General features: G+C 45.7%; 2 protein-coding genes across 2 annotated transcripts in view; both read right to left on the bottom strand.

The window, feature by feature from the left end:
- Positions 1-47437: 47437 nt before the first annotated feature.
- LOC139052769 (cytochrome P450 4V2-like) lies at positions 47438-107150 on the bottom strand. Its single transcript, XM_070529849.1, has 11 exons — positions 106894-107150; positions 71249-71358; positions 70223-70311; positions 69299-69498; positions 62859-62928; positions 61296-61422; positions 57776-57964; positions 55452-55625; positions 52052-52118; positions 50533-50712; positions 47438-47843 (listed from the first exon to the last, which is right to left on the bottom strand). The coding sequence occupies exons 1-11, from the start codon at positions 107141-107143 to the stop codon at positions 47683-47685; spliced, it is 1617 nt and encodes a 538-aa protein (XP_070385950.1). The 5' UTR covers positions 107144-107150; the 3' UTR covers positions 47438-47682.
- Positions 107151-125429: 18279 nt separating this feature from the next.
- LOC139052774 (uncharacterized) overlaps positions 125430-144179 on the bottom strand; it is a 22308-nt gene continuing 3558 nt past the window's right edge. Inside the window, exons 2-5 of the mRNA XM_070529852.1 lie at positions 129676-129851; positions 128432-128505; positions 127374-127460; positions 125430-125657 (exon numbers count right to left, since the gene is read on the bottom strand). Of these exons, the coding sequence (XP_070385953.1) occupies positions 125536-125657; positions 127374-127460; positions 128432-128505; positions 129676-129851 (459 nt within the window). The 3' untranslated portion in view covers positions 125430-125535. The remainder of the gene's footprint in view (positions 125658-127373; positions 127461-128431; positions 128506-129675; positions 129852-144179) is intronic.

Raw genomic sequence — 144179 nt, forward strand, 5'->3', positions numbered from 1 at the left:
CGGCCGTGAGACCTGTGAATAATTCTCCTTGATTATTTACTACTACCGCTGCCGCGTTGTTTTTGTGTGCTTGTGAGTATAGGGACGCATCGGTATAGACTGTATTGTCCCGATGTCCCATCGTCTTTTCGTAAAACTCTGCCCTATCCTGTCTCCTACTCGCATGGAGGTTTGGGTCCATGTTGCGAGGGATAGGTTGTATGCGTAGTTTCTTTCTTAGTGGATTTGGGAAGAGCTTTGGGCCGATCCTCACTCTCTTGCATTCGTAATCATGCGAACGGCAATTAAAATTTGAAGTCGGATATCTCGGAGCACAAACATGCTAGAAGAATTCTTCCTACTGATACTGTGTAGAAACGCGACTGCATTCAAATTTTTTATACGCACATACCCACGTACTGCAGTCAGCAAAAAGTTAATTATTTAATATTAGTTAATTGGGCTGCTGAGAGCGATAATTATCATCTCACTATGTGTCCCCCTGGCCCCATAACTTATTTTCACAGGTGGTGTTCGCGTGCGACCCAGTGCCTTTTTTTAGGAAAACCATAAAGCTTAATTTTGAACACACTGTATATTACTCAATAACCGCTTGCCTTTTTATATTATTCTTGAAATCGCCACCAATTTCGCGTTTATATTTACGCACCCACTGACACAATAAAATCAGGCGGCCTTTTGCAGCCACCTGGACACTGAATATCTCATGACATATCAGGCGGGAGCGCCATCTACCGATGATGTTTTTTGCCTTGTCCTCTTTTTATTTTAATTCCCAGATGGTTAGCTTACGTTTCAAAAGCACAGCCTCTGACCTTACGCTTATACAACATGTAGCCGCGCAAGATTTTTTTTTAGAATTTTTTTGTAGAGCACCCGTCCGTGGTTTTGGGGTTGAGCTGCTGAGGTCAGGGCGTGGGATCGAGTCCCGGCCGCGGCGGCAGCATTTCAATGGGGGTGGAGTGCAAAAACACTAATGTACCGTGCATTATGTGCACGTTGAAGAACGCCAGGTGTTCAAAATTAGTTGAGAATCCCCCACTACGCCGTGCCTCATAATCAAATCGTGGCTTTGCCGCATAAAAGCGCAGAATTAAATTTTTCTTACAGTATACATGCAACTCCGGTAATCTTTTTATCATATCCAAGAAGTAGTTGTTTTAGACGTCTCTACACCCTCTACAACGCGTAAGATACTTCCATTAGGATAAAAAAACTGACTTAATTTCAAATGAAACGCTAAATCAAAAGGGAAACTATGCGGGACCGCTAGTGCGTTTCATGGCGTGCGTGGTCATGCCACGCGACGCAAGCACTGGGAACTGGACGTATTTGGTCAGAACCAGCGACATGTGTTCTCAATATTTCTAACTATAACCAGTTATATGAAGGCTCTCCCTTGCCCCACCACACCTTTGTGTGAAAATGTAACTGAAGAAGCTCAGTGTATGAACGTTTCGTTGACGCAGAAGCCTCTTTGCCACCAGACAGGTTAGGCATACTCATTCATGACAATAAAAAAAAACTGGGTGTATTATTTCTCGATAGCGCTACAGATATCTTGCACCAACACTGCTAACACTGCTGCTCCGGGACGATGTCGAGATCAAGCACAGGGTTGGCAGTACAAACGATGCGATCGAGGCCCCAAATCGCATTTCTGCCCACCGACCGTAGAGTTGTATTGTGGGAACAGCAAGCTCCTATTCACGACATGTGGTGTAGATTGGCGAATTGGCTAGGAGAATGTATGATGTGAATTTTGCTGATCGGAACAACTGTAGTAAAGTTGTCGAAGTTGGCTTTCCAAGGCAAGCCTCTAATATTGCATGGTTCTTTTTGTTGATGGCATGTTTCTTAAAAGACTCCCTGTGGCCACGTTTCAAGAGCGTCGAAAAGGGGCGTAAGGTAACGAGTTTGTAGCGCAGCAGCCGAAGGCTGTGTACTCCTATTCATGTCAAACACTTGCGGTACGCAGCGCACTTGCGTGATTATTCAAAAGACTAGCGCAAAATAGCAGGGACAAAGACAGAGAAGACGACAGGACGAGCGCTAATCGCACTTGCGTGTACCGCAGCTTGAGTGAGAGGTCGGAAAGTTGGTTTCAAGTGCGAAACAAAAAAAAAATTAGCTAGGGGAAAAACTTCGCTTGCAATTGGACCAAGGACGGTATAAAGATGACGCAGAGTTGCGGGATTGTTGCGGTATAGGGGCGTGTAACGTGCGGTCCCGGGGGCTTTAATGCGACCCTAAAATCCGCGAGTCACACTGGGGATTCCCGGTGACCTAGGTGTGTTTCAACATTTGAGCCTGTCCTCGGGCTCGGTTTCGTTACAGGGAGGAATTTTTCCCGGTCCGCGGACGCTGAAGGCCTGTTGGCATTTTGGGCGTTTCGTATGTTCTTAATCATTTCCGGAAAACTGTGTCTCCGCTATCGAGCACCAAGCTTTTAAGAATGATGAAATTTTCTACGTGAATAAAACCAAATGCATGTTGTTTAGAGTTTTGTTGAGAAACCGCCAGTAAGTTGTTGGTCGCTTAGATCCAATTATGTAATAAAGATAATTAGCCAGGTGTGTAATTTTTTTCTAAGCAGACAAGTAGACAAATAGTTTATTTTGTCCTCTGGAAGTACTGAATGAAGGCCGGGGGCAGGGGGAGAGAAAATAAGCTGCTCATTAGGCAGCTTGACAAAGCTCTCACCCCCGGATAAAAAAGCAGCCGTACAATCAGCATGTATATTAGCACATGATATACCAATACATACACAGCTTAATTGTAACACAGGTTTAGTGGCATAAACTAAATACAATTCCCTTATCTCTTTTTCCCAGAAAGTCACCCGATGTCAATATATATATATATATATATATATATATATATATATATATATATATATATATATATATATATATATATATATATATATATATATATTTGTGGGCATCCAGTAATTTCTTAATAGTGTTCTTCAGCATTTGTTCTCCCTAACCAGTTCCCACCACTGCGAGTTTCCAATATTCTGGATTTCTCACGTCATACGTATCTGTATTCGGTGTTAATAAAGCAAGTTCTTTTAAAACGCACACCTTACGTTTTATCTTGCTGCTCAAGACTGAAGACAGACAGTAGTCATTAAAATGTTTTATACTTAATATACGAAATGTTTTCCGTCCTACGTTAACTGAAGCATGTATAGAGGCAGTTCAGATACAGCTATAATAATACTGTTTTGCGTGCGAGTTAGCTTCTCAATGCTCGCAGCTGCCGTTGTCCTCGAGGAAAAAAAAACAAACAAAAGCGAACACATGATAAGAGGGATGTTAAAGTAGCAATCTTGTGGTGATTGGGAGCCGCTCTCTGTTACAATAGAGCAAGCCTATAGCGCACGCCAACTTGGTTACAACGTGGTCCATATCCGAATCCTAGTGCACGCGATCTGAAAAAATCACCCCCAACATAAACGTTTTGGCTATGTCAATACGTAAGATATTTAGCATTAGGGACACCCTGCAAAACGTTGACATCTTTATCTAAAAATTACTGTTTTTGTTTTATTACAATTTACAACTACTTTGTTAATTAATAAGGGGAAAATGAGACATCCCCTTATTAGTTACTTCGCTCCTCGATGTGCTTTTCCGCGGAACTAATACATCCAACTACTCTGTTACTAGAGGATCATGCGTCTAAGTTACCAAAGACTTCTCTTACTAGATGGAGATATCTACTGCAATAATCATCATTAATAAAGTCTGAATAAATAATGTATTTCACAAGCAGATCCATGCAAAATATTGTTAATGTATATGGTAAACAAGTACGGCACGAGAAAACTACCCTGTGGAAAGCCTAAAGGCGTTGGTTGAACTGATGTGGGATAATGGGTCATTGATACATACTGTTTGCGAATGTCCACCTAACTGTCAACCACCAAACTGTCAAGATGTCAATTAGGTGGTTGTAAAGAGTCGTAAAAGAAGACAAAATAAGGCATGTCCAGCAAGGTAAGTATCGCGTGTTTACTTTGATCGCCGCAAAAGGCAAGCCCCCCCCCCCCAAATATAAAGAATGTCATCTGACTGCGCAAGCGCCACAGGTACTGCATGTGCTCGATGGCGCCTGGGATAGCCCCGCTATCAAGCAGTCCCAGTGTGAAAGCAAGCTGTTCATCTCAGGCTCGCCGCTCATGCCGGCGTTTCCTTGACGCTGATGCGCAATAATCATCGGGAGACGTTGGCGCATTGTGGAAGAAGCAGCATGATGGTATTGTCGCCGCTGGGCCCCCCAGCAAAAGTTGAACAATGTGCTTTTCCACCGAGTCTATTTGTTGACGCTACTTTCCTGTGCGCCTGGGTGCCCCCCCAATCACGTAGTATATTTCATGCGTCTCGGACGTTTTCTCTTTTTCGAATAAAGTAAACACGTGTTGTGTACACCTTCCTGGAAACATCTCTTCGACGCCTCATCAGATTCTCTTCAATGCTTTAATTAACATCCTAATGGATTAATGTCCTAGCTGTACATTAAGTTAGATAGTTGCTTTTAGTTTCTAACTTAGTGTCTACCTGCTGAGACAAGTTCCGAAAGCGGTCTGTTAGTTTAAGAACGTCTAGGGTGCGATCTTGTACGCGTTCCAAAATAGAACGGAGGCGGTCCGTTCCACCGAGCCGCGCACGGTTGGTCAGTTTGAACGGTGAAGAACGCCATGACGTCAATTGTGGAGTGATATCTGCTGTCAATCATTCCGTGTTGTCTGCTATCGGACGAACGCAGCGGAACGGACCGCCAATTTCGCGACGGAAAGAACGGACCGCCTCCGTTCGAGTTTGGAATGCGTACAAGATCGCACCCCTAATGTCATTTTAAAGAGACGAGAAGAGCGAAAAATAATATTTTGGACATTCATTTGCGCATTGCGTAGGGTAGCAGGAACATATTGGGGGAAAAGTTAATTACTGTACGTGACTTACTTCATAGAAAAATCTGAAATCGCCGATCTGTTACAACCAATACCACGACTTTGATTGCGTTTGGCGCTTCTACCTGCAGAAATTGGCAAGTCGTATTGATAAGTGCGGCAAAGCGGTGTTTGCAACACGTACGCATTGATGGAGGGCGTAATAAGTTAGGCCGCTATTCATTGATTCATGGGTCTTAACGTTCCAAAGCAACACACGGACAGCAAACCACACCGCACTAAATTGCTCCTGATTGTTTTGACCATCTTACATGTACACTAAAATCTCGGCCCATGGATGCGTTTCCATGATCGCGTAGTATTTTCAACATTCCTTAGTATTCACTACACGTATCGAGGAGTGAGAGAGGCAGTTTAAGGTTATTAATTGCTCTTGCCAGGCACTCTATATAGTTGAGGGCATAAGATAGCGTTACTAGAGCTCAGTACCTTTTGTTAAAGGAACTATTCAGCGGGAGTTCGCAGGGTGTGTCGTTGCCAGAGATCATTGTCGAGGAATCCCCCGACAATGGCAATCATCACAAAGTAATATCAACTATAAAAGAAGTTGGAGTTGCGCCCGAAATGCGAATAATCAATTGCGATACCAAATTGTTAGACAGCTATACGAAGTAAGAATAATAGTTTTATCGGACATACAAACTTGTAAACATTAGCTGGCTAACTGAATTAACGAGCATGGTGTCAGGAGCGTACAAGGAAACGCAAACACCTCTCACTCGATGACCGCGGACACTCCCTGTCAAAACGCTGGCGTGAAGAAGGGTGGCAGCACCAGCGTGTGGATTTACCTTCGTGCTGCCTCTCGGTCCAACCCCCACGAAGTGGCGAGAACACAGCGCACACGAAGCTATCAGCCCTCAGCGACCTAGACTCTTTACTCATCGCAGACCGCTTTCAATATAGGACAGGTGTGGACGCGCTAAGTCGTGCCATACGCACTGCCGCCGGAGCAGAACCTCCCCAGCCCCATGCCTCGCGAACGATAGAAGATGGCACGCTTGCTTCCAGGCTTTCTCCCTTTCTCCCTTCCACCATCATCAGCTCACCCTCGCAAGCTTTCCTTAGCACCCACAGCATACAATGCGGCCACGATGTTATCGTACTTAATCTTTATACGGAACATCACGAAGAACCCGACACCAGCATCGATGACGTAAATGCGCCTGGAGTGTTCAAATAATTGCTATCCCAGTGAAACGAAAGAAACAATTGAAAGAGGCACCACCGCCAGCCCATAAGTAGCAACACCAGCGTCAGTTTCAAAGCTTTAAAGTTTTCAAAGTTTCCAAGCTACCTGCTCCTGAGGAGCAGGTAGCTTGGAACGAGGTTGTAACGAGCTTGGAGCGAGAAGAACCGGGAACGAGCTCGTCTACGCCATGCCCATGCTGCATCCCGGGCGCAAGAACAGGCTCGTGCAGCCGAGCGCAAGCAACAACTGCGTACCGAGGATCCGGCAGCCTATCAAGCTCTCGATTAATGAACATTCGGGGTTAAACCAATCGTAAACATCGGGCCGCACGTTTCAGTTTCGCTGGTTGACCATCTGTACGGAGTGCTTGAGCGGTAGTTTTTTACCAATCCGTCTTCGGGCTACACACGGCAAAAAGTACGGGCCTGCAAACGTCGGGAAAATGAGCAAACCAAATGAGGCACCCGCAAACACGTTGGGGGCGAGAGGGAGCTGCGTGCGCCCAGCTACGCTCTTCTTGGCCGCCAATTTAATGTCGCGTTCATGCATGAATATCACGTAAAATACGAGCCCGCTTCATGGCCCAGCGCGGTCTTCCAAGCGATCAGTAACATTTGCGATTAGGGAACACAGCACAGTACGAAACAGCGCACGCGCTATCTTCTGAAATTAAATTGTATTTTCCCACTCCAACCTCCATAACCTTAAGACACATGCGCTGATGCACGGTGCATTGATTACGCATATTATTTATTTTACAGGACAAACAGGGTCATAACCTGATGATGTAAGAAGTACGCAACAATGGCATCACTTGGCCTATGTGCTTGCGTCGCTCAGGCGCAGTGTTGTAGTGGGCTCTCCAGTAACAGCACTTAGCTCATCAGTTCCATAAAGCACGCCGTCGCACCGTTCTCAGTTCAGGAGCGGGAAGGAGCAATCCCGCCGCTCTCTCCCCTTTCTCTCTCTCTTTATATATATATATATATATATATATATATATATATATATATATATATATATATATATATATATATATATATATATATATATATATATATATATATATATATATATATATATATATATATATATATATATATATATATATATATATCATGTGTGTGTATTCAAATTGCCATTGTATTGAATACGGCTCAATAATGCGTAACTGAGAGTTATTAAGCTGAAATGAGACGATATATTCGCTAATATTGGCACTATAACTGTCAGCATGAGGTCAAATAACGTAGATGTTTAGAACACTAGAGTATTAGTTAACGGGAAGTAAATCATTTACTTATATGTGCTCTATATTTGTCTAATGTCCGTGCAGGTGCGGATAAGCCGCGAATTTACCTGCAGAATGTAAATGGCTTTTATCTTACTGATATATTTACGTAACAGATGATAGCAACTTCAATTCTGTATTTACTTTCATATTGTAAGGTTAAAAACACAGCACGATTCAATAGAGTACAAGAAACGTATTTTTCCTTTCAGAGAAAGACGCTTGGCCTACATTACTCCCCAATTTTGCGGTTGTCGACGTTCGTAATAGAAGAACTAGATTCTACAAAATTCACTTCGCTGTGTGTTGTTAATACAGTGATGATAATTACCGGAACGTTTTACAGGTCAAATACTCCACTTCCGCTTTTGATCGACCTTAAATCCACCATGAAGTATTCATTGGCGCGAAAGACGTGAGAAACGGAAGCAATTTGTTCACATTTGCGTGAACAACCGCAGCTGCTCCGATATCTGCGCCTTTCTGTACAGTCGATCAGTCTTATTCACGTGCTGTGTTCAAGATCTGAAGATGAAATTTATTTTGGTTGCTTTTGGTGGATTAATTTCCTTACGCTAGCGATCGCCCACAAATCGAACAATTTACTGATACTGCCGAACCTGCCGCATTTAAAGAGACTCAAATCACTTTTCTTGAGAATTAAAAAAACATCAATGTTGTAAGCCCATTGGGAAGCCTCTGATGACCTCTGTGTTGTGAAGTACAATCAGAGTTTGAGGACTATCAAACTGAAGCCAGCCGTTTATTCAGCATGGTTACGTCGCCTATGCGTCGTGAGTTTCGGGCGCTTACATGTAGCTTTTGCATAATAAACTGCGTTCTGAAAGGGAATTTCCGAAGCAACTTTCCAAACTTCGAAGTCGCTAAACTCACGCTAGTTATTCATTCAACCCGCTAAAGGATGTCCCCGGTCGCTAAACAGACAACTTTGTCGCTAAACGCACAAAAAGGTCGGCAAATCTATAGCGCCAAAATTGCTAAATAGGCTATATTGATTGCAAACCGGCAAATTTCGAAAAGCAAAGTCGATTTTGGGTTTCGAGATGGTTATGTTAGATGGCCCCGACAAACACGACATGAAGCAAGCAGCGTAAGGTGACACTTGTTTCGGACTTTCCGGTCACAGCCTCTCCTGCAATGCAGGCGTGCAAGATGCGTCCCACGGATGGCCCGCACCGTGAAACAATCATATACAATTAACTGCTTCATGAAACCAGCCGATCGTCATTTGCTACGGCACATCAGGCCCGAAAGGCAATTCTACGTGCCAAGGCAAAAAACATATAATAAAACAAAGCTACTTATGTGGGCGCTATTATGAAAGAAAACTTGGCCTCAGCTGTTGTTTTGTTGGATTTGCTAGTGTGCAGCCGACAGTGCCCGCTTACAAAAGTGTGGCGGGGGGAGGGGGGGGGGGGAGGGGCAAATGGCTTATACCCCTGCCACACGGGCACAGAAAATGACATTAACTGGCTAATGCCTTAAACTTTAATGTCATTCGTGGGGTGCCGCATGGACATCCTTAATGGCATTAAAGCTTAATGCCATTCGCGACGTAGTGCATTCCCGTAACTCTCACTTTGCCGTCAAATGCGTACTCTCGACTCCAATGTCTCCTAATTCTGACGAGACTAAACGGAATATTAGTGAAGAATAATTAGTATATTCTTTACTTTCGTTAAAAAATTGCTCTTTCTCTCGGCGTAGTGCGTCCTTGCAATTATTACAACTCACTTGGCCGTCGAATGCGTACTCTCGTTTACAACGTCCCCGCCGTGGCCGTAGTGACCATATTCTCACGAAATTAAGCAAAGTTGTAGATTAAAACAACTAATATATTCTTGACTTTTTAAAAAGGAGCTCTTTATTTTTGTGGAGATCAGCAAGCGATCTTGCCGGTATACTCACGGCTAGAGCACTAATCGTGAGCGCGTTAGCCAGAAGAATCTGTTCGATTGCACAGCGGCGGCTCCTCGCCTTGTTGGCCTCATACTGAAGCCTTCGAATTTCTCGACGATGCTTGACTCGAAGAAGCACATACGCCAGAACAAATTGGAGCGTACGGTCAAATTTTTCAGGATTGCTGCTTGAGAGCTTTGAATCTGTGAGCTCTATTTTGCCAATTTCAATACTATGGCTATGCTATGGATAGGCCGTCGAGCTAGCTTTGGCTTTAAGCAGTTTACGGCTGAGTGCAACAATGACATTCCTGAAGTAAACCAGATACAATACGCCGAATAATGTTTCTCATGCCATTTCTGAAACATCTGCTCCCTGGATAACTATTTTTTTATTGTATTACGATTGGCAAGCAGAAGAATTATGGGGTTTTACGTGCCAAAACCACTTTCTGATTATGAGGCACGCCGTAGTGGAGGGCTCCGGGAATTTTGACCACCTGCGGTTCTTTAACGTGCACCTAAATCTAAGTACACGGGTGTTTTCGCACTTCGCCCCCATCGAAATGCGGCCGCCGTGGCCGGGATTCGATCCCGCGACCTCGTACCCAGCAGCCCAACACCATAGCCTGAGCAACCACGGAGGGTCGATTGGCAAGCAAACCTAACCGTTTCACTGCAGCTATGGCCATCGCGACGTTTAATGTCATTAATTATGCGCTTGTAGCAGTGATCGAAATATAATGGAATTAAGAAACTTAAGTTCTTAAACTTTTAATGGCATTAACCTCGCCCGTGTGGCACAGGTATTAATTTGTTTCCCCACTTCCGACAATGGGGCGGGGGGGGGGGGGACACCCCCTTATGTGAGCAGCTTAAAAAAAAGTACATCCTGTACGTTAAAACGAGGGCCTGCCTATAGTGCCGGCGCACTACTGTGTCCTCCTCGCATCTCTCTAGCTCTCGCGCTAGCAAATCACGATGGCCGCGTAGCCGTTACAAACGCATCAAGCGTGCTAACAATCGAATCCGCGTGCGAGAATCGCTTCGCTCTTGAGACCGCAGTTACCCACGAGGCGAGACGTAACTCACTACTCTTGGAGCACCTGAGACATGCGTGAGTTGCGTGCGCGCTCGTGCGCGATATTCCCCAGAGGGCGTCCAGGAAGGGAAATTACGGCGTTCGCTCTCACACCTCGCGTGGACCAAAAGTAGGTCGGCTGTGGCCTCGCTAGTTCTGGCAGAAGCCGGCTGGCTTTCAGCCAAACGCTGCCGCTTTGCATAATCGAAGCAGCCAACGCTATACAAGACCGTGGCGGCCGCTATCAGGATGCTGGCGACATCTCTCGGATGCGCGAAATTCCTGCGTGCTGTATCGTTACCTCGTCGGCTTTGCCCTCTTGTTCGTGTTGATGTACTTAAAAAGCTTTCGACACTGTCACTGACTAACGGAGCTCTTTCTAGTCATGTAATTTTGCATCAGAACGCCGAATATTGTTAATAAGTTTCTGATTATAATGTTCTCATAGCGAGGTTCTGCGAACGTTTTACTGGTATAGCGTAAACGGCCGCAGTGTGATACTTTGACGTAGAGAAACAAATCTCGGTATTCAAGCCGAAATTTATAGCTAGTATGCTACGATAATACGAACTGCACTAAAAACAAGAAGAGTAGGATGTAAGAGCACGAAGAAATAGGGGTGAGAGTTGCTATATTTACCGAATTACCTACCTAAAGATGATGAAAACGTTATCTGAAAGCAGGATGCTGTTTGTATGTAAACAGAAACTTATACACTGCAGAGAAATAGATTTTTCAGGTAGATTAGATTTTTGTCACTTCACCGCGTGATAGAAGAAGTATTTGAGTATATTCAGGAAAAGTATTTGATGAAAGTATAGCTGTGGAAAAAGTATTTTGAGGAAAGAAGAGTCGACCAGGTGATAAAGCCTTCCTCATCTACAACAAGTTAGACGCAAAAGGGCACTGGTGCGATGGTAAGAAACAAATTAACAAAAGCATGTCACTTTCATTAGAATCGATCTCGTCAGTCCACGTAACTGTCAAGGACGAAGCGAAATTCAAATAAAGAGAAGAAACCGGAAAACAGTCCATTACGACACCATCGCATTCGACAGCGCAGCAAACTTTGGTCTGTATAGCCATCACACACCAGAGCTGGAAAATCAGAGCAGAAATTTACTGTTGCTCTTAGTTGAAATGTATAGACAACAAGGAAACGTTAACTGATAGTGGAACAAAAATAAGTTGCCCATGGTGGAAAGGACATCCGCACTCTGTGCATTACACGTGTCATGCGTTACCCATTAGGCTGCCGCATTGTTCATCCTCCTGCACTAATTATAGTGTAACTGTGTGTGTACTACATCTAGCTTTGGGGGTGTAAGCCGCCGTCCCTTATTACCATGGCGGTGGATGTGGAACATAATTTGAACCGAACACGTCGCGTAGGTCTCACAGAACAGGTGGAGAACAAGACACGTTCGCTCTCACATGCGTATACATTATATCACTCGTTTCAACTGCGATTGCCTTCCTTTCTTTTATCAACAATAACGTAAGGCAGCAACTTACCATTCCGTAGTACAGTAAGAGCCACAGCGAATGAGTTCCCATCGTTTCTTCAAAATGATTTCTATGCTTTGATTCAAAGTCAAGCTTTGTAATCATCGCTACCGTTTGAGGGTTCTTTAAGTGTACTGGTATAGTCATGCCACTACTGTTATGTTTCTGTATGTATATGTACTGCAAACACCAAAGGTGATTTTAGCAGAGTGCTACAACAACGTTAGGCATCAATGATAACCATGCTGTGAACATTTGGGCTCATGCGGACAAAAAGAAAGTCACAGAGGTTGTATATCACGCTTGAGCATTGTGGTACGCCCACGCACAGCAAAATGTTTACACTGCTGAGAAAGTGAACAGACAACAATCACAGTGAGCAGTATAATAATATCAGTGTATAGCTACATAACTACACTGTAGAATAACTACAGTTCCTCAAGGCTACAGTGAAGGAACTCGGTACATCAAAACAAAAGATACAAGAATAATATATAATTTACAAATTTAAAACTCTATTTTTTAATTTACTGAATTTTAATTGCGAGCTTCTGGATAGGAAGAAGAAGCCAATAATGACTGTGCTGTCACCATATCATTGCTAAGCAGATTCCCGTCTACTATTGCACGTGGAAATTAAGAGTACTAGAATGTAAAACTGCGTGTATAGAATTGAATGATTGTGAAGTTATACCTCTGTCTCGTGGCGTATACGGTAGAAAATGAAAATATTTTATTCACATCGATCTCAAGATAACCAACGACCATTTGATATAAAAATTTCAGTCTGGAATAGCGATTTCATTACTCGAAAGAATGAAATTTGGCTTTTTTAGACATCCGCCACAGATGCCCTGAAGAACATATTAGAGATAAAGCGCGCAGCTCTTCGTTGTACTTTTTATAGTTAATTAACGTTACATCGGTGAAAGGGTCCCAAATTATTTCGACATAGTCCAAAATTAGCCGTTCAAGAGATTTCTAGGACAAAACTCGAACTGGAGGAACGATAACCTTAGAGCTCGCCTCAGAAAAAAACTCTTGTAGTTTGCGCATGCGAATACATAATCAATATGCTTATTTTAGCTAAGATTGCTCGAGATCTAAAGTCTAAATTTTTTATAGTTACTTAAGATAGTACCACCTTTTCAGAGGCATATTGAAAGTGCAGTCGTGGTTTTCTGTTGAGTTTTCAAAAACACCCTTTCGTAATTTGCCTCTCTTCGCACCACAAAGCAATTTTCTGCAGAGCTTGATATAACAGCATATGGTCGCACTTTCTATCAATTTTCGAGTATAAAAAGCAATCATCTGCATATAGTTTAATTTCAACCGAAATCTGTTCCCTTATGTCATTAATATATATAATGATGAATAGGGGACAAGAACAGAACCTTGGGGAACACCCGAAAGGACTTTCACTGGCTTGGAACACTGATCACAGAAAATATGCATAAGGCTGTCTTTCTGTCAGGTATGCGGAAAACCTTTTTATTAACTGATAATTGTCAAATGTCAAGTGAAATAAAAAAAATGTTGATTGCGTGAAACTTTAACAAATGCTTTTCTAAAATTCATGAACATTAAATGAACCTGCTTGCACTTATTGATTGCTTTTGGCAAAACATGTACTGTTTCAAGGAGTTGAGCACAGGTCTACAGGCCTCTTGAAAACCCATGTTCGTATTTATTGAGAAAACGAATGCTGTCAAGGAACGCTAGCATGTGTTTAGCAATTATGTTCTCCAAAACTTTACAGGTAGTTGAAGTCAAAGAAATGGATCGGTAATTCGTAACACCATTGTTTTTGCCCGCTTTTATATTGGTCGAAATTTGGGTGTTAAGAAATATATCAGAAGTTTTCCTTATTTGACCGGGTATACAAAACGTACGGATAGTTGGAGAGCCATACAGCATATTTTTTTAGAGTCGTATTGGGAATGCCTTATGGGTCAAGGGCTTCTTTAACGTCGAGTTTCAATACCATATTGAGGATACCATTGTCTGTGACGTAGATGGTAAATAGGCATTAAAATTGTGTAAAGAATGGTTATCGCTCGTAAGGACAGAATGGAAGTGCTCATTGAAAGGGTCAGAAATTATCCTGGAGTCATTAACTTGTTTGCCCTGTAATTATAGATGTTTAGCAAACCTCGGATTTCGCTGACACCACACGCCAGAACTTCTCACGTGGCGTTGCAATAAAATTAGGCAATTATTTCTCCTAATTATCTTGCTTGTTATGACCCACGTTATCTTTAAGTTCAGAGGACACTTCAAATTTCGTTTTGTTCATAATACAGGACATTATGCAAAGTTTCTTGCTCTATATTCTTTTTGACTTCCTCTTAAATTTCAATGCCTCTCTAGAAATCTACGCGTTCTTACTGTTTGTTTTCTTTATAATAGTTGGAACAAAGCGCGTAGTGCAGCCATTTACAATGCCCTTAAACAATTCGCAGAGATGATGCACATTATATGAGCTGCAAGCGAAATCGTCATAATTGAAACAACGTTTGTCCAAAATTGATACTTCATGTGCCCTACAAAAGTTGCAGAACAGGAATCTCACAGTTTTGATTCACGAAAACATCTGAAACTGAGCAAAAGAGCATGGTGATCGGAGATTTCAAGTACTACTTTACAACACCTGTTCTTTCGTGTGTTCCCACTAACAAAAAATGGCTGTGACTTAGCTAAGGTTAAGCCCAGGATGCGAAGCCTACTAGCCTTTAGTTTAGTTGTTGAACCACTGTTTAGCCTGGTGAACTGCTGTTGCTTGGCAATATTTGGTTCAGCTAGACGAAGAAACAACTCATGCGTTACTCTGCTTCGCCTTCAAGAGTGGAACGCGACAGCGTTCCCGTCGACCCGCCAAGGGGTGTAAGACAATGGGCTATGGCGCAGCGACTACGCGCCCCGCATTGGACGCGGTGAGCGTCGAGCAACGCAGCGTTCGGCGCGGCAACGAAATGTGCGCCTGAGCAAGCGACGCACGCCTGAGCTCGTTTCTAAGGCAACACCGCATTCACTAGAGGCGCTTTTGTACCGCTTTGAAGCATCGTACTCGTGGCTCAATGGTAGCGTCTCCGTCTCACACTCCGGAGACCCTGGTTCGATTTCCAGCCAGCCCATCTTGCAAGAGTTGAGCCAAAGCCACCTAGAAAATCAGTCTCTGTAGCGCGCCGCAACCTTCGCTTCTCATTCCAACGAGCAGCTCTGTCTCCAGGAGGCATCTCACCTCGTGAGTGTCTAGCAGAGGCAAGCGCAGCTGCTTATATACCACCGCAACGCCGCGAGCGACGGCGCGAGTTGGAGCCCCGTTTCTCCTCTGTCCTGACGTCACGGTGTCACGTGGTATTGAAGGCGACACCGCCGCGCCTGAGGAGCTGGGTTGAGCTCTAGTAATATGCTTCGCATAAAAAATAGTCAAGAACTAATTTACTACCTGGAACACTTTTTATCACTTAACTGGCATAAATTTAACTCAAAGGCAATACTGAGTATTCAAAAAGCTGGACCATTGCCGTGACCATGAGACCTAGTAGTTGAGTCATTGTTGGGTAGATTGGAGTCACCCGTCAAAATCATCCGATCACGTGCATTTATATGTGACTGCATATTACAGCTCTTTAGATCCACCGTGTGAGCTACCGCAGATGAAGTAGGCCTGTACGTGGCCCCAAAAGATATTAATATTGCCACAGTAAACCTTACAAGAGATGCATTCAACATTTGGTACATCCGACATTCTAACCTAATTTACTATTTCTTTTTAAAAAGAACACGCATGCCTCCTTTTGTGCCATGGTCTTTTCTAAACACGCTGTACCTACGCGGAACCAACTCGCTATCATAAACTGCACCTGTCAACCAGGTTACGGTGAGAATTGCTATGCCAGGGAAATGTATCATCAGAAGCACCTCCAGTTTTGTTAACTAATTGATAACGCTGAAACAGTTAAAGTTGAGAATTTTGAGCCCGTGATGTTTCACCTTTCTATGTCATTTCATATTTATTTTGTCAAAGTGGTAACGAGATCTTTTATCTGCATCCCAACCGTACAGAGTACCACGAACGCTCAATTTATCGCGCAACACCTTTACCTTCACGTCCTTTTCATTATCTGCGCTAGCGCTTATCCATTAGTTGCATCCGTATTTCCCGTATTGCTGTAGAGAAATTTTCGCACACTCAAAGGTCGCTATTTTTTATTTATGGCAGTTTTTTAGCACCATTCCTTTTTTTTCAGGCAATCAAAAAATCTCATGACGAGAAGACGGGGTTTATTTTCAACCTTCGACCTAGTCGGTCCCGTTAACAGTTATACCCTGGTTGCTTTCAAATTCATCATCATTCAGTTTTCTTTCTAGTGTTTCGGCAGTCTCTGTAATAGCTTATTTTATGCCGTAGACAATCAAGTTATTCTGACGGCCTCTATTTTCAAGTTCGTCTACCTCATCCACTAATGCTGTCATTAGAAGCTCAGGTTATGTGTGGCGCTCTACAAACATCGACCTGCCATGATAGGAGAATATGTGCTATACTCTCCGCTGAATCCTGGTGTCAAGTTAGGATTTACCAGGAGTGTCTTCAGGTTCTTTGCTTTTGCCCCGGAAGGCGATAACCGCCAGAAGCTCCTGTAGGTCGACTGGATGAGGATATCACACTGAGACGCGAAATGCTTGGGAAAGGTGAAACTTCGAGAGCTCCTATCAAGTAAACGGGAAAAAATGGTCCCCAATCCACGCTTAGAAAGTGGTTGCACAGCGAAGCTCTAAATGACAACTAGAATGATTACCCATTGCGAGGTAAGTTGAAATTTTTTACGTGGCGACCTTCACATGGGCTTTACCTAATTATCGTGGCTATGGTGCTCGGCTGCTGAGCACGAGGTCGCGGGATTGAATCCCGGCCACGGCGGCCGCATTTCGATGGGGCCGAAATGCGAAAACACCCGTGTACTTAGATTTAGGTGCATGTTAAAGAACCCCAGGTGGTCGAAATTTCCGGAGTCCTCCACTACGGCGTGCCTCATAATCAGAAAGTGGTTTTGGCACGTAAAACCCCATTATTTAATTAATTAACATAACTATCAGCCTAAGACATTTTCACGGCCTGTGACTGGGCTTGCGCCACTACTTCGTGCGCCTACCAACAGTGGACCAGAAACAAGAGAAATTCGCAGCGCCTCGTAATTACGCTGCTCTTCAGGAGTCCTCACTACACGTGGCCTTCCCATAGCACCGTCCCAACACAAATTCGTTGCTGGATGGGTTATTCTTTTACGTGCGTAAGTGTGCTTACGTCACTCCCTGCTTTGTATGCTACAATCAAGCAGCCGTCGCCACGGCAGCTTGCCCAGCAGTAATCTTTACCCGGAAGCATATTGTTACGAACATCCAACCGGTGCCGCCAGTGTTACGAACTTGTACCGCTGCACCACGATTACGGCTTTGTGGTCCCGTAGAGCTCGTCACCCGTTTCGTGACAGAGCGTTGGTAGCGAAGACTCCGAGCCTGGCGTCGATGAGAATAACAAAAGGGACTTTATACATTATATACAGGTTATCATACAGGACATGAACGGGTCGGCACTGGGGCCGAGTGCTCACAACAAACGCGACTGTTCTCGCACGACGACGTCCGGCGAAAACGCGTGACACATCTCACCCCAGTCGGGAGCGACACTCTCTCCCGGTGGGGTCGGCGGATCCTGTTTTCGAGCGGCGTGTCGCTGCTTTTATAATCCCCGAGGACCATTGTCACTCAAACGGCCCAATACAAAGTCAGCACACGACGGTCGTTCGAGGGGTCCAACCAGCGACCGCGCTGGCCACCCGGTTCAAAGTTCGCGCGCGCGGTGACCTCCAGGCAAAGGGAGGTGCGGCGCCGGGCTGTCTGGCACACGCCGACACGTCCAAACTTGCGGCTCGCCGAGGCTTCTCCGCTTCTCACGCAGGACCCGCTGCCTGACGGCTCAGCATCTTGACTTGTGAAGGGAGAATTAGGGCGCTCGCAGGATAGATTCTGCATCTTGCAGATTCGGAATCCGGGCTTGTGGTAATGGCACAACAATATGCGGGTAGCGCTACGTGCTTCGCATTGCTTCTAGGTGCCAGAGCGCCTTTAATGAATTATGTGGTTCGGATGCTTGCTTGGAGCATGTTCTTTATTGAAGTGCGTGCTGCTCTGTATGTTGTATGCGGGATTCCTAAAATAATGTATGCACTGTTCGCTTTATTTTGCTGAGTTCTTGTGGCCTCTGCCTTACAGAGGTACGAGTTATTGCATTTGGGGGTATGAATTATTGATGATCTGCCGACATTACGGCATCAAGAATATCCGGGATCCTAGCCGTAGACAGCGTGGCTGTAAAAAATTGTGCTACTAGCTCACCACTAAATAGCTTACGGGTCCTCGGAGGGGCCTTCTTAGAGGATAGTCAGTGCAAAACCATAGCTTTAGACCCTAAATGATGTTGTCAGCCTAACCTGAAATCCATGGATGTTTTAAGCCTGCCGCGCTGCATCATTATATTTGTCCCCGAAGAAGAGCACTCGTATTTTATTTAAGACTGCATTGCTAGCCTCACGGTACCTCCTACATAAAACTACGGCTTCTTATCTCATCAGATTTTTCATGTGGACAGAAAACTTGGGCCCGTAGTATCAGATAAAGAAAAGTATTTTGTAATTATTCCAGACATGTTTTCAAAAATATCATTATCAGCAATTGAAAATAACTTTTATGCTGTAAAAATCGAGCCATTTTTATTTAAGTAATGCATTGCAGACCTCCTATTACGACTTCATTCCTTCATAAGATCGTTTGCAGTGTAAAGAAGGCTAAATCACTCAGCTTAGAACAGCTTTTTTTCAGGCAAGACGCTCAATCAAGAGACTCCTTTTCCAGCTGTTGATTCGAAGAAAGAGACTTGGAAATACGCTGCAGCCAGTTACCTGCAGAACTCCTTAACATCACCGATTTTCAGAGCCGTTTCGCGTGCGTAACTCGGAGCCACTAGATCAGTTTTGACAGGGAAGAATCCCGATGTTTGTACTGCTTTAAGTATGGCTATTGCAAACCGTTATTACTATTTTCTGCATGACGGATTGTTGAATTGGGTTGAAGACTGTATTAGTCAACAAGTGCAGGAATCGGTTTTCTTAGACCAATCTGGTGTTTCCATGGGACTTCACTAAAATAATTTTCTTGCATATAATATCGACGCTGCTTTGGCGACAGTACACACAGACAAGCAGCGGTGGGGTAGAGGTAGAACACCCGCCTCGCGTGCAAGAGGTCCGTGGTTCGAATCCCGGTGCCGGCGATTTTCCACCAGATTAAAAAAAACAAAAAATCCACGTGTTGATAAAATTGCATAAACAGGCCTGGAATGTGGCCTGATCCCGGTGACCAGAACCGGTCAGATTGTCAGATGAAGATTGTACAGGTCTACGCCCCTACATCCAGTCATGATGACCAGGAAGTCGAAAGCTTCTATGAAGACGTGGAATCGGCGATGTGTAGAGTGAAAACTAAATACACTATACTAATGGGCGCCTTTAATGCCAAGGTAGGCAAGAAGCAGGCTGGAGACAAGGCAGTGGGAGAATATGGCATAGGCACGAGGAATAGCAGCGGAGAGTTATTAGTAGAGTTTGCGGAACAGCATAATATGAGGATAATGAATACCTTCTTCTGCAAGCCGGATAGCCGAAAGTGGACGTGCAGGAGCCCGAACGGCGAGATTAGAACTGAAATAGACTTCATACTCTGCGCTAACCCTGGCATCAAACTGGATGTGGACGTGCTCGACAAGGTGCGCTGCAGTGACCACAGGATGCTAAGAACTCGAATTAGCCTAGACCTGAGAAGGGAACGGTACATAAGAAGCCGATGAATGGTACATAAGAAGCCGATGAATGAGTTAGCGGTAAGAGGGAAAATAGAGGAATTCCAGATCAAGCTACAGAACGGGTATTCGGCTTCAACTCAGGAAGAGGACCTTAGTGTTGAAGCAATGAACGACAATCTTGTGGGCATCATTAAGGAGTGTGCAATGGAAGTCGGTGGTAACTCCGTTAGGCAGGATACCAGTAAACTATCGCAGGAGACGAAAGATCTCATCAAGAAACGCCAATGTATGAAAGCCTCTAACCCTACAGCTAGAATAGAATTGGCAGAACTTTCGAAGTTAATCAACAAGCCTAAGACAGCTGACATAAGGAAGTATAATATGGATAGAATTGAACATGCTCTCAGGAATGGAGGAAGCCTAAAAACAGTGAAGAAGAAACTAGGAATTGGCAAGAATCAGATGTATGCGTTAAGAGACAAAGCCGGCAATATCATTACTAATATGGATGAGATAGTTCAAGTGGCTGAGGAGTTCTATAGAGATTTATACAGTACCAGTGGCACCCACGACGATAATGGAAGAGAAAATAGTCTAGGGGAATTCGAAATCCCACAGGTAACGCCGGAAGAAGTAAAGAAAGCCTTGGGAGATATGCAAAGGGGGAAGGCAGCTGGGGAGGATCAGGTAACAGCAGATTTGTTGAAGGATGGTGGGCAGATTGTTCTAGAGAAACTGGCCACCCTGTATACGCAATGCCTCATAACGTCGACCATACCGGAATCTTGGAAAAACGCTAACATAATCCTAATCCATAAGAAAGGGGACGCCAAAGACTTGCAAAATTACAGACCGATCAGCTTACTGTCCGTTGCCTACAAACTATTTACTAAGGTAATCGCAAATAGAATCAGGAACACCTTAGACTTCTGTCAAGCAAAGGACCAGGCAGGATTCCGTAAAGGCTACTCAACAATAGATCATATTCACACTATCAATCAGGTGATAGAGAAATGTGCGGAATATAATCAACCCTTATATATAGCTTTCATTGATTACGAGAAAGCATTTGATTCAGTCGAAACCTCAGCATTCATGGAGGCATTACGGAATCAGGGTGTAGAAGAGCCATATGTAAAAATACTAAAAGATATCTGTAGCGGCTCCACAGCCACCGTAGTCCTCCATAAAGAAAGAAACAAAATCCCAATAAAGAAAGGCGTCAGGCAGCGAGATACGATCTCTCCAATGCTATTCACAGCGTGTTTACAGGAGGTATTCAGAGACCTGGATTGGGAAGAAATGGGGATAAGAATTAATGGAGAATACCTTAGTAACTTGCGATTCGCTGATTATATTGCCTTGCTTAGTAACTCAGGGGACCAACTGCAATGCATGCTCACTGACCTGGAGAGGCAAAGCAGAAGAGTGGGTCTAAATATTAATCTGCAGAAAACTAAAGTAATGTTTAACAGTCTCGGAAGAGAACAGCAGTTTACGATAGGTAGTGAGGCACTGGAAGTGGTAAGGGAATACATCTACTTAGGGCAGGTAGTGACTGCGGATCCGGATCATGAGACTGAAATAATCAGAAGAATAAGAATGGGCTGGGCTGCGTTTGGCAGGCTTTCTCAGATCATGAACAGCAGATTGCCATTATCCCTCAAGAGAAAAGTTTATAACAGCTGTGTCTTACCAGTACTCTCGTACGGGACAGAAACCTGGAGGCTTACCAAAAGGGTTCTACTTAAATTGAGGACGACGCAACGAGCTATGGAAAGAAGAATGATAGGTGTAACGTTAAGGGATAAGAAAAGAGCAGATTGGGTGAAGGAACAAACGCGAGTTAATAACATCTTAGTTGAAATCAAGAAAAAGAAATGGGCATGGGCAGGACATGTAGTGAGGAGGGAAGATAGCCGATGGTCATTAAGGGTTACGGACTGGATTCCAAGGGAAGGGAAGCGTAGCAGGGGATGGCAGAAAGTTAGGTGGGCGGATGAGATTAAGAAGTTTGCAGAGATGGCATGGCCACAATTAGTACATGACCGGGGTTGTTGGAGAAATATGGAAGAAGCCTTTGACCTGCAGTGGGCGTAACCAGGCTGATGATGATGGTGATGATGATGATGATGATGATGATGATAGCAGAACAATTTTTACAGCCGCGCTGTCTACGGCTAGGATCCCGGATATTCTTGATGACGTAATGTCGACAGATCATCAATAATTCATACCCCCAAAAGCAATGACTCGTACCTCTGTAAGGCAGAGGCTACAAGCACTCAGCAAAATAAAGCGAACAGTGCATACATTATTTTTGGAATCCCGCATACAACATACAGAGCAGCATGCACTTCAATAAAGAACATGCTCCAAGCAAGCATCCGAACCACATAATTCATGATAAGGCGCTCTGGCGCCTAGATGCAATGCGAATCACGTCGCGCTACCCGCATGTGCTTCCGGGTAAATATTACTGCTGCGCAAGCTGCCGTGGCGACGGTTGCTTGATTGTAGCGTACAAAGCGGGGAGTGACGTAAGCACACTTACGCACGTAAAAGAATAACCCATCCAGCAATGAATTTGTGTTGGGACAGTGCTATAGGAAGGCCACGCGTAGTGAGGACTCCTGAAGAGCAGCGTACAGACAAGGGGCGGCGAATTTCTCTTGTTTCTGGTCCACTGTTGGTAGGTGTATGAAGTAGAGGCGCAATCCCAGTCACAGGCAGCGGAAACGTCTTAGGCTGTTAATTAGGTAATGCCCATGTGAATATCGCCACGTGAATAATTTGAAGTTACGTCGTAATGGGTGATCATTCTACTTTTCATTTGGAGCTTCGCTGTCCGACCACCTTCTAAGCTTGGATTGGAGACCATCTTTCCCTTTTACTTGATAGGAGCTCTCGAGGTTTCACCCTTCCCAAGCATTTCGCGTCTCAGTGTGATATCCTCATCCAGTCGACCTACAGGAGCTTCTGGCGGTTATCGCCTTCCGGGGCAAAAGCAAAGAACCTGAAGACACTCCTGGTAAAACCTAATTTGACACCTGAATTCAGCGCAGAGTATACCAAATATTCTGTTATCATGGGAGGTCGATGGTAGTAGAACGCCACACTTAACCTGAGCTTCTAATTACAGCGTTAGTGGATAAGGTAGACGAATTTGAAAATAGAGGCCGCCGAAATAACTTGATTGTCCACGGCATAAAATAAACTATTACAGAGACGGGCGAAACACTAGAAAGAAAACTGAAAGATGATGAATTTGAAAAGATCCTGCGTATAACTGTTAACGGGATCGAAAGAGTGTACCGACTAGGTCGAAAGGTTGAAAATAAAACTCGTCTTGTCATCATAAGATTTTTTGATTGCCTGAAAAAAGAATGGTGCAACAGAACTTTTATAAGTTAGAATTAGCGACTTTTCTATTTCTGAAGATTTCTTTGCAAAAATACGGGAAATACAGATGCAGCTAATGGATAAGCGCTAGCGCAGAAAAAGAAAAGGACGCGATGGTAAAGTTCTTGCACCATAAATTGAGCGTTCATGGTACTCTGTACGGTTGGGATGCAGATAAATGATCTCGTTACCACTTCGACAAAATAAATATGAAATTACATAGAAAGGTGAAATATCACGAGCTCAAAATTCTCAACCTAAACTGTCTCAGCGTCATCAATAAGTTAACAAAACTGGAGGTGTTTCTTTTGACACATTTCCCTGGCATCTCACCGAAACCTGGTTGACAGGAGCAGTTATGATAGCGAGTTGGTTCTGCGTAGGTACAGCGTGTTTAGAAAAGACCATGGCACAAGAGGAGGCATGCGTGTTCTTTTTTGAAAAAAAAAAAAACATTAAATGAGGTTAGAATGTCGGACGCACCAAATGTTATCTTCACCTCTATAAATGTTTACTGTGGCAATAATAAGTATATTTTCGGCGCCACGCACAGGCCTCCTTCATCTCCAGTAGCTCACACGGTGGATCTAAAGAGCTGTAATTTGCAGTGACATATAAATGCACGTGATCGGATGATTTTGACGGGCGACTCAAATCTACCCAACCTTGACTCAAGTGCTATGTCTCATGGTCACGGCAATGCTCGAGCTTTTTAAATACTCAATATTGCCTTTAAGTTAAATTTATGCAGGTAATTGATAAAAACTGTCCAAGGTAGTACTAAATTAGTTCTTGACCTCCTTTTTCGTTAGTACCAACAAACGCAAGAACGGACATACGGGCAGGCCGCCATTGTAATCTGAACCTGGCAACGTTTAACGCTAGAACGTTATCAAGTGAGGCGAGTGTAGCAGTGATATTAGAGGCATTAGATGGCAGTAAATGGGATATAATGGGGCTCAGTGAAGTTAGGAGGACAAACGAGCATGTACAGGGATGAAAAGCGGGCACCTCCTGTGCTACCGGTGCTTAGCGAAGAGACGAGAACTAGGAGTCGGATTCCTGATTAATAAGGCTATAGCTGGTAACGGACAGGAATTCTATAGCATTAACGAGAGGGTGGCAGGTCTTGTTGTAAACCTTAATAAGAGATAAAAATTGAAGGTCGTACAGGTGTTCGCCCCTACACCCAGTCATGATGACCAGGAAGTCGAAAGCTTCTATGAAGACGTGGAATCGGCGATGGGTAGAGTGAAAACTAAATACACTGTACTAATGGGCGACTTCAATGCCAAGGTAGGCAAGAAGCAGGCTGGAGACAAGGCAGTGGGGGAATGTGGCATAGGCACTAGGAATAGCAGGGGAGAGTTATTAGTAGACTTTTCAGAACAGAAGTATATGCGGATAATGAATGCCTTCTTCCGCAAGCAGGATAGCCGAAAGTGGACGTGGAGGAGCCCGAATGACCAGACTAGAAATGAAATAGACTTTATACTCTGCGCTGACCCTGGCATCATATAATATGTGCACGTGCTCAGCAAAGTGCGCTGCAGTGACCATAGGATGGTAAGAACTCGAATTAGCCTAGAATTGAGGAGGGAGCGGAAGAAACTGGTGCATAATGTTACGTTTTGCGCCAGGCGTGTCGAAAGGAGCAGACAAGTTCCGGGTGAACGACGTTTATTAACCCATGCTTGTGGGTTGAGGCTCGGCAAGAAAGAGAGGGCCGCTAGCAAGGGGCACTCTGCTTTTAACACTTAGTGGCGCATGCGCACTTCGCAGAGTGCTCTTAACATGAGCGCCAGCCGAGACAACACTACCTCCCCTTTTCATGGAGCACACAGTCATTCAGAGTCCAGCTTAGAATCTATCTGGTGGGCGAGAATTTCGCATGGGGTAGCGTCTTGCCTCGGCAGGTGCTGGTGTTGCCTGTTGCGCCACCGGAGTTACCATGGGCGGTTGTGGACTGGAAGGAACTGGTGCGCCGGCAGTCTCAGGATAAAACAGGAACTCGCTGGTCGTAACTTCGCCAGCGGTTCATTGCCTAGGGGTAACGTCCTCTGCAGGCCTCTGTAGCAGCTGATCCTGGTGAAGACGCCAGGTGAATGTGCCCCTCGGGGTGGTTGCAGGTACTTGGAAAGAGACAGGTCCTGTTTGAGCAACAATCACAGCGGGAGCCCACTTTGGTTTTCCAGAATAATTACGTGCTGACACGCTGTCGCCTGCCAAGAAGTGACGTTCGCGACACGGACGACTTAATACCTGAGTGCACTGTGTGTGTGCTACTCTTTCCCCCACGGAAGGCTTTACGGCATCTAACCGACTGCGTAAGCGTCGTCCTAGGAGCAATGCCGCTGGTGATTCACGAGTCGTCGCATGTGGCGTGTTGCGATACGACAGCAAAAATTTATGCAGCTTTACCTGCAGTGTTCCTCCAGTGCCGTCTTTGCGGAGCGCATTCTTTGAGGTCTGGATGAAACGCTCTGCCAACCCATTGGAGCTGGGGTGGTAGGGAGCCGTGAGGATGTGCCGCGCTCCCATTGCCTGCACGAAGTGCTTGAACTCCTGCGAAACAAACTGAGGTCCATTATCGGAAACAATTGTCTCAGGGAAACCGGAACGTGCGAAGAGCTCTGTCAAACAACGAATCGTGTTTTCTGTAGTTGTCGATCTCATTTCAAAAACCTCTGGCCATTTGGAATGTGCGTCGACCACCACTAAAAGCATGGTACTCTGGAAAGGCCCCGCAAAGTCTACGTGAACACGCTGCCACGGTGAAGTCGGCCATGACCACGGGTGAAGAGGGTCGTTGATTGGAGCGTTACGTTGCTCTTGACAACTAGCGCAGCTTCTGATACGACGTTCGAGGTCCGCCTCAAGAGTTGACCACCAAACGTAGCTGCGTGCTAGTTCTTTGCTGCGCACGATGCCGGGATGGCCGTCATGGAGTTCGTCCAGAACGAACCCTTGCAGCTTTGCAGGCACGACTACTCTTGCGCCCAGCATGACGCAACCCTGATGCACCGTCAGTTCGTTGCACCTGCGAAAAAAAGGCTTCAACTGTTCATCCTTGATCGACGCGGGCCATCCCACATTTGTGAATTCCTTCACTTGACAAAGAATTTGGTCTTTACATGTGGCAGCCGCAATATCTCGACTAGAAACAGGCAACGAGTCCAAGCGCAACGAATAAAATGTTTCTTCTGTTTCTCTGGTTTCCGCTTCAAGATCTGGCAGCGGCAGACGCGAGCAGAAATCGGCTTCCGCATTCTCGCTCGATTTCTTGAAGATAAGATTGTAGGAGTAGGCTGCCAACGTAACGGCCCAGCGTTGCAGACGAGCAGCCGCGATGGTGGGAATACCGGTTGTCGGGCCCAATATTGTTTGAAGAGGCTTATGGTCTGTGACCAATGTGAATGAGCGCCCATAAAGATAGAAGTGGAACTTCTTTACACCGAAAATGATGGCTAACGCTTCTTTCTCCAGTTGACTGTATTTCTTTTCCGCTTCAGATAGCGTTCGTGAAGCGTAAGCAATGGGTCGTGCCCTTCCGTCATCGTAGACATGAAATAGGACTGCTCCTACACCATACTGAGACGCGTCGCATGACAGCCTAAGTTGTCTTTTAGGGTCATAGTGTGCGAGCGTAGGTGGTTGTGCCAATAGCGCTTTCACTTGGTTGAACGATTTTCTAGCATGCTCGTCCCAGTGCCACGCTACCTTTTTTTGCAGAAGTCTGAAAAATGGTTGAGCTATCATTGCTAACTGGGGCACGAACTTGCTGTAATAGTTGACAACGCCCAACAAAGACTGAAGCTGCTTCTTTGATTTTGGCTCTGGTGCCTGGAGAAGTGCGTCAACTTTATCTGACAATGGGGAAATGCCTTCAGCGCTGATTTTGTGCCCAAGGTAGTGAAGTTCGCTTTGAAAAAACGAGCACTTCTCTTTCTTTACCCTGACACCTCGGCTTTGAAGACGCTCCAGCAGCGCTTCGAGATTAGCTAAGTGGTCTTCTGGTGCTTTCCCAGTTACCAAAATATCATCTAGGTAGCAGCAAACACCCTTGAGGTCGTTCAACATCTTGTCCATTATCTTTTGGAATATCCCCGGCGCGCAAGCGATTCGAAAAGGTAATCGGTTGACGACAAACAATCCCTTGTGCGTGTTCAAAGGTTAGGTATTGCTTTGAGGCATCAGGGGTGCGATCTTGTACGCGTTCCAAAATCGAACGGAGGCGGTCCGTTCTTTACGTGTCCAGATAGGCGGTCCGTTCCGTTGCGTTCGTCCGATAGCAGCAGATGGCACGGAATGATTGACAGCAGATATCACATCACAATTGACGTCATGGCGTTCGTCACCGTTCAAATTGACCAATCGCGTGCGGCTCGGTGGAACGGAACGCCTCCGTTCTATTTTGGAACGCGTACAAGATCACACCCCAGACATGACCACTTTCTGATAAGCGCGATTCAGGCCGATCTTTGAAAAATGTGTGCCTCCAGACAGAGCCGCGAATAAGCCATCGACCTTCGGCAACGGGTAACGTGTGACGTCAAGGCACGGATTCAATGTCACCTTATTATCGCCACAGAGGCGTATGCCACCGTCTTTCTTGATAACGGGTACCACTGGCGTTGCGTAATCTGATGTGGCAACGGCCGTTATGATGCCCATTTTTTCCATCTTCGAAAGTTCAAGCTCAACCGCCTTTTGCAGTGCGAACGGCACGTTTCTTGCTTTGAGAAACTTCGGTGCCTGATTAGGCTTGAAATACAGCTCGGCCCTTTCTTCTGTAATCATGCCTAACTCATCTTTAAATAGAGAGTCGTACTTTGCGATCAAAGCGTTCAGCGTTTCCTCTAAACGACAAGAAAAAGGCAGCTCTGACCTTGGCAGATGGTGGACGTTCCAGATTTTGCTCCACTCCAGCCTAATTGCCTGAAGCCATTCCCGACCCAGCAACGGCGGCCCTTCCTGGTCGACGACGTATAGAGGAAGGCTCACCGTGTTGCCACCGTGCTGCACCTTGACTTGTAGAACACCTTTTGGGATCACCAGGGCTCCTGTATAGGTGCGGAGCTTCACTTCCGTCGGGTTGAGCCTGGCTGATGAAAGAAATTGGCGGTATTGTTTAAAAGGCATGACTGTGACGGCGGCACCTGTATCTAGCTCCATAGAGACTGTCACATCATTCACTTTCATAGGTACCATAATGGGCTCAATACTGGGAGCAGATACTCCCTTTACGGCTACCACTTCCGAGTGGGATACCACCGATAGCGCTTTTACAGTGTCTTTGAAAGGGCGTTTCCCTCGCGACGTGCCGGAGGTGCTACGGCAAACTCGTTGCAGGTGCCCCCTTTTGTTGCACTTATAGCATTTGTCATTTACGTGGGGATACGCTTTGCCGGAATGTTTCGGCGACCCGCAGCGAAAACATGCCTGCGATTGGACACTCGAAGTCGCCTGTACCTTATGCATGGGGTTGCCTGTAGACACCCCTGTACGGGCTTCCGCAGTGCTTTTCGTTGCCGCCTCCATAGCCACAGCGCGCTCTACCGCTCTCTGAAACGTAAGCTTGCTATCCTCCGTGAACAGCACTCGCTGTATATCCTCTCTCAACAAGCCGCAGACGAAGCGATCCCGGAGGGATTCATCTAACGCGCTTCCAAAGTCACAAGTTCGTGCTAGCTTCCGTAGCTCGGCAACGTAATCAGAAATGGACTCGCCTTCGACTTGCTGCTTCCTCTGGAACTTTGCTCGCTCGCCAACGACCGACGGTTTCGGCGACAGGTGGTCCCCCAGCGTCTTCTTTAGTACTTCGAAGCTCTTGACTGAAGGCAGCTCCGGGGCAACCACTGATCTCAGAAGACTGTAGGTACTGGGGCCTATGATGCTCAGGAATGCATGTACAGTCGTGAGCACGCTTAGCGTAAACACGGGAGCGCGTGCCGCACGGTGCTATCAGCGACGCCTACCGATGCGAACGCGAAGTTCTGCACATGCGCAGTACTTTTGCGGCGTGGCTATTTTACCATCGCGCGCATCGCGTCATCGAAGCGCACCGTCGTCGTCTGCTATGTTTTGCCTCGGCTGCTATCGTCGGACTTACAGCGATCTGCCGGTTAGTATCAATGAAACAAGAGCTGGCTAGGTCTGTGCGCCAGTACCGGCCTTCGATTTACTTTTAGCTTGGACTTTGCGTGTCTGCAATACCAAATAAACGCCCATTGAATGACGTTTTAAAACAATATTAATACGTTACTGCGTCTCTTGCCTGCTTCTGAAGCTACTACCGTTCTTTCTTTTTCACTTTGTCCTTATTTCGGAGCGTTTGCTTGGGTTCCAGCTTTCGTCCTGCTTTGCGCAACGATTACTAACAACAAAACATGTAAATAGTAAAATATAGTCAGTACTCTAGTCTTCCACATTACGTATCGTGTTATCGGATGTGACCGAAATATAATGCAAGAGAAACTAGCCTTTCCATGTAAAAATTATAGAACGTTTATTTGCTTCAAACGCGCACGAGGAATTGCATGTCTCATCAACGCCTCAAAAACACAATAAATATTAAGTAAAGAAAGAGAAAACAGCAGCACTTGAGTTTAGTAGCGAGTCATTTCGCCATTCCCAGCAACGACAGCTGCCATTCGAGATGGTAGTGAGGCATACAGTGCTGGCACAAGTGATTGGTCAGCACGAAGGCACTCCCACTGCTGTCGAACTTCTTCCCATAAGACGTCTGCAGTTGTGGCGTAAAGCGGTTTCTTCGCAATGGCAGCTTTCATACGACCCCATACATTTTCTATTATATTCAGGTCGGCGCCTTTCGGACACCACTCTAGCACGGGGATCTGCTTCTCTGAGATATATTGTTTCACAATCCTGCCCGTGTGAACGGGTGCCTGGTCGTGCTGGAACAGAAAATTCCGGTCAGGAAACAAGTTTTCAATGTAAGGCAACAATACATCGTCCAGACTACGACAATACTTCGCCGAGGTCAAAGTGCCGTGGATACGTTGCAATGGGCCCAGGCCATGTCGGGATATGAAGCCCCATACATTCACGCTTGTTCTTCCACTGGACACTTCGCACGTTTTCAGCATCGTATCTGTAACACAATGTCTTGTGAAAATTTACCTGGTAGATGATGAACAAACGTGCAAGTAAATCAGCCTACCGGGTGCCTGAGAGTCGCCAAACACGCGCCCTCTGGTCCTGCCGCGTGGAAAAGGTAGACTCATCAGAAAAGATGACGTGACTCCAGTCCTCGCTTGTCCATGAAGCAAGCTGCAAAGCAAACTGCAGCCTTGCGTTCTTGTTCGCCGCTGTCAGTAATGGTTTCCGTGCTGCCACGCAACTGCGAAACCTGCATCCTTCAGTCGACGGCGAACTGTAGAATCTGAAGCGTCGAGGTCTAAGGCTTCACGAATTGCTCTAGCAGGAAGGAAAGGATCCTGGACCACGGCTGCGATGATTAACGCGTCTTCATCCTCCGTCGTAGATCTTGGTGGTGGCGCCCGGGGGGCGTCACGGATGCGTCCTTCATGCTTAAAAGCCTGAATTATTCTATTCACGGTCTTCAATGGCCTGTTAACCAATACTCCGATTTGACGTTGGGTATACCCCTTATATGCAAGATGCACAATTTCACGCCTCTGCTCCTCGGGAACCCTAGCCATGGCAGTATGCCGTCAACTGTGGGACGTTCAGAAACAGCGTCTCTATTTATATATTTGCTCATGGTATGCTCGGTGGTGGCGTGATCTTTATCATAAAACGTGCGGCAGCCGGCGCGCAACATAGCAGACGATGAAGGCGCTTTCCGGTGACGCGATGCGCGCGGTGGTAAAATATTCAAGCCGCAAACGCACTGCGCATGTGCAGAACTTCGCGTTCGCGCCGGCAGGATCGCTGATAGCACAGTGCGGCACGCGCTCCCGTGTTTACGCTAAGCGTGTTCACGACTGTACTCTGTCACCTTCGGGAACACGGTTGACGATAAGAAACGACGTCAGCCGTTCTTCGTACGACGCCCAGTCATTCGTGGAAACGTCGAATGGTTCCATCTGGCCCAGTTGAGCAGCAAACTGCGTCGAACCTGCACGGGCTTCTTCGTTCATGATATCAGTCAGCGAAGAAAAGAAAAAGCAGCACTCTTCAATATGCTTCAATCGTCGATACTGAACAGAGGGTGAATGCCGAGAACACTTGCCTTCCTTGACGCTGCGCAGCTCTTCAGAATCCCTTCTTCGTCGCCACGTGTTACGTTTTGCGCCAGGCGTGTCGAAAGGAGCAGACAAGTTCCGGGTGAACGACGTTTATTAACCCATGCTTCTGGGTTGAGGCTCGGCAAGAAAGAGAGGGCCGCTAGCAAGGGGCACTCTGCTTTTAACACTTAGTGGCGCATGCGCACTTCGCAGAGTGCTCTTACCAACATGAGCGCCAGCCGACACAACACATAAGAAGCCGATCAATGAGTTAGCGGTACGAGGGAAAATAGAGGAATTCCGGATCAAGCTACAGAACACGTATTCGGCCTTAACTCAGGAAGAGGACCTTAGTGTTGAAGATATGAACGACAATCATATGGGCATCATTCAGGAATATGCAATAGAAGTTGGTGGTAACTCCGTTAGACAGGATGCCAGTAAACTATCACAGGAGACGAAAGATCTGATCAAGAAACGCCAATTAATGAAAGCCTCTAACCCTAAAGCTAGAATAGAACTGGCAGAACTTTCCAAGGTAATCAACAAGCGTAAGACAGCTGACATAAGGAAGTATCATGGATAGAATTGAACATGCTCTCAGGAACAGAGGAAGCCTAAAAGCAATAAAAAAAAAACAAGGAATAGACAAGAATCAAATGTATGCGTTAAGAGACAAAGCCGGCAATATCATTACTATTATGGATGAAATCGTTCAAGTGCCTGAGGAGTTCTATAGAGATTGATACAGTCCCAGTGGCAGCCACGATGATAATGGAAGAGAGAATCATCTTGAGGAATTTGAAATCCCACAAGTAACGCCGGGAGAAGTAAAGAAAGCCTTGGGAGCTATGCAAAGGGGGAAGGCAGCTGGGGAGGATCAGGTAACAGCAGATTTGTTGAAGGATGGTGGGCAGATTGTTCTGGAAAAACTGGCCACCCTGTATACGCAATGCCTCATGACTTCAAGCGTACCGGAATCTTGGAAAAACGCTAACATAATCCTAATACATAAGAAAGGGGATGCCAAAGACTTGAAAAATTATAGACCGATCAGCTTACTGTCCGTTGCCTACAAAGTATTTACTAAGGTAATTGCAAATAGAAACAGGAACACCTTAGACATCCGTCAACCAAAGGACCAGGCTGGATTCCGAAAGGCTACTCAACAATAGACCATATTGACACCATCAATCAGGGGATAGAGAAATGTGCGGAATATAACCAACCCTTATATACAGCTTTCATCGATTACGAGAAAGCGTTTGATTCCGTCGAAACCTCAGCAGCCATGGAGGCATTGCGGAATCAGGGTGTAGACGAGCCGTATGTAGAAATACTGAAAGATATCTATAGCGGCTCCACAGCCACCGTAGTCCTCCATAAAGAAAGCAACAAAATCCCAATAAAGAAAGGCGTCAGGCAGGGAGATACGATCTCTACAATGCTATTCACAGCGTGTTTACAGGAGGTATTCAGAGACCTGGATTGGGAAGAATTGGGGATAAGGGTTAATGGAGAATACCTTAGTAACTTGCGATTTGCTGATGATATTGCCTTGCTTAGTAACTCAGGGGACCAACTGCATTGCATGCTCACTGACCTAGAGAGGCAAAGCCGAAGGGTGGGTCTAAAATTAATCTGCAGAAAACTAAAGTAATGTTTAACAGTCTCGGAATAGAACAGCATTTTACGATAGGTAGCGAGGCGCCGGAAGTGGTAAGGGAATATATCTACTTAATATAGGTAGTAACTGCGGATCCTGATCATGAGACTGAAATAATCAGAAGAATTAGAATGGGCTGGGGTGCGTTTGGCAGGCATTCTCAGATCATGAACAGCAGGTTGCCATTATCCTTCAAGAGAAAAGTATATAGCAGCTGTGTCTTACCAGTACTCACGTACGGGGCAGAAACCTGAAGGCATACGAAAAGGGTTCTACTGAAATCGAGAACGACGCAACAAGCTATGGAAAGAAGAATGATAGGTGTAACGTTAAGGGATAAGAAAAGAGCAGATTGGGTGAGGGAACAAACGCGAGTTAATGATATCTTAGTTGAAATCAAGAAAAAGAGATGGGCATGGGCAGGAAATGTAATGAGCAGAGAAGATAAAGGATGGTCATTGAGGGTTACGGAGTGGATTCCAAGGAAAGGAAGCGTAGCAGAGGGCGGCAGAAAGTTAGGTCGGCGGATGAGATTAAGAAGTTTGCAGGGACAACATGGCCACAATTAGTACATGACCGGGGCAATTGGAGAAGTATGGGAGAGGCCTTTGCCCGGCAGTGGCCGTAACCAGGATGATGATGATGATGATGATGATGATGATGATGATGATGCAAGAACAGGTGTTGTAAAGTAGTACTTGGAATCTCCGACCACCACGCTCTTTTGCTCAGTTTCAGATGTTTTCGTGAATCAAAACCGTGAGATTCCTGTTCCGCAACTTTTGTAGGGCACATGATATATCAATATTGGACAAACTTTGTTTCGATTATGACGATTTCGCTTGCTCCTCATATAATGTGCATTACCTCTGCGAATTGTTTAAGGGCATTGTGAATGGTTGCACGGCGCGCTTTGTTCCAACTATTATAAAGAAAACAAACAGTAAGAATGCGTAGATTTCTAGAGAGGCATTGAAATTTAAGAGGAAGTCAAATAATATAGAGCAAGAAACTTTGCATAATGTTTTGCATAATGAACAAAACAAAATTTGAAGTGTCCTCTGAACTTAAGAATAACGTGGGCCATGACAAGCAAAATAATTAGCAGAAGGAATTGCCTAATTTTATTGCAACGCCACGTGAGAAGTTCTGGCGTGTGGTGCCAACGAAGTCCGAGGTTTGCGAAACGTCTCTAAATACAGGGCAGACAAGTTAATGACTCCAGCATAATTTCTCACCCTTTCAATGAGCACTTCCATTCTGTCTGTACAAGCGATAACCATTCTTTACACAATTTTAATGCCTATTTACCATCTACGTCACAGACAATGGTATCCTCAATATGGTATTGAAACTCGACGTTAAAGAAGCCCTTGATCCATAAGGCATTTCCAATACATTTCAGAAAAAAAATATGCTGTATGGGTCTCCAACTATCCTTACATTTTGTATACCCGGTCAAATAAGGCAAACTTCTGATATATTTCTTAACACCCAAATATGGACCAATATAAAAGCGGGCAAAAACAATAGTGTTATGAATTACCGATCTATTTCTTTGACTTAAACTACCTTTAAGTTTTGGAGAACATAATTGATAAACATATGGTAGCGTTCCTTGACAGCATTCGTTTTCTCAATAAATGCGAACATGGGTTTAGAAGAGGCCTGTAGGCCTGTGCTCAACTCCTTGAAACAGTACATGATTTGCCAAAAGCCATCAATAGGTGCAAACAGGTTCATGTATTGTTCATGAATTTTTGAAAGGCATTTGATAAAGTTTCACGCAATAAACAAAATTTTAAATTAGACATGATATTTGACAATTAACATGTAATAAAAAGGATTTCGGCATACCTGACAGAAAGACAGCCTTATGCATATTTCTGTGATCACTGGTCCAAGCCAGTGAAAGTCCTTTCGGGTGTTCCCCAAGGTTCTGTTCTTCGCCCCTATTTTCATTATATATAATAATGACATAAGGGAAAATATTCCGGTTGAAATTAAACTCTATGCAGATGATTGCGTTTTATACTCGGAAATTGATAGAAAGTGCGACCATATACTGCTATATCAAGCTCTGCAGAAAGTAGCTTTGTGGTGCGAAGAGAGGCAAATTACGAAAAGGATGTTTTTGAAAACTACACAGAAAACAACAACTGCGCTTTGAATATGCCTCTGAAAACGTAATACTATATTAAGTAACTATAAAAGCTTAGGTCTTTAGATCTCGAGCAATCTTAGCTAAAATAAGCATATTAATTATGTATTCGCATACGCAAACCACAAGAGATTTTTTATGAGGCGAGCGCTAAAGTTAGCGTTCCTCCAGTCCGACTTTTGTCCTACAAATCTCTTGCTTGGCTACGCTGCACGCTTTTTCTCTAATAATTTCTTAAGGGCATCTGTGACGGATGTCTAAAAAAGCCAAATTTTATTCTTTCGAATAATGAAATCGCTGTTCCAGGCTGAAATTTTTATATCAAATGGCCGTTGGCTATTTTGAGATCGATGTGACTAAAATATTTTCATTTTCTACGCTATACGCCACGAGACAGAGGCATAACTTCACAATCATTCCATTTTATACACGCAGCAGTACATTCTAGTACTCTTAATTTCCACGTGCAATAGTAGACGGGAATCTGCTTAGCAAAGATATGGTGACAGCACAGTCATTATTAGCTTCATCTTCCTATCCTGAAGCCCGCAATTAAAATATAAAAGAATAATGTTCTAAATTTTTAAATTATATATTCTTCTTGTATCTCTTGTTTTGATGTACTGAGTTGCTTCAGTGTAGCCTTGAGGAACTGTAGTTATTCTACAGCGTAGTTATGTACCTATACACTGTTATTGTATTGCTCCCTGCGATTATTGTCTGCTCACTTTCTCTCTCAGCAGTGTAAACATTTTGCTGTGCCTGTGCGTACCACAATGCTCCAGCATGATATGAAACCCCTGTGAGTTTCTTTGTGTTCGCAGGAGCCCAATTGTACACCGATGCTTAGCATTGATGATTGACTTTGTGTCAGCACCCTGCTAAAATCACCTTTTTTGTTACCAGTATCTACAAATACAGAAACATAACAGTAGTGGCATGACTGATGCAAGTACACTTAACGAACCCTCAAAGTGTAGTGATGATTACAAAGTTTGACTTTGAATCAAAGCACAGAAATCATTTTGAAGAAACGATGGTAACTTATTCGCTGTGGCTCTTATTATACTACTGAGCGGTAAGTTGCTCCCTTACATTATTGTTAATAAAAGGAAGGAAGGCAATCGTAGCTGAAACGAGGGATATAATGTATACATATGTTAGAGTGGGGATGTGTCTTTTTCCACACGTGCTATGTGAGACCTATGCGACGCTTTTGGTTCGATTTGCTTTCCACGTCCACCACGATGGTCATAAGGGACGGTGGCTTAAACACCCAAGGCTAGATGTAGTACACACACAGTTACACAATAATTAGTGCAGAAGGATGAGCAGTGTATCCAGCTTTTCTGAACACGAGGCTTCAGTTCGCCTGAGTGCCACCACGTGGCGTACTGACCTTAAGCTTTTCAAGTTTCCCGCGGTCCACGCGGGGATAATGTCAATAAAACAAAAACAAAATAAACGCTATCTTTGCACATTGAACTTCGCCACAATGCTTGTCCCAGCGGCGTTATCAGTGTTCTTGATAAAGTGTAGCCGCTCGTCGCCTGGAAATGACTTATCATCTTAAGAGTGTTTACTCGCGTCGAGCGATGATTAATTCTGGCCTTTTGATGCGAATATTTTTTCTTCTTTTCCTTTTTTCTTATTGATGCTACGGAATAAACAAGCTATGTAACTGTCAGAAGCGTTCCGTGGCAGCCTTTCTTCAGTCGGCAAAATTCTTAAGGTCCGAACATCGCGCAGCGTCTGCGAGAGGCGCCGTCGTGGATGGCTTTTGCCTTTGACCTACAGATTTCGTTAAGGTGCCCCCAATTATTTCCCTAGCGACTTTGCAATCCGCAGTCATGGGCTACCGCAGCAGCTGCAAATCGAGATGTGCATAAGTATTAAGATGGACACACGGATGAGTTGGTTTTGTACCTTGAGGCAAAAGGCAGGACACAAGAATTGTTCAATCTGTCTCTGTGTCGTCTTCCGTTAGTATGCTTTGGCCGAAGCTGCTCGTAATAATACATCACATTTACTGGTCACTGGGCCAGGTACACCTTTGGGTATGACATATATAGTACTTGCAGTTAGTTCCCAAAATAATCTCCTTACGCGGTTATCCACATCTGTGAAGGAAGACCAGTATTTAAAATTATTGTGCAGTAATATATGCGGGATTTGTCTGTTCTCCATATTGTCTATCATGTTGCCGTCCCGCCCTTTTAATATAGCCTCATTGTAGACCAGCAGGTAACGAACACCATAAAGGCTACCCACATACTCAAAGACCTCGCGCACATTGTATTCAAGAGTTCTACGAGTGCTTAAAGAATGTTAGATAACAAATTATAGGCTTTGTTTTCATTGACGTTATTTAGCGGTAATGCTGACTGCGAATGTATGATTTCTTCAGCGTATACTGCAGAGAGTGGTGAGTTGATAGCCAAATGCTACCTTGCATGCACTACTGCTCTTTGTCGGCGTAGTTCACATCATACAGCGAGCCGTGTTTGCTTGAGGCGTTGTTGTGCGCCATTGTTTGTAACCTGTGAGCGTTGTCATTGCTTCACATGGCACCTCGCATCGAATCAGACGTGTTGGTAAAATTATGGTGCTCCACGTGCCAACACACCATCGGATTATGAGGCGCGGCGTAGTGGCGTACTCGGATTAACTTTGATACCCTGGTGTTCTTTAACGTGCTCCGAAAGCAAAGAGCACGACCGTTTTTGCATTTCGCTCCCGTTGAAATGCGGCTCCCGTGACGGGAATCGAACCCGCGACCTCGAGCAATGCCATAGTCGTCAAGTTACTGTGGCGGGCACATAAGTGTTCATTTGACGTGCGACCATTTCCATAGTGTCACCTATGCACACGGTAATTAATTGTGGCTTTCCGTCTGCTCGCCCTGCCTCAGTTGTCCACTTGACAAATTTGCATGGTGTTTATTTTTTAGAAATAGCAGAAAGGTACAGTACTGTGCTTTCATTTCGCCCGCAACCACTTTCGTGTCTACAGTAGTAGAGTTTCGTTATCTTCTCAGGCTGCCTTTTCCTTGTCCGGTACTTCCCCCCTGTATGAGAACTGCGAGAAAAGAACGGCAAGGGTGTTATTGGCACGTTTCACGAATATCCCGGCTCTAGCCATTTTCTGCCTCTTCTTCATGCTCCTTCTCTACCATTCTATCTACCTCTCTTCAGGACATGCATGTTAGGATAAGGGTAAGCGCTGCAGTTTCTGCAATGCTTGTTGTGGCGGGTCACGGATAATTAGAGCTGTCAAGAGGCTAATGGGACGATGACCAGGGAGCTCTAGAGGGCACTGTGCATATGTGATGCGATGGAAAGGCGCAAACGATTTTATTGCGCCACCTTTCCTCTTTTCCACGCTCCTTCCATGTATATGTACGCTCTAAACCCCCCCTCCGACACGGCGCGCAAGGCAACAACAACATCAGTGGAAAAGCCGAAGGAAGAAGCAAATAAAACTTCACTTTAGAAAAGTCTTTATGGGTTGGCGTAGAGTGGCCTGTCGTCGTGGCGTCATCATGTCCTTTGCGAGATTTCTAAACATCGAGAGCCAACTCGCCGACTTTCCCACTAGACTTTCTGCCTTCAGGAGCAAGTTAGAAGTTTACTACAGACCTACCAAACTGTTTTTGAGCCTGCTCATTATTTGCGCCCTCCACAGCTATACTGGGAAGGTACTTCTTTTTTACTACGCTGCATAAATAACTGAACCTATTTTTTATGCAATTCTCTAATAATATTGTATTTTTGCGATCATTGTCGTACGTAATCTACACAGAGTACTCAGGCACCCTCTAATTAAATTATTTCAATTTTGCCTGATTACGCCTGCCAGGGTGATGCAAATAAACGTAAATTGAACTCACAATGAAAGACGGAACGCTCCACTTCTGTGTCGACCACCGGAAGCTTCACAACGTGACTAAAAGCGACGTGTACCCACAGCCGCGTATCGAAGACTTGTTATATAATAGGCTATGGCGTGCTCACTATTTTTCTTCTCTCAATTTAAAAGGTTACTAATGGCAAATCGAGGTAGACGAACGAGACCACGAGAAAACAGTTTTTGTGATTCAAGGTGGTCTCTACGAATTTCGAGCTCTTCCTTTTGGCTTTTGTTCAGCCCCCGCTACTTTCCAGCGACTGATGGACACTGTCCTCACTGGACTGAAGTGACAGACTTGTCTTGAGTATCTTGATGATATCTTGATGATATCTTGATCGGATGGCTTCTAGCACCTGCGGAGTGTGCTAGAAGCCATCCGATCGGCAAACCTCATGCACTTAAACCAGAAAAGTGCCACTTCGGTTATGAAGAGCTCAAGTTCCTCGGGCATGTAGTAAGCGCCAAAGGGGTCCGACCTGATCCAGACAAGCTTGCCGCTGTGGCCGCATTTCCAGCTCCTGCCCATGAGAAGGCCGTCCGACGCTTCCTGGGTTTGTGCGCCTACTATCGCCGCTTTATTAATGGCTTTTCGAAGATAGCGGCGCCTTTTACTCGCCTTACAAGGAACGACTGCGATTTGTCTGGCGTAATGAGCAACAGGCAGCTTTTGCTGAATTACGACAGTGCCTACAGTCAGCACTTGTTCTTGCCTATTTTGACGATGATGCCGATACAGAGGCGCATACCGACGCCAGTAGCATTGCCCTTGGCGCAATACTCGTCCAGCGTCAAAATAGAGTGGAAAGAGTTATAGCCTATGCTAGCCGCTCACTGTCACGAGGTGAATTATTCGACTACGGCGAAAGAATGCCTCGCAATCATGTGGGCGACTATCAAGTTTCACCCTTACCTCTATGGTCGTCCTTTCATAGTAGTGAAGAATCACCATGCCCTATCTTGGTTGGCAAGCATACGCGACGCTTAAGGACGACTGGCACGGTGGAGCTTGCGGCTACAGGAATTTGGCGTCACCATCGTTTATAAGCCTGGCCGTAAGCACGAAGACGCTGATACACTGTACCACGCACCAATTGAAACAGAGCACGATGACGGCTTCCTGGGCGCCATTAGTTCATCGGACTCGATCAGACGGCAACGTGACGACGCTGAGATTCTACCAAACATCGTTTATTTAAAGGGCCGCGGCACGGCCACACCACGCCATCTGTCCCGTTCGTTGACGTCCTTGTGTCTACGAGACAACGTGCTGTATAAGAAGAATGTCCGCCCGAACGTGCGTGCTTACCTCCTGGTGGTTCCAAGAGACATGCGAGACGACGTCCTCTTCGCTTGCCATGACGAACCCACATCTGGCCGTTTAGGTTTCTGACGAACACTCGCTAGAGTAAGCGAGATGTACTATTGGCCCGGGCTTTCGGCAAACGTAAAACTCTACGTTAAAGGTTGTCGTGAATTCCAGCGCCGAAACGCACCATCGGTTTGGCCAGCTGGCTTCCTTCAGCTAATCGAAGCACCTCACACGCCTTTCTACCAAGCCAGCATGGACATTCTCGGACCGTTTGCTCTTTCTGCCGACGGCAACAAATGCGTGATCGTCGCGACTGATTGTTTAACACGCTATGCTGAGACGCAGGCGATTCCACGAGCCACGGCTTCAGAGGTAGCGCAATTCTTCATGCGCCACATCATACTGCGTCACGGTGCTCCCTCCACTGTCATAACAGACAGAGGGACAGCATTCACAGCCCAGCTTATGGATGAAGTTTTTGAATGAAGCAACACCAGGCATCGAACGACGACCGCGTATCATCCACAGACCAACGGACTGAATAAGGTGACCACAGACATGATATCCATGTACATCGACGTTCAACACTAAACAAGGGATTGGACCTTGCCGTACGTGACTTTCGCGTATAACACCGCCGTGCAAGAGACGACGCGATTCACACCATTTCGCCTCCTCTACGGTCGCGAAGTCCCGACGACGCTGGATGCTATGCTGCCGTGTCAAGACGCCTGTTAATTGACAACTAACGCCGATGAATTTGCTGAGCGTGCCGAGGAAGCTCGGCAGCTCGCGCGGTTGCGCATTGGCCAGCGGCGCAGACGGACGCACGACGTTACAACATCCGCCACAGGGACGTGCCCTACAACCCCGGGGACCAAGTTTCAGTGGGGACCCCCGTTCGCCGCCGTGGCCTCTGTGAAACGTTGATGAGCAGTATTTTGGTCCGTATAAAGTACTAAGCCGCGTCACTGACGTTAACTACGAGGTGATCCTGCACGGATAATCACAGACGCTGAGCCGGACACAAAGACAACCGAGCTCGAGCATAGTTTGTGTTGTGCGAGTGAAACCGTGTACTACGAGTTCGTAATTTTTTTTTCTCTAATTTCTCTCATTTTTGTACTGTCGCTTTGTCAGCGTTGTGGTATCTTTCTTGTTTGTTTTGTTTTTATTGCTTACGCCTATTTCACAGCATCGAGACGATGGCTTTGGTTCGGAAGAGGGGATAATGCCGCATGTAGATTAGAATAGATTATGGGGTTTTGACGCGTCAAAACCACTTTCTGATTCTGGGGCACGCCGTAGTGGGGGACTCCGGAAATTTGGACCACCTGGGGTTCTTTAACGTGCACCTAAATAAGTACACGGGGGTTTTCGCATTTCGCCCCTATCGAAATGCGGCCGCCGTGGCCGGCATTCGATCCCGCGACCCCGTGCTTACTGGCACAAAAAGTGGTATCTCGTGCCACTTTTATTGAACATTATTTGTAGCAGACAAAAGCTACTCGCACCTGATCGACATTGTTTTAAATCGTGCTACACTAGGTGCTCGCACGATTGGTCATTATGGGCCGTCGCGCAAACGACTAGTGTTTATAGCATAGCAATTACTTCCCTACGCAAAAAGGAATTTAACATGTGGCACCATCAGCCGTTATCAGGCTGCAATGACCCCTGCTCATAATTTTTCCTTCCTGCATGACGCCGCTACAATTGCCGCCATTTTTGTTGAATTCTTAGCCTTAGTCTTGTGTCTTGGCTTGATGTGTTCTTTTGACACTAATAATAAAACAATAGGCTGGTATTACAATATCAGTAATTCGCAAAAAAAGCTGATTTTATTCATAGCATACAGCAGCATTAGAGACGCAGGCGGAATATATAAAATATGGCGACGCCACAGTGGCTCCAGTTTCGTACAGCAAATGGCGGCAGCTGTCACGGCGAGCTATGGCAAGGCAGTGAGACTTTCGCGTATGCGTGTTGGTTTGATCAGCGAGTTTATATGAGGAACCTGCATGATCTTGCGCATGGAGTAATTATTTTTGGACAGTGTCATCTCTGGACGGCGTTACCAGTACAGGCAAGCGGATTTCAACGGTTTTTATTGCTGTACTTTGTGGTGTTGTGGATTCGCCAGTGCGGATCGAAGAGCACCGTTTTCTGCAGCCCTGATTCTACCATTCGGGGGTAATTATTTCACTTGTTTATGTTTTGAGCGTATGTTAATATTTATTGTTATCCTAGATGTTGGCATGCTTGAGTATGGTACCTTATGTCCGTGCTGTACGTGATGTTCGTATACAGAGTGATCATGCATTCTTATGTTTTACGGAATTTGTAGAAATCACCTGTGGCCGATAGCATATTTCTTATCGTTGAGCTCGATTATTCAAAGAGGCGGACACTATTAGCACGTCAAATCGAAACACATCTTTAAGTAATTAGCACAAATAGAAAATTAACAACTTACCTTACTGCACATACTTCAATTCATTGTGGCCTGTAAGTGTGCAAGATACACCCACTTTAAATCAATTTCCAGAATTACACTAGTTTCGAGATATTATTTTCTCAAGAGCGAGGCGAAATAAATGGGCATTCCAGTTAATTTTGTGCTTCAATGGATAAAAGAGTGTTTTGTTACAAAAAGTAAGTATACGAACAGTGCACTTTTACGGGGAATTTAATGGCGCATATCTCCAACTGGTGTCATTCTGGAAATTGTGTCCAAGTGGATACGCCTGACAATCTCATCGGCTACAATTCGTAAATTGCGATATATGCCGTAATGTAATAAATTAGCAAGTTATAATTATTGAATTTTTTAATTAGTTGAGTATGTGTTTCGATTTTTTGTGCAAGTCATCTCCACCTTACTGAAGAATCCAGCTCAAAGACCAGAATTATGGTATCTTCAACAGGCCTTTGTAAAAATTGCATAAAATGTAAAAATTATCACCCTGCATGTGCGAAGTGCTTGCCAGTTCGCGTAAGCCCCTTTTATCTTCCATAGCGCGCTTGTAAGTAGTGTCGTGCAGTGCTTGTGCCCAATGTTGCGCATACACCTATGAAATACTAGTGTGCATGTGTCAATGTGCCGAACGCAATACAAGTACATTTATGGCGTGCTTGCACTACCAGTGCATGTTCTCAAACGCGTTGCCTCGAATGTCAGGCATTTGAACTGGTGCAAAACAACGATAACATAAAAAGACTGGCCCTCAAGCTCCTGCATTATTCAGCAGAAAAATGCTTGGGAGGTTGTCGAGTTACATCACACGCCCATATCAAAATACAAGCGAGCTCATTAGAACTCTGTTTACACTAAAGCCATTGTCAATGGCGCTAAACAATTTTACAATCATTACATGGTTTCTGCGGCTCAGGTTGAGAGCCTCTTGAGAGCTCAGGTTGACACCTTGCGCCACAGAAACTGTAGAAAAGGTTGTGATGAAGGTACACTGTGGTACTGTTCAAAGGCTGTTGATACAATCCACGTGATTTTGGTAAAGGTCACTCTTTAGTCGAACTGAGTGGATTAAAGTTATGATTGTTTTAAATTTCGCTCACTGCGTCTAAATATTTCTTTCAGATGGTGTACATGGAGATCTGCAAGTGCATTCTACATCTTGAGGGAGACGCAAGATATGCTTCCACAGTCCCTGCTGCAAGTGTTCAAATATGTGATTTCAAGTTTCTGCACCATGCTGCTCTGGCTGTGTTTATTTTCTCTGGACCAGCTGGTCCTGCGGCCAATCATATAAGGAACCAACTGTGACTTGCGACAGCAGCGAGCTGAGATCCGTGCGAGTTCTGGTCATCTTATATCCCGCTTGATGCGTACTGACACTCTGGCATTTTACCTGGACATGGCTCAACAGCAAAGTGGGTGGTCTGTGGTTTATAGCTGGAAAAGTAGCAGGAACATTTCCTCGCTCCACCTGGAACCATTGAACCTTCCAGCAGGGAAAAGGTTCAATTTCCAGCGGGAATGTCTACTGGTCCCAGCTGAGAATACAGCATATTCAGCTAGAAATTAATGGTTCCCAGCTGGAATTCGCATGCTTTCCAGCTGGGAATAAAATTCCTTCCAGCTGGAAATTGCGTCACTTCCAGCTGGAATTTTCTTAGCTGGGAAAAATTCCCTGTTTCATAATCAGGCTGGGACTGGAAATTATTTTCAACTGGGTACATTGGCAAATTTATGCAACCAGATCCAATGCTGGCTCTGAGTTAAAAGTGAACGTTGGTCGAATATTATGCCAGTGCAGCAGCCACTGTGTTTCTATCCTAGTACTAGCGCTAAGCCATATCGTTGCCATTATTAATGAAAGCTTTGAGCAAATGCCCTTTGCATGATAAATATTGTAAATATGGTGGTTCTACAGTAGGCTATAATGTTTGAATAATAGCGCAAGGACAGCAGAGGGGACAGAAGAGAGAACAGAGCGCTATGTTAGCGCTCAGTTCTCTCTTCTTGCAGTCATATTCAAACTTTAAAGCATGTTTCACCCAATTCTACACCCTTCTAAATTACAGTACGCATCCATTATTACCGCAAACGTTTTGCTAGCGGCATCTTTGATAGCAATTGTCCCGATACTGCCTGCGTTGAATGTAGCTAGGAAAAGTCGACAGAAATATATTATGTCAAGAAGCAGAAGTCGTCTATACATGCAAATAATAATACGAGCACACTGAAATTCAGACACTTTATAACAGTTTATTTACGAATAAATTAGCACAAGCAGGCATTTTAGGTGGACATAAATGGGTGGCGCTGGGTTCAAACAGTTTATTTACAAGCGAGCACCAAAGAGCCAGCTGTCGTGAAGCTAGGTGGATGGTGGTGGTTTAGGCAGGTTCCTGAGCATAGGAATTACGAAGTAGGAATGAAGTCCTCGAACTGTCGCCGCCGAGCTCTCCGCCCACAGTCGTCAGATTGTCAGCGCCGGTACAGTGTGACAGAGGCGCCGACACAAAGGTAAAGAATGACACGAAGGTAAAAAGACCGAAATCGGTGTCGGGTCGGCCTAGTGTGAGTTAGAGTTTAGCGCCGTAACCATTGTTTTTAAGTCGTCAACCAACTAGCTCAGCAACAAGTTTTGTTAAGCCGATTGAAAGATTTCAGGCCCTCGCCTGACTGGCCCTCCACCTTTAAATACAAACAAAGCCACGATGGATGTGCTCAACGAAAAAACGTCCAGCCAGGACAATTCGGCATGCTGGAGTTGAAGCGACTGTGCAGAATGATACGTGCAGAAGGATGAACACAGTAGTGATGGCTAAAAGTTACAAAACAGTCAAGCAGCCTACGTGACTTAAATTGCTCCTCTGTTTAATCACAACAGGTGCATCCAGCTACAGCTCTCAACCTTCTCTGCATTGCGCAGGGACGCGGGTTTTCTTTTATTGAGTCACAAACTATACAGTTACAGTTGCACTTGAGCATCTTCAGCATAACTGCGATGGCGAACATAACACTTCTATGAATTAAATTAAATTATGAGATTTTACGTGCCAAAACCACTTTCTGATTATGAGGCACGCCGCAGTAGAGGACTCCGGAAATTTCGAACACCTGGGTTTCTTTAACGTGCACCTAAATCTAAGTACACGGGTGTTTTCGCATTTCGTCCCCATCGAAATGCGGCCGCTGTAAACAGGATTTGATCCCGCGACCTCGCGCTGAGCAGCCCAACACTATAGCCACTGAGCAACCACGCTGGGTCACTTCTATGAACAGATTATACTCAAGTGTCTGACTATAATGACGGTTTTTATACTTTAAATTTATTATTTTGAGAATGAGAAGTGAGATGTGAAGTGTCTCACAATGTATACACGGAGCTCGTTATGACAGAGGGTTTATTCGCAAACTTGATTACTTTCAGCGACTGTTTACTCATCAACAACAGCTGCATTAAAAAAATTGTGCAAGTAAATTGCGCTTTTTCTTTCACTGTGTTTTGCTTTTCGTGTTCTGACTACGGATCCAGACTGTTTTTGTAACGCTTGTTGCGAATGGACGCTCGTATGAACCCGATTCAGCGCGATATTTATTGTATAGCATATACACTGGAGTTAGGTGATACTCCATTCTTTCACTATTTTTCCTTACTGTTTTTTTTTTTTTCAGGCAATGCCTTTATTAGCGAGTTACCTTCACTTTCCCGTGTCAGGTATCTGTTTCTAGTCTCTTTCGTGGGCCGCTCACGGAGATTGTGCACTATAAAAATGTAGGCGAGTCCCAAAGGAATAGTGCAATCTAGAGATAGAATAAACTTTAATGTCCAACGGAGACGGTGATCTAACCACCCCCCGACAATTTAAAATGTGGCCCGTTCCCCTCGGTATGTGCTGTTTAAAAATGGACGCCAATCCCGCAGACAGTGAAGCAAAAAATTTAAGCAATGCGACGCTCCTGCTACTCTCACGGCAAGATAGACTTACTCGCGAAGAAGCAACGCAGTTGTACCACATCAGAGCAGAGTCTGCGTATACCCTGGCTTGGTTATTCAAGACTGGACGATGCGTTTCCGCGCTCCGCGCCTTCTGTGGTGACATCGGCGACATCGAACATTTCATTTGGTTATGCCCGCAGTTCGACACAGAAAGAAAAGTAGTGGTTGACAGCCAGCGAAAGAACGGTGTTTCGCACAGGACCTTTGAAGACTTCGTTTTACTCTGAGGGCCTGCGGCAATCAGGAAGAGCGTACAACGTCTGTTGATTGCCTTCATGCTATACACGGGGCTCGTCGACACCTGATGAGTGTGACATAGTGACACATAGTGACATAGTGACACACATAGGAGGCACAGACGGAACAATTGTCGGCTATGTATGCCAGGCTAACTCCGCCTGCTGCACCACAACCACCACCACTACCACCACCGCTTCATTCTCACAACCAACTAGCTCAGGACGGTATTGTCTTTCACCGACGTCAACTATAGGTTGAACCACGTTCCCACTTTCTTTTGCTTTCGATTTATTTTTTAACACATTCTTTAGTCACTGGAGTTATTTTTTATTGTTGGGTTAGCAGGCTCTTCGGTAGCCCATTTTGCCACTTGTTCATCATTTAATAAACATCGATAACTGCTGCATTTCAATGTATATGGGTGTTCCCCCAATATAAAGAGTCTATCATTTTGTCAAAGTTGCCTAAATTTTATTCATGATTAGTTACGCTTGTGGAACAACACAGGCAGTCCTCCTTTGGATTTAAGGACAATATCGAACGTCATCTCCACCTCTTGTAGTGGGTGCGTGGATTCGACAGTAAACTGGGACAATATCTTGGCAAGCACAATCTTGATCTCCATCATAACGAACTTTTGACCTGCAAGAGGTAAAAGACGCCTTCAGAGCATTTAGAGATAGGGGATCAAACGCAATACCTCTCGTGTTCTTAAGTTTAGGTTCCCGTTGCAAAGGTTCAGGCTCTTGAGGTCCTCTATTAAAATATATATCTCTATTTCTCTCTCTGGACACATACACGGAGGCCAGGCGTCATTACAGGACATTAGAAATCATCAGTTGACATCTTCCCCTCTCCTTCCGTCACCTTTCTCCTGCCTTGAATTTTAGTAACCCTACAACACAAGCCAAAATATGAACATCGCCGACAAGGCGTGATTGCGTAACTGTTTAATTGAAAAACTCAGTGCCCTTCCACTCTGTGAAGAAGGACGACCCGCGAAGCTGTGTATGTGGGCCCCTTAATGGCGAAATACACCTCCGCCGCAGGTCGGCTCGGTATTGCACTATCTTCGGGATCGGCCCACGTATGGCATGTGCTTAGCGCCTGCTTCACCTCTGCCGCCGGTCGGCCCGGCATTGCGCAATCTTTGGGATCAGCCCACGTATGTTGGAGTTTTTCGCTTACAACGACACGAAAATTTCCTTGGACGGTAGAGGTATACAGCTTCGCTGTAATTATGTTTAATACGGCAACACAGTAGTGGTGCCGGAAACACCGGAAATCTTCCTGTATTCACGGACTATTTGTATTAAGGCAAAGCTGTCTATGCCTCACTGATTCGTCCGTGAGCGCCGAAAACGCACTGCAGGATAACCAGCTTACACATCTGCGCAGAACATTGCCCACACCATGCTGCCCAGACGAACTGTATTCAACCGAAGCTTGAACTGCCTCACTCATGTCGGCGTCGGTATTGCTGTAAATAAAAGTCGCTTGACGGGTTGCGACACCACCACGCTAACCGATTCAGCCATTGTCTATTCGTCATCCGCGCCCTTTAAAGTAGGGTTTTTTATGCATGGAGAAGTAGACGCAGCGCAAGGCGCTAACCAATCACAGGCGTCCCCTCTCTTCGGAGGAGGATGAGGAAAAGAGTGTGATCGCGTGCTCGCTCGATTCGCGCCCGGCGTGTCTCGCCAGTTCAGGCCCGGCAGTCACATGATGAGGCCGTGTTTGGTTCGTTCTGCCTTGAAGGAACGGCAGCAGGAGTGGACCGCGCGTGGTGCTTTCGGCCGAAGAACAGGCGGCGTTTCATGAACGGTTCCGGGAACTCAGTCGAGTAAGAGCTCGTCGTCGACGTGCCGACCTCGCCGTGAGTGAGCGCGAAGCCAGGCGTTACAACAACGAAGAGCCGCGGATCCCTAGCTTCGCTTGCACCCCTGTTCCCAGTAGGGAAAGGGTTGGCATTTAGTTAGTTACCTATATAGTCTAATTACGTGAATTGACATTACTCACGTAAATGACACTATTGCAAATTTGAAATTATCGACTCGCAGCTCTCAACACAAATCCACTAAACTAGTTTCCTGATATGTTACCGAAATTCCTCGCGAGATACATTGGTGTTCCATGCAACATTGTCCCACAGTGTACGCAAAACGAAGGTTCCTAAGAAATTAATGCGTGGAAGACCAATGCATTTTGCCGTACATATAGGGTACTGCTATTTCAGAACTCGTTCATGCGCTTCAGCGTAGCTATTAAGTGGACGCACCTTCCCCACTGAGCGCCTTAAGTATTAAAACTGCAGTACTTTTTTGTAAATTAACTGCAAGTTACTTCATTCGAATTCGAAAATTAATTGGTGATTACTGCATAACTTCTGCGTCCGTATTCCAAAAAGCTTTTCGTTGGTACGTGTTGTTTGCCGATGTCCAACCGCCTTCGCTAGGCCCGACATTACGACTGACTGGAGCCCCTTACTTAGGGACAGTTTCAACATATCAACTTTCTGTGAGTATAGGTCATGATGTCAAGAAGCAGGAATCTTGTGCCCCCGAAACAACATGCTCTTGATACCTAACGCACTATTTTAATTAAGCATTTAAAATATTCGCTCAAATGCCGTTTACTAGAAGGAAGAGGCAAGTTTTAAATCAGCTGGAAGAAGTTTAGCTACATCTATCCACTGCCTATCATGCAAGCTAGATGACCGCCATGCTGCGGCTGCGCGCTGACATTAGCGCCAGGCTTAGCTTAACTAATCATCACTGCATAAGAATGTATGACAAAACTGATATTTATAGCCCCGTGTGAGATGCGTAAGTTGTAGTCCCGGTCCAGCTAGCTAGCCAGGCGTGGCAACAGCGGTGCTGACTGCTGATCCCACATTCAAGTATACATTGCATAAAAATTATGCAAATCTTACGCACTGTGGGAAACAAACGCAAGTGAAGCTGCTATGAGCCGACAAAACAAAACGGTGCATCAAAATATAAGGCCTGATTTACACAACCATCATCCGCTCCACACGATTCCGCAAGGTTTCTTCCCCTGTTACACGTTCCTGTTTGGAATTTTACTCAGTTATTGCATTTGAATGTGCTTTGCATTTTTTCATAGCAATTGCCGTAATCTTCATATTTAATAGTTAGAAGTCAAATTAGCTCCTGCATGTTGCATCAATTAGTGAAGCGCTAGAAAATTGTAACGCTGAGATCGCGGTTAGCATGATTTTATGGCATAAAGAGCCAATCGGAAGATCATTGCCTTAAAGACCCTTATACGTTACTAGCGTGAGGACCCTGGAGTAGGTCAGCTTGCTTACCTAAGCAATTCTTTGGCCCTGCAGAGAAGGGAACGTAGCTGAAGGGGTGGCGGTGGCTGTTTTCTTCCGACATGAACCTCTCCGGTACGTACTCTTCTAGTCTATCAAATTCGTTTGGATTTCGGTGCAGGCTGTACAAGTTGATAAAGCACGAAAGACCTTTCGGCAAGATGCACCCATCTGAAGGGAACAAAGTTGTAATGCAGTTTCAACTTCCAAATTGTCAATTCCCATGTCCTTTTATCCGTTTCTTTTAAACACCCGATTCATGGCCAATACCCCACTGTGGTTATGCGCGGTGACAACTCAGTTCAACAACAATAGCGCAGGACACTTTTAACCGGTAACACCTAAAATTGGGGACACGCTAAATGAACTATCCAGATGATGATGTATGTGTCGCATTCATCACAGCATTTGACACTACGATATTGCCTTTGGCAGACAACACTGTAAAGTGATTTTGTAAGGGTGCTCTAAATCATTTTCGCAGAAGAAAAATATATATGAGCTACACAATGCATTACAATTATCCCACTCGTTCTTAAACAACTTTTTTTTGTTAATGTCACGGAGTGCGTGTGTCCCGTCAAAACCATCATAAGAGAAAAAAAAAGCTTGGTCGTCTTTTATTTTTTACACAACGGAGATTTCGCCTTGATCTTTTCCAGTATTCCTTATGCGAGATTTATATGATTGATTTATTTGTATGAAAACGGGAGCACTAGCAACTATTGGATTACTGGCTTCTCCACAAGACATAGACTGTTTAATGAATAAGAAATGAGAACATCAGGAGACATGGTAACCTTTCGACAATAAAGCACTTTTCGCTTAATTAGAGATATCTTTAATTGCGCTAATACGGCCGCACAGTGTCTAAAGCTAGAATAGGTAGTCAGCTGCTCGCGAGTCAATCAAAAATAAATAGTGCAGTCACATTTCCGCATGCCGAGAGTAGGGAAGTAGCAGCCAAGTCAGTAGCACCTAATCATCAGAAGGCTGTAGGTTTGCAGGCTATGCATGCCCGTGTTGTGTCTGATGTTCCCAGTATGCAAGTTAGAGGTGACCTAATGACCAACTACGGGAGTTATTTTCATTTAGTGCAAAAGCTACTTAGTTTCATATATTGTTCCAGAGGTCGACTTCACAAGGTTTTTCGTTCCTGGACACTCTGTAATTGACCAGCCGTCTTAACTGACCACACGTGCGCTAACAATATTACCCGGTACTCGTTCTTACGAACCCCTCTGGCGTTATAAATGCCTCGTACATAGAGCAGATGACACCATATTTGGAGCTGTGTCTTTCCCTAACTGATAATTAAGCTGTGATGAAAGATCAGGTAACCCATGAGGCGAAATTAGGCATCAGCTTTAGGATGCCCAGCTCATTCTTCAAACATTTAGCACCCCTCAAGTACACTCTTCAGGTTAGTTGGAATCATTCACCCAAAAAGAACGGCTGCATACATCGTTGTTTCAAAGTCAAGAAGCATTGTGACCAGCGCGTTGCTCACCGAGTGTCAAGTCTTGGTCAAGGATCTTTCCGATGTAGGGAAATGGAGGAAACAGGCGCAAGGTCTCCTGAAAATGAATACAAGCAAGCTTCATAATCACCGTCTAAGAGATTCAGAGTACAAGAGTGTCTTTTTAAAGCGCCCTAAACCCGCAAATTCGTGCACTGTAAGATTCAGAACCCCAAAATAATTTCATAGCATTATTTTCCGACGTGTCATACTGCCGTTATTCAAAATGTTGCTCAAACACCTAAAACAACAGCACGAAGTACAATCTTCAAGTTCCGCGTAAATAGGGAGGATTTTTAGTGGAATGCGTTGCGGAACTATGACGTAGTTGCTCTAAATGCAACGTTGTAAATAATTACTTAACTCTCGTTTTTCCCCATTTTGTTCGTGAAATACGAGACTCGCAGTTTGTTTGTTTGTTGTTTTCGGTGAACTAAACAAGGTGCCTTGTTCGTATTGGAAAAAATTAGGGGCACAGTATGGGTAATGTGTAGGCAGCGTTCCAAGTAGCTGGGTTAAATGTGCCTTTTTACTATAGATTACGTGTGCAAGTGGTCCAGAGCGCTATTAGTGTGGTTTACGACCAGCTCAATGCTTACACCGCTGCCATAGCATAATTACAATTACAGATGAGGTAAAATTTTGCGAACATTGGAGGAATAATATGCCAAGTTTGTGCGCTACGTTAAGTGCGTGTTGATTAAACGCAGCTTTTGCAAATTTCTTTTTGTATGTATTTTTTGTAATCTTAAGCGAGCATTCGGAATAGTCGAGCTGTCGTTATGAGCTAGGTTTCCCAAATTTTCTAAAGAACTCTGCATTTGACAAACTTAATGCTTAAAAGAAATGGTCGCAGCTTAAGGGCAATGTTTTGCGATGCTTTAACATTTCTGGCTTATTTAGAGGCGTTACTAATAATGATTATACACTGTGTTTTGTGGGCTTTTTATGCGTGATACGCAGATGTATGTTGGGTTCCCCTGGCGTACTGAGTGAGCTAAACGAGGCAGCTACCTTATGTTTCGCAATAGTGAGGCCGAGGTAATGGGTGATGTGTAGGCAAAGTTCAAAATGGGTGAGTAATTGGCGATGGGGTAATAAATTACGTATGCAAGCACTCTAGAGTGGCATGAGTGTGTCTCACGAACGGGGCAGAATTCAGCCCGTTGCATTGGTTGAACTACAAATGCCAGGGAGAATAAATTTAGCGAAAATTCGTGGAACGCTATAAGAAAAATCTCTGTGCGAAGGTAAATGTGTTGGTCCAAACGCATCTTTTGTAAAGAAAATGTTTTCATCAAGTTTCAGAATTTGTGACACGGCCGCTGTCAGCGGCTTTCCGTTGTCCCAACATAGCTGTAGGTTGCAACATGTTTATATTTCGTGGGAATGGGAGGAGTGATCATGCTGAGTGCGATGTCTGAGAATTTTTTTGCGTCCTTGATCTGGTAAGAAGTTTCGCAAATAATTACTGAAACCTCTATTCTCCTCCTCTCCTCTACAATACGGGTTCGAAGGCCTTACATGCAGGTATCCAGAGAAAACGCGGGCAAGGCGGGAGATGGAAATTGAAGACGATGGGCAAAACGAAAACAAGCCAAAAGCGGGACCCAACGTTTCGACAAGTGAACTTGTCTTTTTCAAGGTGACATATGCTCTCCTCGGCACAGTGTATATAGGTACGGTTGTTCAAAGGGGAGAGAGGGCAAGGCGGGGGGCGACGCAACTACCGAGGGTGTGTTAGCGGTGATCGATGGTGTAGAATTGAAAAGAAAGGCACACACCTTTCTTTTCAATTCTAAGCCCTCGCCGATAACGTTGCCTCGTCCGCTCGCATTACCCCCTCCCCCCTTTAGCAGAAGCCTACTTATACAGGGCGTTTCAGGGAACCCTTTCAAAAATTCTTAAAAAGGTTGCCTGTGGCTGATATCTGGCGCAATTCTAGTTCATAAGGTGGTCTACTCGAAGCGGCGCACGCTACTTGCACGAAAAATTGAAATACGTAATCGACGCATTAACAAAAATTTAATAATTAAAATTTTAACTAATTACATTATGGCCCACATTGCAATTTACAAATTCTAGCCGTGGTGTTCGCAAGGTGGTTTCACTTGGACCGAATTGTCAGGAAGACACCAGTTTCGAGATATAAATTCCTGAACTTTACTAAGAAATGCATTGGCGTTGCTGTTACTTCCCTGCTTTAATGCATAAAACGACGTTTTGTTAAGAAAGTAACTGGAACACCATGTCGCCTGAAAGCGGACGGCGATACAGAGACAAAAAAATTACCGACGATTACGTTACTTCCTAATGCGAAATTTGAGCGCAGCAAATAAGCTGTTTCACCTTTTCGATAGATTGAGGCAAAGAAATCGAGCAACACATGTATGCGCTATCACAGAATTTTTTTTTCACACGTATTCCTTTAACAAAGACTCCACTAACAGTTCTTGCCGCACAGGGCGAACGGCAGCGGCAATTTCGGCTCGGGCGGTGCACATATACAGATCCGCCGCCACCGATCTGGCTCTCTGATTGCCACCGCACAGGGGTTGCATTGGAGGAGGAGCGAAGAAAGGAATTAAGTTCGAGCCGGCGCTTTGACAACCGGAGACTCGCAAGAAGAGGGGGGAGGGGGGCGGCGTGTACACCCAGCGGCAAACGATGGGGGCAGAAGCGCGCGCAGCAAGCGGACAACACGATAAAGGGAGGAGGGAAGAGATAGCAGCGACTGACTGATGCCGCTGACGCCGATAGTGAGTCAACCCCAGCTGCGGAGTTGGTTTCAGGGACAACGCCGCCGATGCCGACACAAACAATATGATACCCTCGCTTCCGCAGCGCGAAGAACCAGGTCTAGCCGTGGGAAGGTGGTCACGTATTCGTCGACGTGCCGGGGCCTACGTGAAATAACCGGCGCGTCGGCAACTGAAGAGCACCCTATCCGCCACACAAGAACAGGGGGGGGACCCTTTCCTCCTCTTTCTGCATGGCGGCGACGGTGTTCTATGCAGTCACGTTATCTTGACTCTCTAGCGGCGTCAGCGGCATCCAGCGGTATCAGTCGGTCGCTGCTAGCGCTGGGGGGATGAAAGGGGGGCGGAGCAGGTTACGAGGCCGACGACAACGCCGACGACGACGCGAAACCCAGGAACGGACGCCAAAGAGCTGCGCTCTAAAAAAAAAAGAACGACGCAAGACAAGCCTCCAACAAACAAGCGCTGCCGTCATATGAACTTTAACCTACTGGCCCAAGTTTGCACCTGACTGCACTCCAGTGCTTGACTGTCTAACAGGCAACAGAAAGAACCAGTTTGACAGACTATCTAAAATACCTAATATGTTCTACGATTGTGACTGTGAATGAAAAGGGAAAGCGACATCCTACTTTTATGCAGCACTCCATGTACTGTAGACGTTTCAGATCTTCCTGTGTGCATTCCGTGTTTGCACGGTCTCCGAAAACGAAGTCCAATTCTTCCTGCACCTTCCTTTGTATGTCCACATGCAGCCCCAGGATATAGATGGTCCAGCTGATCGCACACGTGCTAGAATCACTGCCCTGCAATAATTGTTTAGTACAAGCGATATCAGGGTCGGTCTGCCAAAACTATGACTACATTTTTCAGAGCAGAACGCAACGACGCCTTTTACAAGGAATTGTGTCTCGCTCAAAAAAGGAGAGAAAAAAAAACCTACTGGTCTCCATCCATAACCAGTTTACCCGAGTATTTTACTACTGTTTACAACTAGCGATTCTACAGCCCGCTTCATACGAGATCGCATACCAACTGCTTTTAAACCGAGTCAATACATTTATAAAACAGTCTCGCCAGCGTACTCTGTTTGAGGATTTCCAGGAATTATACAGACATTTACGTTATCTAAGCCAAAATTTTATCACGAAAAGTATTAAGAAGTCTGTATGCAAAGAAGTGTCTGTTATGCGACCTAACAAGTGGCTAACAAGTGGCAAGTACCTAGTAACAAGAGCTTAATAACAATGCAAAGGACATCGTTACCCTACCATACAATAATAGTAGAAACAGTTTTATTATTTGCATAGTCAATATTATGAACTTAAATGCGTGCATAAGTTGAGACGCAAAACAGGCATGAACAGCTCTTTCATCTGTACAGTATATACGGCTATGATATATGAAGAATACAGCATTCTAAATTAAACAAGGTCATGGTCAAACACTGTTTTCATTTCTTCCTTATTCCGTACTCGGCAAAAAAAAAGCATCACCGCCCCTTTTATTCTGTGAAGATGGTCGAACAGCAAAGCTGTGTTAGTTACATCGACTGTTACACCATGCAAGTCAAACTTCTCAAGCAGTCGATACTGCAAATCTTTTGTTTCACCATTCTTTCACCTCCCGGCACTGCCATGCGTTTCTGCTAAGGTGCCTCGATGTATCGCGCCGGCGCCGCGCTACATCGAGGCACCTTAGTTTTGGGTATCGGCCTCCCAGCGCTGCCGTTTAAACTCGGCATCTCTGGCGCGCAGCTCAGGGTCGGCCCTATGACGACGAGCCTGTTCACGAGCCGGCTCTCGCTTACGCTCTCGGTAGGCAGCTTCTCCCTCAGGAGTACGCACTACTCGTGGTCTTTCCATAGTTGCAGCTGCGATAGAATGTGCGTAGCCACTACCCAAAGCTCTGTATATTGGGCGCAAGGGCCACCACTGGAGGTGCACGCGCTGCTATCGTTTTGACGATTGGTTGGATTGGTTTGACGATTGACGTGGCTGCTGGCATATCCTGCCGGCGCAAGAAGTGCCGGCAGCCGCGCGCTCCTAGTTTCGCGTTTCGATCGCTGGGCACTGTTCGTTGGCCGCAAACCGCCAGCATAAATTGGTTTCTTTCGCAACGTGGTGGAATCAATCGTCGATAAATTCGATGCCAGTCTGGCCCGATCGTCGAAAATGCACCGTGTGACAACCGCATAATATTCGCGTAAAAGATGGCATTCTCACAGGGGGAAAGGGGTCACTCTAACCCCCTTCACCCTGTTGAGCTGTTCCTTTTCTCTCCCGCTAAGTCACGTGGCCCCTTTTTAGCGAAGTCCGATAACGACGGCACAGAGTCCACATAAACAGCTTCGCTGTAATATAAACCCCGTTTGACACTCCATATAACGTGCATTTCGTAAAAAGATAGTGAGAACCCATGCTGCTTTATTAGATTTCGAAAATGATAGCAAAGCATAAGCGACCGCTACAATAGTGAGATTTAATAATCCTCGTCTCATTGAATATAGCCGATTCCGCCACATTTTTCGCAGCATCTCTGCCAGAATGTGAAAAGGCCAACTTTCCAGTACTTCAACTGCTTAAACTTACCACGTTCGCGCGAGCGTTTCGGTGGATTCTCGCATCCGTTGTGCTAGCACACGACTATTTCGGTCTGTTCGTGCATGCGGGTGCGTGCCACTCGTACACATTTGACGTTGTATGTATACTTCAATCGCTTTGAGCAACGTAGCATCGTAGTATGTCATCTAGAACGTAGGTCGTCATCTGATGCGCTTGTTTGCGTCTTCAATTATTTTTACGGCAATATCTTATTCGGGTATACCTACAAGTGGTCTTAAACAGCGAATACAACTTTAGATATCACTTATAGTGTCCTGCATGGTCAATGCGAGAGACTAAGAGATTACTAAACGCAATGGCGCAAGGCGAGGATGAGAAGTGGACTAGCTCACTGCAAACATCATGAAGTCCGCATCTTTCCTGACGTCGTCCAGCGTATACGAAGAAGGTTCCTTCATGTGTGCCAACAGGAGGCTGTCCATGAACAACGAGCCGCTGCCGTCGCGATTCTTCTGAAGAGCTTCGCCGTCGCCGGTATGACTTGAGAGCTTCTGCAGTTCGTCCTTCCGTCTGTTCATTACCTTGAAAACAAGAACGCACATGTTGTCAAAGTAGTGCTTGTTTTTTTTTTCTTTCCTAAATTAAGGTAGCATTCGTTGATATATGTTCACGTCAGTAACTGATCAGCACAAAGGCTGACAAGGACCTATAAACGGAAGGACGGCGCCCTGTTTTCGTCATACTCAAGCTAATTATAGTGCATTAGCAACGAGGACAAACAAGTTGACACACATAATAGGAATACTTGTCTACAACGTAGGGCGTCATTCGATGCGTTTGTTTGCTTCAATTATTTTTACGGCAATATATTATTCGAGTATACTTACAAAGGGTCCTAAACAGCGGGAGCAACTTTAAATATCACTTATAGCGTCCTGCATGGTCAATGAGAGAGACTCCACTTGCTTGTGCTCGTTGTCTGAATACGTTTAAACAATCCCAAGTATGTCTTACCAACAAGGCCGAACATCGACGCTTGTAAATTCTGTTTTTCACCCGACCGTGGCGGCCGCATAGCGATGGGGGCGCAATCCAAAAACGCCAGTGTCCCGTGCGTGGGGGACACGTTAAGGATCCCCAGGCGATCAAAAAAATCCGGAGTACCTTACTACGGCGTGCCTCACAATCAAATTCTGAAAGCTGAACAGTCGCTATTTCGATACGAGTGCTGAAGTAAAGCACAAATCTCAGAAAGTGCTCGGCCTGTAATAAAGAAGACTTCCCGGTCATATTCTAGAAATACCCCTTGTACATTCTATTGCGTATTGCCTTGAACCATTCTTTCAAAATAATGTCGGAATAGATTACTCAACATATTCATCCTGAATATGAAGTCATGTGCATGTGCAACTGTAGAGAAGTGGTCTACTCATATTCTTATCATTCATTGTCGAGAAATTCGTCACTAAAGTGATCTAGACTTCGGTGTTGTCACAGACGGTGGGAAGCAACCTTGAAGTGTGTTTTGAATTCCTAGATATTGCGTGACAATCTATGGTGCAGCAGCAGCAATGCAATTTAATACACCTCGTTCCAATTTAATTTCTCCGTTAAGCCTATGAACTACAGTTTTTACCATGTCAAACATGAGGAGACGGTTACCTCTTCCAAGTACATGGGGATGCAACGTTTGTCGCCAAACCATGGTATATCAATAAAAAAAAATTCCTTTCACGTTCGCAACTAACCAGCAGACAATAAAAACCAGCTTGAAAGCGATAATGCCCCATAGCTGCATTCGGGTCACAGGAGGATGTTCACAAGTCAGCAGGAAAACTGCAAGCCCTGTATTCATGTGCAGTGGAACCATTTCCGCGGTGACAGTGTTTGCATGCACATAAATAATTTACTGCCTTCAATCGAGAGCCAGTCTTGAAACATTTTGATCGTCCCACCTTACTTGCACTTGCGCGAATTGCGCATGCGCGCACCATTCGCGCGTGTTGCAGTAATGTTTGCACCCTTGAGGGTGCTGCTTTCTCTCGTGGCTAACACACTCACCCTGAAAGGGTAGCATTGAATGCAGACAAATGAAGTTTTCTTTTTTTTGGCGAACTGTTGTGACAAGCAAGCGTGACGATGCGAAATGATCCAATACAAAAAGGGAGGCCACAAAAGCTGCATGAAATATAGCTTCCACTGTGCAGCTTCGTAGCTTCCTACAATCAGACTTTCGTGTCTAATATTTCGGTGCGCACCAGGCGATCGAAACTAGCACAGTATTCATCTACGGCTTCTCTGATCGCACAGACAATTTGTGCTCGCTGTCACCTGCAATAACATTTTTACAGACTTAACTGTAAGAGTGTTAGTCATGAGAATAACCAACACTCATGAAGGTGCAAACATGTTTACTGCGATAAGTCTATGCGGCTTGCATTCCAGACACTTTGAATATTAATCGCATGGCATTCCTCCGAGGTGCTGTACAGCCAGTGGTTGCTGTTCCCACCGTCACGTTATGCGTCGTCGGTGCTTGGCGCAATAGTGACACTCAGTATGTGGACATAGGCCCACGTATCTTTAATTTATCCTTAATCACCGCATAAGTCCGCTTCTGCGAATTCAAAACAAGCGGGCTAAATTTCATATAATTTCATTCATGTCATGTGGTGTTATTGTCCTCTGCGTGAAAACCGGTAATATATATTCCACCAGCACTTCATAATTAGGCTCGAGAAATCTCCAGAATAAAAGTAAAAACTGGACCTGTTTGTGCATAGAACGTCAGTGTAATAGCGCTGCATCGCAGCCTCGCTGACACTTCTCATTTATTATCTTCAAAATGAAGTACAAACCATTGTTGGATCAATGTCAAAGTTCAGCGACAGCTTCCCGGTAGATTATATATATATATATATATATATATATATATATATATATATATATATATATATATATATATATATATATATATATATATATATATATATATATATATATATATATATATATATATATATATATATATATATATATATATATATATATATATATATATATATATATATATATATCCGGGACACTTTTTTTGGTTATAGCTATTCTGGTTTTTGCTATGGGGCATGTGGGGGCCGTGGTGTATGGACATGTCAGAGTGCCCTCAGCTGGTATAGTATTCATTCTCACTCCATTCGACGAAACGAGAGACATGACGATGTATTCATATTCCCTGCACCTAATGTCATCATTACATCAGACCATGTCATGGCCAGTGTCACGTGAAGCATTCCTCATTATGTGAATTATTCCAACAAAACAAAATTATGAGGTTTTACGTGCCAAAACCACGTTCTGATTATGAAGCACCCCGCAGTGCGGGACTTGGGAAATTTTGACCACCTGGGGTTCTTTAACGTGCACCTAAATCTAAGTACACAGGTGTTTTCGCCCCCATCGAAATGCGGCCGCCCTGGCCGGGCTTCGATCCCGCGACCTCGCACTTAGCAGCCCAACACCATAGCCGCTAAGGAACCACGGCGGGCCCATTACTCCAGCAAAGCGAGTCGTGTTCGACAGATGAACGCGACGTGTACAGCGTACGCGGAACCATAGTTCTGGAGCTCTGTTTCGCTGCCCGAAGAAAAGAAACGACACATTGTTAGGTACAGTTTTTTATTTTTTTTAGGAGCCGAAGGCCTCGTAGTTCTTCAGATCATAAACCTAAGTTATTCGGTTAAACCTCTCTAACTTTATCGCCGCTATAATTTAGTCTTACAAAGAGTTGATATCTAGAGAATTGCGAGCATTCGGCGCCTAAAGCAACGTGTAACAGAGCGTCGCTCCTCAGGTAAGGTGTGCTCGCGTCAATGGAACATAGCAACAATGTCAAGCTATATTAAGGGAACTTACGCCGTAGACGATGTCTTCTATCTTTCGAAGGCTTTCCCGAAATAGGCGGCCATTGTGCGTCAAGAAGTAAAGCTCATCCAGCCAAGTCCAAGGTTGAAAGATTCTCATGCTCACCAGCACTGTAAGCCTGCGAGGTACCCAAAGAGACGCGGTGAGATCGTACTCAATCTACACACTCTGTCCAATGGCTCTTCACTAAAGCGTCTTGCTGGGCGAGTTCATTGAACACTAAGGAACGCATGACAATGCAATGAATACAAGAGACACGAACTGCGTTAGCGACACTTCTGTTTGTAGTTTTTGCGAATGAGCTGCAGATGTGCGTCGCTGTTCATTTTTTTAAGTGATCAGAGCCCGCATACGTGTTTACAATTATTTCACATGAATCTCTGAATAAAGAGTTGAAGCTTAGCGCCTGCTAGGTTTATATCTACTCCCTCCTTTTTAAGTGCTTCTTTTCCTTTAGCGCTAATATGCCTTCCTTCGCTAAGACGAGGTATAGAAATGCGGCAGGAATGAACGCTATGAAGGTGACAACGAACATCGGCGTACGGGAACTTAGCCCATCATATCCTCTACTTAAGCATTAGTCCAGTCCACTGCTGATAGGAAAGCAAACACAGTTCACATTTCAATGAAGCATCATTTCTTTACTTTTTTTCAAGGAACCAATATTACGTTTTGCAAGTCTATGTCAACTCTGTAGAGTATCAGAGGAGCGACTTATGTCAGCAACTCGCACACATAAACAATTCAAGAAGTGTTATTAGCGCTATGCACTGTTTCATCTTCATTTCAGACACACATTAAAATAAAGTTGCGCATCGTTTGAGAATAAAAGCCAACTCGATGCCTACGGCAAACCCTTTCGCTCAAGTGGTATATATCGATATGTGCATAATTCAATGGACACTGTTTGGCACCAAATAGCGCACCTGTAATACGAGAAAGTACGGGAAAACTAGCGATTGAATGTATTCGCCCTTTGAAAAGGACACTTGCTGCTGTAGTTTCCGGGAAAAAATGCCATATTACAATCTTTCTACTCCGCAAGAAAAGCTTTAAAAAATGCACGAAATTCTAAGTGCCTGCAGAGTAAGCTCAGCATTTGAGCTTGCCACACTTGGTACCACATGCTGTACTTGCTGCTATGGCAGTGTGCCTAAAGGTGTAGGGCCTAAAATCACACGTACAAAAAAAACGTTGACGTAATGCAGCATAGGTTAACAGAGCTTCTCGCAAAAATGGTTCACTCCAAATATGTTCCTCAATCATGGAGGCGAGTGCTTATTAAGTTTTCATAGCATCGGTCTTGAGAAAAGAGCTATCCTCGAGCCAGATTGCAGCCAAATGCTGTTTTTATTTCTTTTTCTTTATTTTATTACCTACCTTTCATTTATATTTCAGTGAGGGTTTTTATTGGGGAATTCGGAATGGCAGAGCTTAATTTTTGTGCATGTCTCCATAGCGATCAAACTGTTTAATGTATGCACTTATATGCGTTGTCTATTACTATTCATAATAAAGTTATACACCAGGAGAGTGAACAAAATAATGGCTCACAAATGAAAGTAGGTGCCGTAGTTTCCGTGCTTCTCTCCCTGAACACCCAAGTCTACCCCAAGGGCAACACCTGCGAAAGAGGAAAAAAAAAGAAGGAAATAGGGAGCTCAGTGAGCTCTTTTAGGGGGTTTTCTTCTCCGTCGGGGGCCGCATGTGGCGCGGCTGAGCGCGGGCCCCATCTTGAATGTGACCTGCATACAATGGATACAGAATCTAGATGCGTCGAGGGTGGATAGTTTCGTTTTCACTCTGTTCTCGCCGCTTAGTTCGGGTTGAAGAAAGAGGCAGTACGAAGGTCAACTCGCTCGCTGCTGCTGTTGTTTTTCCTCACTTCAGCCTTTTTTTACAGCGAGTGTCCGTGCTCATCGAGTGAGATATGTCTGTGTATGCCCGTGCGCGCATGACATCATGCTTGTCAATTTAGTTAGCAAACGAATCTTTACAAGTTTCTATGGCCGATAAAGCTACTGTCCTTCGTACAGCTGTGGTGGCTAGCCACCATATATAGCTGTCGGATAATTTAATTGCTATCGCAGTCGATACTTCGCCTTTCGGCGGAACTGCTACTTGGGATGCGAAAGCCTCAAAGGGCCCATTGAGCGAAAAAGGCAGCGCCTGTAGCAGCGAAATGGCACCTAAATTCCCATTGGCTGCGAGGCCACGTCAGGTGCGCGCCTCGACATAGCAGAGTGAGCGAAACGGAACACCTGCTGGCGCGCCACGTGTTGCGTGAGGGGAGAGGACATCGCCCCGACGCCACGTCACCCCTGCTCTCAGAAGCCTGCGTTATCCGCGCGTTCCTTGTCCGCGCAAGCTTTCGCCTTCGTTCTAACTTCACCCCGATAGTCGCTATAAAGAAATTAATGTGTAAAAGACAGAACAAATTCGAAAAGAAAAGTTTACTGACGATTACGATACTCCCTAAAGCGAAATTTGAGGGCAGCTATATGCGTGTTTTCATTTCGCGGTATATTTATTGGCTGACGCGGACAATCTGTCTCGTGCGGCACATTGCAGACGGAGCGAAATGTGGCGCGACTGCCTCGCTAATAGGGAGATCGTGTGAGGCAGCGCGTGGGTGAGAAGTGGGTGCGATTCGCAGCAGCCGCTGCAGACAGATCTCCGCTCATGCCGCGCTTTTTAACGCGAAAGCGTTAGGGAGCTTGTATCGCAGAAATCCGGTGTCGGCGTCGGACGTCGTCTCGGCGAAAAGATTTTCGTACCACGCATACCCAGGCACTCCATGTGACACAAGAAATTTACTGAACTAATTGAATATCTCAAGCTAAAATAAGTGGGAAAATCGTAAACTATGACTCACACACAACCTACAGACATGATAGCTCTCGGATGTAATTGGACTATACAACAGAACACAGTAAAAAATTGAGTGGCACAATTTTCAAAGCCCGGTGGCGCCACGTGCTGCTCCAACGGCTCCGAGCTGCCAAGCGAGGCGACCGCACGTAGACACAGCGCTTACGCTGCTTGCCCTTTGACATTTCTTTGAAGTTCTCACGAAGGAACGGGATGGTGAATTTTAGCTAGCGAATTTAGTCAGCGAACTTCAGCGTCTCGGCAAGATTGTGCTGCAAATCGGAATGGCTGTGGCAAGCGAAACGTCCGCAGGTGGAGCGGATCGTTCGGGTAAATCCGTGTTACCTTTGCATGCGGAAACATTGGTTCTGCGGCTATTCCACTTTGATTTGCACGTCTGACAATACGTCATGAACTAGTAAAAGCCTTGCAGCACGCGATATACTTTACCTCCGCGTTGTAGTGCCTAGAAAAATCTCGTGGTCCGCACCTTGAAAACAGGCGGCATGCCGGAGGGTGGACTAAGCGTAGCGCACGTGCGCGAATGCCCAGATGTGTCCGTTTTTTTTTTTTTGTCTTGGGATGGCAGAAAAATGAATTAACATTAGTTCAGTCGTGTCGGATCTACTGTGCAATGTATGCATACTTTTTTAACAAACATCGCCGCTTTTTCCCTCTGGCCAGTAGTTACGATAAGCAACAGAAGCCAACTTTCACACGTAAAGGTTTCGAAAAGTTGCTGAAAGGTATTGCGAAATTCCGTGGCGACTAACGCCAGTGCACAAATTCAACCTGTTACGCATGAGTTCGATTGTCATGACCGTCAGATTTTTATAGTGGTGTGAATACTGTCGCGGCATTTACTTGTGAATCAGTTGCGTAGTTCTATGGCGAGAGCCGCTGTACGAAGTCCACCTCAGGTCTTTGTATAATTGTGACCCGTAGACATACACATACACGTACACATAGAGAGACAGGCAAAGATACACAGATACAGAGACAAAAGGACATGAACGGCTGAATATGCCACAGCGGCATAGATCTCGACGTACATCGTGTTCCTCGCAAACGGTGCTCTGCAATCTGCTTCGTTTTCGCTGGTTATTTGCACATCCATATATGACACAGTGACGCCCCGATGGTGTTCTGTACTTGGATGTTGCGGGCACAGACATATTTACACATTGAACACGCCGTAACACACACACGCTACATGCACGCCAACGCATCTTGGCAGCTCAGGGAACATGGCGGCCGGTCGCTGTGTTCCGGAGTACGCGCTCAGCCCATCCGGTTCGAGACTAATGTGTTCTGGTCTATACGAGAAAACATAATTCTGTTTCGCCAAAACTCAAAGAAACCAATTTTCCAGCGTTTCTACCATTCACAAACCAGCCGCGGCGCGCGCCATTTGCACGCGCCGGCGCGTTGGTGTCTCGGGGGCCTTGGAGAGGTAGGCCCGGTTCCTTGCAATACCTCCAGCTGGCGCTCGCCTCCGTTGCATCGCTGCCCACGCAAGAGGCCGCGTTTCTACCAGAAAGCCCGCCTTCGTGCATAGCGTTCGCGATCAGCGTTTCCCGGTACACAATACGGTTGCATACGCTCCAGTTCGGGGAAGCGTGAGAAGCAGCCAGGGATATTGAATGTTATCACGTTCCACACAAAGGCGAAGCTTAACGTTCCTCGAAACGTTTTTTCGTATATGGTATCGTTGGCGGCATCGATGATCATACGACGTGCACTACTCTGGCACCATCTCGTAGCCATCGTCACCGTAGAGCAAGTCTTGCGCGGCACTACGCTTTTGTTTTCACGCTTTTACTATGCCCCCCTGCTCCGCTTGCTTCCTCGCGCTCTCTATACTATCGCCGTCTTTCATACGCATTCGCTCTTTCATCCTTCACTTCCCTCGTTCGCTCGGTTACGAGAACACCGAGCGACGACGACGACGCTCGCCGCAGGAACAAGTTCCTAACAACTGCGCTCTAAAACGTTGGTGGAAGTGAGCTTCGAACCTACTACCCCACGCTCAGAGCGCCTCCTAGGCGGTAAGCCTATGCACTCTGCTCTATCACATCATCCTACTGGTCTGAAATTTCCATTGCCAAGCCCGGCGAGACGAAAAAGGTGACGTAAAAATCACCGCAGCTTATTCGGGGGCGTCCTTATTTGATTATATGGCAGTCGGGCAAGGTAGCATGACCTCACGGATTGAAGTGCACCGGCTTTGTGCTGTCTAGGAGGCGCTCACCAAGCACCTCAATGCACTCGCTTTGTCGCGAGTCATGCGAAATCATTTATGTACAATTGAATGCAGCTTAGCGGTCCTTCGAGTTTTTCACTCCGATTCAAGTTTTGCGACTAGATTGGTGTGGGTTATTATTATTATTATTATTATTATTATTATTATTATTATTATTATTATTATTATTATTATTATTATTATTCAGTTTCTACGTTCGCACCGTGCTACGTGGGGGAGTACTTTTAGCACATCGAATTCCAACACAGGGGCAGTGCGCATGCACACGTTCTTTTATCGCTGAATGCGGTGCCTGATAAACACGGGCCGCACATACAAGCCTCGGCGAAGCTGAGAGAGCGAAACCGAACGTCTGCTGCCAGGACAGCGCGCCAGGTGTGACGTGAGAGAAGAGGGCAACGCTGCGATGTGCCTCTGCCTCTTCGCTCATTTTGCTGCGTTCTTCCGCGCCCTTATTTTGTCTACGGTGTGCTGGAATTCACAGCCACGTTCCGCTACTGCCAGGGTTGCCGCGTCCGACGATGTAGATGCTTCAGAATGCATAGCGGTACGTGCTGCTCAATCCAGCAAGCAGCAGCAGCCTACGGTGCTATCGGTGCATGCCACCCACGTCCTCCGCGACGAGAGATCGAGGAAGCAGCAGCACCCGCCACCGTGCTTACAATTGCTAGTAGGTACAGCGGGGCGTGGCACTTGCGGAGACGATGGACGTTTGCGCGCGCGCGCGAGTAAGAGTGGGTGCGAGAGATGAAATGTAGGGACTTTTGCTCCTTGAATATACAACTCTGCCTAGGCATTACCGAGGAGCTTCTTAGTGCGTGTTGTATGCGCTTGTCCCTAGGCCTGCCGGTAGAAGTCGCTGGGCGCGGTAGTGCTGAACGTAGCATCGCAAGTTGGCGGCTCGACAGAATTATATTTATTCAAGCGTGTTTTTTACTAATTAAAACAACGTCTCATTATTTCGCATTATTCGCGGTGGCTCCAGGACACCAAAGCAGCAACGGGGACATCAAAGCTAGAACCCGGACTGGTCCGTGGGTTGGGGCTCGCAGAGGCCTGCGCGTGCCAGGGGAGTACAAGATCGGCTGTCCGCTATCGCGCACAGCCAATTTTTTTATGCGAACATCCCCTGGCACGCTTCGGCCACCACGGCCCCAACCCACGGGCCGCCCTGCTTCCAGCTTTGATCCCCCCGCTACCCCTTGGGTGCCCCGGAGATCCTACGCCGCCTGCTTTAATATAACCTCAGTTACTCTCCTGGGGCCCCCATTTGTCGTTTACATATGCCCTCCTGGAGCAGTGCTTGTAAAAAATGCAATCTATCGTCACGACTAAAAAAGCGACCCGCGACTTATACAACACCAGTCAGAACCTTGCGCTTTCAGACACAGCGATCACCAAATGGGGCGTTTGAGCCCATGGCTTCACCGCGCGGGCAACCAGCGGCGGAGCGTAAACAAACTGGACCGCACTCCACAATGCCGGCATGCCTAGGGGACAAAAGCATACAACACGCGTTTAGAAACATCCTCCGTTGTGCCTAGGCAGACTCACACATTGAAGGAGCAAAGGCCCCGAGATTTTCTCTCTCGCGCCTGCGCAGAAACCTCGAGTGCCGTGAAAAGTGCCACGCCCCGCTGTACCTACTAGCAATTGCAAAAACGCCACCCGCCAAGGCCGGCATACGCACGCAGTAACTAAGCCAACTGGGGTTGAAAAACAGCCACGTCGTGGTGGTGCCCGCTTCCCTCACGCAACACCTGGCGCGCTAACGTGCCAGACGTTACGTTTCACCCGCTATGCTCCGTCGAGACGTGCTCGTGACGTGAAATTGCAGCCAATAGAAATTTAGGTGCCGTTTCTCTGCTACGGACGCGGGATTTCTCGCTCAATGGGTCATTTAGTGCTTTCGCATCAGAAAAAGCAAACAGGAAAAAAGAATGCTAGCATATCGCCGTAAAACCGCCTCACGGGACTGGTGGTGATGCAGCCTCAGAGCGCAAGGAATCGCTGCAGGTCCCGGTGTCAGAGTTCATGTGGGGCGCCATTTACACCCCGAAACGTCTGGTTTGATGTTTGTGTCGCGAAAAAAAAATGGTTCGTTTACTGTTTGAAAGAAATTTTCTTTGGATATAATGGGAGGTAATATAGACACGCGTTCCTGCGATGATTTGAACAGAAATGTTATTTCCTTTTTATGTCTATTACTTTGACGTATTCGTTCAGTAGCGGTCTCCGGAATATAGAAGTTCAGGCTAAACTCTCAGCCTTTTCTATTATAATAAATTTCTCTGTCTGTTTTGTTATATCCCGTTTGATTATAACTAGGTTCAACTACTGCCTCCTGTCCCTACCACCATCGCATTCCTTTTTGTACCTTTATCACTTCTTCCGTTGTTGTTTTATTTATTTCTCTTTTTGTTTTGTTTTTACATTAATGCCCTCCGCGCTATTTGATAAAAGTAGTAATGATGCCCTCCGGGCAAATGTGGTGATCTAAATTAATAAATAAATAAACTAATTCCTTTTTCTTTGAAGAGCTGTTCTATATCCTCACTCGGGGCCCCCAGGGCATGCTCTTGGATCGACCAGTGTCCCATCTTCCTGATCACTGATATCTATTTGTCCATCGCCACCATTACACTCACAATTAGGATGACACGCATGAAGTGTCATTTCAATTCAAACAGCGCAAACGTTAGCACAGAAACATGTTTCTAAATTGTGACAGTTGCAAAGTGAAGCGCAATGACAGCCAGGAGAATTGGTGGATAATAATGTAAGCAGACCACCTGAATAAGGAATCCGCTTAGGCTGCACATGCGTGCTTAAATAGAGAGTGTCCTCATTACGTGCTCACGTCCAATAATGTCCAAGGCGCACATTTGCACGTTGTCGAGGCATCGTATGGGCTCGTCAGGCGCCTCCTTCAGCATCTTCTCTATGCGCGCCACCAGGCAGTCGGCGTTCTTCCCGATGAAGTCGCAGTAGTTTTGCGTGGCATTTGCTTGGAAAGCTTGCATAAACACCTTGCGTTTGGACTTCCATGGATCACCGCCACTGCGTTGAAATGCGAAGGAGATGTATTGTTCAAGTCAAGCCACAACAGCAGTCCTCCCTCTGCTTTCCTTTCACAATGACTATTTAGGTGCTTTTTTTATACCTTCTCGTACCCCACTGTTCTGTTGACTAATATGCGATACTGTGTCGTAGTTATCTTGCTTATCCCCAGACTCACTGTGATATTTTTACTGCGTTAATTTAATAACAACAGAGATCGCCAGCTTGCGAAAGCTGCTTTGAAGCAATTCAGTAATCGCTGAAGAACATGAGACTGCGACTAGCAATATGAAGCGCCTTACTTTTATTTCACTCTGGCATTTATGTGTTGCGGTTAATAACGTAATGTGACGTTGCGAATGGTAAGCGGAGCGAATAGTACTGAATCACGAACACAAGCCACTGGCGGTGAAATGAGTTAGTGCGATTGGCACTGCAAGTAGCCGTAAGTATAAAGGAGAAAAGTGCGCTCGAAATGGCCATGGTGGTCGACGCATCTTTCCAGGTGCACGTGTGGCGCTACGATTAAGGCAGACTGGAGACTGAAACTAGCACTACAGGAATTTTATCTGGCTCTTTGGAAGACATCCGTCAAGTCCAGTGGGTGATTTTGGTTAATAAGCGAATGTGTAGTATTTTGGTGCACATTCTCACGTTTTTATTACCTTCCATTTCTTACAATAACAAATGAAAATTATAATGATGATTGCAGGAAGTCACTTACATCATCAACAGGCTCTTATGACCAAGCCACGGCTTTAGGAACTTGTACAGGAAGGGCTTGTCAGACTTCACTTTGCCCGTGAGAACAGCCTGGCATAAACAAGCAAGGACAGAGTAGGGAAAACCTCGTGTAGACATTTAGTAAATGTATACCACCGAAAAAAAAAAAAAACAATAAGACTTCGTAAACGTAAAGTGCAACCTCAATTTATTTCAGTGTATTACCAACTGGCCTAAATTCCCACCAGCTTCTTTTTAATTTCCACATCAGTGAGCTCTATCAGGGCCGCACTCGAGATGTAAATCTAGGGCTATTTAAAAAGCGATAGGTTGCTTTGGCTCTTGCTCACAATTTGCTGCTGGCTGGCCTAGTAGACAACTTGAGTCTCTGGGTATGTGCCACTGGGTATGCGCCCAAACAGGGAACTCTGACTCTGCGTATGGGATATCAGTGTGTGCCCGTCATTGGGCCAGTGCCCCAGAATGTGTGTGCCAAGGTGAGACTTTCACTCACTTTGGATGTGCGTCGGCCGATCTTGCACAATAAAAACCGCGAGGAGAGCAGGGAGACGATAGAGAGGGCGCAGTTGGAGAGAGGGAGGGGAGCAAAGCACTTAATTCTTTGGCGCGCATGCGGTTGACGCCACGCACTAGGAGAGGAGGAGGTGATCACTGTGACGAAGTTTCAGCCGGGATACTACAGGGATAGCGGGTGTTGCCGCAGTTTCAAGTGGGGTGCTGTGATGACAAAATATACTGGGCCTTGATATCTCATAGGCATCGCAATCACCCTCATCGGAATGCTGCTGTCGGTAATCAAGCCAGCGACGTTGGTCTCTACAGCACAGCACTATAACCATTGAGCCATCTTCACATGCGATTTGTTTTATAAATGCTGACTCAATATATTGTCTCATTTGGGGATCCCTGAGGAGGGCGTAGGATTCTTGAATGAAGTGCCTATCAGCAGTGTAAAGTGCATAATAAAGTCTTCATATAAGAAAAACAAAAGTACGAAAATAATTACCTGCACAGCATCAGGCGTGTGTATTCCCACGACAGGAATGATTCCCAGGTACACCTTGAACGTCTTGCCTTCGTATAGTTTGGACAGCTCAGTAATAACGCTGAAGATAGCTGGAAGCGAAGAAGGACAGTTATGTTGCCAACAGTTAGGTTGTGGTACAAATATAGTAAAGCATCAGACCCTGAACCAGGGTACAGCAATGCTAATTTTGAATACACACAGTTTTCCAGTGATGGGCGTCTCTTATCACGCCCTTTCCATCAGACGACCTTCCCATTGAGTTTCCGACCATTCTGCTCAGCCGCCATCTTGTTCGTGCAGCAACGTCGCCTGCTTCGTTTTTTTCTTTGATACTCTCTTCGCGAAGCTATCTGTTAATCCGGCTTCGTCAGAATTGGAACTATACTTAAGATGGCCGCTGATTGCTTAACTGTCCATCTAGCCGCCTACGGCGACTATTGGAACACATGTTCTAATCTAGAAGAGCCAGACGCTGAACTTGGCAAGTTTCGAAAACTTTTACTGTCGCCGCGACTGCCAAAATACGAAAAAAATTACCGACGATTACGTTACTTCCTAATGCGAAATTTGAGCGCAGCAAATGCGAGCCTTTGTTTGCGTTTGGCCTCGGCCTCGGCCGCGCTAACGGTAGAGTCTTCTCTGCGACGGCGATGAGCTTCTGCTTCAGCCTCGCTTACTGCTGGTTGCTCTCGACGGCGGCGATGAGCCTCCGCTTCGGCGGTGCGAACGGCAGGGTCTTCTCGGCGGCGGCGATGAGCTTCTGCTTCAGCCTCGCTTACTGCTGGTTGCTCTCGACGGCGGCGATGAGCCTCCGCTTCTGCGGCGCGAACTGCAGGGTCTTCTCGGCGGCGGCGATTCGCTTCTGCTTCAGCCTCGCTTACTGCTGGTTGCTCTCGACGGCGGCGATGAGCCTCCGCTTCGGCGGCGCGAACTGCAGGGTCTTCTCGGCGGCGGCGATTCGCTTCTGCTTCAGCCTCGCTTACTGCTGGTTGCTCTCGACGGCGGCGATGAGCCTCCGCTTCGGCGGCGCGAACTGCAGGGTCTTCTCGGCGGCGGCGATTCGCTTCTGCTTCAGCCTCGCTTACTGCTGGTTGCTCTCGACGGCGGCGATGAGCCTCCGCTTCGGCGGTGCGAACGGCAGGGTCTTCTCGGCGGCGGCGATGAGCTTCTGCTTCAGCCTCGCTTACTGCTGGTTGCTCTCGACGGCGGCGATGAGCCTCCGCTTCGGCGGCGCGAACTGCAGGGTCTTCTCGGCGGCGGCGATTCGCTTCTGCTTCAGCCTCGCTTACTGCTGGTTGCTCTCGACGGCGGCGATGAGCCTCCGCTTCGGCGGTGCGAACGGCAGGGTCTTCTCGGCGGCGGCGATGAGCTTCTGCTTCAGCCTCGCTTACTGCTGGTTGCTCTCGACGGCGGCGATGAGCCTCCGCTTCTGCGGCGCGAACTGCAGGGTCTTCTCGGCGGCGGCGATTCGCTTCTGCTTCAGCCTCGCTTACTGCTGGTTGCTCTCGACGGCGGCGATGAGCCTCCGCTTCTGCGGCGCGAACTGCAGGGTCTTCTCGGCGGCGGCGATTCGCTTCTGCTTCAGCCTCGCTTACTGCTGGTTGCTCTCGACGGCGGCGATGAGCCTCCGCTTCGGCGGCGCGAACGGCAGGGTCTTCTCGGCGGCCGCGCTTAGCCTCTGCTTCGGCGACGCGTACTCCTGGATCATCTCGACGGCGGCGACGGTAAGATTCTGCTTCGGCGGCACGCACCTCTGGATTCTGACGGCGACGGCGCTGGGCCTCTGCTCTGGCAGCTCGTTTAGCAGCAGCAGCAGCAGCAGCAGACGGAGGACTTCCATCGGTCGTCTCGCTCATGGCTCAGAAAGAACTGGCAGATAATTTCGCAGTGGCGAACGGCAGCGGCAATTTCGGCTCGGGCGGTGCACATATACAGATCCGCCGCCACCGATCTGGCTCTCTGATTGCCACCGCACAGGGCGAACGGCAGCGGCAATTTCGGCTCGGGCGGTGCACATATACAGATCCGCCGCCACCGATCTGGCTCTCTGATTGCCACCGCACAGGGGTTGCATTGGGGGAGGACCGAAGAAAGGAATTAAGTTCGAGCCGGCGCTTTGACAACCGGAGACTCGCAGGAAGAGGGGGGAGGGGGGCGGCGTGTACACCCAGCGGCAAACGATGGGGGCAGAAGCGCGCGCAGCAAGCGGACAACACGATAAAGGGAGGAGGGAAGAGATAGCAGCGACTGACTGATGCCGCTGACGCCGATAGTGAGTCAACCCCAGCTGCGGAGTTGGTTTCAGGGACAACGCCGCCGATGCCGACACAAACAATATGATACCCTCGCTTCCGCAGCGCTAAGAACCAGGTCTAGCCGTGGGAAGGTGGTCACGTATTCGTCGACGTGCCGGGGCCTACGTGAAATAACCGGCGCGTCGGCAACTGAAGAGCACCCTATCCGCCACACAAGAACAGGGGGGGGGGGGACCCTTTCCTCCTCTTTCTGCATGGCGGCGACGGTGTTCTATGCAGTCACGTTATCTTGACTCTCTAGCGGCGTCAGCGGCATCCAGCGGTATCAGTCGGTCGCTGCTAGCGCTGGGGGATGAAAGGGGGGCGGAGCTGGTTACGAGGCCGACGACGACGCCGACGACGACGCGAAACCCAGGAACGGACGCCAAAGAGCTGCGCTCTAAAAATACTTGAAGTTCATGACGTCACAATGGTATGCTCACGCTTGGTTCTCGGCGCGAAGTTCAAGAAATGCAAGTTGGGCATTCATTTTATGTTCTGTTTATCAAACTCTTGCCACGATACTAACGAAAATAGAGTTTATAAAGGTTCGTTTATCAATCCATTCTGAGTTTGTCATTTTCGTCAGAGTGGTCAGAACTGGCCCTTGCGCCAATAAAGCCCATTAACTATTCGTTCAATTCTCTTTAGTGTCCCTTTGAAAGCCGTTCTTATTAAGGAATTCTGGCGCGTTTTTTACTCACCGATGAGTAGCAGCGATGCATATCTGCTACACGCGAGTCAAGCGCGTGCATGTGGTCATTCGTTCGTTCGCAGAAGCTTTCTCGAAAGTGTGTTCGACCCGTGTCTCAATGTCATTGCGACTCACACGCAGCGACAAATAACGAAGTTATTCGTGTTCAAACCGGGTCTAGAAGTGTAGGCAGTATAGGCGTTTCCGTGTCGCCTTCACTGATAATATCTTCGCAATAACGACTAGCCGGAGCTTGTGCTTACGAATCGGTCTAGCGTAGGAAACAATATGTGGGTAGTTTCCTGCGCTATACCGGTTCGTGAGCACGAGTGAGAGAGTATTTATAACTTTACCCGTCATAATTTCATGGTATTCACAATTTACAAGCTGTTCTAGCTTCGACGGGGCGGCCGGACGGAGGATTTACGGCATGAGGCCTAAACGGCCGGGCGCGCAGCGCCGCAAGGAAAAGCCGGACTGCTTCAGTCGAGGACCAGACCAAGAATAATTTTATTTCGGTGAGGGGAAACGCTGCAGGCAACTTACAGTGTTTGGCGCTGAGTGGCGCCCCAAAACGACCCAAAACCGAAACGAGAAGCCAACATAGGATGCCACATCACCTCTCCCTTGAGAGGAAAATGCGCTACTCGCTCCCCTCGCAACAAAAGGAAGTCATGAGTTGCAGAAGAACACATGTTAGCACTGTAACACGCGTGTTTGGCGATGTCATCTTTATACAATAGAAAATGACATCTTTGGCTTCCCCACTTTAAGAAAAACACACAACATGAAAACTGAAAATGAACACGATTGCACTACAGTTCTGAGGAGTTTCAGTACCCGTCTTGGGAAGACGATGAGATGCAGACTTGCACACACAGATGACACACGAAAAAGGGTTCACAGAGCACAAAAGTAGACAGTGCAAACGTCTGTGTACCCCCTGGGACAGCACTGATGGGTGGCTCATTCGCCCTGAGCCTCACTCGAGGCAGCTCTGTGGCTGTCGTGAAGTGAACATTGTGCGTAAAGGCCCTTTACACTCCAAGTTGGGATAGCCCCCCGTAAGGATGCTAAAGGACTAAGTAATGTTCAAAAATTGTTTGGCATGAAAGGCCAATTCGTATGGCGGTCAGTACCGTAGTAATGATGTGCGTACTGTACGATTACACTACAAGAAACGTAATGTATCCCCTATACCAGTAGTAACTGGAAGGAAAAGTGGGAGACAATCATCAAGAAAAGGGTAGTCGCTAGAGTGACTCTTTTCTGTGAGGTTCTCAAAAAAATCCTGTCGTGCAGGGCATTTCACATGTTTGGATACATTCCAACGTTTGCCATTTTCAAGCTTGAAAGTATTGCATCGTACCCTACAGTAAATCGTAAATGGACGCGAGTATTTAGGATCAGGCGTTCTGAAGTACGTACTCGGACAAGATCTCCTGGATGAAATTGATAGCATTCCGTTGCGCGACGATGGTCCACGTACGTCTTAACACTTTTCGCGGAAGAGCCGAATTCGCATGCAACCACTTCCTTAATAGTCTGGAAGCTGTATTCAGTATCCTGATCCCAGACAAACGGTTGCCCTTGCTTTAGCAGTTTCCTAAGTGGTTCCGCCAATTCACTGTAATCCGGGATCAGCTTAGAGTAGTATCGCGTGAGACCAAGATATGAATGCAGCGACCAATCAGGTGGTTGCGCTGCATCAACAATTGAGTGAACTTTGTTTGCCAGCGGGAAAATGCCGTTTGCACTGAACCTAAGTCCAAGAAAAGTGAGCTCTGGGACACTGTATACACACTTTGCATTTAGCTCCATGCCAGCAGCTGAGATTCTGGATAGCGCAGTTTGCAGATTTTTATCATGTTCAGCTTGTGTGCGTGTGCAGTTCCAAATCAAAACATCACTGAGGCAGCACAAGGTGCTTGGACAGTCTTTTAAAACAAATGACATTATCTGATGAACAGCGAAGGGCGCAGATGCCAATCCGAAACTCAAACGCTTGAAGCGAAAGAGATCATCATGAGTGATGAAAGTAGTAAGCTGACGGCTTTTCTCGGACAATAAAACATGATGATAAGCGGACTGTAAGTCCAACTTACTGAACACCGTAGCACCAGCGAGTCGATGCAACAGTTCGTCAGCCCTCGGTAGGGGAAAGCAGTCTAGGACGATAGCCTTGTTGGGTTCTCTAATATCGACGTGAAGTCGAATGGAATTGTCCTTCTTTCGAACCACAAGCGGAGAAATCCACTCTGATGCTGAGACTCGTTCGATGATATTAGCTGATTCCAGCCGTTGCAGTTCGGCGGAGACTTGCTCACGCAAAGTCCAAGGTAGAGGACGCAGTTTCGCCGAGACTGGTTGCACTGAAGCTCGAAGATGAACGTCGTGGATGAAGCCTTTTACAAGTCCCGATTGTCCTGAGTACGGCTGGGCAAACTCCGAGGAAGCGTTGTGCGTAAGAGACGGAAGCTGAACGCTTGGGTCAGCTGAAACTCCTGACGCTTGTTGGCATGTAGCGAAAACAAGCTGCGTACGTGGTGAGGTGAACCACATCGGTAGCAGTGAGCCATGGTACCGCAGGAGTACCGGGTAGCTCCAGGAAAGGCGGCATGGGGGGTACGAACGCCATGCTGGGCATCAAGAACAAAGGCGGAGGAGTAGCGGTTGAAGGAGGAGACGTAGTTGCGGCGTCTTGCATGCCGGAAGCAGAAGGTGGAGCAGAAGTAGTACGGCAAGGGCACGTAGGAAGCGGAGTAATGGTTTACCTCGTCGCCAGTTTGTTGTATCTTCGGCGGGGCTGCTGGACGGAGGATCTACGGCATCTACGGCATGAGACCTAAACGACCGGGACGCGTAGCGCCGCAAGAAAAAGCAGGAATCTTCCTGTCGCGGACCAGGCCAAGAATCATTATATTTCCGCGAGGGGAAACGCTGCAGGCAACTTACAGCGTTTGGCGCTGAGTGGCGCCTTCGTGTTAACGACCCCAAACCGAAACCAGAAGCCAACACAGGATACCACAAGCTTTTCCGTTCGTAATAGAGTCGTTGGTCATTAGTCCTCCGCTAACAGTCACGAGTTGCCTGCGCTTGTTCTTGCGAACCATTCTGCTGAAACGAATTAATTGCTTTGCGAATTTGGCTGCTGATGCTGATCGTGCTCATTAACGGTAGTTAGCTGCAAAGTACTTAGCCGCTATCTTCGTATCATTTGAATGACGTTAGCTGCAAAAATGTCATGTTAGGGTGTTGTGTCCACCAAGTGTGCGACGTGGCAAGTTCGAGGTTAATATGTGCGATGCTTAACCGTTCCCATGAGAGAACAAAACAAGAGATCAGCGTGGAAGCTGCTGTAGTTCGACAGAAGTATGCGTAGCTACTAGTCGGAATTGTAAAGTTTACCTGATTAAATTGTAATCGTCATTAGGAGTAGCTGAATCTTGAAAAATCGCAAAAGTACAGTTTGAGGAGCTCTAGAGTGTCTCCGAAATTTCCAGATCATCACTGTGAGATAGCGGCAATAACTATCGGCTTGATACTTGTCTCTAGGAAAAATAAACAACATTATTCAGTGGTTTTAGTAGACTAAGGCAGCGTAGTTTGAGCAAACTAAGGCGTCGAAGCAAGCGCAGGTGGATTTGCATGCGTCATAGTCGGAAGCGCAATTGCTGAGATGTAGTGAGTCTGACGTTACGCCGACACGTGGGTACGGTTCTGTAGAGAAATGAGAAATGGTTTGATGCACGGAGTTGAGGGGAAGAGAGGAGGGGGAGAGACTGCGTGGAATTTTCTTGATAAATGGAGTAGTGATTTTAAGTTTTACGAAATTTTTAAAAATCGCCTGTATCAAATAGCATAATTCTCCTTGAGATAGATTATTTGAAGAGGTATACACTCCTAGCACGAGAAATGGAGACACATGTTTGACGAATTACCAAAAATAGCTAAATAATTTCTTAACTGATTACTTTGCGGCACATACTGCAACTTACGAATAGCAGTTGATGAGATTGCAAGATATATCCGCTTGAAATGAATTTTCAGGAGACACCAGTACAAAATTGTGGAAAAATAAGACGAAAACACACAATGCTTTTTCCGCATCAGCTCATGTTTTTTGGGGAAGTTTCTCACTGAATTTTTTGCTTGTGGGTGCCTAACTTCATTACCGACGGATCCGGGAAGTTGTGAGCTACAACTGGATACCAGACTGTTGCCAATGAGCGGACGTTTTCAAATTTTACGGCTCTTTTTCACTTCGACCGCGCCGCAGGCGGACGACAATAGTTCGTCGCGGGAAGCCGCTTCCGGCCTTTTGGCCACTCGGTAAGACTTCTTCCTATAGAATACACTGTGCAAGGGGAGTTACTTCCCACCGACGATTTTCTAGAGGATTCCGGCTGGCAATGAGCCGGCCAAAGACACCATTTGACGAAATCGTTGAAAGGAAGGCCCAGCAATGGAGCTAGGCTTAGCGCGGTACCCGGGCTGAACGACTGTGGTAGGACCCGAGCTGGTGTCAAGAGCCGCATTATTCGTCGTGGAAAAATGCCACCGCTTCCCAGGGAGGACATCGTAATTGTGATCAGAGTGAGGGGTGGCCTGAATATATCCACGATAGGTCCGACTGTGGTGGCGGATGCAATCAACATCACAGCTTGCATCGAGGATTCGAAGCGTGCAGCGGACACGATCGGTCCTTACTATCAACAGAATATCGTCGTGGTCAGCGCCTCCGAAGAGGAGAATGCAACCAAGTATGTCAAGATCAAGAATATTTTGGTCGCGGATCGTCTGCACGAGGTAGCGGCATACCGCAAGACACCATATGCTACGCGCAAAGGTGTAATACGAGACGTTGCCCGTTGTGACGGGCCAGAGGTGTTGCAGCGCAAGTTTGTTAATGCAAGAAACCCCCTGTCGCTGGCAGCCAAGTAGATCAAGGACCATCATAATTACCTTTGACGGATACCGGGTACCCAACTACGTCAGGTATGGCAATGCATTGGTCAGATGTACTTTATATCGTAAGCAGATCGACATCTGCTACCTTTGCGGAAGGCTCGGCCATCAAGCCGCCGTATGTCCGACGCCCAGCGAAGCCATATGCAGAGGATTTGGAGCCTCGAATCTAGACGAGCAGCATCAGTGTATGCCTAAATGAAAGTTGTGCGGTGAGAGGCATCTCACGGCAGGGAAAGAATGCAGACAACTCTATAAAATTCCATAGGTCGTTCGACGTCGTCGAAAAGAACGAGCCAGAGCCGAAAGTAGCCGGATGAGAAGCCCTACCCCGGATTACCGCGGTGCCCAGTTCCAGTTCCCGGAGCTCGACCAGCATCGCCCCCCGCAACCAGCCCAAGAGGGAGGTCGCCGCCGCTCCAGATCGCGGTCTAGGAGTCGCCACCATTCCAGGAATTTATGCCGCAGCCGTTCCCGTGTTCGCTTCAGGGGACAATCTGCTTCTGTGGCTCGCTTCGAGCCCAGAAGCCGATCCAGGTCCAGATCCAGAGTCCTGGGACACCATCAGCAGCAGCAGGTCGTCCACAAGGAGGGCCGCCCCACTTGGGTAGATCAGGTCCGTGGAGGACCGTTGGAGGTGATGTCGAGGTCGCTGCCAGAGCGTGATGATAGTTTGGAAAAGATCACGAGATTAGAGAGCAAGGACGCGTTCATGAGGTAGAACATTAATAGGCTAATGGCTGAGATGTAGAATAAGGGCGCTAGGCACTCGAAACCCACCGCTATCGTATACGCGGAAATTCTGGAAGTCGCGATGGCCGAGGGTAACGACGAGTCATGACCCCTGAAGAAGAAGGCAATAGCTTGCGATCAGGAGAACGTGTCACGTAAAGCTAAATCACAGGTGCTCTCAACGAAAGTATGAAACATTTAGGTGAAAGGATCACTGAGATGCAAAGCAAGATGACGACGTTAGAAGCAAACACCAAGCAGCAGTTGGCCAAAATGGAATCCTTTCTCGAGTTTTTTGTGGGCCCGGTAGCTCCACCGAACCCACCGATACGTCTTTCTGACCCAGCAGCTAACAATGTAGCCACGATTCTAGCACCACCTAGGATGGGTGTCCAACTCGTAAGAGATGGCCCCATCCCTTGAGACCTTCCGAATTTGGCAGTGGAACTGTCGTGGCTTCTCTAGGAAGAAGGCTTCCCTACAACAATATCTGCGCAGTTGTGAAAGGAAGCCCCAGGTTATCTTATTACAGGAAACCCTCTCGCCTGGCATCTCGGTGACTGGGTTTTGCTCGGTCGCCGTGCAGTCGGAGAGGAGGGGGGTATGTACTCTCGTTAGTAAGAAACTCACTCATTTAACACATGATCTCAAAATGGCTGGTCGTAATATTGAGTATGTCATGGTAGAGATCATACCTGTTAGAGTCAACAGAGGCAGCATATATGTTCTTAACATCTACAGCAGTCCTAACGATAGAAGGCAACTGTTTAAGTGTCTGCTCCGCAAGGCTGTAGACCTGGCAGGCTCAAGCCCTCTTATTGTCCCAGGGGACTTTAATGCCCTGCTTCATGTCTAGGGTTATAAATATGATACCAGTAAGGGTGATCACCTCTGGCAGAATGCCATGGATCTGGACCTGACGCTGATCACTGATCCTAACTTTCCGACCAGACTCTACCACTGATCTCATCTTTGTCAAGAACGTGACTGAGGCCAAATGGAGTAATTTGGTTGAGAACCTTGGTAGTGACCATTATATTTTTGAGGCCCAGCTTCCTATCGTGGGCAAAAAGCAGCGCAAATTCCAGCACATGGACTGGGATAAATTCCGCAAGTTTCGGGAGGAGAGGTCTCCCTCAGATTCCCGACCTACCATAGAGCAATCGATCAGTCAGGCCCAAGAGGATGTTCGGCGTGCAACTTCTAAGGTCTGCACCGACCTTCCTCTTGAGAAAACGGACAGTAGGTTAGCGCATCTGTTAGAGGACAAACAGTCGTTGCTCAACAGATGGAAGTGTCAACGACTTAATCATAGGCTACGCAAAGGAATGTCTGAGATTAACAAACATATTGAGGAGCATTGTATAACCCTCTCTTAACAGCAGTTGGACGAGGTTTGTCATTCCATAGACGGCCAAATGCGTAATAGTAAAAATTGGAAATTGCTTAAGCATCTGCTTAACGAGACCAATAATCAGAGGCATGTCATTCGAGAACCATACGTGAGGCCGCAGGAATGACCTCTGACGATGAGTTAATCCTCACGCTTGCTGACAAATATCTTCCAGTCGGATCAGGGTGGTCTCCTGTACATCTCGATTACCAGGGCCCGGTCAATTCCTACCTGGATGCAGAGGTTGGCGTTGAGGAGATTCGTAGGGCTCTACTGGACTCAATGGTAGATCCGCACAAAGGCCGGATGATATCTCCAACAAGACGTTGTGAAATCTGGACGATCAATCAATCGCATACCTCACAGAGGAAATTAATGAAATTCGGAGAAATAGAACCGTCCCAGTGCCTGGAAGACTGCTCTCGCAGTACTCATCGCCAAACCTGACAAAACACCCTAGCGTGGGCACGTTGAGGCCCATCTCGCTTACATCTTGTGTAGGTAAGTAGCGAAGCACACGGTCCTCAATCCACTCTCCCGGTTCTTGGAGAATAACGACATTTACCCCCATAGTATGGTACGATTCAGAGCAGGCCTATCCACCCAGGATACTATGAAACTGATTAAGCATCAAATCATTGACAATGACTCTAGCGACACTCGGGCCGTTTTGGGACTTCATCTTGAGAAGGCCTTCGACAACGTTCTACTTTCGCATATCCTAGCCTCGATATGTCGGCTCAATCTGGGTGAGAGATTTTACAAGTATGTTAGATCGTTCCTTTCGAATAGGAAGTCTGCCATCCGCGTGGCCGATATTGAATCTCATCTGCTGGAACTTGGCGAAAGGAGCAGGCCACAAGGGGCAGTCACTTCCCACTCTTTATTTAATATAGCCATGGTTCGCCTTAGTAGAAAACTTCTCGAGCTTGAAGGCATCAAACACACCATGTATGCTGATGTTATAACTATATGGTGTACAGGATGCAATGATCGTCAGGTTGAGGGAGCCTTGCAGGAGGCAATAGACACTATCGAAACCTATCATGAACCCATCGGTCTCAGATGCTCGCCCTTGAAGCCGAAACTCTTAGTGTGTAGTCCCAAGAAACGCGGTCCAAGGCACAAGGGGTGGACATCGTTAGAAGACAGAGACATTAACCTATATGCAAGAATCGGTTACCGTATACCCAGAGTCGATTCAATCAATGTCTTGGGCATGATCCTTGAGTCAGGGGGGTACAAATGGAAAGACTATAGGCAGACTAATTACTAAAACTGAAAGTGCCATTCGTTTAGTTCGGAGGGTATCAAATCGGCATCATGGGCTCAAGGAGGATAACCTCATTCGGCTAATTCATGCCTTCGTTCTGTGCCACTTTACATACATGGCAGCCATGCATCAATGCAAACGGGCAGAGCGAGATAAATTGAATGCACAGCTTAGGAAGATTACTAAGCGGGTGCTCAGGTTACCCGTATACACTTGTACAGAACGCTAAACGCAGCTTGGCATTCATAATACTCTGGAAGAGATTGCAGAGGCCCAGGAGCGCGCACAGCTAACTCGCCTCACTACAACGAAGGCAGAGAGATCCATCTTGTAGGAACTCGGATATCTTCCCGATACCCCGATAGAGTAGCGGAAGAGTTCTCTGATGTTCCTCTGTCGATTCGTGAGAACATTATGGTCGCGCCCATGCCTAGGAACATGCACGCCGATCATAATTGTGGTAGAATGAGGGCAAGGACGGCCAACGTCCTTTGGCAAATACACAGGGATCAGCGACAGGTCAGCTTTGTGGATGCCACTTCTTGTAAGCGACGTCGGGCGTTCACCATCATCGCTGCCGTTGGTCGGCAAGGAATCACCAATGCTGCCTCGGTTCGGACGAGGGACTCCTAAATTGCTGAACAAATGGCTATTGCACTAGCCCTGCTGGATAGCTCACGAAATGTCATCTATAGTGATTCAAAATCTGCAGTTACAACATTTTGAAAAAGGCACCGTTTCCAAACAGGACCTCAGACTTTTGGGGGGCAAGGCAATCACTCACCACTTCATTTATTGGTTTCCCTCACATCAGGGAAAGACAAAGGGTGCTCCACCCAACCTCAACGAGTCGGCTCCCGGGGCTGCGCGTGAACTTGCCCGCCGCGCTACCCACGACCAATCGGAAGCCGACTCCCCAGAGAACAGGGACATGCCCTCCGCCTACAACGAAATTACTAAACACTACTATCTCAGCCGTAGAACCTACTTCATGCAACTTTTCATGAACAGGCAACTTTTTAAATAATTCCGTAAAAGACAAAAGTGATCATCACGTATGCTTACCAATGGTTGCATCAATATGCGAGAGTCTTTCCTACGTCTAATCAGGTTCCTGTGAGAAGCAGCGACAGCGTAACGGACACATCTTGACGAAAATTCCTGTCCTCTGTGCAGATATGGCAACGAATCATTTTGCCCAATGTGTCGACACGTGGAAGACAGCCAGGCGCCACCAGAAGGAGCTACCTGCGATCCCATGCTGTTCGCTCACTCCCCCAAATGTCATTTACAAAGCTACCGACTTCGGCAGTGTTCCATTAGCAGCCGCGACAGCACACCGGACACATCTTGACGAAAATTCCTGTCCTCTGCCCAGGTTAGTGGTATTATCTTCTCAGTTATCCCTCCTATAGAGTTCGCTGTCGCTGATGCTATCCCAGTGCAATTTTATCGGGGTGCTTACATTTTTGTCTGAGAGGAACCTGCTAAGGTATGCCTACGAATGCCGCTCTCGCGAAAAAAAAAATTGAGGAAATCGAAGGGAAACTCAGCAAGGAGACTGATCGCTTGGCTAAGGATGTCTTCGGTAAGGTTTTGTTAAGCATGCAGTTTTCAGGGATTGAGGTTAAGGAGCTCGAAAACGAGATTGATGATTTAAAACACAGCATGAAAATGTAAATGGCTTCGTCGATACATTACGTTCTGAAAAGGCTGTGCTCGCCCCCGACAACAAAAAACTGAAGTGCGACAAGTGCGCTCTCTCGAAGAAGGTCAAATAGCTCAAACAGTACTCGAGAATTAAAAATGTAGAAATCAAGGGCATTCCCTGCACGCAGGGAAAAAACTCTATAGCAATGTTGCAGAAAGTAGGGGAAAAAACTGAATGCCCTCTTATGTTTTCCGAACTTGGCATTGTGCGCCGCGATCCCACGAAAGTAAAGGATTAAAAAAACGTAACTGCTCGGTTCTGCTCGTTTAAAACAAGAACGAATTCATCAGATAGGAACGTAAAGCTAAGCTATGTCTCAGCGTTCTTGTCATCAGAGCCGCAATCAACAGCGCAGTCTACGTAAATAATCACTTGACGCCGAAAAACAAGTCACTGTTAACGAAGCCTCTGGCTCTAAAGAAAGCCAGCCATTGGAAGTTCCAGTAGAGTGACAATTGTCTAAGGAAGGCCAGGGAAACTTCCGATAGCCAAGTCTGCCGCATCGCCAGCGAATCCGACCTCTCTTTTATCATGTAGACACACCTTTTCTCTTTCGTTTATTACTGATTTTGAATCAGTATGTGATCGTACATATCACCAACCGATTTATAACAATTTATATCTAACAGTTCATGCTCGCTTATTCATTGCAACGTGCGCAGTATGCGAAATCATTATGATGCTATTCAGATTCTTCTTTCTACGTTCACCAAATCATTTTCCATCATTTGTGTCACAGAAACTTGGCTCTGTGACTATGACAAAGATATATTCTGCTTCCCCAATTACACATGAGAATACACACATAGGTAATCAAGTAGTTATGGCGGAGCAGCCATCTATATTTCGGCAAACCTAGCATTCAAACGACGACACGATCTCGCACTAAACTTGTATAACTGTGAGACTGTGTGGGTAAAATTCTATCATTCATTCCTTAACATTGACAGCAGGAATTTTATTTTGGGTTGCATTTATCATTCACCTTCCACTTCCATCAGCAGTTTCTGTAGAGCCTTAGATAATGTATCAAAATCATTATCATCTGAAAACAAGAGCATGATAATTATGGATGACATGGACATAAATTTGAATGACACAACGTCCCTTAACTGCATTCCAGTTATCATAGTTTCCGGTATGAATGCCTAATTACTCAACCAACACGTTACTCTCACGATGGTGCGAGCTCACTAATTTATCACGCATTATCTAACCCTTTAGTCCCGCCCGAAGTAGGCATTCTTACTAGTGACATCACAGACTATTATCCAATGTTTCTTAAGATCAATTCGATTCCTTTTGCCCGCATCGTATTCTACTACAAACTTGTTCTTGATTAACAAAAAATTTCGAATCACTAACAAAGATAGACTGGTTCACAGTAGAAGAAACGAATGACCGTCTACACGCTTTCTTGCGCTTCTTGTCTCTACTTTTAAAAAACTTCCATTTCCATTCGCACAAGAAAAAAGAATGCAAGAAAGTACTATAGCGCCACCCCAAAGCCCGTGGCTTACTGATACAGATTGCTCAAAGCAATGCGAAGACGCGAGAATCTTGAAAAAACGAAACAAAAGCAGCTATTTAATGTTAGATTGATAGCCCGGTACAAGAAATACTGCAACTGTATCTGCTCATAGCTGAAAAATGCAAAGAGAAGCTGGTTTGAACAAAAAGTATTTGAGTGTGGGAACAACTCTGTTAGAAAATGGAAAATAGTAAATTCCTATATAGAAACAGCAGCCACAAAACCGTAACTAGAATAAACCACAGTGGCAGTGATTATTCCAACCTTCGTGACATTTCAGAACTCTTCAGTGACTTCTTTTTCTCGAACAATTCAGCTTCGGACAAAGTTTTTGATTACCAAGAGTCACACCTTCCGCATTCTTTTTACATTTTTCCTACTATTCCCGATGAAGTGACCTCTATACTTAATAACCTAAAAATCACAAGTGCCGGTATCGACGATATTAGGCTATGCCATATAAAATTAATTACCTATCCGATATCTCATATCCTTGCGGATGTTAATAAAAAGAGCACATAAAAAGAGCACATCGCATTGCCCGCGCCAGTCACTCTAATACAGTATATCCCCCACAAGCACACACCGTTACTTTTCAGCAATCATTTTTTCTGCGCACAACACGAGACTGGAATGGCCTGCCCGCCGAAGTTGCCCCTATCATCGACCCACTTGCATTCAAGTGACTCGTCGGAAATATCCCTTTGTAATTTGTAGTATCTTTTTGTCACTAACTCCCCACTCCCTCATGTAATGTCTCAACAGAGACCTTTGAGGAAATGAATAAATAAATAATTTATTATTTAAAATGGGGACATTTCCCCGTGAACTCAAGTGCGCCAAAGTTACGCCAGCATTTAAAATGGGAGATCGTTCACTATTAACGATCTACCGACCCACCTGTGTGCTGCCATTCTTCAGTAATCGAGAAGCTAACTGAGAAACTCATAACAAGCTATCTCAACAAATTTAATATTCTTACGCGTTATCAGTTCGGTTTTCGATCAGGATATTCTACAGATCTCGCTATTATATTTATCAGATTGTCTAAAGAAAGCCATTGATGATGGGAACTATGCCGGCTCTAATTTTGTTCACCTAACTGAAGTCTGACACTAGATCACCAGATACTCGTTCTAAAATTAGAAGGAATGGAAATATCTAGTGATGCCTTGCTGCTAATCCGCAGTTACCTCCATAATATAAACCGTGTCGTCAGCATTTCCGGTACCTACTTAAAGCAAAAAAAACGTCTAATATATGGGTAACATAAGGTTACATCTTGGGCCCACTCTTATGTTTAGTTTATATTAATGACGTGCCTAATTTTATCACGCACTGTGGTTGTGTGCTGTATGCTGACGATACTACAATTTTAACTCTGATAAAAGCATGAACTGCCTAGTAGAAAAACCTAGTGCAGACCTTCTCAACATACTACACTGGCGTAAATTAAATAAATTACAATTTAATCCAGCTAAACAAAATTTGTTTTATTTAAGTCGCATCAACGATCACTAGTTCGTTTTCCTTCCATTCGTATGCCACAGTACTCGATCCAGGCTAGCGATTACTGCACGTATTTGGGTGTCAGACTAGATAGAAACTTAAAATTTCATCACCACATTTCAGACTAAAGAAGATGTCCTATGGAGTGCGCATCCTCATTCGAGCTCGGCCCTTTCTTTCATGTTCTATTCTCTTAGCACTGTATTATGCATTCATTCATTCACATATCAACTACTGTATAGCTACATGGGGTAATACATACAGTACTCATCTTTCACCATTACAAGTCCTCCAGGGGCCCTATAACGTAAAACTAGTCCAATATGTTTTTATTCTATTCTCCTGACGTCAAATTTCCGTAACCGCCGACGCAAGCATAGAGCGGTCACCCGCAGGGTTGTCTGAACAGACCAATCAGACGCTCTCCTCATTCATAGGAGGTCACTTTTGCTTCCTTGAAAAACGAATAGCATTGCCTACACTAAGGGGCTTGTCTTATCTAATTGGCTGACAAGAGGCGAGGAGCACGCTCATGTGGAAAGGGATTCGATGGGGCGGAGCCACTGCACTAAAAATCGATAACCGGTGAATGGTATGGTGCCGGCGCCTGCGATTGGTCCGCTTTCCCTTACTTAGTTTGTGGTGGCTGGTTGAAAATCGCGGCGACATTCAACGGAAGCTTAAGAATGACGCTACAACGGATCCTCAGCAAAGAAGAGTTGGCAGAAAGAGGTCGCAAACGTGCTGAAAGTTCTAGGAAACGTTACACGAGCAGGCGAGAAGCTTTATTATACGCAAATAAACCCATGTTCTCCGGCAGGTGCGAGTTGCCAGTACCTGAGCGATCGGCAGCAGCCATCTTTTATTCCTTTCCGAATAGGGCAGCCTGCGGCTATTCAGAAGGAAATTCAGCTTTGTTCGGCATATTAATGCATCTTTAACGCGTACACCTCACTTTGACGCGGTGAGTTTTCGCGCTTTTGTGACGTCGCGTGACAGGCAGGTGAAGTGGGTGGAGCCATGAAACTTTTGACCATAGCCGATGTCTAACGGCGAAAAGGCGTCGAATCTGAAATAACTAGTTTTCTTTTGTTCGGTAAAATCAGGCATAATCACTGTGTACGCGTCATATCAGATGGGGAGCTATCGCGGTTTTCGGGATGTCGCGTGATAGACAGGCGAAGTGCAGGTGTTTCAAAAGAGTTTTGACCGATCGCGGAGTGCTGATTGCTGAATTGGAATCGAAAATTTTGCAATAGTTTTACGTTATACCACCCCAGAATAGAGCAATCAAAATAATAACTTTTAGCTTATGCCGCACCAATGCCAAACAATTATTACAAGGCAATGATATCCTCACAGTGTCCGACATAATTAAATGTAATCCAGGGATCTGGTTATATAAGGATATCAACAACCGATTCCACTTTCCTTTCATCCCGTGTTCTTCACTAGATAACACTAACAGTACAACATTTGCTCTTAACAAGAACCTCATCTTACCCAAATTCCGGACTAAGTATGACAAGCAAACTGTTCATTTCAGCGCTTTTTTATAATGGAACTCCCTACCATTTGTTTGAAAATTAGTGATGATGCACTCACTTATTACAGAACTCAAAAAGTTTCTCTTCAAGCAAGTCAGTCTGACATTGGTTTTGTTTATATGCCACATAATGTATGCATTTTCGTTCCCATTGATAAATACCACAGTTTACATCATGCTTATTAATCACGTATGAACTGTTTAAACCCGCCCAATTTTTTTTCAGTTTGTGCATATTTATTATGTTGCTTCATCATTTTAATTCATATTCTACTGTTTTTATACTAAGTTTACTTTTGCATTTCTGTATGCCATGTACATGAGGTCCCAATTAAGCTTGCGACTCCGAGACCTCCTCCAGTATATTGCATTTTGTAACAACTTCGAATACGGTAGCAAAATTTAATTCTGAATTCTGAATCTTCCCAAGTATCAAAAGAATGTGGCCTAGCTGAAGTGCCTCCTCCCCGTGCGTCTCCCTACTCCGTGGCAAAATGATAATCTCGCCCTTCTGTGTGGTCGTCTGAACTTCCTTCTGTGATACGCGCCGCATGCGCTTCTCCTTCTGCCTGTGTGCGACTTGTCGCAATACTCGGGCACTTTCCAGCCTACGAGACGCGTTGTTGCGGTAGTGTACTCGCTACTGTGCAGGCGACCCTCCTCTGGCGTGGAGCGGCACGCGTTCTCGTGACGCATGCCTTCGCGCCATCGTGCTCAGTCGTGCTCCTTAGCGGATGGTGTCGCCTGTACGTACATCTCATTCCTGTGCCCCGCAATCGTGGGGCTCGGGAAAGAAGTGCTCAGCTTTGTTCCCAGTTCGGGGCTCGATGGAGGCGGGTTGAAATGGGGTCCGACTGGGGAGGTCGGAAGCAGTACGCATCCGGCTATTTATTTCACTCGTACAGAAATTATTATTATTATTATTATTATTATTATTATTATTATTATTATTATTATTATTATTATTATTATTATTATTATTATTATTATTATTATTATTATTATTATTATTATTATGACTATTATTTCGCACAACAACCAGAAAGTGTTAATTATTGGTGAACTTAATGTAGCCGGAATTCCATGGATTACTAATACTGTCTGCCAGAATTTGTTTTACATTTCATAAATGTGCCTCTCCTTGCTTCACCTTGGGCGCTATAACGCAAAACTATTCCAAACTTTTCTATTCCAATTCTGCTATCAGCTCTCCACGATTGGTCAAAAACGTTTTTCGACCACCCCCACTTCAACTGTCTGCCACGCGACGTCACGAAAACCGCGATACCTCCCTATCTGATATGATGTGTACACACTTATCATGCATGATTTGACAGAAAAAAGAAAAACAGTTATTTGTGATTCGACCCCTTTTCGCCATTAGCCCTCGGCAATTGGTAAAAAGTTTTCGGGCTGCACCCACTTCGCCCGCCTGTCACGCAACTTCACAAAACCACCCGAACTCACCGCGTCAAAGTGACGTGTGTGCGATAAAGATTCATTAATATGCCAAACAAAACTGAATTTTCTTCGGAATAGCCACAGGCTGCCCCGTTCCGAAAGGAATAAAATATGGCTGCCGCCGATCGCTGAGACGCTGGCTACTCGCACCTACCGGAGAGCATGAGTGTATTTGCGTATAATAAAACTTCTTGCGTGGCCGTGTAACGTTTTCGAGCCCTTTCGGCACGTTTACCACCTAAATGTGGCAACTCTTCTTTGCTGAGGGCCAGTTTTAGCGTCATTCTTAAGCTTCCGTTGCATGCCGCCATGATTTTCGACCAGCCACCACAAGCTAAGTAAGGGAAAGCCGACCAATCGCCGACGCCGGCACCACCCTCTTCATCCGGTTATCGATTTTCAGTGCACTGGCTCTGCCCCAATGAATCCCTCTCCACTTAAGCGTTCTCCTCGCCTCTTGTCAGCTAATGAGATGCGACAAGCCGCTCAGTGTAGGCAATGTTATTCGTTTTTCAAGCAAACAAAAGTGACTTCCTATGAACGAGGAGAGCGTTTGATTGGTCTGTTCAGACAACCCTGCGGGTGACCGCCCGGTGCTTGCGTCGGTGGTTACGTAAATTTGACGTCATGAGATTGGAATAGAAACATATTGGAATAGTTTTACGTTACAGGGCCCCTTATCTCTTTTAATTCCGTGCAGCAGCTAAACTTCAATGAGAACTGCTGTGACAACGTTCTACATCTCGGTCTTCTGTCTTAGCAATGTGGATACCGTTTCCGTCATGCGTAGCAACTTTCACAGAGATGTGCCACCCTCCTTTAATTGTTTCTTTAGCTCTGGTAGCGCTTAAACGCAGTACCCGTTCCGATAACAAAGCGCAGCTTCAACTTTTCCCATGTAGACTACGTTGGCTAGTACCATTATCTTGAAAACGCTGGCTTCTTCGTAGATGGTACAGTTGATGTTGATGAAGAGCATTTGTTTACGAAAATCACTCAAGCTGGCATGTACATATTCGTACCTGCAAACCCGCTCTAAAAGTCAGTTCCCTCATTGGTTTTCGAAATGACTAAAAATGACAATAAAACTGAACAACCGTGCACACGGAAAAGCGAAGGAAACAGGCCTAGATAAATGTAAAGTTAAATCTAGGCGCTGTCGTTGTCTCTGCAAATTTTATTATGACGGTGATCACTACAACTACACTGAACGTGTTGACGCCAGCATGATATCAATTTCAAACTTCTTTTTTTTAGCCATGTGGGCTCCTCTAAAGAGAGCGCCGAAGATGTATGTCTTGTTGATCGAAATTGCCATGATGTCTCGAATACTGCTGTCTTTGGAGAAGATTCCTTTACGGTATTTGATTGTAAAAGTGCTCCAGCCTCAAGTAACCTTTCTTCTCAGCCTGGCACGGTGTGTTCGCTATCACTCAATGGAGATCTTGTTTTCAGGTGTATGAAGCGCCTCGACCCCTCCCTTTCTTGTGGCGCTGATGGTATCCCTCCTGCACTGCTTAAGACGTACTGAAATATGTATACTTGTCCGTGTTCTCACAAGCATCTTGAACAGTTCCCTAAAGTCTAGGACGTTTCCTAGCGCTTGGAAAGGGGCACGGGTAGTGCCCCTACACAAATCGGGGGCTATAAGTGTATTTACTAACTACAGGCCTATAACTATACTCCGCGCTGCTTCAAAAGTCTTTGAATTTGTATTGTATTCCCTGTTTTTTGTTAGCGCTAAGAACATTTTGATAGATGAACAGCGTGGTTTTGTATCAGGGCGCTCCACAACAACGAACTGGGTCGCATTTATGACCCATGATACCAGTGTGGTACACCATCATCATCATCGTCAGCCTGGGTACGCCCACTGCAGGGCAAAGGTCTCTCCCATACTTTTCCAACTACCCCGGTCATGTGCAATTGTGGCCATGTTGTCCCTGAAAATTTCTTAATCTCATCCGTCCAACTAAATTTCTGCTGGCTTCCCTTCTCTTGGAATCCAGTCCCTAACCCTTAATGACCACCGGTACATAGTAGGGACCAACTGCACGTTCTTTACTTTTCCCTGAGTAAAGCATTTGATCTAGTTTGCCATGAGTACCTCATTACATGTATAGCTCACGCTACGCTTAATACGACATACCTTCTTCCACCACGCTCCTGGTATCAAATTACCTAAGCAGTAGATCGTGCTTCGTTGGCATTCATGGACAGAGTTCTATTAGCTATGAGCACAATAGCTGAGTTGCCCAAGGGTCGCTTTTTGCCCCGTTCTCTTCCTACTTTTCATAAATGACATTTGATCAACTATTCAACACTCATCATTCCTTTTACATGCTGACGACCTAAGGCTATTTGACAGTTTCGACAGTGTTTACGACTGCATTGACCTCAATTTTTTTTTTTTTTTTACTCTTGAACTGGCGCAGAGACAATAAGCCACTCTTAAATGCTTCAGAAACTGTGGTAATAAGTTATACCCTGAAAACAAACCGTCCGCAGTTTCTATACGCCCTTCGGTATACTCCACTGCCTAGGGACGATTAAATGAAAATATTCATGTGTATTTCGAAAAACCACTAAGCTTCTCTTCCCACGCGAAATATGCGAAACGAGTCCTTCGTACTCTTGGCATTGTTCGTCTTATATCGCATGGACTCCGCTCTCCTGTTACCTTTCTAAATCTGTATTCTACTGTGTGACTTTCACTGCCTGAGCATGTATCTGTAGTTTTGGGCGGAACGTGCAGATCCAATTCTGACCTAATTGAACGCGGACCAAATAAATTGATATCTATTTTCAAGCAGCAATCTTGCCGTCTTGCAAATCATTTTGACCGCAAAAAAAGACGGGGACAGAGGAAGAAAACAAATATGTCCCCGTCTTTTTTGCGGTCAAAATGATTCGCAGTAAGTACCAACTAGGCCAAACTGAAGTTCTTCTGAATCTTGCCGTCTTGTCGACTATATTTCAGCCCCCTCATATATACCTCAACTCACACCTCTGAAATCAAGACGTACTAAATCAGACCTCTAGTTGCTGTATAATCAAGGTGGTCCATGGCATGATACATTGCCCGAAGCTTCTTAATCACGTGAAATTTTCCGTGCCGCAAAAGTATACCAGGCAACATTCCGCATCTTCTGCCCGGCGTTGCTGCATTAGACATTGTCCTATGGTTCGCCTCCAAAGAACGTGTAATAAGTGTTTCTGCCTGTATTGATATGTTTCAGAGTTCATTGCCTCTGTTTCGTATAAATGTAGACAATCATGTCGTATGATTAAACCCTTTTACGCCGCCTCATTTTCTGTTTCCCGATTTGTTTCTGTATCTCACATTGTGTTTACCGCATTTGCTTTCTCTGTACATTTTGTCTCGCGTATTACTTTTTAAGTGCACCAGTACGAAGACTCCGTAGCGGTTCCTGAGCACTGTAATAAACATTTGATTGATTGATTGCTTGCTTGATTGACTGATTCATTAATTCATTGTAATATTAAAAAGAAAGGCGCTTTAGCACGAGCAGATACTATCCCACATATAAAAGCGAAAAAATAAGACAGAGCATCAAGAACACCTGCGAGTCATTTTGTTTGTCTTGCCTTGTATGCTACAATTTGTGGCCTGGAACGAAATCTGTTTAGCCAAAAGCTGCGACGTGAATGAGGCACAGCGACTACATAACTGAAATAAGGCTCGCGTCATGTATGATTGCTTCATACTTGAAGAGACACATAATACGAAGAGATGAACGCTGGGAGACATAACCGAAGCAATGCCTTTTGGCTACGTTCGCTCCTCCACCCTACACACAAAGGAAGGGTGAAGTTTGACTGCATATAGATGAACATGTGTTTCTCGAACATATGTGCTTAAAAGAACAATGTCACGTGGTCAAAGACGATCACACAGGCCAGTCTAGCTTAAAAAGCCACATAATGCCTTTGGAATCTTGCGCGCCGATGAAAGGCGAGGTGTTTATTCACACACCTTGTCTTATAGACCAAGGAGACCCACCGTGGTCGCTTAGGGGCTATGGCGTTGCGCTGCTAATCACATTGTCGATTCCCAGCCGCGATGGCAGCGTAAACGCAAAAAGAAAGCTCGTGTACTTAGATTTAGGCGTACGAACCCAATGATGGTCAAAATTAATCCGGAGTGCGCCCCATATGGTGCGCCTTGTAATCAGATCGTTCTTTTGGCACGTAAAATCCCAGAGCTTAATTTTTTTCTAGACAGAGGCTTGTCGTTCAGTCGTGGTAATACGATGGACAACGATTGTCACTGTGGTGCAAACTTAGGGGCAGTCGCGGAAAAGCTGTTCGGCGGTCTCGACGCAACCACAGACAGCACCCACAGTGATGTCCGTCATTTCGCTGCGACCAGTGTAACTTTTGTAAACTCAACTCGAAGCTACAGCCTGCACGGGAGAGTTGTATCGCGATGAGAGAGTCCGACTGGAGGTCGAAGCTGTAGATTGATGTAGATGTCTATTACTCTCGTAATATCACTCCCGTGTATTTACTTTTATTACACATGAGTTTTCGCCTTATATGTTTCTGTTACTGCCCGCCATGTCATGTCTGGGGGCGCAGACCTCGTCAAGCCATGGCTATTTGTTTGCGTCCACCACAGCATCCGTTTGATATTGAAATAAAAGTTAATTGATTGATCGATAGAGACGGGTGCAAAGTGTGCCATGTGGTGTGGGCAAAACTTGGGAAATTCCACTACTCTAATAATAATGAACGTGCCGATCATATCCATTGCAGCCGCTGAGCACCAAAGTTTTTATATTTTGATTGATTGATTGACTTTATCTCCTCCTTTTGCAACATAAAATTTGCACACACTAGGTGGACCCTTATCCCTAGGTTGGGTCCAAAAAAGTTTTTTTATTACAATGGCTTTTCGGCCATGGTGAACAACTTCGGACAAAATCAAATATACACTCGTCAAATATCAAATCATCAGGTTCATCAACGATAAAGCAAACAATTTTGATGAAACATGAAACTGAACATAAAACCAATCAATTTTATCTAATTTAACGTAAAATCTAAACTAGATTATACAAAAGTATATTTCAGAAGAAGAATAAAACAAGATAAACATAATCTACATAAAATGCAAATAAGTTGCCCATTTGATAACTATTTGATAACGTCAGAGATTTGTTAACTGTTCCATGTAGTGTTCTAATGCGTTAGCGAAATCAGGTGACATCTTTTATTATAAAAGGAATCGCGTTCCAGATTTTAATACCACATAGTTGTAGCAGACGTTCACCGCAGACATTATTAGTAGGATGCAGGCACGTACCCAGGGGGGGGGCCCAGGGGGCCCGGGCCCCCCCCCCCCCGAAATCAAGTGGCATACACCCCCCCCCCCCACACACACACACACTCACGCCACCACTCCTCACACATTCATAAAGCGCCACCAGATCAATGTTGAGACTTGGCAGCTATTAATCGGTCAGCATTACGCTGCCTTTTTCACTCCTTTTAACGGTAGTTAAAATGGCGGTAGTTATCGGCATCTCTTGTAATGTGAAGGACAGTTTTCTCATAGATTCCGCACCCGTGCGATTAACTCGAAATGCGTTCAGTTGTCACCATCTATTCAACCGCCACGCGCATAGCTGCTGCTTTTGTTAATTCAACCTTCTTTGTTTAGGCTGATCCTGGGACCAGGAAAGGGATGCGGCTGTTACTGAGCTGGTCTGTACTCTCGTGGAACGAGTTGCGGCCGGAGAAAACGCTAATTGCGTTTAACTTTTCCCTTTGCTTCATTATTTCCTTGAGTTACGGCTCGCCGCGAGGCTGTCAGACGCCCGCAACCATATACACGTGATGTGGGTTAGATAAGGTGGGAAATAAAATAATGTGAAAGTGCGTCCATCATGATACCCTGCAATAACCCTTAAAACCATCAGCAAGATGACTGTCGCCCATCACCTCGTCTGTTTTTCCCTAATTGTATAACACTTTTCGTGCAAAATTGGCAACTGGAAACAAAAATCGCAAGGAGTTGAGAAATGAAGCGATCTACTGAGAGAGCCAAGGCAACAACCAAACTGCAAGGAAAAGCGAATAATAAAAAAAGTTCACCGTTGTTTATGAGAATGTTTATGGATCAACATCTTTTTATTTAAAAAGGAAGTAGAGAAAACGCTGCCGGAAGTGGAGAACAATTACTTGCTTTGAATGACGCTTCTACAGTTATCGGTCGAACCGCCTCACGTAGCCACTTCTCTGCTGTGCTTATGTGGATGTTTTTCTAGCCTTTCGCGGTGAGCGCAGTACATCTAGAATCGCAGAGTCCTGCGCTCTACGCGGTTGTGTGGGACTGGCGGCCGCACAGCGTTACGCAATTCGCGGAGCTGTCAAAACTGATCAACAAGGCGAAAATAACTGATATTCGAAACTATAACATGAGAAAGACTGAAGAAGCCGTAAAAAATGAACGCAGCCTGAAATCAGTAAAAAAGAAACCTGGAATAGGACAAACCATGATGTATGCACTAAAAGATAAGAAGGATAATATCATCAGCAATCTCGAAGATATAGTAAAAGCAGCGGAAAAATTCTAAGCTGACCTGTATACAGCACCCAGAGGAGTCACGATAGTTCACTTAGAAACAGTAATGAATAGGATACAGAAACTCTCCTATAACTAGCGATGGGGTCAGAAGGGCCCTGCAAGAGATGAAACGATGAAGAGCGGGAGGAGAAGGTGGAATAACAGTCGATTTAATCAAAGATGGAGGAGACATAATGCTTGGAAAACTGGCGGCTCTTTATACGAAGTGTCTATCGACTGCAAGGGTCCCAGAAAACTGGAATAATGCAGACATTATACTAATCCAAAAAAAGGAGACGTTAAAGAATTGAAAAATTATAGGACCATTAGCTTGCTCCCAGTATTATGTAAAATATTTACCAAAATAAACTCCAATAGAATAAGGGCTGGATTTGTCAAACAAGGGAACAGGCTGGCTTCAGGAAGAGATACATTACAATGGATCACATCCATATCATCACTCAGGTTATCGCGAAATCCGCAGAGTACAATAAGCCTCTCTACGTGGCTTATATAGATTACGAAAAGGCATTTGATTCAGTAGAGATACCAGCAGTCATAGAGGCACTACGTAATCAAGGAGTACAGAACGCTCACGTAAAAAGCTTGGAAAATATTGCTACATCCGTGTGGTATTTGTTTGTTTTAACGAGGCGCGTGGGCGCCATCACTCCAGAAAAGAGGAGGAAGAACGAACTGGGCTCGCGCTGTGAATCTAACCGGTCAGCGCGCTGCAACCGTTGTTGTAAATATAAACTGTAAGTAGTTTCTCGTCTTACTGACTTTTCCTTCGCGTAAGAATATCTACAGAGGTTTTACAGCTACCTTAATTCTACATAAGAAAAACAGGGAGATACCTATAGAGAAAGGGGCCATACAGGGAGACACAATTTCTCCAAAGCTGTTCACTGCGCGCTTAGAAGAATTCAAGCTATTAAACTGGAAAGGCTTAGGAGTAAAGATCGACGGCAAATATCTCAGCAACTTTCGGTTTGCCGATGACATTGTTCTATTCAGCAACAGTGCAGACGAGTTACAACAAATGATTGGAGACCTTAACTGAGAGAGTGTCAGAGGGGTGTTGAATATTAATATGCAGAAGGTGAAGATAATGATAAATAGTCGGGTAAAGGAACAACACATCAGGATCGCCAATCGGTCACTAGAGACTGTGAAGGAGTTCGTTTGCCTAGGTCAATTAATCACAGGGGACCCTGATCATGAGAAGGAAATTCACAGAAGAATAAAAATAGGTTGGATCGCATACGGCAGACATTGCCAGCTCCTGACTGAAAGCTTACAATTATTATTGAAAAGTAAGGTGTGCACTCAGTGCATTTTGCCAGTGCTGAAATATGGGACAGAGACTTGAGATCAAGTAAAGAACCGTGCACAGAGCGATCGAACGAAGATTGCTAGGCATAACGTTAAGAGAGAGAAAGAGAGCGGTTTGGATCAGAGAGCGAACGGGTACAGACAATATTCTAATTGACATCAAGAGGAAAAAATGTAGCTGGGCAGGTCATGTAATGCGCCGGTTAGATAACCGTTGGACCATTAGGGTTACAGAATGGGTACCAAGAGAAGGGAAGCGCAATAGAAGACGGCAGAAAACTATAGATGGTGCGATGAAATTAGGAAATTCGCGAGTGATAGTTGGAATCGGTTGGCGGCAGGACAGGGGTAATTGGAGATCGCAGGGAGAGGCCTTCGTCCTGCAGTGGACATAAAACATGATGATGATGATGATGATGATGATGATGATGATGATGGAGGTGGTGGCCCCCCCCCCCCCGAAAAAAAATCCTGGGTACGTGCCTGGTAGGATGTATACTTAAATTATCAAAAGGTCTCTGTCTAGTATAACGAGAAGGCGCGCGAAACAACGGCACATGAAAAGGGTGACTGTAACTTACAGGGATGTACACATATGGTGCTGTATTTATTTTCCATAAGATGTCGAATGGCAGAATCTGCGATCTATTGAACAAAGGCTTGCTAGGATCATTATGTTTAGAATTATTTATGATTCTCACAGCACGTTTTCGCAGTCGGCTTACCAGGTCCAGATTAGTTCGGTACGTGCCTCCTCAAGACTCAATGCAATATGAGAGGTGACAAATAATAAGAGTAAAGTAAAGCATTCGTAGCGTGGTGGTACCAAGGTAATTGCGATCCTGAGCAAGAGCTTCACATCCTGAAGCTACTTTGGAGCAAATACGTCGAATCAGCTTTTGCCAGTGTAAGTGCATATATATAATGACTTCAAGGTACGTAAAATGAAGATACTTGTTCAATCTCAGACTTGTTGATTACTAGTTTAATTTCATTGTTGTTTACAGATTTCCACCTGGAGCGGAAGGCGACATATTTAGTCTTTTTTTATGTTAACGCTTAGTCTGCTATTTGATAACCATCGGGCAATATGTTTTAATTCGGCGTTTGCTTTCACCTAAACATCAGCTGGAATATTAGCAGTAACTATATACATATATCGTCAGCATACATCAGCAAGTTAGAATATTCCAATATGTGCAGCAAGTGGTTCACATATAAGGTAAAAAGCAAAGGTCCGAGCACCGACCCCTGAGGAACACCGGTGCGCAAGTACCGCATAGAAGACGTGATAGCATTCATTACCACTGCTTGCTGACGATCCTGAAGGTAATTTGAAAGTAGCTCAAACACACCCCCCCCCCCAAAAACAGTAATTTGTTCATTTGTCTAGTAGTACACTGTGATCAACGGTATCGAATGTTTTTTTTTTGAGATCTAAGAAAATAACTCCTACTAACTCATTGTCATTCAGCGCTGTGTTTATTAATTGAGTAAGGGCCGTCACGGCAGTGGAGGTAGAGTAATTTGGTCTCAAACCGTGTTTCTGAGGAGACAGCACGTTATGCTTTGAAATATATTGATGAAAACGGTTGGCAAGAAGTTGTTAAAAGAAATTGTTAAATATACTCAAAACGGAGATTGGCATTTAATTCGCCGCGTGAGAGCGATGGTGATTTTTGTATATGGGAACAACCTTTGCCGTTTTTAAACAGGATGGACACACTGCTACTTCTGCTGAATGGTTGAATAGACAGCATAAAACTGATCAGGGAACATCGATATTCTCTTTAACAAGCCTTATAATTATCCCATCTAATCCTGCCGACTTGTTTGTTGGTATTCCCAGAACTATAGATCTGATTTCTTCAAGATCGATGTCGCACATTACAAAAGAATCAGTATTAGAATTTGAAAGACTACGTTGATTAGTAGGCTCCATAAATTTTTCAGCTAAATTTGGGTCAATGGAAGAAAAATAGGCGTTAACTGTTTCAACCATGTTGCTATCAGTGACGTCAGGCGCGCGAGAACTGCCAACGACTTCCTTCACAATTTTGCTAGTTTTTTTTCGAATTGCCGTTCGCCTGTTCTATTTTACATGCATAATTATTCTTTTTATTCGCTCTCATTATTTCAACAAATTTGTTACGCATTGATGACTGCATCTTTAAGAACTGAAATCAAGTTTAAAATTTCTGTACTTATGTCGTCATTGTATATACCAACTAAATTATTAGCAAGAATAATATTTCCTTAAACCGCGTACTCTATTTTTGTCACAAACCTCGGCCCATCATGTGTTTTCTTCTTTACATTATCAACAGAGACAAATATTGGCAAGTGATCTGTAATAGGCTTATCATATACAGCAGCAAAACTATTGTCCTCAGAATTTGTTGATGCATGATCGATCGAAGTAGCAGAGGTGATCGTTATTCGTGTGGGTACCGTGACGAGATTGCGAAAGTGATGCGACTTTAATAAATACATATATTTATCATTGGCTGAACTACTGGAATCACTGTTCATATCGCCAACAACCAACTGTTTCATATTTTTTGTTACTACATTAAACATCGTTTCAAGTATATCAAGAAAGGAGACAAAGCAAGCATTTCGGTGGACGATAAACTACACCGACTTTAAGTGAGCATTCTAGCCAGATGAATAAGGATACAATGGCACGTGTGCAGTACGAAAGCGACGGAAGCTTGTAAGTGAATGCTCATTTTTCATAAAGAGAGCAACGCCTCCCCCACGGAAGAATCACGCGGCTGCGATGACACTGTGTAATCAGGAATGACAATATTTTCGCTCTTCTTTAGCCACGTTTCAGTGACATCGATGACGTCAAATCGTTGCGGCTGCTGAGTTACGAACGTGAGAAGAAGATTCACATTTTTCCTTGTGCTGTGAGTGTTGCTATGGGTAGTGACACACTTCTGTGAGTGCGTATGTTGTTATCTTGTAATTTTGTATGAGACATAGTAGCACTTGGTATTAAGGTAGCGATACGAGAAAATTAATTATGCCACATTGCTGAGGTCGTCCTCACATGTCACATGAAAAACGCGCGAATTTTCGTTCTTGTTTCGCATGAGAACCTTGCCATCAGTCACCCACACAAACTTCCAGTTTTCCTCCGGTTTTCTCTGTATGGCCTTTCCAAGTAGCACCTTGTTTTGGGGGCAGAGGTGTTGGTTCACGAGCATCGGCTCGTTTCCGTCAAACCCAAGGGCCGACCTATTCAGTCTGTGTTTTTTAGCAGCCTCCAAGACGCTGTCCCGTGTCGACCTAGAAGAAATTTCGTAACCACGTTCGGTGGTCCAGTTCCTCGAGTTTTTACACGATGAAGAGCACCGAGAGTGTTCTGGCCAAGCTTTATGCCAAACGACTTTGCAATTTTCTTGACAGTCTGGGCAAGGTCTTCATCAGGTGTCTGTGGGACTCCCTTAAGTTGAATTTTTCTGCCTTTCTACTAACTGTTTCAGCTCATTTAACTGCTTCTTAGTTTCTTTCAGTTCCTTACTTAGCTTGAGGTTGTCTCTTTAGCATTCTATGCTGCGATCCTTTACTTCAGGAAGTTCCGAACGTAATATCTTCATTTCGGTTCTGAAGTTTCAAAACTCTAATTATTGTGTCCCATTGGCTTTGTCACAGCGATCAATTCAGTCTTGATAGCATTGGTACTGGGTCCTGATTCTTAATCGTGCTAGACAGATCAAACATTGCTTAAACAAACTGCGTAGTCAATTCCATCAAAACTTTTGTGACTTCCTTGGTGCTGCCAGGTGGTGTATCGGCCAGGGACTTAGCAAAGTCAGACAAAGCATCTAGTGCACTTAACATGATTGTGCAGTAAAATAAACAAACTAATTATAAACAAGTTCTTTAGAGCGGTCCTGCAGCCACAAAACTAACAAATTAAGCAATAGGATACGTGTTGCGCCCACCTGTGATGTCCTAAAACGGTCGTTAATGCTTTTCCCGCAGCCCTTACAGACAAAATAGCTTCACTGAAGCTTATCTGAACGGTGCTACACAACCTGGAAGGTGCTTTGATAATTATGAAATACTGAAATGGGATGCAATACTAGAAAACTAAGATTATGCCGTAAATCAAGAACAAGATAACACCGAAATAAGCGTGGCTCCGAACCATTCTTTCCTGGGCTAAAGCAGTGTGCGGCTTTGCTGCGTTATAAAACAAACAAAAAGACGGCTTTTGGCAATGTTGGCGTTCATGATTGGTATCGAGCCGCTTCACGCCGCAGGGCGGCGCTGTAACCGCCAGCTGCTCTGAATATTCGTTAATAAACACGCATCCGGACAACCGTGCTGCCTTGAACCCACTTGCGGTGTAGTCATCTGTCCCCAGCCGGTTCCGATTGGCCCAGACCACATGGACCGAAAACCACAACGGTACCCAATCCCAAGGTCCGGGTAGTGACCGCAATGCCAGCCATATCCGTAGCCATTGCGGAACGTACAGACTTGTCATAAGCCATGCTACAGTCAGCAATGCCGCGGTCCATACAAGCGCTTTCGGGGTGCCAAGTTCAATTAGAGACAGACTGACGAGTCAGGGTCGAATAGCGCAGCCATCGCTACGTGCGGGTCGTGAGCGGCGTTGAAAACAACTCTTCGCATTCCTTTAGTTGGCGGCCTCCAGCTATATAACGTCGCGATCCGGGTGGCAGTAGACACATACTAGACGTCTTTCCTCTTGCGCAATCATGTTATGTATAGTCACAGATGCGAAGAAAAAAAAAAAAGGCGTCGGGGTGGGGTGCGGTGAGGGGGGGAACGCGTTGCCCACACAGCCGTCAAGTCGTGCTGCGGAGAAGCTGGCCCCCGCCGTAAGCGCGTGCGCTCGAACCTTCCCTCATATTTTGTCGGATGTTAACACGTGCCAGAGAATGCCGTATGAAACGAGCTCACACAAGGAAAAAAGTAATAATAAACAAAAGAAAAAAGGTTGTTTATAGAAGAGCCGGGATAACCACTCTCTTGAAGCTGACTCTTCTGCTTTCTCGTAATTGTTATTTTTGGCGGACAAAAATATGAATTAAAGTTTGTTGAAGAACAGTATGATACGACAGCACCTCACATTGTTTTTAAGGTATGGAAGCACGCTAAGACTGACTAAATAACAAATAGATTTGTCTAGTTCAAGGCACCTTCGCAAATAGGCTGTTCAAAAGTGGGGCCATTCTTGTTGATTGACAACAAATTACTCAGCAGAAGCGATCTGCCCCGTAGGTTCGCTAAGGAACCTATGCCTCTGCAATACAACCGCGACCACGCCACAGCAGAATAATTTGGAACAACCATCACTTGCATTGCAAGTGTTGTGATTCGTACATTCGAACAGAAAAGAATATTCCAGAATTTCTAATAGTGAATTTTCGAACCGAAACGAATCAAAAAGCCGACTATTCAATTCATCTTCAAAATTTTGATCCGCGTGGTGGCTCAAACGGCTTTATTCTTGCGCTACTAAGCACTAAGTCGTGGCATGGGGTATGATTGTGGCATATGGGGACGAAATGCAAAAACGCCCGTGTACCGTGCATTGGGGGCAAGTTAAAGATCCCCTGATGGTTAAAATAATTCCGCAGTCCGACACTATATGACGTGCCTCACAATCAAATCATGCTTTTGGCACGTAATAACCTCAGAATTCGTTCTAAACGTCGAATATTCTCACACCTCTATTATTTTCTATGTATGTATATGTATGCATGCATGTATGTGTGGACAATCACGCTAAGCCGCAACAAGTCACTGTTGTACACTGTATTATGCGGTGCAGCAGAATATTATGTTAACCAGTTGATTTTTTTTTTTTTGTGATCGTACACCTACGCAAACATTCATACGGACGCAAACACAGTTTTCCCAAACTTATTTTGCATATTGCAGCACTACCCAAGAGGCAGTGTCACCTAGGGCATGCCGTATCTAGCCGCATGCAAGTACGGCTCTACTTACTACAGAGCTCCTACGAAACGAGCGAGTGCCTGCGCCGTATGTATGACTTTGCGAAAGCAGCTTCTCGGGTATATAGTGACGGCGAATCTCAACATATGCGACAGGTAGCCGCACGCGGCAAGGGAAACGAGAAAGAGAGAGAGAGAGAAACCAAGGTCGTTAGTCGGTGGCAATACGCAAAGCGTGTCGTAGTGCAAGTCAGTCTGGGGTAAACACCCAGACGCGCTTAACTCGCTAACTCGCTAGAAGGTCTGGCACGAATTCGTAAGGGATTTCTAGACGAGGGCACTCTTGCAATACGTGGCCGCAATTTTCAACCCGTCTGCAGTGCACGGAATTCAAAAGAAAGAAAAGAAAGTGCGAGCCAGCTTCTTAACGGAACCAGGCAACGCAATTGTATATGCACTGCCTTTTCAGACCATCGTAAAATTTTCTGTGCACGCTTTTACGCCCGGTGGCGCAGAACATCAAAAATGAAATAAAGTTATGTGGTCCAACATCCAAAAGCAAAACATAGCTATGAAGACGCCGTGGTCGAGGGCTTCGGGTTAACTTTGGGCACCTGGGGTTCTTTAGCGTGCAACTAAATATAGGTACACCATGTTTTTTTCGTTTTTTTTTTCAGTTCGCCTTTATGTAAATTCGACCACCGTAGCCACGGATCGAACCATGTGACCTCGTGCTTAGCAGCAGAACGCCACAGCCTCTGAGTCCACCGCGGCAGGTATAGCGTTTTCGCCTTCACTCTGCCCCGGCCAGGGATGTATAAGACCGGCTGTCCGCCATCGCGGACAGCCAATTTTTTATGTGAACACCCCCTGGCACGCTTCGGCCACCACGGCCCCTACCCACGGGCCACCCTGCTTCCAGCTTTGATCCCCACGCTATTCCTTGGGTGTCCAGCAGGTGCCGCCAATAAAGCGAAATAATGACACGCTGTTTCAATTAGTAAAAAACACGATTGAATAAATATAATTACGTCCAGCCGCCAACTTGCAACGCTATGTTCAGCACTACCGTGTCATGCGACTTCTGCCGGCACGCCTATAGGGACAAACGCATACAACACGCGCTAAGAAACTCCTCCGTAGTGCCTAAGCCGAGTCATATATTCAAGGAGTAAAAGTCCCCACATTTCCTCTCTCGCACCCGCTCTTAATCACTCATGCGCGCAAACCTCCGGCGTCTGCGAAAGTGCCACGCCCCGCTGTACCTACTAGTAATTGTAAATACACTTCCTGGTTAGCCCTAGCCCAGCGGGCGGGCGTACTGGATCGGTCTTGCGATGAGCCTTTGTCCGCAAGCGCCGTGACTTTCGCACTGTGCTGTAGTTGGGGTGAATAAACCCGCATTTGTTGGCCATCTGACTCTGGAGCCTTCTCTGCGACGTGTCGGAGAGCCGAGGAACAATGCCATAGCGCCTCTGCGCGTTGCGGAGTGTCGGAGCGTCGAGCCCTTCTCTGACCGTCGTTCGTAGGGTAAGCCTTGTGCAAACCCGTCTCCACAATTCACAAAGATGTCAGCAACGTTAAGCGGTTTTACTGTCGGTGGGTCGAGTTGCAGACAAATAACATAGCGGCACCCAGGACACAGGCCAACCTAAACGACCTAAACGCAAATTAGATGACGTCATCTACAGCTCCTGCATCGAACACTGCGGCAGAAATATCGTCTGTCGTCGACGAGTGTTATCAACACGCGGCAAATACACTCTACCATAGATCTGCTATCAAGATAAATTTAAGCACGAGGAAGTAAAAAATGACTGGAATGTGTTGTTGCGTTTCCAGGTTCGCCTTAATTCTTAACGGTGACCTAATTCAGGCTCCAAAGCGACATTCTTGACTACACCACGCTATAGTAACAGCCCACACAGTAGTTGTACGTCGCACTCTCACGTACTCGTAATTATACTTACCTACTCACCTTTGAATAATTTTATGCTGACGTCTGCCAACAAGAGTGTATCCTTGCGTCAGGCAACGCTGACCATGTGTCGTAGGTCAGTGATTTTCTCCCTTTTCGAGGGTCTCAACCTCGTTACAAACGTTCTTGCTCATACTGCGCAGTTCCATCTCATCATACCTGTTTTTTTGTTTGTGCAAGCAATCGGCCAAATAAATGCAAGACCTGAATGAATGTGGTTATCTTGTTTAGCTCTCTCCCTGTTTTGTCTTATACCCCGACCGCATTGCAGCAACTGTGATTAGAGCAACTTCTAACACGGCCACTTTGCATAACCAAGTTCACGAAAATATCATTCACGAAAAGCTATTCCTTCTTCTCACAATCCTCTATCTTGTTCCCCTCTCTCAACTTTACTCACACCGGCTCTATGATGGCAATAAAATGAATGAAATGTAGCACACCTCTTCAGAAAACTCTATCAAAATTTTGTTATGCTTGAGTCGTGCATTTCTCTTAATTTCGATTGTTGCTGTGTCGGTTCGCTTAGTTCTCCGCTCCGTGTTTACTTCACTACCTACAGTGTGGCCAATCCCCCTCGTGAGTATGTGCACTGCGTCGAGGCAACAACAACAAAACCATGCTATGATGTCGCTAGGTCTGCCCTCCCAAGTGAAGCTTACCTGCTGTGAAGTTCTCTTTGTCTAGCCGTCTCCTATTTCGCCACAACACACAGGCCAGGAACCAGAACGGTATCCAATCCCAGGGTCCCGGAACTGGCCTCAGCGTCAGCCATGTTCGAAGCCAAATCAGAGCCCGCTTCTTGAAAAGCCATACTACAACAAGTAACGCTGCCGTCCATGCCAGCGTGCGCGACGTGGCCAGTGTGCATAAAGGCGCGACGACAGGCGAAAGATCCACCAACCCGACCATCACCACGTGTGTAGTTCGTACGCAAGTGTTCACTAAAGAAATATTTATACCGCGCAACGCGCAAGCCTCTTGCTTTATAACGCTAGGGCGGCGGTGGAACTTGGAATATCTCCAAAAAGGCAGATCTCTTGCACTCTAACGCCTGCGTATGGAGAAATCGCTGGGCTAAATCGTAGTTATGTCGCAGCGGTCAAAAAGCGCAAGATTGGACTGCAAGAAGGCTCGTGCAACGGTGTTCATGTTTTCTTTCCAGACTCGTCTTAACTACTAACAAAGCGGAATGAAAAAATAAAGGCTTGTCTGAGACGTCAGTGCCTGCAGACAGCCCTGCTCAGCTCTTGCAAATGGTTCTGTCACGTATTGCTTTACTAGTCTCTTTACTGGTAGTATGCAGCGCTAAAGAAATATATGTAAAACCCTGCCAGCTTTACATTTCCCCCTTGCGTAATTATCTACTTCTCTTCTTTTTTTTTCTTTTTGTGCGCATCGCAAATGACTAAACAAAAGTAAAACCTAAAGGAGGGTGATTTTCTTGTTTCCTCTCCCTCTCTCTTTATTTTCTCTTACCGTGTCCCCGTAGCAACGACTGTGTCCGTAAGCCAAGTCAGCAAAGTTGTTGGCAAAGAGCTCACCCCTCTACTTATCCCTCTCTACTCTCCAAATGTTTTAATGTAGAAGACGTCACTATCACTGACATGCATCTTTTTTTTTCTAATGCAAGGCCTTTAGTTTTTCACGCTTTGTAGCCAACAACTGCGCAGAGTGTCTTTTCCGCATTAATTTTCAGGCTTGAAGCCAAGCAACACTGTCCGCCCTCTTGCTTTTTGTCCGCCCTTAGCTGTTTAATGATGATGATGTATGGGTTTTTTTGGCGCAAGGGCCAGGTATGGCCAAAGAGCGCCATGCCCGTGCTAATGGGTTTGCAATGTACTTATGATTACTATGAAGTTGGTGTGACGTGGCTGTAAAGGGGCCTTAAAATATACGCAAAATCTGTATAATAAAATTACGGCGATGACGAATGACTTGTACTATGAACATTTAGATGCATTTAAAAAGAATGATACGATAGGTAAAATATAGCAGATTATAAGAAATGATAGAGCACTAGTGCCTCCTTCGGGCCCTTGAAACACAAGGACCTGGAGGCATGTGCTATGCAAAATAATTATCGCAGTGGCATCCTCTGGAGAGAGGAGGCGCTACGAATGCATGGGACTAATAACATGTAAGACTACCTCTCTGATGAAACCTAATACTGTGTCTGTATTAAAAAGCGGTTCTGGACCAAGAAGCATTGCAGGATGAAGAGGAATGTGCTGTCGGTATGCTGATGAAAAATGTATCTTTCTCTCAGATTCGGCTTCCCGACATTCCAGGAGGACGTGGAGTACGGTCAGCCTCTCCCCGCATCTACCACAGGTTGGAGGCTCACTTCCGGTGAGAAGAAAATTATGGGTGCCAAACGTGTGTCCTATTCTGAGACGACAGAATAGGACATCTGTTCGGCGCGATTTTGTAGTAGAGGGCCAGAATCCTAACTGTGGTTTTATCAGGTGGAGCTTACTATCCGTTTCCGCGTCCCACGTGCGTTACCAGTGGTCTCGCAATCTCCTTCGCAGCAAAGGTCTCAGATCTGTGACAGGCACCGCAGCGGTGGGGTTAACAGCTTGCGATGCGATTGACGTGGCCATCTCGTCCGCCAGAACTTTACTCTCAATGCTGCTGTGGCCAGGCACCCAGGATATAATGATACGCTGGTTAGATATGTACGCTTTACACAAGACGGTGTCGACTTCATTAAATACAGGATTTTTGTGTGTATAGATTGACATCAAGGCCTTCACGACGCTTAGGGAGTCTGTATAGATCGCTGCTTTTGGAAGTTTTGATTTTCTTATATGCTTTACAGCAGAGAGTAATGCGTAGGCCTCGGCCGTAAATATGCTTGTTTCCGGACGCAGTACGTCGGATTCCGAGAAGGACGGGCCGACGGCTGCATAGGATACCCCGGTATTTGACTTCGAAGCGTCTGTGTAGAACTCTGCACAGGAATGCTTGTGCTGGAGTTCTAGGAAATGCATTCTGATTTCGATCTCGGGTGCATGTTTTGTTACTTCTAAAAAGGATATGTCACATTCTATGATCTGCCACTCCCAAGGTGGTAACAACTTGGTTGGATGCATTATGCGGAGCTCGAGGAGTGGGACATGCATTTCATGACCAAGCTCCCTCACACGATGCGAGAAAGGCTGTCTTATGGAGGGACGATTGCTGACAAGTGTAGCGCACGTCATATCGGTAACAATATCAAAACATGGATGTTCAGGGTTAGATCGCACTTTAAGGAAATGCAAAATATGTAAAGCCAATGTATGATCTCTGTAGGTGGAGAGACCATTCATTCGATGCGGCATATAAGCTTTCAATCGGGCTTGTTCTGAAAGCGCCCGTGGCTAAGCGGATACCTAGATGGTGAACAGGGTCAAGCATCTTTAGCGCGCTCGGGGCGGCAGAGTTATAATACCACGGCACCGTAATCTAAACGTGACCGGATTAGGCTCTTATAGAGATTCATTAGGCACTTCCTGTCACTACCCCACGTAGTCTGGGATAGAAGTTTCATTAGGTTCATTGTTTTAAGACAACTTTCTTTAAGATGTTTAATGTGTGGGACGAAAGTGAGTCTATTGTCAAGTATAACACCTAGAAATTTGTGCTCTTTGTTTACAGGTATCTGTTGTCCCCACAGTTCTAAACAAGGATCCGGAACCAGGCATCTCTTTCTTGTAAACAAAGCACAAGAACTCTTATGAGGATTGATTTTAAATCCATTTTTCTCTGCCCACCCTGACACCTTGTTCAAACCATGCTGTACATGTATCTCGCACACTGCGAAGTTACAGGATTTAAAACCTATTTGAATGCCGTCCACATAGACGGAATACAATATAGCCGGTGGTAAGGATGCACGAAGTGTTGTCATCTTAACAATAAAGAGTGTGCAACTGAGCACGCCACCCTGGGGTACACCAATTTCTTGTGTAAAAGGACGTGACGGAACATTGCCAACTTTTACCCGGAAAGTGCGATTGGACAGGTAGCTTTTTATTACGTTTAGCATACTACCATGAATGCCCATTTCTGATAAATCTCGCAAGATCCCGTATCGCCACGTTGTGTCATACGCCTTTTCCATATCGAGAAATATCGATAAGAAGAACAGTTTATGTATAAAGGCGTCCCGGATATTTCCTTCAATACGTACAAGATGGTCAGTTGTGGAGCGCCCTTCTCGGAAGCCACACTGATAGGGATCAAGCATTTTGTTCTGTTCAAGGAAATGGATGAGTCGCCGATTTATCATTTTTTCAAATACCTTGCACATGCAACTTGTGAGGGCTATCGGGCGGTAGCTTGCCACTGAGGAAGGATCTTTGCCTTGTTTTAAAACAGGGACCACAATGGCTTCTTTCCATGCGGTCGGTAGGTACCCTGCGTCCCAGATAGTGTTGAAAAGTGTAAGTAGTGTAACTTGCGCGTCATTGTGTAAGTTTTTCAGCATTTCGTACATGATTCTATCAGATCCCGGAGCAGAGCTCTTGCATGCGCTCAAGGCAGCTCTCAACTCTGCAATACTAAAGGGGCGGTTGAACGGTTCATTCTGCCGACACTTTCTTATGAGTGGCTTGCATTCTTCTATTTGTTTAAATTTGAGAAAGGGTTTGGAGTAATTGGTGGAACTTGACACGCTCTGACAGTGCTCCCCAAGTGAGTCTGCTTGTTCAAGCAGGGTATCGCCTTGTGTGTTTACCAGGGGGAGTGAATAAGTTTGTCGTCCTTGTATCCTGTTAACCCTGTTCCAGACTTTCGCTTCCTTTGTATAAGAGTTGATGCCCGATAAAAACTTTTGCCAGCTTTCTCTTCTGGCCTGTCGGTGGGTTCGCCTGCCTTGTGATTTTACTTTTTTAAAGTTAATAAGATTCTCCGCAGTGGGGTAGGCGTGTAGCAACCCCCACGCTTTGTTCTGATTTTTACGTGCGATCCTACAATCGTCGTTCCACCACGGGACACGCCGTTTGCACGACAGGCCATTTACTTGTGATATACATTTAGATGCGGCATCTATTATGAAGGCTGTAAAATATTCGACAGCAGCGTCAATTTCTAGCGAAGACATGTCATTCCACGAAATACAAGAAAGAGTTCGGAATTTTTCCCAGTCGGCAGTGTCAATTTTCTACCTAAGAGCCTGCGGTGGATATTCCTTTACTTCAGGTGTTCTAAGCAGTTTTGGGAAGTGGTCGCTTCCGTAAGGATTGTTGTTAACTTGCCATTCGAGTTCAGACAGTATTGACGGGGAAACTAGGCTAAGATCAATTGAAGAAAAGGTTCTGTTTGCGAGACAGTAATAAGTGGGTTCCTTCTTATTCAGCGGACACGCACCGGACGAAAAAAGGAATTCTTCAACGAGACAACCTCGCGCATCGATACAAGAGTCTCCCCACAAGCTGCTGTGTGCATTGAAATCATTCAGAACAACATGAGGCTCTGGCAATTGATCTATAAAGGATTGGAATTCATGTTTCGTTAATTTGTGATGTGGGGGGATGTAAAGAGAGCTAATAGTGATAAGTTTGTTTAGAAGAACAGCTCGAACCGCCACTGCTTCAAGAGGCGTTTGTAGCTGTAAAGGTTGACACGCAATGCTTTTATGGATGACAATGGCAACACCGCCCGATGATGCGACACCATCATCGCGATCTTTGCGAAAAGTTATATACTGTCGGAGAAAGTTTGTGTGTTTTGATTTTAGGTGTGTTTCCTGTAAACACAGCACTTTTGGATTGTGTTGGTAGATGAGTTCTTGTACATCATCAAGGTTTTTCAGAAGACCTCTGACATTCCATTGTATGATTTGTGTATCCATATTTAAAGTGAATTTGTGCTGTGTTTACGGCAACGGAAGTGATGCCTCAGATTACAGAGCTCTTGCGAGGCCCTGTAACCGGGGTTCTGCCTTTTTTGAAGCGTTCGAGGGAGCCTCGCCGCTCCTTGGGCGCTTGGAGCGCCGTGGGGATAGGTGTTGTGTCCATTGCCTCTTGTGAGGCGCCGGACACGCGCTCACCTCGGAAGGCGAGACCCCTGCGCCCACCAGCCCGGAGGTGGATGGGACTCCCTGAGGGATTTGGCTGTGCCGGCTGTTGCCAGCGCTGGAAGGGACCTGGGAGGTTGAGGCAGCCTCGGGTGCGCCCACCTTCGGGGTCGATGATTCCTTCTCCTCGGTTGACGGAGCAGCGCTAGCTGCAACCGCTGCGGGGGCAGATGGCGTGACTGCCTACTCACTGTTTCTGGGTCGGATAGGCGCCGGAGGCCGTTGTGGTGCTGCACCCTGACGCGCCACTTCGGCAAAGCTTTTCTTTGGCAGGTATGTTTTGATATGTTTTCTTTTACTTTTATGGTTACAATTTCTTTTTCCTTCTTCCAGGAGGGGCACGACCGCAAGTACGCGGCGTGATCCCCGTCACAGTTTACACAGTGGAGAGAGTTATCACAAGCTTCAGTGGCGTGTTCAAGGGCACTGCATTTTGCACATGTTTGGCGGCCCCGGCAGCTCTGCGAACTGTGGCCGAAACGCTGGCATTTGAAGCATCTTAGGGGATTTGGCACATATGGTCTGACGCTGAGCTTGATGTACCCGGCCTCTACAGACTCGGGCAGGATACTTGAACCGAATGTATCAGGTGCTTCGTTTGAATTTCTTTACCATCCCTTCTCATTTTAATTCTTCGGACATTGACAACCTTCTGCTCACTGAAGCCCTCGAGGAGCTCAGCCTCTGTCAGCTGAAGCAGATCGTCATCCGAGACAACGCCGCGGGTGGCGTTCAGAGTGCGGTGTGGAGTTACTGTCAATGGAATATCCCCAAATGATACTAGACTGGGCAACTTTTCGTATTGTTTCAGATCATGGAGCTCTAACAGGAGATCACCACTTGCCAGCCCTGATACCTTGTAGTTTAGACCAAGGACATCAGTTAAGAACTTGGAAACCGGAGAAGGGGAAATGTTTCGTACTTGTTTATCGGATTTTTCTGAATGGATCACATGGTAACGTGGAAAGTTTGGTCTTTGACGTCCAAGGAACTGGAAGACTTCATCGATGCGCCCTCTTTTTGTGAGGGCGATCAGGAAGCGGAGGGAAAGAGGTTGACCTAAAGGGATTGAATTTTCGGCAATAACGCCAGCCACCCACCGTGAAGTCCTACAAGGGGACGTTACAGGGACTGTAAAAACAGGTCCTGCAAACGCCAGCTCTACGTTATTACTACAACCAAATACGAGACAACCTGGGTTGGTTATTCACACAAGGTTAACCCTTGCTGTCTGGAAATACTGGAAGTAAACGGAAGCTAGGAGAAGACAGGAAAGTTGAAAAAGTGAGAGAAAGACGAAGGCTGGAGGGAGAGAGATACAGGAAAAGGCAACTACCGATTTTCCCGGGTAGGTCAGTCTGGGGGTGCCGTCTGCGTGAAGCCGAGGCCTAAGGGGTGTGTTGCCTTCACTGAGGGGCCGTAAAGGTCCAAAAACCCGCTATCGGCTTAACCCTCAGGATCGCCTTTTCCCCGGACACGGCTAAGCCACGCACGGTTAAACGCGGGAGGGTCCAACCCTCGTGTGCTCGGGTACGTGGTGTCGCAACAAACCAAACGCCTACTGACGCAGACGCCCCTGCGGGAATTTAGCTGTTTAGAAAAGTGGCTTTTTTGTTCATTAAAGTACGAAGGTTCCTGTGGTACCACGGTTTAGATGAGCTAGCACAAAAACACGTACGAGCTATATAAGTGTTCATCAACTGAGTTAATTCCTCTTTAAAATGGCACGAGTTTTCAATACCAGATCACTGCGTAAAGGATTGCAGAAAAGACATGGAGAACTTCTGCAACCCAAGGTTAATTGCATCGTAGTTTGCCCTGTTATAATCGAAGATATGTTTGGACGTTACACTGGGTTGGTGCGAGGGCATTTTTATGGTGAACTGAAGTAGTTTGTGATCACTGAAACCGTCTGTGAAGGTGATCGGGCTTACTTTGTCGGGAGCCGATGTGAGAACAACAACTAATTGCTAAGACCACGCGTAGGTTCGTGAACTAGTTGAGTTAAGGAAAAGTGTAAGGTTAGTTCAACCGAATTATTCGAGTCATGAACCGGTGCAGTTAAGGTACTCCAGTTGATATTCGGGTTATTGAAATCACCGAATAAAAAGATTTCGGCTTTTAGGAAGTTTAACCTGATACCTCCGAGGTTGGCATGCAGATAGGTCACCAAAGTGTCTCAACTATCGGGCGGTGGGCCAAGTGATTTAAATGATCAACACGTGATGCAAACCCATAACATTTCTAAGTGTGATGAGATATTAACACCAAAAGAGTAAATATACTTTTTTATGGATATCATTACCACACCACTACTTTTGTTAGGTCTGTCATTCCGATAAAAAACAAAATCGCTGTAATCAGGTAAGACTTCGTCGTTTACTATATCTGTGTGCAGCCACGTTTCAGTCAACGTTAGCATGTCCGAGTTACTATCTTGTAGATATGAGCACAGTTCGGTACGCTTTCGAAAAATGCTACGTATGTTGGTGAATGATATAGAAAGCCGAGGTTGTGTAGTACCACCACAGTAGGGCTGCGGATGATTGGCTGACTTGTGTGAAACCGCTCTATATTTTTGCTATCGGCTACATTCTGTGATTGTGTCAGAAACAGGGTCGTACGTGCATATAGTATCGTTCATGCACAGTTTATCAACGCGAAGCTTGAAAGACCCGCCCGTAGACTTCACAAAGTCTCGTAGGTTTTTTTAAATGGAATGGAATAGAAATAGATTCGAATATAGCGTTATGTTATAGCTTCCCTAAATGCGTACAGGTTGTTTGTTTCGAGTGCTCAATCATTCATTTACCATAACAAAAGGAACATTGACCTGAATCGGTTCGCAACAGCTCAAATGATAAATAAAACATAGTTTTGGCGACAGAACTGAAGGAAAATACGGTCGACAAATGGACGCTGCTCTCTATCGCCGCACACCCTATGCCTTTGCCATCGTTTCCTTAGCCAAGTTTAATTTTCCGACGCTAAGTTTTCCGTTCTTTAAGCACGCATGCGCGGACCGACCCCCTTAAACGCTCATTGCGCTGGAGTTTATCGTATCCCAAGAGCTCTTTTCATGACCAGCGCGCAAGCCTATCGTTCATGTACATCGTACCGCAGCACACCTGTTTCTCCAGATAATTGTACATACAATAACAGGCAACATGACAAGTATCTAGAAGTGAATAATTCACTGAACGGAGCGAGAAAAAGAAAACGAAAGCACGTGACATGTGTCGCGTGATATAAGAGATTGAGTGATTGATTGAAAACATCTTTATTTGCAGAATATTGGTAGACCTCGTGGGGTGGGCCGCCTAGTCCGGGCCGCCTAGTCTTCTAAGCGATTTGGAATGGGGTCAACTATGGGATTAAATTAGCATGCCCACACCATGTGGTAGAGGTTAGCTCTCTCCACAGTGTGGGCATTGCGGGGAGTATAATGTAGGGTATCACTGCTTTAACTTAGCTGGCGTTGGGTATGTATGGGTTTATAGTCTCGTAAGGGTGTTCTCTTCCAACTCATTGGGGGATTTATGTGGTGTTGGGTACTCCTTCCTGGCTGTTCTGTATGGTGGGAGATTGTCGGCATACACTGCTTAAGCAGTTAGGTCGCCGCTCTCTTCAAGGTCACCGGGGGGGGGGGGGGGGAGACGCCAGGTATAGAAGAGCTCGGGCATGCCTGTGAGCGGCTTCGTTTTCTCCTCGTAGTTCTAGGTGACCGGGAAACCAGATGACTGAGGCTTGGCTAGGTGGATGCTTAATCAGCAATGGCAACCCTGACCTGCGAATTAATCTATTATTCAAGTGGCGACAGGCGTTCTGGGAGTAAGTGAGCACCTCGGCGTTGGGATTAAATGCTATAGCTAGTGCAATAGCTGCTTCATCTGCGTGAGTGGAGTTGGATGTTTTCATCGAGGCGTAGTTCACCATCGATCCTGAAGGCGTGTAAACCACAATAGTCATCACTTCATTCTTTGGCCCTGCAGCATCCACGTAAAGGGTGTTAGGTTGCTCGTTCCATTTCTTTTGCAGGGCTTCCCCTCTTGCTTTTCTCCTTTCGATGTTATATGCGGGTTGCATGTTCCGCGGAATGGGGTACACGTTGATGCGTCTCCTCACACCACGTGGTACTTCTTCCCTTTGGTCGATCGTATAGGGCAGATTATTATGAATCTTTTTGAGCAGATCTCTACCTGGTTTTGTGAGTGCGAGCCTACTGAGTTGTGACAGGCAATGTGCTTCCCACATCTCTTTGGGGTTATTACGTATTCCTAGAGCCATGAGCTTTGCCGTTGGCGTGTAGTTTGGTAGCCCCAGCGCGGTCTTGTAGGCTTTTTTTATGAGTCTCCAACTTTTCAATTTCCGACCTGGAAAGGTTAGGGAATTCCGTCCCGTACATTATCCGAGAGATCACGAAAGCTTGCACTAAGCGGATGGTGTCCCTTTCCTTCATGCGATGGTGCTTATTTCTGATAGGATGTATCATCCGGAGGATTTACTCGGTGGATGTTGTAAGCTTCTTCATAGTCGTGGTGCTTTGTCGCCCCTGCGGGATATACAGCCCTAGGATCTTAATCTCCGTGGGTTTCGATACTGAGTGGTTGTCTATATACACTGTGATGTTCTGCGCCAGGGGTGTCCTCGGTTTCTTCAGGATGAGCAACTAGGACTTTTCCGGCGCACACTGGAGGCCTCTCTTCCTGGCGTACCGGTCCACCGTGTCCGCTGCTGCTTGAAGACGCTCCTCGATCTCTGTGTCACTCCCGAGTTGCGCCATACAGTGATATCGTCCGCGTTCAATGTGTGTTGGATACCCGGGTTTCGGAGAGAATGCCTGGGAGATCTTTCATAACCAAATTGAACAAAAGGGGTGACAGTACCGCCCCTTGCGGAGTTCCTCTCGGGCCTAGGGTGATGGGATTTGATTTTATTCCACCGAAGTTTATAGTGGCTTGTCTCGCTGATGAGAAGTTTTTGATATAGTTGTAGGTTCTGGCGCTACAGTTGTTGTCGGCGAGGCTTTGCAGAATATTTTTATGCAGAACGTTATCAAATGCTGCTTTCAAATCAAGTGCCAGGATGGCCCTTGTCTGTGACTTGGGAGGTGTCTCAAGGAGGTCTTTGTACAGGTACAAGAGGGCGTCCTGCGTCGATAGGAGCGGGCGAAAGCTGAATTGAGTGTTAGATAGGAGGTTGTTTTCTTAGTATATACTGAGTCTCGTGTTGATGACCCTCTCTATGAGTTAGGGTGGTTGCTTGGGCTAGTTGGTAATTCATGATCAAAAATAATGTATAGCGCAAAGAACAAGGACAGCGATAGACGACATACACAGCGCTGTGCATATCGTCTATTGCTGACTTTGTCCTTTGCGCTGTACGTTATTTTTGACCTCTCTATGAGCTCCCGCAAATACGAGGTCACCGATATCGGTCTTATATTATCCAGTGCAAGGGGTTTGTTCGGCTTCGGAATGAACCGAACCTCGGCCGTCTTCCAGGATATTGGTAGCGTTCCTGTAGCCCAATGCTGCTCGTTGAAGCATTCCACCAGCGAGGTAATGGTGTCATCACTGAGGTTAAATAAGAGCTTTGCTGTTATTTGATCTGGACCTGGAGCTGCATTTTTCCTCATGGCCACGATTTCTGCTTTGATTTCATCTTTCGTGAGTGGGATGTCCAGCTTGGAATTCGGCAGCCCAGAATACACCGGTTGTTCCATGACTTGGACCGTGCACAGATACCTGGTCTTGAGCTTTTCCATCAACTCTGTCCGTACCCGTGATGATGTGTACAGTCTTCGTGAGCCTGTCTTTAGTGGCCGACTTGCTGCTGCTGGGATCGATTAGGACACGCAGGAGCTTGCAAGTCTTTGCCACACCTAGCTTCCCCTGAATACAATCGTAGAGATTATTCCAGTTCTTTCTTGCCAAAGATATGGTGTAGGATTCTGCCTTTTAGTTTATCTCCTCCATCTTTTTCTTGCGTTTGCGGTTTAACCGTTGTCTTTGCCATCTCTTTTTCAATGAGTGTCTTGCTTCCCATAAATGTAGAAGGTGCAGATCGACCGCTGGTCAATCTTCTGTCGTGCAGACCTCTTTCGTAAATGCTTTCAAAGTTTGCACCTCACCCTTAATCCCATTCCTCTAGGTCTGTAATAGCATTTGCAGTAGATGCCTGGGCCTGTCTCCACCTGTCCCAGTTCGTAATTCTTGCGATACCTATTTTGCGTTTGCACGCGTTTGTGCTTATTAATAGAGAGAGGATGAAGTGATCGCTTCCGAAGCCGAAGCCGCCATCGCTGTTGTCCCTGGTTCCTGCTTGCCTCGACAGAGCGACCGTTTCGTTGACCTGCAGTGGTGTTTTGGCTGAGTATCGGGTGGTTTAAGGTGTCTCAATAAGCGTATTTTAGTTCCTGGTTGATTGGCATTCTTTGCGTCAGCCGTCTTGAGCTGATGTCGACCAGTTCTCCTGGCCAGGCGCGATCCGCCTGGTCAGCATCCCTGCCACCTAATGAATTGCCCATAGATTTATTTTTTCGCAGTGGCGTCAGCACCATTCCTGTGGCGCTTGTGCCCACCAATGGAGGCTCCATCAGGATCACGAATCCACAGGCTGTCCAGAAGGCACTCAAGGCCACGTCTAACCACTTCCAGACCATCACTGATGTACGAGCGTTCGGACGGGGAGGTATAGTGTGTCGTTCACCCGACCAGACCTGTGTAGAAGACCTCTTGAAATGCACTTCATTCGCTTCCACCCCGGTGAGTGCTTTTATTCCGCCTCACCTTGCGTGCACCAAGGGTCTTGTACGGGGCGTAGACTCCCGATTAAGTCCTACTGAAACCCTGGACAAGCTATCCGCAGCAGGCGTCATTGCCATCTACCGTTGCAATCGACTGGCCAATAACGAGGGGGTTCCGACAGAATCCGTTATTGCAACGTCTGTGGGCACATCATGTCCATCTGAAATAAAGGTGTGGCCTCTTGTGTTCCGTGTAGAGCCGCTTGCGTCACGTCCAATCCAGTGTAAGAATTGTTGGAGATTCGGGCACAGCGCAGGGGGATGTAAGTCTAGCTTGCGTTGCCGCACCTGTGGGGATGGTCATTCTTCAAGTGAATGCTCTACTCAATCTCAAAAGTGCTGCCTCTGCGGGGAAGAACACCCAGCAGACTATTCGAACTGCTCAGCTCGCGCTCAAGAAATACAAATTCTTGAAATAATCGACCGCCGTCGTTGCTCCCGAAGAGATGCAATTTCAGTTATCAAAGACAGGGCCTTCGGATACTCTTGTGTTACAGCGCGCAACACTCCAAGCATGGATCTTAACCTCTCAGAAGCAATTGACTCTGCTGTGGAAAAAGCAATGGCTAATGCTATGGATAAATTGATATCCAGTCTCTCTGATTGCTTAGCGCAAATCATTTCCAGTCACATGATGCAAATAATGCAGCCAACTAGGACACCAATGCAGTGCCCAGTATCTAACGCCACACATCGAACGCCTAGCAACGAGGTAGATACGCCTTCCACAGTTGCAGAATATTCCACAGACACTACTTCGCTAGTCCAAACACGTGAGGATGAGCCCTCTTATTCAGACACTGTTATTGTCACAGACATGGAACTTGACACTCGAGCTCCCAAACGCATGGGGTCCCCAATTTCAAAAACTATGAAACCAAAATCAAAAAAGAGTCAACCAACTCCTGTGCTTACAGAAAGTATTCTAAAGGCGGCAGTTGCCGCTGCTGTGCGTTCAACACCATTGGACAGTTGAAAGTGCTGCAGTGGAACTGTCGTTCTATATTTTCAGCTTCAACAGATTTATCTTGCCTATCTATTCAATTCAATCCAGATATCTTACTTCTTCAAGAAACGTGGCTTTCACCAGAGAAAAATTTTCATTTAAAAGGTTTTCGGTCCTTCCGATTAGATAGAGACTCGCGAGGTGGAGGATTAATGATACTTGTTTCCAGTAAAATTTGTCACAAGGCAAAAATTTCTTTTCAAATCATGGACTGCGACTGTGAAATTTTGGCCATAGATTTATGTCTCCCAGGATACCATCCATTTTCAATTATAAATGCTTATTTCCCCAGCGGTGTGCAAAGTACGCGTCAACTTGATAGGGCTGTGGCTGCATGCAGAAAAGAAATTTTGTTTGTAGGGGATTTTAATTCACATCACGTGTCGTGGGGACAAAAAACAGATTTGTGTGGTAAGCGACTTTGGGAGTGGACTATTGATAGTCACCTTTCATGTCAGAACACAGGACAAGTAACGTTTGTTAGAGGACCCTTCCGTTCAGTGTTAGATTTGACATTTTGTAGCGCTGGCATCAAGGTTTTGTCGTGGGTAGCGGTTGAATCAGCAACCAACAGCGATCATCTTCCTGTGTCATTTGAAATCAATTGTCAAATAACATCTTTAGATTACCAGGCATGCACATTTATGCACCATACGAAATTTAAGACTTTCTTGCGTTCTGCCGTTACGAAACTTGCCAATGCCAATGATAAGGAAATCGCTTCAACCATTTGCTCAATTCTAGAGGATTCCCGAAAGCAAGCTGAATTTGTCATCCCTTCGGCTAAAGGAACCGCTTGTCGTTGGTGGAATAATGAGTGTACGCGGGACTATAGAAAAAGAAAGGCCGCTTGGAAAACGCTCCTGCATAATCAGTGCCCAACCAATTGGAAAAATTATCAGTTTTATGCTGGTGTATTTAAGCGTACTGTTAATCGAGCCAAAGAGGAATACGATATTAGACATTACGATTATCTATCTAATTCAAAAAATAAGCGTGCTTTATTTTCATTCCTTCGTGCTAGAAAGGTGCTACCAACACCCTTAACATTAGATTCAATTGTTTTGACCCCGCAGGAACTGAGCGCCTCCCTAGAAGGGATTGCCGAAGGCTTAGAAAATCGATTTACGGCCAGGCTTCCGGCTATTCATACTACATTAGGTCCTTGGAATGACTTTACTCCAATTTCCTTAGCTGAACTAAATGAGACTTCACAATGTTTACCGAATTCAGCCCCTGGCCCTGATGGCGTCACAAATGCAATGTTAAAAATATTGTTACAGGAATCGCCTAGCGTTCTTTTAGACCTGGTGAATTATTAAATTAAATATGCATGGATTCCGTTACATTGGAAGCTTGCCAAGGTAATATTGATGCTTAAGAAACAAGAAGGAAGGTATGTATTAGAGAACATTAGGCCCATTGCGCTTACATCAAACGTAGTAAAATTCATTGAGAGGCTTCTTCACCGTCGCATCATGAAATTTGTTAATGATAATTCCCTTCTTAGTCCCAGTCAGATTGGTTTCAGGGCCGGCTGCTCCATCTGGCATGCCCACGTCGACTTAGAAAGCCGAATACAACTCGCTCGACGTCATAAGCAATACGCTGCCTTAGTGACGCTCGATATCGCTAAAGCATACGACACTGTGGAGCACACATTATTGATCAATCGGTTGACTTCCTGTGGTGTTCCTGGGTATATAGTAGCGTGGATTCGGTCATTCTTAGGAGAAAGAGAATTCTATTGCTACGCAAGCGGCGTTTCTTCTTCTAGACACAAACAAACGAGAGGCGTGCCGCAAGGCTCAGTTCTTTCCCCGGTACTTTTTAATATTCTCATGAGCACAATACCGTATCATCAAGAAATAAATACTTATGTTTACGCAGACGATATTGCGTTTTTTGCGTCTGCAAACGACATCCACACGCTATACCAACGACTGCAAACCTACCTTTATGATCTGGAGAGGTGGTTAGATGCTAGTCACTTCACCCTCAATACCAGCAAATGTGCTGTTCTTGTATTTCCGATACGTGACATAGTGCACATATCATTGTCTTACCACCTTCAAGACATACCACAGGTGGAATCTGTTAAATACCTCGGAATTATTTATAATGCCTCTCTCAACTGGCGCTCACACATAGATCATTTGACTGGGAAAGGTACCCGTGCAATCGGCATGTTGCGTAGGCTGAGCAGTCGTCGAATAGGATTGAGAAGAAATACACTCCTAATGATATATCGTATGTACGTTCGCCCTGTATTAGAATTTGGTTGCGTGCTCTTCTCTGGAGCTCCAGCCTACATGTCCCGTCCTCTAATCCTCTTAGAAAGAGAGGCATTACGTCTGTGTTTAGGTCTTCCTAAATTTGTTGCAAATTCTATTCTTTATCTAGAATCCCGTGTTCCGCCGCTTTCGTGCAGGTTCCGGCTTTTGACGGTGCAGACGTTCTTAAGGATTTACGAATCACCACTGCGTCATCCCCAAATAATCTTTATTTCACAACCTCCATTGTTTTTCGGTGTCATCTGGCCGCGACTACATAATCCGCAAATTATATTTGTGCAAAAATTACTTGACTCTTTGGGCGTGCGCATATGCGATGTTCTTCCTATTACCGACAGAGCTGTTGCCACGGATATTCAATTTGATGACATTTTTCCTAATAATGCAAAATTACTTCCACACCGTATTCTAGACGGTATATTACAAGATCACTTGAAAAACCTTCAAACAAACGTTGTAATTGCTACAGATGCTTCACAATGTGAAGAAAAGTCAGGTGTAGGAATTTTTTCCCCGATTCTCGGTTGGACATTTTCTCTTCGGCTGCCAGATTTCATACCGATTTTTTTAGCCGAATTCATGGCCGTGGTGCTGGCATTACGCAAATTAGGACCATCAATTACGTCAGCCGTGATAGTCACTGATTCTTTATCATTGTGCTCATCTCTTACTGCTTCTAGTGATTCTCGCGTGATGAGGACATTTCAATCATTGGTACCTGGTTACTTGAGAAGAGTGCGTTTGATTTGGGTGCCTGGCCATAAAGGACTAATCATTAATGAAATTGCAGACTCTCTAGCCAAGGCATCGATAAGTGGCCCGATTCTTCCTTGCTGCCCTTTGACTGCTTATGTTACTGCAGCTAGATTTCGCAGGAGTATCATTATACAGTCAGTATCAGGCTCCGCAATTACTAACTCTGCGGATTACGGACATCTACTGCACCCTTAGAACAGAGATTTTTGCCGAACACGGAAAATTGAAGTCTCCATCACGAAGCTGCGCTGCCGTATACCTGCATTGAACTTCTACCTCCACAGGTCTGGTATGGTCCCCTCACCATTATGCTCATTCTGTGGCGAAGCGGAGACAATCGACCATTTTTTGTTGTCTTGCAGACGTTTTTCTATTATAAGAAAACGACTACTCGAAATCCCGCTTCGCTCTATTGGTCTAACTTTATCAGTGCCTGTGATCCTGTCTTTTGGAGCCTCCATTGTTGGGTTTAGCAACAGAAATGTTTGCTTGGCGATCCAAAATTACCTCATTGAAACCAATCGATTTCCATGTTAGGTTGATCGTTCTCCCTCTCAACCATAGCTTCTTTTTTTATTTCTTATCTTTTATTGATTATTATTGTTATTATTATTATTATCTTATACCCGGTTTTCATCTGATTATTTCCTTTTTTCTCCAAACACAAAACGTTTACTTTTAAACTCGCACGCCCAAATTGTTAACTCCCTTGTTATCATTATTATTTTAGGCACCTAATTAAACCGCCCGATTCTTGGCCAATCCCCCACTGTGGGTATGTGCCACGGCCACTAAGGACAACAACAACAACAACAACAGCTGCTGTTCGGTATTTTTCTAAATGGCGCTGTTTATGTTCTCGGTGAACCTCATGTCCGGACACGTATCTCTACTAACACTGTTTCCCAGCCTTGTAGGGTGATATTCACCAGCCTCAGAGCAAACAAGTAGGCGTCGCAAAAGTTGTGATGTTAGCGCTATCAGTTTGCTTATTTGCGCCCCGTTCCGTATACTGTGTCAGCTACTATTTCAGTGCTCGCGCGAGGCAATATTGCTACACGCGTGTGGTATTTGATTGTTTGAACGAGGTGCGTGGGCGCCATAACTCCAGAAAAGAGGAAGAAGAACGAACTGGGCTCGCGCTGTGAATCTAACTGGTCAGCGCTGCAACCGCTGTTGTAAATATAACCTGTAAATAGTTGCTCGTCTTACCGACTCGTCCTTCGCGTAACAATATGCGAAGCAATCCCCCCCACCCCCCGAGTTTATTTAGGTTGGTCGTTGTCCCAGTAGTCTCCGCTTCTTCACGAGCCTCCTCGCCATCCACACAGGTGTTCGAGAGTGGTGTCAAGCGTTCTCCCTTGTACACCTCTGATGTAGCTATAGGGCCCAGGGGTTTCATTGAAGTGTCTAGTTCAGCGCCACGCGTGTGCGTGCTTGCTAGTTCGCTCAACCCTGATGTGTTGTGCGTTGTATTACAGGTGGTTTGAGTCATTCTGCAGCACTATCGGGATCCTACATTACATGTATAGTCTTCCATTGCTACACATATATCAGGCGCTCCGAGGTTAAATATGCATTAGTCTGCTTCCGATAGCCCTTAAGCAAGCACAAACAGCGGGAAAAGGGGACTCACGTAAGCCACTACTGCTAAATGTCGTCGCATCACCACTAAGAGCGAATAGCAAAAACGGAAGTTAAAAGCAAGACCGGAACGGGCGAGTAACCAGAGGGTCCATACAAAAGTGAAGCACACCTAAACTGAAAACGTTAGCACATTTAACCGCATATGTTGTGCAGCCGAATGCTTAGAACTAACACAGATTAGCACATTGCATGGGATATGCAGTTTTTTTTTTTCATGACCCTCACTCAGGAAGTATTCGCGAGCGCAATATGCAGCGCCTGACAAAATTTCACTTGCACAGACCGCTCAGTAACTTCCGGCGCAGGAAATCACTGATGATTTTTCAAAGTGCTGTTCAGATTTAGGAAACACAGGTTACACCTAGCAGTGCTAAAAATAAATAATAGCGAAGACGGCGACTCAATAAATCTAACACAATGGAAAAAATATGGAAGTGTAGCTTCCTTAACTTACCTTTATTCCCATAACGACCTCTCTAGGAGGTGGTTGGGTGTCTCATTATATATGAGTCTTACTAATTATTATTACAGTTCTAAAACACCAAGAAACATTTTTGAATAATTTCGTGATTCTATTTAATTCTGTGTTGCTATAATGACAAGGATGAACAAGCAGCGGGTATGAATCCTAAATCCTTTTATTTGCAAGTATACAGAAACAGGCTTAACCGCAGATATTTGTGCGACATTACGGAATGCATACTGAACACGAGCTCTCGAACATTGTTAGGTACATTGTTCGCTGTCGTACAGCTTGTACTTCTCTGACCCGCACTGTTGGTCATAGTATTGCAGGCATTCGTCGGACACGGAATCCTTGGAGTCTACATTTACCCACATGATGCATTCTGCAGAAGAAAGAGAAATAAGGAATTGTGGGAGGGGCTGAAACTATATCGAATTCCGTTAAAGGCTAACTGAAGTGAAATTTCGGACAGCTTGAAAAGCCCATTTTTTAGATGGTGCAGACATAAACGATTCTCCATGAAAAATATTGCGTTTGGAATATGAGTGAATGATTCACTGAAAGTCACCGCAGAGGGCTGGTCCTGTGCTCTTTCTTGTCCGTGTGTCTTTGGTGCTGTTTAAAATGAATTAAACGTACGTACGTACGTACGTACGTTCAGGGTGTATGTACGCAGTTTTAATGTACGTGTGTACGTGCGTTTGAGGCGTGCTGCATGATTACTTTCACGAAAATAGCGACAAAGATATCAGGAGTAAAGGCAGCGTGGTGCGCGTAACGATCATTCTCGCAACCATAACAAAGCGTGCCGGCAAAATGGCACCGCTTTTGGACATAAGACGCTTTCTATTAACCACAATTTCGGACGCAATAACTGACCACTGCGTCGATCATACTAATCTAACCATTGCAACTGCTCGCTGTTTCGCAGTGATCTGCCTTTTCAAGAGATTCCCTCTCCATGTGGTCCTGCTTGTCGTCTGGTTAAATAATTCAGTTTTGCACTGCCATGTGCTAGTGTCATGGTAAGCCATGGCGAAACAGCACAGACGACGGGACAGGTTAAACAGACGAGAAAGTCCGCTATACAATGCATGCAACAACGTCATCAACAGGGGTTGAACAAGGAACATGTATCTCGAGCCAACGTTTCGACGAGAGCCTCAGCTCTTGTCGAAAGTTTGGCTCGAGATACATCCCTCGCTCGACCAAATAGTAATCACTTTGACACATGTTTAAGATTCAGGTAATGCCTCTTAATGTATTTCTGCTCACTGGCCGCCTTACTTTGTTACTGCCAGGAAGGAGAAAAATGTGCGACGACACCGATAAAAAATTTCATTCTGGGGTTTCAGGAGCCAAAACCGCGACCTCATTATGAGGCACGCCGTAGTGGGGGACTCCGGAAATTTGGACCACCTGGGGCTATTTAACGTGAACCTGAATCTGAGTACACGGATATTTTTACATTTCGCCCCCATCGGAATGCGGCCGCCGTGGCCGGGATTTGACCCTGCGACTTCGTGCTTTAGCAGCCCAACACCATAACCACTAGATGACACCGATATGAATGATGAAGAGCGTGAACAGACAGAGTGATAACTGGAGTGGAACGCTTGCTCACATCTGCGCGAAAGAAACACAAAAAGTCGCAAAATAAATATATGTGTCAGTTCTGAGGCTGCTACAACTAGAGCGATATGTTAACGCGCAGGAAACCGCCATATCTCAATATTTGTGTAATGTCGATATCTGACACGAGGGCCTCGAGGCAATAGTTCTTGGATGTCCTGGTCGTTCACTATGCAGCGCATGGATGCATCCTATGGAATGAATATTTATGGCGATTGTTATGGCAGCTGAGAAGCTACATTCCAAGAAATACAATAGTTCGAAGCGGTTTCGCGCTACAGATGAGCAAATGTGCTCTGCTTACGTTCACCGATGGGGGCGGAACACGAAAACACCCGTGTGCTTAGATTTAGGTGCACGTTAAAGAACCCCAGGTGGTCGAAATTTCCGGAGACCTCCACTGCGGCGTGCCTCATAATCATAAAGTGGTTTTGTCATGTAAAACCCAATAATTATTATTACTTACGTTCAGTGCCGGAAAGCGGAAATCGACCGCCAAAGCAGCTGTGGCCGTCAAAGAAAAGCATCTGAGCTGTGCCAGGCGTCTCGCTCTCTGCAAGGGAGACGAACTTTTCAGTGTACAGGAGTTGAATGAAACCACGCCATGAAATCCACTATGGTGCAGAGGTCTCATTAAGGCCCACAGCGCCTTCAAATTAAAAACAGGCGCTAGACTCGCGCTGTCACCAATCTATTCTACGTAAAAAGTGTTGGACATAAAAAGTCAACAAGTGGCAGCTCGTGGATCGGATGTGGCTCACGAGCAACGCCTGGCGCCTGGCATGGACCCAGATAGGCTATACCTGCAGCCCATATCACGTTTTTCGAGATGCAGACTGGAAGTCCTCCCGGTGGTTTTTATTTCAAGACGGATCAGGAACACTGCGTATAAATCTTCCACGCTTCACCCTCAGATAAGAGGTACCTTCGTCGTAACGAAAGTCGTCATGAACTTGCAAGTACACAACGGTATTCCCAATGCTGCTGGGCAGTGCTCGAAGTAACCCCGTAAATTTGTGTCACATACTGAAACATGTCGCAACATGTGCGACGATAATTTTTGCTGAGAACAGACACGGCTTCATGATGTTATCGAGCTAATTTGGAGAAAAAAATACTCGATGGAAGTGACTGAAGCTTAACTAGCTACTCGTGGCTGTTGTATCATGGGGAAGAAAATTGGGGAAAACAGAATCGCTGGGACTAAAAAAGAGGCAATGGAATACGCACTCGTGAACAAAAGTTAGCATCAAAAAAAATAAATAAATAAATAAAATCTAGCATTGTGGTGAAACGTGGAAAATTTTCGATGCATTGCATTGGTTTCATACGCCCACTTTGGCAGTATACCACTTGATATTATCTGGCATGCCCAGGCTGCGAAAAAAAAAAAAGGATCGTTGCACCATTGGTCTCCAAACTTGCTCGAAACTGCATATTTTACTATGGGGAAATACGGAAATGAGATTACGAAATAATAAGCGATTTAAAAAATAATGCGCGTGTATTGTTGCATAGGCTTACCTTCGCAAGGGCCGAAGGGGAAGTTTCCAGAATCGGATGCAGTAATATTGACGCAGTAGGCACGTGTATACCCGCTGGTTGGCGAGAAAAAAAACGGAGATAGAATTGAAGAGTCACAAGCCCACCAAACAACGTTTTAGCGTACACGTTAAGTAAAGCTTAACTAAATAAAGTGTTAACGATACTCATGTACGGAGATAGCCTAGGTTTGAAAACAAACTTTGAACCTAGGTTGTTTTTTTTTCGGGGGGGGGAGGGGGGGAGGGGGTGATTCGGCGCAAGAAGAGAGAAGGGTAAGAGGGAACACATTAGCGTCCAGTGTCCGACCGTGAGCGCCGGTCTGCAGCTGCAACTGCGGCAGTGGCCTGCCAAGTTAGACAAGGACAATTTGTGTTTCCCGAGTCTGTATTTTTGATGCACCTGCCGCTCTGGCCAACGAACGGCTTGCTGCAGGTCAAAGGCACACACCACAGAGATCTTGCACGAAGCGCAATGCTTCCTGTGCTTTATTAGATAGCCGCTTTCGCTATGCTAAAAGGGGGCTCCAATTCTCTTCCTCACACGCAAGCACAACTGTGAAAGCGTATTTGGCCTGATGAAGGCTGTCTTGGCACCGTAGCTATATACTAGATAACGCTTGAACCAGGTTTAATATAAATCACATCGAAATTTGTAGCCACCATAGCAGTTCAAGAATGAATAATCTAGTATACAATGCAAGGTCAGCGTTAACTCGAAAACCACTTTCTTTTTCTTTTCTTTCTTTCTTGGGGGATGAGCGAGTTATAATGTCGTGCATAGCTTTGTGTCATCTGCAGTAAAAACGGGTGACACTTCGCCACTTAGCTCCCAAACGCGCAAGACATGTATAGCTAGCTCTGGCATATTGGTAGCAATGCCGTCTTGTCTTCGTTAGGGATGATTATGTTACTTTTCTAATATCGCGTGAAATAGCAAATGTATATTGTGCTGCCTGATTTACCCATCTACACCGCCACTAATTCCAAATGACACCTCTTTCCCCATATAACAGCGCGAACTGGGAAAGTGAAGCTCGCTGCGGTGACGTGCGTCCGCTTCGAGACTGGTGTGTCTCGAAGCGGACGCACGTCTAGTGGACTAGTGGACTAATGACTAAAACCCCTAGTGGACTAATAAGGTTTATACAGTCCACTCCGTCAGGAATACTGACCATGGACGTTCTCAATATCGTCATAACAAAGGAAAAAAGTGGACCAACGCACTTGGACTGGTCATCTTGGCCCTGGTAATGAAAAACGAACACGGCTCGGTCTTCCTCGGGGATGAACACTGGACGCTCAGCTGTCATGCACCTTTCACTCGGATCATCGACCGAGCTGAAGTAGGCGACGGTGTCTTGCATTGTTGCCACTGCTTGTAGCAAACTTGCCGTTTCATCCTGAAATAAATATTTACAGGAGGTACGGATATGTACGAATATGTACAGGAATGAAATTCCTTTTTTAAATGTGATAGCATTCATTCCGCCCAACGTGCACGTCTCGTGTGCCACAAAAATATCTGCGAAGTTTAGCGATAAAGTCCTCTGATCAGCACTGCTCATTAGCGAAGGCGGTAGCACGCTGACTAATAAGGTTTATACATTTATTATGGTATTAGAAATGTTGGCAACAAATAGGTAACCGGCTTCTCCCCAACGTCGCAATGTTGTGCGAGGTGCGAGGTGAAGTGCATCCTTACAGATATTAGGCAGTTGACTACCGCGCGCTGGGCAGTCATGTGCATCTAATGAAATGGCCTTCAAGACGTGAGAGCACACGCCGCCCGATCACGGAGGCCTTGCAAAAAGCATCACGGCGCTGGAATTTTCGATTTCGCCGGCTACTTGCCTCAAGCGGTGAGTGAATATATTAGAAGTGTAGCGTCGGTATCGACGCACGACAAATAGAGTTGTTTCATCATGACAGGTCAAATGTGGGACGAACGAGAAAAATACAAAGAGGAAAAATACGACGTGCATTATGAACCAAACCCGTTTCATCTGCGAGACTTCAAGTGGGAACGAAGTGGTGCAGCGCAGTTTATACATTGCGGCCTCTCGGCAATATGACGGGAATGTAGCAGAAGCGGATACCACGTAACGTCAGGCACACCGTACGACATGTACTGTAGCCTTATTAGAGCCCCAGTCAACAGAGCTTTTCAGCGTCTAGTGATCGCCAGGTTTGACAACCGTGGCGACATCAGTGCAAGCGTCTTACATTTTAATCTGGCACCCCTAGAACAGTAAATATTAGTACCAGGGCGCCACTCGCCCTTGTGTGCTTGTACCGGGTGTTTCAGCGAACACTTTCAAAAATTTCTGAATGTTGACTGTGGCAGACAGCACAATTATTCTTCATTAGCTTGTCTACTCGAAGAGGCGGACATTACTTGCACAAAAAATGAAATGTATAGGCTACTGCTTACACCCGCCGTGGTTGCTCAGTGGCTATGGTGTTAGGCTGCTGAGCACGAAGTCGCGGGATCGAATGCCGGCTGCGGCGGCCGCATTTCGATGGGGGCGAAATGCGAAAACACCCGTGTACTTAGATTTAGGTGCACGTTAAAGAACCCCAGTTAGTCGAAATTTCCGGAGTCCTCCACTACGGCGTGCCTCATAATCAGAAAGTGGTTTTGGCACGTTAGACCCCATAATTTAATTTTAAGCTACTAATTAACAAAAATCCCCTAATTAAGTTCGTAACTAATTATCTTATGGCCCATATTGCAAAATACAAATTCTAGCCATGTAGTTGACAAGGCGGATCCGCTTGAAAGGAATTCTCAGGATGACGCCAGTTCAGAGATATTACTCGTAATTCTCGAACATTGTGGAGAAATGCATTGACGTTCCAGATACATTCTCAACAAAGCGTCGTTTTGTGCATTCAAGGAAAAACAAACACATGCCCCATCTTCTTGCGAATATTTGCTCTGGCATGATTATATCCTATACTAATGCATGTACTAACAAATTAGGAAGACCCACTAAGCTTCAACACGACACTCCCTCACCAGAACAGGAATTGGCCTCCCTAGTGCAATATTCGGCCACTCACTCCCAAATGACTTACTCAATTACCCAATGGCCCTCAGTCCCCAGCAGTTGCGGAGCACTTGTCCAAAGCGGCGGTCAGACCTGCAACGCAGCAGAGGGTGCTAGGAATCTCTGGACCCGGCCAGGCCGCGAATGGAAACTGACCCTTGCAACGTTTAACACCCGAACCCTCTCGGGTGAAGCTATAGCCTAGCAGGACTCTTTGAGGAACTATCAAGCATTGTTTGGGATATCATTGCCCTTAGTGAGGTTAGAAGAACTGGTGAAGCTTATACAGTGCTGACAAATGGCCACGTCCTCTGCTACAGAGGACAACCAGATAATAAGCAGTTCGGCGTAGGATTCCTAATCCATAATGACATAGCGGGCAACATCGACGAATTCTACAGCAATAATTAGAGGGTAGCTGTAGTCGTAACAAAGCTAAATAGGAGGTATAGAATAAAGGTAGTGCACACCTACGCTCCAACCTCCAGTCACGATGTTGAAGTAGTAGAACAGTTTTATGAAAGTGTTGAATTAGCGATGCCAAAAGTGCAAACTCAGTATACTGTAGTCATGGGCGACTTCAATGCAAAAGTGGGGATAAAGCAGGCTGGTGAACAATCAATTAAAAACTACGGCGTGGATTATAGGAACACTCTAGGAGAGATGTTGGTAGAATTCGTAGAAGTGAATAAGCTGCGAATAATGAACGCTTTTTTCAGGAAGCGTTGGAACAAAAAGTGGACCTGGAAAAGCCGTAATGAGCAAACAAGAAATGAAATTGGTTTCATACTTTCTGCTGATTCCACGATAGTGCAGGATGTAGAAGTTTTAAGTAGGGTAAAGGTGCAGTGATCATAGGTTAGTGAGGGCTACGATTAACCTCAATTTGAAGAAAGGATAAAATTAGTCAAGAAGAAATAGGCCAACCTAGACGCAGTAAGGGTAAAAGCAGACCAATGCCGAATTGGCACTTTAAAACGAATTTGCCGCCTTAGAACAGAGAGATGAAGGTGACATAGACGCAATGAATGAAACCTTAACTAGGCTGGCTTCAGAAGCAGTACTTGAAGAGGGAGGTAAAGCCCCAAGGCAACCAGTAGGTAAGCTCTCCCAATTACAAAGGATGTAATAAAAAAACAACAAAGAATGAAAATGTCGAACTCAAGAGATCAAATAGAATTTGCGGAACTGTACAAACTAATCAACAAGGAGAAAATAAGAGCTACTCTAAATTATAACGTGAGAAAGAGAGAGCAAACAGTATATAAATGGACGCAGCCTGAAAACAGTGAGAATGAAACTAAGCATCACACAAAACAAGATGTAGGCACTGAAAGATAGACAGAGTAATATCATCAGCAATCTCAAAGATATAGTAAAGCAGCGGAAGAATTCTATACTGACCTGTACAATACCCGAAGCAGAAACGATACCTCCATTCAAAGTAGCAATGAACAGGTTAGAGAGGTTCCTTCTATAACTAGCTATGAAGTTAGAAGGGTCTTGAAAGACCTGAAACGTGGAAAAGTGGCAGGAGAAGATGGACTACCAATCGATTTAATCAAAGATTGTCGAGACATAATGCTTGAAAAACTAGCGGCCCTTTATAGAACTGCCTGTCGACTTCAAGGGTCCCAGAGAACTGGAAGAATGCCAACATCATACTAATACACAAAAAGGGAGAAGTTAAAAAATTGAGAAAGAATTCCCATTAGGTTATTGTAATATTATAAAAATATTCAGAAAGATAATCTTCACTCTGCCGTGGTTGCTCAGTGGCTATCGTGTTTGGCTGCTGAGCACGAGGTCGCGGGATCGAATGCCGGCTGCGGCGGCCGCATTTCGATGGGGGCGAAGTGCGAAAACACCCGTGTACTTTGATTTAGGTGCACGTTAAAGAACCCCATGTGGTCAAAATTTCCGGAGTCCTCCACTACGGCGTGCCTCATAATCAGATAGTGGTTTTGGCACGTAAAACCTCATAATCTAACAAAGATCATCTCCAATAGATTAAGAGCAACGCTGGACGTTAGTCACTTAAGGGAACAGGCAGGTTTCAGTAAGGGATACTCTACATATGTACCACATCCATATCATCAATCAGGTAATCGAGAAATCCGCGGAGCACAATCAGCCTCTTTATATAGCTCTCATAGATTACGAAAAGGGGCGAAGCTATATCAGCAGTGGACACTCTTTGTCGGCATCGCAGATCGCTTTCAAGGTATGGTCCACGCGGCGGTGCCGCCGCCCGAGTACGTTTCGTCACGGTTTAGAACGGTTCCACGCAGTTGAATAAGGCGCTAAAGGGCGATAACGGCTAATAGTGATTGCAACGTCATCAGCACACCCGTTTGCCTACGTAGCGTCACCGCTTCGTAACGTACGGCGATACATTCAAAAGGTGCTGGTCGCGAATCTAACAGAGAAATCTAACGGCCATAGAACATGACCTAGAAATGTCTGATTTGGACTATCTTCTAGTAGAACTATTTCTATAGAGGGTAGGCATACCCGCCACATTCATACTTAATGTATACAGCAACCCAAAGGGAGGACACCCTACCATTATCGAAGCAAAAATTTCGAAGCATAATGCACTAGTCCTAGTGGACGACTTTAATGCACAACACATGGCTTGGGTAAACAGAGTCAATAAAAAGAGAGGCACGCACCTCTGGAATTACATCCAAGATGCGCGCCTTACGCTACACACAGACCCAGTCACCCCTACTAGATGTGGCAGGAGCATACAAGTTAACACATCTCCGGACCTGACGCTTACAAAGTATATAGTGGAAGTGAAATGACAGAACACCATGAATAACCTAAGTAGTGACCACTACATAGTGGCAACTACTATAAGAGCCAAAAACCTCAGAGGTACAGGCAGAAACTGGTCCAAATTACGGACTGGGGCAAATGCAGACAACGCAGAGATGAAAACGCACGAAATTAGATAAGCAAACTAGAGGAGTGAATCAAAGACTTCAACGATGATGTTAAAACAGTAATGAAATCAATTCCGTCCTCAGAGGCACCACATCTATGGACAATCGGCGGCTACATATGTAGGAAGCATACGACAGTCTGCAGAGAAGGTGGCAAACGCAGATACTCAATCGGCCACTGCGCATTAAAATTGCGAAGCTGTCCAAAGAGATAGAAGATTATGCACAACAGCTTTCCAGGCAACAATGAAGCCAAGTCTGCGGCGACCTAATGAGTGGCAAATTTGGACTCAAAGATACTCGGCACTTCCTCAGACACCTGCTAGATCTAGAGAACAGCAAGATAGCGCAGAGTAAAAAGATTATTAGTCTAGTGCATAATTAAGCGCTCACGGATAAAGAACTCGTCGAGGAACTCAGACACCGATACGCAGACACATCAAACAAAGTCTCTTTGCCGAGCTACTAGGAAGCCCCGAACCACAAACCGGACGAGGACATCGAAGAGTCTGAAATGTGGGCTGTGCTTCAGACTCCGGACCTCCTCAGCTCCAGGCGCGCACGGGATTACGAACAAATCACCACGAAACTTAGATGACGCCTCGATTGAAGCAAGTACTAAATACTTTAACGAATGTTGGGAAAGAGGGGTACTCCCCTCATGTTGGTGGCGTGCAAAGATAGTTTTCATCCCGAAACCGGCAAAGAAGCTTGACTTGCAGAACATCGCGGTTCTGCAAGTCAAGTCTGTATCTCTCACTTTCTGCTTAGGCAAAGTGCTAGAGCACGTAATTCTAAGCAGGCTGCAGAGCCACATGGATGACAGGAATTAGCTCCCGCACGCCATGACTGGCTTTACAGCAAATCTATAAACACAAGGCATCATACTGAGGATCTCAGAAGAGGTTTTACATCACAGAGAAAGAACTACAGCTGACCTAGCCCTAGATCTAACAAAAGCCTTTGACAACATTACGCATGAAGCAATCATGCTTGCATTGGAAAAACTTAATGTCGGACACAAAATTGCAACTATACCAAAGCCTTCCTCTCCGACGGGGCTGCCGAACTCCAACTAGGCTCCGTCGCATCTTCCACATTGAAACTTGCCAGCAAGGCAACCCCACTGGGATCAGTACTATCCCCTTTCCTATTTAACATCTCGCTTAAACCGCGCTTAGCACAACTGCTGGTTTAAGACGCTGGCGATATCACATTCTGGGCTAATACCGGAAGCGACAGTGAGATAGAGGAAACACTACAAGCACGAGCAGAGTGGTATATCATGTTAATTAAATAGGTATATCATGCTGCCCCCAAAAGTCTGAACTTGTGATTATAAGGGCTTAACCACAAGCTCAAAACACCTCACCCGGACATCATACGACGGTAGATGGCACATAATCACAAGTCCAGACCCTTAAAATCCTGGGGATGCACGTACAAAACAACGGAAAGAAGGTAGTCACACTCAGCAAAATCATAGGATTCGTTAGCCAAACAAACAGGCTATTTAGGCGAGCAGCAAACAAACATAATGGCATGAAAGATGCGAATCTCTGGCAACTTTTCCAAGGCTTCATCCTGGGCCAGATAGTATATTTCCTTCCTTACCTGCACCCCTATCCGGCTGAAAAGCAGGAAATCGATTGCCTAATTACACAATCAAATCAGACCTTCACCTCCCTAGATATTCGGCTAATGAGAAGCTCCGAGAATTGAGAATCCACAATACCCTAGAGTAGCTCGCCGAGGCACACAAACTGGCATGGCTGGAGATACTATCCAAAACTGAAATATGAAGACACATGCTGGAGGATTGGAGGACCCGATATGGATCCACACATACTTCAATGTGCAAACTCCCGCTAATATACCACATAAACGTAAGGATAGATCCAATACCAAAAAATACACATCCTGAACACCACAAGGACAGAAGGACAGGAATAGCTAAAGCTCTACATAAACACTGCTCGGGCCCACAGGATATACGGCCTGCGGAAAACGCCGACAACGCCCCCTGTCGCCAAGGCTGCGAAGCGTAGGCGGGCTCGGGCGAGCACTGTACCCGTCAGCGCCTATGCGCGTGCTGTCATGTTTGCGTTCTTGATCGTGATTTAACGCTTCTGTCAGCCTTCCGATGTCTTAAAACAACTGTCGTGTAATTGGGTGCATTAAAACGTACAAAACCTCCTCAGGCACACTCTTAGTTTCCGGTGCTGCTTCACTAGCAAGAGCGACGGCGGCGTTGGATCGTGGCGGTTCGACAGAGAATATAAGCAATTGCGCTTTCTTTACTGCAGTTTTAGAGCGATTACTATGTTTTTATTTTTTGCTTGATGTCGCTGCGCCTTTAGTGAACGCGTCTACGTTTAAACTTACATTAGATTATGGGGTTTTTAGTGCCAAAACCGCGATATTACAATGAGGCACGCCGTAGTCGGGGGCTCCGGATATTTTGGCCACTTGGGGTTCTTTACCGTGCACCTAAATCTAATTGCGCCCCATCGAAATGCGAACGCCGTGGCCGGGACACGATCCCGAGACCTCGTTCTTAGCAGCTCCACACCATAGCCACTAAGCAAGTAGGCGGTTATGGTTAACTTGTTCGCCTCGTCTATAGTCCAGCGGATACTATAAACATTATGTTGCTGTTACTGATGAGATGTAATGCCCCCTTTGAAAAAAAGAAAGAAAGATGTGAAAAGCTAAGCTAGAGAATGCGGAGTGAAGCTGCGGAGAGAGAGAGGGGGGGAAGTCAAGGAGGTTAACCAGAGGCGAGTTTCCGGTTTGCTACCTTGCAATGGAGTGGGGGATATGGGGTTTGTAATGACGACAAAGAGCGAGAGAAGAAAAACGTAAAAAAAAAGAAGAAAAAGAAAACAGGTGACAGAAAAGGCGTTCCAATCACAGGCGTTCACACAGGCAGGTCGATATCAAGAAACGCAGTAGCGCTTGCACGGCCTTCTGAGGCGATGTTAAGTCGCGTCGATGCAAAATTATTTCTTCCGACAGAAGCTGGTCGTCCAACTGTTTCAGCACGACGGAAAGCTGTTATCCCTGCACGCTGTACTGCGGGCACTCGCAATGAACATGACGAATGGCGAACATGGCAAAGCTGTGAAGCGCTTATTGTGTTTGGACGCTTTGAACAAAGGGCTCTCTCTTAAAAAGCAGGTGACGGCGTCACAAAAAAGCGTCACGCAATCTCGCATGCCTTGAACGGAATCGGCTGTTGCTCTACCTATCGATGGACCTGAAATGCCACCTGCAGCCTAGAACGTTTGGTGTACGCTCACCTCAGCTATCTGCAGTTGACTGTACAAATTGACGTCTGTGGGCATTAAGGGCTTTTGACAGAGCATTCAACCTCGTTTTGAGTGACTCTTAATATCAATTCTCGCTAATTGGAAATACCTGACCTTCGAAGCCCTGATGTCTGCAAGTAGTGGAAATTCACTTTAGGCCAGCTGTGTCACGCGCTGTGGTCAATTCTGAAACCTTCACGTTACCTTTTTTCTTTTTTTTTGCTAGTGGTGCTAGCGAGTGCTTGTTCACTTTTTCTTTGCATGAAATGGGTCGATATATGTTGATGTTGCTTCACTGTAGTTGTCACTGCTTTGAAAATGATTGCAATGTAGCACGGGGTTTACAAGAATTATTTAATGCCGTGCTTTGTATTTGCTTTCAAATTGTTAATGTTGTGTCAACGTATTCTTTTAACTAATTAAAAAGTGCTGCAATGGCTGTTCAGACTCGGGGCACTACAAGAAGCGATACAACATGTGGTTTAATTATATATTTAGGTGCGAGGGTGATAGTAGTAAAAATCGTGGTGGCACTAAAAAATAACATAAAATATAAAAGCAATATTCTCTTGACTGACCAGGGGGGCAAATTTTCAAGTATGGCGTCTTCTGATATCTCATTCGCGTGCTCCCGTGAAATCATCGAAACGCTCTGCCTTTTTAACCATAGAACATGTGAAATCCATGCTGTGCAGACAGTGGTGAGACGCAAGCATAAAAACGATCAATCTTTAATTATTGCCGGAATCCTATATGTGCTATATTTCTCAAGCTCATCGCGCTGGTTTGCAAGTGTTACCGTCGCTGGCTTCTTACGTAGCCGCGCCTGTACGAGCCACGCATTCGAAGGCGCGATGGCGCTCCCTCAGCCTGCTATAAAAATACAGGGCATGTAAACGAAGCAAGTGTGTGCATAAAGAACGTTGGTTCACGGGCCAACAAATGAAGCCATTAGCGGCGGGGGCTTTATATGAAAGCAGCATATTGCCGATGAGCTCCACTTCGCAGCCTAGCTTGTTGATGCTCATCTGCGGCAAACACTTAGCCCGTAAGGAGACAATGTCGTCCCTGTCGTCGGACTCATGTCCACTATTGTATAGTGCGATTTCCTTGCGCACACTGAGACCGCAGAAGTAATTATCAGGGGCGCGCACAAGCAGCAAATCGCACGCACACAATTCAGTCATGCCTGCCGTACAAGCAGGCTTCTCCGGCACGAGGCCCGCCTGCGGTTCCAACGGCCGCCGCTACACGGCTTTCAGTTAGTCCACGTTGACGTGGAAGTCAAAGCCAGGCCCACTCAGCAGCAATAGTTTGTTGCAAGCATGCAGAGGAAGCAGAAGCAGCTATAGCTCTGGCTATAAATGGCACCACCGCGAAAATTATTTTTAGTGAATCTAAAACTGCAGTTATAAACTTTACGCGTGGCAAAATTCACAAACCGATATCCACCACCTGATCGTCGGATTCAAATGATCTGGGTCCCGGCACATTCCTCGCACATGAAATCAGGCCAAACAATTATGCCCGAGATCTCGTCAGCCGGGAGGGGAAGCCTCGGTCTGGGTTCAGCGAGGGATCTCATGGGGACGTTCCACGAAATTATTATGCACTACCGCGAAGGTAGACAAAAATACCCCCACCACATAAATCACTTGATAAACTGCAACAGGTTATACCTGCACACAGTAGACTGGCTCGTTTGCCAGCCCTTACAAGTATTCGCCGATGCATCCTGGCTGCTTCTCATCTAAGTGCAAAAACTGCGACGCCCATAAGGCGGACCTGACACATATAATGAACGACTGCCCCGGACTAAAGCCTATGGCGAAACTCCAACTTAATAACACTTCAGACTGGGAGGTAGCGGTGTCCAGCTCGGATCCCGCAGTCCAGCTGCGGATGGTTAACTGTGTTTTGGATATCGCCGAAAGTCGAGGGCTTACGGCCACCTCACAGCGCCTGGCAGAAGAAAGCACCCAGTAATTTAAAGAACTCTAACATCTCAGGAAAACAAAGCTTTTCCTCCTCCTCCTACATCTCATAGTCGTCATGTTATCATCCTTTACGCTTTAGTCGTTCCGTCGATATTATTCCTTCTTCGTCAATTCATCGTCACTGCGTCAGCGTCATAGAGTCGTCGTTATGCCTTCATGTTCATGGGTGACCTTGGCAAGCGAGTGCCATAGCAAACTGGGACGATATAGAGTTTTAGAATAGGGGCCCCGAAGGTTTGGGGCCAAAAGAAAATAGCGTCAAAGCCGCTGCGCATGCGCATGGCGCAAGACGCAAACTGCATTTGGGTTTTGCATCGGGCACGCTATTTCGCAGATTTAGCGAGAGCCCCAAAAGCTTTGTGTCAACAAACATGGCAGCACCCATCGAAGCGACGGCTCTAACCTACCACCAAACTAGTTTAGATTCGTGTTAACGCGTGAAGTTCGCAAGTTAGAAGAAGTGACTATGGTTATCGCTTTCTCGTAACTATAGCGTGTGTTATGAAGATTGATCCATTAAACGACGCTGATTCCGAATTCGATTGTATATTTATGGCTCGTGGGCCTGACACGGCTTAGCTTGGCTGGTGAAGGCGCGTAAAATTGGTTGCTAAAAACTAAGTGCAACAAATTGCTTGCTGCTAATAGAATAACCTCTCAATTGTAATTTATCGCGGAAACTCCAATCTGAAAATTACTCAGCTTATCATAAAATGGTATGCTTTATTTATTTATTTATTATAGCGTTTCTTTGACGCCGTAGTGACGCTGCAAGCGCAAGACGCTAGCCGCAAACGCAAAGCCCTATTCTAAAACTCTTCACTCCTGCGTGCCCCAACGCTAAGACCCGCAAAGCTCTTTGGTTTGGGGCCCCTATTCTAATACTCTCTGATATCGGAGTATGGAACATAAAGCCGAAGCAACGAAAGTCTCAAAATCAGCACTACACGTGTAAAATAAACGTGACTTCAGGAATGTGGTCTGTAGCTACATTCCTCGACTGCTATTCCCATTACAGCCGACAGCCATCGTAAGATGAGTTCTGCTGTAATTTTTTAGAGCGCAGCTCGTCGGTGCCCGTTCCTGCGCGGCGAGCGTCGACGTTCCCATCGTAACCGAGCGAACGAGCATAGCGAAAGATGGAAGCGAACGCGGCGCGCAGCGAGGAATCAAAAAAGCAGTAGGCGCGAGTAGGAAGCGAAGACAATGGTGCAGCAGAACAATGAAGCGGAAAGGGGAGGGGGTATGGCGAAAGCGTGAAAAGAGCGTAGTGTCACGCACGACGGGCTTTTCGGCGATGGGTACGAGATGGCGCCTGAGTAGCGCGCGTTGTTTGAGTAACTAAATAAGAGGAAAAAACGAAATCAGGAAAGAAACAACTTATGATAACTCAAAGGGAAGCTCATTACTTTTCGAAGCGATATCGGGATGTCTTAGAACACGCACCTATAAAGCGAGATATAAGACGGAAGAAGAAGCATGTGCTTGCTGCGATAAAGCTAGGGAAATGACGGAGCATGTTTTATTAGTATGCGAAGACTTCTGCCCAGCGGTCGATTTAGGAACCACTGGCTTCCTTGAAGCCCTTGGGTTCAGCCAAAGCAGTGGAAAAGTAAACACGTCCGCAATAGCAATTAGTAAGAGGCGATTTGAGCATTGGTGGAATAAAAGTAGGGAAATGACAAAACGATGACGTACAAAAGCACAGTCCGAAATAGGGGATCAGAAAATTTGGGTATGGTAGTTCATAGTGTTTTTTTAGCGTTTTCTTTTCCTTTTTATTGTTTAACCTATCTAGGACATTACGCAGTGTAATAGCAAGAGCTTGGTGGCGCAACCCACCGCCCCATTCCAAAGGGGACGGTCATAATATTCATCCATCCATTGATTGCATTGGCCTTCAGCCTCCGAAAGTAGCGCTAACCACTTCCCTCCTCCTCCGCTCGGCGCGGCCTCGATGGTGGCGCCGCCCATGCTTGCCCTGCCGTAGCAGACGACGGCTAATACGCTAACTGAGGAAATCCGCGGAAAAGTTCGTTCGAGCCCTGCGGAGCAGTTTTTTCAATCGAGATCTTGCTTCGTCCGTCGGTTATTGGCCTTAAGAATGTCGCTGTGGAATAGCCGAAAAAACAGAGAAAAGAACCATTATATAAGGCGTAAAGCCCACACACGTTGAGAGTTCGTGTTGCTGAAACACGACGCATGCACGCGGTGTGCACAAACACGCGCGTAACTACCAGAGTTTCAGGTTTTGACAGTGTGAAATTATGTGTACGTGGTTTCGTAGGTTCACATACAGTGCATATGACGCATGCGATACCCATTCACTTAATCGGACGCATAAAAATCTTTACGTTAAGCAATAAAAATTTTCAGCCTTATCAGCGGGCCTGCGGCCCTTTGCGGCCTTTCTCGCCCATTATAATCCTGCACACACAACATGCGAGTAGCCGCTGCTCATGCCACCAGTAATAGATATTTCAGCGTGTGCGCTATTCCGCCCAAACCGCCCCCGCTTGCCGGATTACCAGACGGTCGGGACGTAAACGTGACCGGCCGGGGCGGTGCAGCCGACTGGTGTTGTAGAGCTCAACCAGACAAACACAAAGCTAAAATTGCATTAACCTACTTTATTTGGTTCGCTGCTGGTGCAAACTTTCGGCAGCGGCGTAATTGTGTTTACAATTACACTTACAATTGTGTTTACAATTACGCCACTGTCCAAAACTTACACCCCAGCTAAGAAGAACATAGTAATTGCATCTGTGTTCAGGTGGTGTAGCTTTGCACCACCAGCTGGCGCCACCAATCTGGCTGCTCACGTTTACGCCCTCTCACATCCGGCAAACCGCCCGCTCTTGCCGGAGTACCGGACGCACTAAAATTCTCTATTGAAGACGCATCCAGCAGCAGCCGGGATATAGGCAAAATTCAAGAGGCCCGTGGAGAGATTATTCGTTGGTATTCCGTGATTCTTCTCGCACGGGCGTGGTATGTTGCAGCAGTCGCGGGGCGCTTTTTTCGTTGCGGGGTGCTTTTGTAATAGCGACGATAGATTGTTTTTTTTTTTTTACAAGTACTGCTACAGGAGGGCACATGTAACGGCTAACACAGGCTTCTGGAGAGAACGTGACATTACAAGCGTTCCCGTGGCCGCTTTGGTGCCCTGGAGGCGCCGCCAATAATACGATATAATGACACGTTGTTACAACTAGTAAATAAAATCTAATAAAGAAATACAATCACGCCGAGGCGCCAACTTCTGGCGCAGCGCTACCGCGCCCGCGCGAGAATTACAAAACGCCAACGAGGAATTTACCGGCCCACGTACAACTACTATCAAAGCGCACGTTAAACATCCCCAAGCGACCTAAATATGTTATCCGGAGCCATCCACTACGACCTGCCTCATAGCTTTAGTCGCTTCGGGTCGTTAAAGGGACCCTGAAACGCTTTTGACGATTTTCTACAAACGTACTGAGTCGTTAGAGTAGGTCCTTCAGATCTATAATTGACACGTCTAAGTGCTCTGCGTAAAGCGTGTAATTTATTATAAGGTTTTAAAAATGCACATCGCTGCAGATGGCAGCGCACTGCTCGGCGGAATTTTAAGCCGCCCCTACCCATATGACCGAAATAATCCATATGACGTCAGTGGGGCGAGCTATCCGATTGGCTGACCAGGGCGCGTGATCGATAATTTTTCTAACTTTATGGTAAACAAATGATCTTCGCAATAGTTGGAATGTTATTTCATTTGTTTTTATAAAAAGAAAGTAGCATAAAGAGAATGCACAAGAACAATTTTTCAGTACACTTAAGCGCTTCCGGCACACAGCAAGTGTCGTCTGCTTGTGTTACAACGTACTCCATTTGGACGAGAGCTCCGCGGTCAGAGTTGGTCGCAGTCTTTTCGCGAGCATTATGATTCGACTTTGTTGCCTTGTGGGCTGCAAACGAAGCGACTGGCAATATGTCAAGCTGCGACATCGTGTCCCTCTGCAAGGCAGCGTACGAGCGAACTGGCTGCTGCGCATCGGACTGCCGCTATCCGATCAGCGCCAGCATTGCGCGTTTGTGGCCGTCACTTTACACCAGAAGATTACTAACGCAATAGCGTTTCGCGAGTCCCGTATTAGGGCAAACTTAAGCGCAAGGGGACAGGGTCTGGCCGCTTGACTGTGCCGTAACGGGATGAGCCGAGATGAGCAGAAGGGCAAATGTGAATGGTCTGCACGGTGCAGCCACCTGGTGGAATAGAGCTCAACCATACACAGCAGCAGCAACGAAGCGTTTCCTTCTTTGCTGCTGGTGCGTATTTTTCGCAGGAGTGTAAGCATCAACAGGTTGTTTTTATAAATGTTTAAGATGTTTTACGCTTCGTTAGAGCAATATTAGCGCTTTGTTTGACTGCTTAAG

This window comes from Dermacentor albipictus, unplaced genomic scaffold (assembly GCF_038994185.2).
Source record: "Dermacentor albipictus isolate Rhodes 1998 colony unplaced genomic scaffold, USDA_Dalb.pri_finalv2 scaffold_33, whole genome shotgun sequence".
NCBI lineage: Eukaryota > Metazoa > Arthropoda > Arachnida > Ixodida > Ixodidae > Dermacentor > Dermacentor albipictus.

Coding starts and splice junctions, on each gene's coding strand:
- LOC139052769 (XM_070529849.1), bottom strand. CDS start 107,143: ATGGTCGGGTTGGTGGATCTTTCGCCTGTCGTCGCGCCTTTATGCACA. Junction 57,965..61,295: donor TAGAAGACATCGTCTACGGC/GTAAGTTCCCTT, acceptor CTTGTTTTCAAG/GTAATGAACAGACGGAAGGA. Junction 55,626..57,775: donor CGGACTTCATGATGTTTGCA/GTGAGCTAGTCC, acceptor CAATTATTGCAG/GGCAGTGATTCTAGCACGTG.